This window comes from Trachurus trachurus, assembly GCF_905171665.1.
Source record: "Trachurus trachurus genome assembly, chromosome: 1".
Taxonomy (NCBI): Eukaryota; Metazoa; Chordata; class Actinopteri; order Carangiformes; family Carangidae; genus Trachurus; species Trachurus trachurus.
This window is the reverse complement of record NC_139891.1, coordinates 34,873,292-35,003,169: the sequence shown is the minus strand read 5'-3', so window position 1 is coordinate 35,003,169 and position 129,878 is coordinate 34,873,292. Positions and strand designations below refer to the sequence as shown.

Here is a 129,878-nt window from a genome sequence, read left to right as displayed (position 1 = left end):
CTGTCTATCTCACTGTGCTATCAAAAAAAGGCAAAAAAGCCAAAAAAATATACTTAATGCCTCTGGAAACCCAAATCCACCAAAGCCTCCTAACTATGTATTTTAGGGTCTTATGTACATATTATTAAACATGTAAAAATAATTAGAAAAACGTTTCCATCCAAATTCAAAATATTTGTCTTTTAAGTTTTTGTACAGTAGGTTTGAATTGGGCGGAGTTATCTCTGGGATTTATCACGCAATAAATCCGAACCACTCATAAATCGCCACGTCAGTTCTCTCATCCAGCCCCCCAGTGGCAGCGAACAAAACCGTTCTGCTAACGGTCACTCCACCACTCCTCTCAAGTCACAACCAGAGCCATGTCAACTGGGGTTGTGTGTGTGTGTGTGTGTGTGGTGATTAGCTTTTAGCATTTATTAGCTTTCCAGCGCGACCTGCCGTGTCTCTCTGTCTGTCTGTCTGTGCCACAACTCCTCACAACTCCTCTCTACATACAGCCGTTTTTTGTGTGTGTGTGTGTGTGTGTGTGTGTGTGTGGGGGGGGGGGGGTGTAAATCAGCGATCAGCATTTAGCATTTGCTTTCCAGTGCGACCTACCTTGTCTGTGTCTGTGTGTCAGTCTGTCAGTCTGTCTGTCTGTCTGTGTGCCCACAACTCCTCACAACTCCTCTCTACATACAGCCGTTTTTTTTTTGGGGGGGGGGGGGGGGGGGGGGAGGGTGTGTGTAAATTGGCAATTAGTTAAAATCATTAACCACTGGACCGTGGGTACAATCTTGGTTATTTAAAAGAGACACAATCACAGAATCATCGGCAAATTTAAGAATGTGCCTATCAGGATGTTGACTACGACAGTCATTTGTGTATAAAATGAATAAAAGTGGTGAAAGGACACAGCCTTCAGGGGAGCTAGTGGAAGATAAAAGTACATCAGATAAAAAGCCATTTACTTTCACCCTCTGAGGTCTGTCGGTTAAAAAGTCAACAAGCCAAGATACTAAGCCCCGGTCCAGGTTATATGAATTGGTCAGGTGGTCAGCTAAAATGTGTGGCTGTATGCAATTAAAAGCAGAGGAAAAGTCAATAAAAAGGAGACGTGCAAAATTTTGTGCCCCCTCAAGATGACCCAAGACCAGGCTGAGAAGAGTGTTAACGGCGTCCTCCACACTCCTGCCCGCTCTATACGCAAACTGCAGAGGATCAAGCCTGCTTTGCGTTGCGCTTAAAATCTCAGCTTTTATAATGCGCTCAAAGGATTTCATGACGAGGGACGTTAGAGCAACAGGCCGAAAGTCATTTTGGGTTTTGGTGCTCTTATCTTGGGAACCGGGGCAATGATCGAGTCCTTCCAGAGACGAGGGACCCTGCACAGCTGGAGGGATTTCCTGAAGATGAGGGTAAAGATGCCAGCCAACTCCTCTGCGCAGCTCTTCAAAAGACTACCACCAATGTTGTCTGGCCCAGGGCTTTTTCTTGCTTTTACACCTCTGAAAAGTTTGCATACAGTGTCCTCTCTTATTTCAATGGAACATCTGGCTGGGCAGTGGGAGCATGTCTATATGTTGATAGCTCATTACTAAAATCAGCAATATTAAAACGATTGTAAAAACTATTTAAATCCCTGGCGAGCATGTTATCTGACAGGCCTGCAAGGGAGATGGGGTTCCTAATTGACTGCATGCCCATCATTGATTTAACAGCCTCCCATGCAGGTCTGGAATTACCAGAGGTGAGCTGGGTTTGCACCTTATTTTGTACCTGATTTTGGCAAGTTCCTGCTTAACTTCCTTTTGTAATTCCCTGCTGCGGGTAATGTCCCCCTTATTAAAACTAATGTTTCTCAAATTTATGATATCCTTAACTGACTTCGGCACCCAGGGTTTATTATTGGGAAAAATAGAAATTGATTTCCTGGGAATTATCAAGTCCTCACAAAAATTAATGTATGAGGTGACAGTTTCAGTGTCAAATAAGTCCCAGTCTGTACAGAAAAGGCAGTCCTGGAGGCGCTGAGTGGATTCCCCCGACCAGACAGGAACCAATCTCCGCTCGGGTTTTGTTGCCTTCAGGACACTTTTGTATGTCGGACATAAATAAACAACACTGTGGTCAGAAGTCCCCAGGGGAGCCCTCGGGAAGGATTTATAGGCATCTTTAATTGATCCGTAGCAAAGGTCCAGACAACGCGTATTCCTAGTGGGGCAGGTAACGTATTGGTGAAAGTTAGGGAGTGACTTTCTAAGTGTACAATGATTGAAATCTCCCATAATGAAGTTAGGGGTGTCCGGTTCAATGCTCTGAAGCCGGTGGACAGTGTCTGCAATAACCCGTGTGGCATTAGCGGCATTTGCCTTTGGGTGGATGTAGGGCTGGGCGATATGAGAAAAAATCCTATCACGATCATTTTTTTCATATCAGTCGATATCGATATATATCACGATAGGACTCAAGTCACTGTTTTTGTCAAGCCTAAATGTTCCATCATACTCACAAGTGAGATTCGAAGATATCAGAAGGTTATTTCTGATTTAAATATTTATTTTTCGTCAAAAATTGAACATTTCAGCCTAATGATTAACATATAAAAGCAATGAGTAGCCTAATAACAGTTTCAGATACATAAAACTAGGGCTGACCTCCAAAAGTCGACTATTCGACGATTCGATTCGGAGGGGTCTGATTCGACTATGAACCTCGTAGTCGAATCTAACCAAGACCATACCATTCTGACTATATGGGGGTGCCCATGGCTGCTGAGCATAAATTGTTACATAGAATGTCTTTTTTCATTGTAAAAAGACTATTTTGATACAAAATCTGCCTACTTTCTGTTAATAAAGAGTTCAAAATTATGTGTGCGTTTAAACGGTAGTCAGCTTCTTACTACGTATTAATAAATCACCCACTGCAGTTGCACAATCAAATGAGCGGAGGTTTTTTTTTTCTTTTCAAATGAGCGGAGGTGAGCAGTAGGACCGTCAAAGTCACTACTCAGAAGTCACTGCAGAACACTCACGGAGTGGCAAAAAGACGAGGGGCAGAGCCGCCAAAGTTTAAAATCAAGGAAGTCTGACAGTCTAACTTTGTCAGCATTTATCATGCATGATGACCTAACAGCAAAACATTGTGAGGATACATCTGACTTTGACCGAGTTACATTCAAGAACCTGCTTTCAATCACGGAAAATAAATTAACTCCAGCGGTGATTTTTTTTTTTCGATGGATCAGCTGTGTTTACCGTTTCAAGTGTCAATAGTTCTGATGGTTAGACAGATGAATTAGTCCCTAAAGCATCCTAAAGTTTGACATGTCAGAGTTTTTCAGAAGAGGAACTTGTTTTTTTTCCGACTTCCGAGTTGTCATGAACGCACCATAAGTGTCGGGAGTCACAGCTGTAATCTCGCTCCTCTGCAGCCTGTCTGTCTCTCTGCCGGTGCCGCGGTCACACTGTGTGTGTTACAGGATTGATTAACGTAATGTACGGATTGTCGAGTCCTTCTGACCTCCGTTTGTTTTGATACTACATGTTTTACCCGGTTTCTCTGTGTCCACGACCACCGCTATCCTTCATCACGTTGAGGGATGTTTGATTTGCCACTCACAGTCCGAGCAAAAGGAGCGTTGTCCAGGGCAACGTAACATAAACGCATACCCTGGCTCACAATGCCTACTAAAAATCATCCAAAGTGTGGAAAATAAATAAAGGTATTTGTTTTACACCTACCATATTTTTTGGGTGTTTTAGCTCTTTTGTTTGAAACGGGAAAAAGTCGCAAATTTGCTGCTATCTTAAAAAAAAAAAAAAAAAAGGTTCGACGATCAGTCGACTATGGCAAAATCTGACGAATCAGATTTGACTATGAAAATCCTTAGTCGAAAACAGCCCTACATAAAACTGGTATTATATACAGTTAGTTTCAACCAAATAATTTGATTGGACAAGAGACATACATGAGTGCTGATACAGTACAACAGCACTTTACAGACATTATCACTCCACTGTTCAGGCGTTCTTTAACATTACATCAGACAGGAGTTAACACTCCCCTTACAGGAGCTGCTCCATCTCTCTGCTGCTGCTACAGTTATAAACTGACGTGAACATTAAAACCCGGACCTGACGTGGTCCGTCTAATTAGCGATCATTCTCAGCCTAAACCCGACTGAAAAAGAAAAAGGAAGAGTAATCGCCGCGGTTAGCGCTTGCTTCGCAAGTGGCCAGTGTTTAGGTCGGCACAGCTGAACAGTGTCGCTCTGGTGTGAGCAGCGGCAGCAGCGGCGGCAGCAGCAGCAGCAGAGCGGCCACGCCGTGACTGCGCTCCCTTTGATGTGTGACGGCGGCCGGAGCTCGACCCGCTCCGACTGCCTGGTGTCTCCGTGGTTAAAGTTTAGTGTTGTTTACACCTACTGTATTAGAGTTCAATCAATCGGGGTTAATGTAAACATGACGTACCACGTCTTTTCGCGGTCACTCGTCCTAGTTCTCCTCCATTTTTTCTTTCGAGGCAACACTCATCCTCTCTCTTTTTTACTGGCGATGCCCCGCTGCTGACGACAGGCGCCGCCAAACTCAACCAAAACTGAAAGTTCTTTAGTACTGCTTTAAACAAAGTGACTAATAACAAAAGAGCAAAACCAAACCTCCCTCCCTACTTCAACCATAACAACACGCAGGAAGACGACCTAGGAGTCATAACAAATAGATTCAACTCATTCTTTGTAAACATCGGTCCAGAGCTAGCCAAGGACATTCCTGACTCACCCCTACACTGGGACCACTTTGATAAAGACGGAGACAGAAATCCCAACTCTATGTTTCTCACACCAGTGAAGGACACAGAGATTAGACACCTGGTCAACACATGCGTAGCAAAAACATCCACTGATGTCAATGACCTGGACATGAAGTTGATTAAGAAAGTGTTACCTGGTATCATCGCGCCGCTAACATACATATTCAATCTATCATTTCAAACTGGAACATTTCCAAACAATATGAAAGTTGCCAAAGTCGTGCCACTGTTTACGTGTTTGACCAAAAACTTCACTCAATAGGAATTTTCATAGACCTGAAAAAAGCCTTCGACACCATTAACCATGATATCTTAATATCTAAACTGGAAAGATATGGCATTAGAGGCATAGTACTGAAGTGGGTCAAGAGCTACTTAGACAAAAGATCCCAATATGTTAAAATAGATGATTACTCATCCACTTGCCTAGACATAGTCTGTGGGGTCCCGCAGGGCTCAGTTCTAGGTCCGAAACTGTTTATACTATATATAAATGACATATGTAAAGTGTCAAACATTCTGAAACTAATATTATTCGCGGATGATACCAATATTTTCTGTTCTGGGAGTAACTTGATCCAACTCGTGGAAACGGTTAACCACGAAATGGCCAAGCTCCATGTGTGGTTTAACATAAACAAACTATCACTAAATTTAGAGAAAACAAAATACATGCTATTTGGGAAAAAAGGCCTCAGCAACAGTATTAACATCCAAGTAAATGGAGTGAATATTGAAAGGGTTAGTGAGAATAAAGTACTGGGTGTGACTATTGATAATATGTTAAGCTGGAAGCCACACATAAGAACTTTAAAAAGCAAGTTGGCCAGAAGTGTATCCATAATATGGAAAGCACAAAAAATAATAAATCAAAAAGCCCTCCATTTGTTGTACTATGCACTAGTCTCTCCACACCTACAGTACTGTGCAGAGGTGTGGGGACACACATACAAAGGCTCCACCCATCCATTGTTAACTCATTGAGTGCCGCGCTCCTTTCCAAAGTTTTAGTCAAGTGTACCGGCAATTTAGACCATTTTTGACTTTTTATGTAGAGCCACAGTGTATTCTATATTATTGCCACCAACACATACTGTGGCTCAATTGAAAGGTTTACCTTAATGCTTCAAGTGGCCACAAACCGTTTGTTTCTACGTGCCTCTGTTCCTGAGAAAAGTCAAGCTAAACATGGCTGGGTTTCACCAAAATCCCTCCTTTTTTTCTAGAAAAGGAGATAGAGCGTCTTTTATGAAAGGTGCGCTGTTTGTGTCTGTCGCTCTTCTGACACTCGCATTTCTGGATCAAAGGGCTCGTATAAGATAAATATATACAACAGTTGTTGTTCTATTCACAAAACCACCATCGGGGGCGGGGGGGGCGCCACTAAACAACAATAACACAGACGCACCGTGCCGTGTCACAGCTTCTCCCCGCGGAGCGTGAGGGTCAGTCGGCCACCGCGGCTCGGGAAGACCGGTCCCGCCGGTGGTCGCGGTCCTTCTGTGGTTCGGGTCGGTGATGCCGGTCTGCTTTGGTCCAGAGACCATCAGATTTTACCGCGGGAGGACTTTGGGGAGGACACGGTGTTGCTCCAGCTGAAGACCAGGCGGACTGTCGGCTGAGAGCTTCCTGGTTCAGCTCCGAGCAGCTCGAGCAGCTGGAGCAGCAGCGCGGGTGAGAGCAGAGCAGCAGCGGAGCAGCTGCGCTGCATCTGCATGCAGAACTCGTTTGCAGAAGCCGAGTTATGATAAAAACTTCCAGATCATGAGCTGTCATGTGACTTTGATCGTCATCTATTTCAGTTCTCCTCGTCGTAGAGTCCCCAAATTTACATATAATGTGTATTAAAGTGTCTATTTTCATAATTTAAAAAAAAAAGCAAAAAACGTAAAATTACGTTTTCGGCACTCAACGCATGGGAACGAAAAACGAGAAATTACGTGGTTGGCACTCAATGAGTTAATACTCCAAAAAAGAGCTCTGAGGATCTTACATTATGCCAATTATAGGGCACACACAAATCAGTTATTTATTAAATCTAATATTCTCAAACTATATGATTTAATTAACTAAGCTAAGCTATTCATGAACAGAGAAGGGAGACACAATCTTAGAGGGGAAAACATCTTTAAGCTGAGGAGGGTACGAACCACACTAAGATCCTTTTCCTTATCGGTCGCAGGCGTCAGACAATGGAATGTGCTAGAGGATGAAGTCAAAAAATTACCAACATTTAACGTCTTCAAGAAAAAGTATGTAAACTCAACGATTGACCGGTACAGAATGACACATGAGAGCTGATAAAGGTCAGAGAGGCTAACGGCAGACACAGTATCGAGACTACAAGGGGAAATAACAAAAATCATTGTGTTCCCAAAACAATGTGATGAACCAGAGAAACTTGTGTGGCCAGAGGCCAATGTCAGTTTGTACGTAGTATGTTATTATAGTACGTAGTATGTTATTATAATGAGTATCAACAGGGTGATGATAAATTGGGCACAAATGCAACTGTGATTTAATTGTGAGAAATCAGTCAAGTGAAGAACTCAACTAACTGCTAATCGACACACCAACGCCAATCAACTGGTCCACGATGGAGTTGCTGAGCGGGGGCCCGTTGTTCGAAACCTAGATAAGGGATTAAGCCGGGATATGTTGGTTATCCTGGCTGAATTTAGCCTCAAGTCGGTTGTTCAAAAGCAGGTTACCTTTATCCTGGTCAAGTTACTATGGTGATTTATTCTCTGCAGCTAGCCTGCTCCAGACCAGGCTAACAGCCAGGCTTAGTTGATTCTGTTGTCTTTATCTGTCAAGTCAGCAGTCACTCTGATCAGAAATCAACGTGTTTCATACAGTTACAGTATGTACAGTACATATTGGCCTGATTTCTAAACAAACAAAATACATTTACAATAATCAAAAAACATGAAACATTTACAATATTTATTAGGCTATTTTTCTTTCCTTTCCTTTTCCATAATTAGGCCTATTCATGTGCTTCTCACACTGAATCTTTGCATCTGCCAGATGCTTCAGATGCAGGGCATACAGATATCTGATGGTTTGTGAAATCTGTAAAACACATTAGCACAGAATTGTGCACACTGTTCTTCAGTCAATACTCACTATTTTCGCTATCTGTGACCCATCTATGATATTTTCTGTGACCACTAGTACTACATGGCTTCTCATAAAAAGCATGGAGCAAAAATAGCAATAGATTTATTTTTATTTTTATAAAATATGTTACAAAATATATTGGCCTAAATATTGGTTGAGGGAAGACAACAAGAATAAAATTGTGTGAGCAGGCACCTTCCAAATAATTTATATACCTCATGTGAACATTGTTATTGGCAATTTATTGAAGCATCAGACTGCATGATGTTCTTATATTTAATTAATTTTCACCTGTTGCACTTTTGGCAACTTATTTGTGCTGTATGAACTTTACTTTAGATGATAAGAGATTTGTGCAATGTATCAACTTCCACTGCTCATCATTAAGGCACAGTGCAAAAATTGTGATTATAATTTTGGATTACTTCCACATTCAATCAGTCCGCAGTTGTCCGTGCTCTCTCTGAGCTTTACGACAGGAGGTGCTTTTTTTTCTTTTCTTTTAAGAGGTGTGTCACCTTACGTCAAGATCCGCTGTTGATTGGAGGAAAGTAGCCACACCTGTCCTCTCATCAGTGAATCTGTGATCAATCTCTGTGGTCTACTGACGAGAGAATTAGTTACACCTGGCTTGACAAAGCCACCCCTCCTCAGCCTGGCTCGGCGTTCCAACAACCAACTAAACCAGGATGGACTTATGAGACTTTGTCCAACCTGGCTTTTCCACTTATCCTGGTTATCTTTATTCTACTTTCGAACAACAGGCCCCGGGTCACTGAATGCGATTGACAGAGTGTTCTCAACAAGGCGTGCGGCCTCTGGTGAGCCAAGATGCCCGGACGGAAACTTCATGTCCGGCTACATGCTGGATGGATGGGAGAAGTGGAGAGTCCTTTGCCTTGCCCCACTGGATGTGGAGGATGTCGAGGACGTGTACATCTTCACGTTCATGACAATTGGAATGATCGCCCTGGGATACATGCAGTATCGGAAAATGAGAAAGATCGCCACCGAGCAGACCGACGCGAGGGAGGAGAACGCAACAACTCGGAGTGCTGTGGTCGGGATACGGTCCGACATATCCGCAATCCGAGAGTATGTGTCACTGATGCGAGCTGACATAGCCAAAACTCTGGAGGAAATTGAGAGAAATGGCGACGAAAACCGCAGAGAATGAGTAAAAAGAAGAATTGGCACAAAAAGGGCTCCCACACCATCCCACCATCCCAACAAATAATCAGTACACTGGACTTTTGCTCTCTGTCAATTGGACCACACCAACTTTGCTCTCTGTCAATTGGACCATCTTGTGACTTTGTGACTTTTGTGACATGCCTGGCAATAAGAAGAAGAAGACTGTTGTTCGCTCATGACGGTTGGACACATGTGCAGACACACACGTAATCCTTATGCTCTATCCAGAGCTGGACTTCAATTTCTTCAACTCTACATACTGCCTAATGCTGCAACACATTATGTCAAAATGTCAAATGTTGAAAAAAAAAAAAAAAAAAAAAATGTTATGTCAAATTGTTAAATTTTGAAAATACTGGAAGAATGTTATGTCAAAATGTAACATGCAGAAAAAATGAATATGTGAGTATTGGGGGCGGGACTAGATAAGCTTTTGCTTCTCCCGCTTTCCCTTTCGGTCATGTGTATTGTATTATTGGATCAAGATGATGTGTGATGATGATGACTAATTGACATGCCCGAAATGAACCAAATAAATAATAAAATAAAATAAATAAAATTTATTACATGAAACACGACGAAATTTCTTCGTGTGGGGAGAGCTACTGTAGGAACCGGTTTTTCTGTTCAAAGCTGACTGAACAGCTGTGTGAAGTAGCCTACTGTGGGGGGCAGGACTTTTGTCTGACAATGTACTTGAGTGAAGAATCCACAAACACACCCATTGGTCAGAGATAAAGAGGATGCTAATGTGTCGCTAATGTGTTGCTAATGTTGTGTCCAGCTGTCGTCACAGCAATTATTACAAGCACACCTATTGGTCATTGCTAATATGTCTATTAAACTCATTACTCTCAATAGAGCCGAGAAGGTGGAACATAGTAAAATATTTTTCATTCTAGTTTTAGAGGCTGCATTTAAAAAAAAAAAAAAAAAAAAAAAAAAAAAAAAATGTATATATATATATATATATATATATATATATATATATATATATATATATATATATATATATTAGGGGTGGGACGATATGGGTAACTCACGATTCGATACTGTGGCGATATTTGGCCCGCGATAATGATAATATCACGATACACGATATCTGCGATATTCGATATATTGCAAGAAATTTCATGAACGATATATCACGATATATGTGAATGAAAAAAAAACATAAAAAGGAAAAAGTCTCATGGATTTATTCTAAAACTTCGTTCAATGTACAAATGAATAAACACTGTACAGCTGGATACATTTAAGTGCATGAACATTAATAACATGTCTTATGTAAACCAGGACAGTGCTTTATGATACTGAAAAGTCAGTAGCAACTTGTTTTATGTAATTTTCCATTCATGGTATTTAAAAATCAGCTGTCAGAGAGAGAGAGCATGCAGCCTCTTTGGTGATAAGAAGAACAAGTTCTCTAGTGTAGGACATGAGGAGAAAAAACATGCAGGTTTTCTGTAACATTATCAGACAGCGCCGCCAGCGCCAGCCCCCCCCCCCCTCTCCCTCACCAGGCACCATGAACGGGCGATTGGGGAAAAAAAAAAAAAAAAAAAACTCGGTAGTGGAAGCGGCAGCTCTACGTCGCGCACAACCGCAACAACAGCAACTACAACTTCCTCCTACAAATGCACGATCGTCGGTGTGACGTGCAGACGCAGTGGGACGACTCATGTCTCAGACCGGATCATGTAAATCAAGCTGCAGGGGGACGGGAGCGCCGCTGTAACCGTAGTAAATCACACACACGGAGACACATACGCCTGTCTGTGTGGTAACTGTATATTTTACCTTCGCAAAACAGTTCTTGCAGATTATATTCTTTATCCAGTGTTCTCCTGTCATCTGTTTCGTAACAGCCAAAGTGGGTGCACACTTTAGAGTGGAAACTGGTGGAAACTTGCGGGTGGGTCTTCTTCTTCTGTTGTTGTTCTGTTGTTCTGCTGTTGTCTTCTTCACCGGCCGCTACTCACGCCTACTTTACCCTCATTTACGGGATTAGCGCCCCCACAAAAAGGACAGGAGAGATTAAGTACTGACGGTGAAAAAAAAAGTACTGACGGTGACAACGGGGTAAATCCATAATGTGTGTTGTAACAAAATATCGATATTTGCCGTCAGTGTATCGATTATTTATTGCGACAGAGAGCACAACAATATATTGCAATATCGATTTTTTTTCCCACCCCTAATATATATATATATATAAATAAAATAAAGTTATTACTTTACATCTTAATACATCATAATACATAAGATGTGTAGTGCGTATTACTGAGCCGTTTTGGTCCATGTTTGAAAGCCTTTTTTCCCCTGGATTATATTTTCTAAAGTTACAACAATATATTAATATACTATTGTTTTCGTTTCATTTCGTCAAGTAAAACTCAATCAATCCATTTTCTTTGAAACTATGAGATTGCAGAGCACCTAAAAACCAGAGCACCAGTTCATAGCGATTTTCACAACGCTGTCACTCCGGATCAGCGGTACCACGATGCTGGTTATCAACTCGGTAACTCAACCCTGGTTTGTCTTATTGTGAATCTGTGAACGCACACGTATACAGTGGGAGCCACATAGAACTTCCCCTGCCATGCTGCTGCCATGCTGCTCCCATGCTGTTCCCAGGAGAGCTCCAGCAAAGTCCCAGCAGCTGGAGTGACCCCCTCCTTTTCCCGGGCGTGACTAGTTTTTACTGGAACTCCACCCATTCAATGAAATACAGGACATGACCAGGAGATGGCGCTTCTCTCACAGAACAGTACATATAGCCAGAGGCGGCATTTAAAGCGCCGCCTCTGGCGGTGAGTGGAACGTCACATAAGTCATAGAACCACGAGTACATGTTTGATTTAAGAAGTGAAATTATAACAGACCTAGCTACTGGAGATGCGCTGGCCACTGTTTTATCTTGAAATAAATTGTTGTAGCTAATAATACCTACTGTCAATTTTTTTTAATCACAATTTATTTACTGTGAATCTACATTTAAAGAGGAAAACTAAGGGAGTGATGAAAGCCTTTTGGAAGATGTTTGCAGTTGCAGGTATTCAGTGCATGCCTTCGACATTTTCTACCTCTACAACATTCACACCTGCTCCAGAGCATTACCATCTCCAAGCACCCCCCACTGCTTTGACTATGAACTGATTAGAAAATGAGCAGGTATTTCCTTAGAAGGTCCTGCTTTAAACATTTTTGATTATCTTACATTATTATCGATCTTACAATTTTTTTTGTAATTTTGCAACGTTGCGTCCTGGCAGAGGTTAGGAAAGGCACATGTGGCAAGGTGAAGAGGGTCCCAGGCGGGCCTCGAACCCCAGACTCTTGGGTAACAGTCATGTGCACTAACCATTCGGCCAAATGGACATCCCCTTGGCCAAGTAGCCAGGGCGCATAATCAATAGGAGGCATAGTGACAGGACCCTCAACTGTCACACACACACAAGTCAAACAGGATTGCAGATGGTCTGAATATGGAGTCAGTGCTGGAATTTCATTTAACTCTGTACAGTACTGACAGAGATATTAAATATATTAAATGCATTATTTTATTTTGTCGCGTTTTTTTTCTGTGATTAATCAATCTAAATTGACGTGTTAAAGTCCCAGCCCTGAAATAAATAAATAAATACTAGGGCTAATCATTGTATGACTGAATTATTCTGCATAAGACCCTGACTAATACTCATAGTAATGCTGCATTAGCATCAAAACAAAGTAGGGTAAATAAAAAATGATAATACATAAGTAGTCTATGAAAAAAAGTGTAAAAGTCAGGGGCCCACTTTAGTATTCTTTCAGGGGCCCCAGAATTCCTAGCAACGGCCCTGATTATCTGACTAACTTGCTTATTTCACTCAGTGGACCGGCGGATCAACTGGTGTGCAGTGCGCGCTGTACGCGCTGTATAGCCTACTGCAGGGTATTCAATTAAAATTCATTGAGGTCCAGTTACTAAACTTTCATCCAAGTGAAAGGTCCGAACCTTATAAAGTCCAAATGGTGTCTTATATATAAGCTATAGCCTACCCCTATGTCAAATAAATAAAATCAACGTGCATTTTCATCTCTATTATCAATTTTCAACACAGGAAACATTTATCATAGTGCACTTGTATAGTAAACAACTAGCTTTTAAAAAAAAAATGTTTTTACCATGAATAAAAGTAGCCCCCAGGCAAATTAATTTAAGGCCTGTTATTTCAATTAAAGAGAACAAGACAGAATAAATAAGGGGGTTTCCCCGTTTGTTTTTTTGGTGCTTTTTTTTCTTTCTTTTTTTGAGGCCAAGGTGTCAAAAGCATCTTGATAGCTGCACTGTCATTGCATTGTCCCCCTCCATGAAATATGGAGGAAGGCTGAAAATCACAGGATATGTCTGTTCTGTTCTGGTGATACAGGTCAGTAGTCCTGAAATGGGTGTTTCTCTTCTATAACACACATTCTACTAGCCTGACTCTCGCCAGACCCTTGTAGTTCCGCAAAGCTACGCTGAGCTCCACACAAGGGTCTGGGACTGCTCCATAGACGATTCATTTCAGAAGGCGGGGCCTTGTAAAAAAATCTTGTATGTGATTGGATAAACCACTTGTCCGTTATCTTGTTGACGTGCTACTTCAGCCACTCACTGCGAGCCGCCATTGTTGTTTGACTCAAACAGTCGCTTCAGCGCTACGTCACACCTCAGAAAGTCCCGCCCGGCGATCCTGATTGGTTCATTATTTTTTGCTCCGGGGAATAAGTTTGCATTGGCCTCGAGTCCAGACCCTTGTGCGAAGCTGAGCGTAGCGCCTCTGGCGTAGCTTTGCGGAACTACAAGGGTTTGGCGAGAGTCAGGCTAACATTCTACATCTCTGAAGCGACGTCTTCCCGCATACGGGCTTCCTTCTCCTTCCAAACGGGGCAGAGCTCCGCGTGAAAAAGTTTACAGACCGAGGGAGAACCGGGGTCTGACACAACACCGGCAGAGAAGCAGGAAACAAGCACGTCGCACTGCTACGGCGTCGCTCTCGGTTGTGAGCGCACATTAAAGTAATGGGCTTGTGCGCACAACAAGAGACCCATCTGAATGGCCCCCACGCATGCACACACACACACACACACACACACACACATGCTTAACCAAGGCGGCGGCGGCGGCCACAATCCCCCCGGCGGCTCGCCTTTGACTTCAGCATCAACTTTTTTTTACGTATTTTGGAGCAAGACATGCTGTCATCACTCCGTCTCCTTTCTCTTTCTCTCTCGGACTCACTGGCCGCGCACAGGGTAAACAAACGATCTGATTGGCTCAATTGAGTGAAGCTGCCGTATTGACCTATAGCTGAGCCCGCTGTCCCGTCGGAAAAAAAATGCTCCAGGAAAATGTTAACTTAAGAGATTGGTCTCGGGTCCGGATCGAACCATCACTCCGCCATTTGGTGATGCCTGGCCTACTGTATGATTCTTCTTTTCTCTTTCTCTCTCTCTCTCTCTCTCTCTCTCTCTCTCTCTCTCTCTCTCTCTCTCTCTCTCTCCCCATCGCGCTGCAAGTCTTCACAAGCCATACACTTTCTACACAAGCGCACCTACTCTCTCATGTTGAGTTCCATATTAAGACAGGTGTGTCAGTGCCAGTAGATCATCGCGGACTCTGACCCCTACACTGCAGCAGCCAGCAACAGACTTTTACAAAATAAAAGCATGTGAGCAACATGCATTAATGCGCGATAAAATAAATGTCAGCGTTGTTTAACGAGATAATAACGCCTTAACTTGCCCAGCCCTAATAAATACACAAATGAAGCCCGTGGTTCTGAGACGTGACTCGCTGTGGTCACTAGAAATTTATTTATTTATTTGCGGATCGGGAGTGAGTGAGCAAGCCAGAGATGCACAGCAGATTTCATGGTTGCCGACTGGCAAAAACTGAAAGAGGGGCTTGTAAATAACTGTTTACATTACAGGTCTTACACAAACGAACAAAAAACATCCGGTTTGTTAAGTCTCAGCTGTGCCATGGCGAGGGCGCACGAAGCACAATCATGGGGTTTTAATTTATGAACCTCACAATTATTTTCCTTTCCTCTTGTTTGAATAGGTTATAAGGGCGGTCACTTAGGACCACACTTTAATTTTACACATACAGTGTCATGCGTGTATATTCACGGACACGTCAGCATGTTGTTTATTTATTGGTTAGGGTTTATTTGCGCACCGTATGCTTCAGTGTTAACATTAAAACCACCACAAGGCAAACATTTACTAGAATGCAAAATCTGTAGACAGGTAAACTGCGAGGGATATACATTTTCATCAGTGCTCTGTCGGTGTTTACAGTATTTATCTTTGAAGCTACTTATAGATCGCCTGTTTTGGAGGCAATTCATCTGAGGGAAAAAAGAAAGGAGGAGGAAAAGTGATTGACAGATTAACTCGGGTAAAAATCACTGCTCCTCCCCGTGGACAAATTAGACACTGCAGCTGATTTTCACACGGGCTGCAGAGGGGCGTTAACAGTCGTGGCTGCGTTCACTACGTCATCGAGGGGGATTAAATTATCGCCACGGGCCAAGCGGGAGCCCGTCACGGAGCCGCCACGGACCCATCACGGTCCCACCAGGGACGGGAACTGCCCATTGGTCCGACCTCCCATTGGTTCGACCTCCCGTTACTCCGACAAAACCAACCACAAGTCGGACCAATAGGAGGTCGAACCAATGGGTGGTCCCGTTAGTTAGAACTGTCATCGCTACTTTGTGACAAGCTCTTCCATTGATAGGAGCATGCAGCTTTCTCTCTCTCTCTCTCTCTACGCACATCACACACATACACGCGGGCCCAGAATATCACCATATTCAGTCAGAGAGCCAGATCATGTCAGATCGCGCACAACCATCATAAATGCTGATCAAGATGTGTAAACTGATAATCAAAGCCCCCCCTCCCAGAGTACAGAGTAAAAGAAATACACTTTTTTTCCTCTCCCCCCCTCTGCTCGAGCACGGCTGAACCTGGCCGGCTTGAGCTCACTTCACGGGCGCGAGCCTGCTGCAGCCGCTGCTGCTGCTGGCAGCAGACGGAGAGAGAGAGAGAAAAAAAGTAAATTTCGCTTTGGTTAGGTTCAGGCAATGAAGAAAGGAGTTGGTTAAGTTTAGTAAAAACACCAGGTAGAGGCTAGACAGGCTGGAAGCATAATGAGCGTTATATGTTATTAATAGGAAGTGCTTGTTTTGCAGTTAATTATACACATGATCCGTTTGATCCCAGAAAGGAAAAAAGGATCAATGCGCAGCCTCCGTTTCCTTTCTGATTGCGTCCGTCTGTCTGTTCGGAGTGGGAGAGAGAGACAGAGAACCCAATCCACCTGTCTGTATACCTGTCTGTAATGTAAGTTTGATTTGATATGAGTGTCAAGGTTTAATTACGGACACTAATGAGCGCGCAGCAGTGCGTAAAAGTCGTGCGTAATGACAGCTCCTCGTTGGTGAAACACAGTAAACTGCACCTCTTCTTCCACGTGTGTCTTGTTGACAGGTGGAGCCTATATGAATAATGATATAAATGCATAGTGAACGGTAAGAATGGAGAGTTTGACTAATAACTAGTCCAGTTCGATCTAATGAGGACCTCCCATTAGTTCGAACTCTCATTACTCCGATTGTCGGACCAATGGGAGTTCGAACCAATGGGAGGTCGAACTAATGGGAGGTCGGACTAATGGGAGGTCGGGACCAGTGCCATGGACCCCCAGGGACCAGGGGGAACTTCGAGTTGGCTACATCTGTAAAGGGCGGATTCAAGGTATCAGACAAATCACAAACAGAGCACCGACGCGTCAGAGAGAAGCGAGTTGAGCGCAGCGCACACCTCATTTCTCCTGTGAGGAAGAAGAGAAAAAAAGAAGCCCGTAGTCCGACCTGACCCAGTTATTGAATGTTTACGTTTATTTAGAAGAAGTTTAATTGGTGCTGATTAAACTTGTAAATGAATGCTGCTCTGGATCGATCAGATTATTTCCTCATATTCTGATTATTTTTAAACAGTGGCCAAACAACAGAACCATTTTATTATATTAGACTATATATTTTCCATTTTTTGCTGAGCATAAGGTTTGTTCTAAATTAAATGAAAGCCTGTCCCATACAGACGCGTGTCTCTCTAAACAGGTCCGCTCGGCACACACACACACACACACACACTGTCAAAACATGGATGAATGAAACCTATCAACTTTGTATCGGCCGCGTCTTGTAGCCTATTTCTATCGAGGAAAAGTTATTTCAGGATATCCTATGTTTTGTTTTGTTTTTATTATGGATCCCCATTAGTCCTCACCTTGGTAAGGACTATTCTTCCTGGGGTCCAGACACTCATATAAGACAATCAAAACATAATACAATAACTTACAGAATTAGATAAATGACAAACAACAGAATAAAACAAAATAATAAGAATAAAAATATTTTACAAATACAAACCAACTATGACTTTTCAAAACCTTAAAAAAAATTAAGTTCTTTACTAATAATGGCCTCTTTTATTTTCTTTTTGAATCTCCATTTATTTCCAATGTTGGTCATGTTTGGTGGGAGCCTATTCCAGTATGTCACTGCTCTGTACATTACAGTTCTCCTAAGTGCCTCAGTTCTTGGTAGAGGCAGGGTGAAATGAGCACTCAATGCATGCCTTGTTGCATAGCCATGCCTTTCCTTAGTAGATTGTAGCTGCAACACCAAATTATTAGGTTTTCCCACATGATAAATATTAAACAAAAATGTGACCAAACTATAAGCAAATCTTTGTTCTACTGTCATCCAAGACAGCGTTTGATGCATCCCCTCTACCCTACTCCTCCCCGAGCAACGGAGAGCGAGTCGTGCTGCTCTATTCTGTGTGATTTGGAGTTTTTGTAAGTCTTGTTTTGAGGCGCTAGACCATATTATTGGGCAGTAGTCAAGACATGACAATACTAAAGATTGCAATACCAGTTTAACTGCTGAACCTGACAAAAGATGAGCAGCCCTCCTTATCATTGAAATGGTTTTGCTCATTTTAGATACAACTCCATTAATATGTGTCGACCAAGAAAATGTTTCATCAATTATCACACCCAATAATTTGGCCTCTCTAACCTGTTCAATACTATTACCCTGTATAAATAGATGGAGTTCCGGATTAGATCTTAACATATATCTTGACCCAAACATTATACTCTTAGTTTTAGTAACATTCAGTTTAAGTCTATTCTCACTGACCCAATTAGATACTAGTAGTACCTCCTCTTGCAGTAGTTTGTTCACAGACACAACATTTTCTCCTGGGACATACAATGAAGTGTCATCGGCATAGATTTCCATGGCTGCTGTTGTAAGTACATGAGGTAAATCATTAACATAAATTGAGTACAGTAATGGGCCAAGGCAACTCCCCTGGGGGACACCACATTGCACAGTCACCATGTCTGAAATAGACCCATTAAATTGCACACATTGTTGCCTGTTACACAAATAACTTTCCATTAACTTAATAGCACTAAACTCAAATTTATATGCCGATAGCTTCTTTATTAATAGTTTGTGGTCCAAGATATCAAATGCTGCACTAAAATCCAGGAGCACGGCACCAACCATTAACTTCCTATCAATATATTTTAAACAGTTGTCAATCATCGATGTTAGAGCCGTGCTCGTGGAATAGCCAGCTCTGTATGCATGTTGGGACTCCGTGTTGATGTTATTTACTTCGAGGTAGTGTTGAATCTGCTTACACATTACTTTCTCCATCAGTTTACTTAATATAGGTAGAATACTCACAGGCCTACTATTTGGACCAGTGAAGGTCTCTCGACTGTTTTTTAGTATTGGGGAGACCTTTGCAATCTTCCACATCTGTGGGAAAACACCATTATCAAGACATAAATTGAAAATATGACTAACAGGCTCAGCAATGAACTTGGCTGCTAGACACAGCAACCTACCATCCAAATGATCAACTCCACTTGGTTTATCACTTTGTTGTATCGCCCAGCCCGAAAGTGACATAGACTCTTGCCCGTCCATTCACGAGAAATCATCCAGCTACACTCTGAATCAAACAAGGTGGGGAGTGAGAAATCTGTGGCACTACTGTACAGTAGTTGGCTCATTTTAAAAACACAGATGGGTGTGTTTGGAGCTGACGAGACTGAGGACCGAAAAAAGAGAGTGAGACGTATACTGTAGCTGCCGTCGATTTGTCTCATTGAAAAACTATACTGTATTATTATTATATTGCATTTCCCATTCGTGTTCACTGCTCCGTGCTGGAGGCGTCCTGCTGCTCACAGATGCCACCTGGCGGTTGTTTGGGCACATTGCAGCTTCTGGTGAAAACACAATTACTCCTCCACAAAAAATCTGCGTGACTCTCCCGTGACTCATGCGTGAATCTCGCGTGAAATCATCCAAATGAAACTAGTACCCACTGTAGGTTAAAAAAAAATATATATATATTATAGATTATTCTTCTTTCTGCTCCCTTTTGTTGAGATTTGGGAGGTTTTTGTTTTTATTGTTGCTTACTAAAATGCAAGATCATTTTTCTGACTGATTTATTGCCCCATGTCGCCGTGTATCTCGCTTTCGGAGAAGTTCCGCTTCTTTCCCCCGCCCTCCGCCCGTTGTCTTCGTTGTCACTTTGTTGTCACTTTGTTGCTGCTCCACAGAGCGCACATGGCTAATTAATATGCACGTGCTGACCATATATGGTTGTGTCGAGGCGTTTCGGGGGTGTTCACGCATGCACCATTCTTGGGTCTGGTGTGATTTATCAAAGAGAAATTGTGGAGAGTTGTGCGTACGCACAGTTTGATAGATCTGAAAAAGGTGTAAATAGTGAGTGAGTGAGTGAGTGAGTGAGTGAGTTGCTCCAGTGCTCCAGTTTTTGCTGTGGGCAATGTGGGTGACCGCCCAGGGCGCAATCTATGTGAGGGCGCACGAGTGCTCTCCAAAAAACAAACAAAAGACTAAACAAAACTCACCAGTATTCTCTAAACTACCGCTCATTTTTACGTCAAGTTAGTGGAGTGGGCACTGGGGCGCCCCTATTATGCTATCATGCACAGTAGGGGCGCTAAACTCATCAGCCGTCTCTGCTGAAGTTGGCTTCATTTTGATAATGGCGCTCTCGGGATGCCCATCATATTCCTCTTCAACGTCCGGTCTCTGGTAAACAACATTAATGAACTGCGACAGCAACATCACACTGTTTCCAAAACGACACCGACTTCAGCAAAGAAGTGAGTTTAAAGGAGAATTCCGGTCATTTTTGACCCCTAAATCGTTTTCCTGATGGTCACCCATTGTTGGGGGGAGCGAAAAACGCGACTAAAATTTATGCAGGCAAACTGGAGTTACACCATGGCTAGACAGCGCTAGGGATAGCAACAACGCTAACCTATGGGGGCAATTCTTTCTACCACAACAAACACTCAAAAACAATCAAATATCTATGGTACATGACTGGAATCCTTATGACACACCACTGAACTCATATAGTGTAAACACGGGTGATAGTAAAAAATAAATCCTGAGCATGAACTTTTTTCCCTGGGAGGTAAGCGGGCCCCTAAGTCAAGATATTTGCCAACACAATTGTCAAGCGGGATCCAGGGGTGTGATTCCGTGGGACAACATTTTGATAAATAGTCCATTAAATTAAATATTCTGATGACTTTTGTGGATATAAATGTACATTTTTCAGACATGAGATGCAGCTGTAGCCTACATCAACATCTGTTATCTTGATAATATAGAATTTCCTTCTATGGTTCTTGATGAAAATTTAGCTTTTTTACTCTAAGTAAGTCTACTCTTTTACTCTACTAAGTTTTAGTGCTCTGACTCAGTTCATGTCAGCTGAGGTGATCAGGTTGTTTCACTTCACTGCTCCGACACTCTCGTGTGTGCGTGTGTCTACAGCGCCGACACACACATAGACACACACTGTAACCCTGCATCTACAGGAGCCTTAGCGCATGGTCTTCACCTTCTTATGAGACGTGTTACTGCAGAATAAACGACACAAGCAGCTCCGTGTTTCCACAGTCTGAGTTTTCTCCTCTTTCTTACCGTAGTATCATCACGTTGCTCTGCCTGCACTGTGCTCCTCTCAGCAGCAGACATGAATAGGGCTGAAACGATTCATCGAGTTACTCGATTAACTCGATTACAAAAAATAGTTTGAGGCAAAAACTCTGCCTCGAAGCTTCGTTATATTCCTATGACGCGCAGGGATATTGTTCCACACGGACCATTGTTAAAGGGATAGTTCAACATTTTGGCAAATTGGCCCATTGCCATAATCGCTATAGTCATAGCAGTAGGTTCATTACCTTTAATTGTAGGTGTAAGCTATTTTCAGTACGGCGGAGCGCAGCAGCAGGCTGCTCAGAGCTACACTATGGAGGCTAATGGAATTTCTTGGTTTCCCTCATTAAACTCATCAAATTCAACGTCCCAAAACTCCACAGCGCTTTTGTAGACAAGTTGTGACCTGCACAACCACCACGCTATGAGATAATGACGGGACGATACGAAACGGAGCCGTTTTCGAGGTAAATTCATACAAAACCGCTGATGCGCGTTGCGTTCAAGGACAGTTTTTCAGCAAGCAGTCTCCGTATTTACCCTGTATTTACCTCGAAAACGGCTCCGTTTCGTATCGTCCCGTCATTATCTCATAGCGTGGTGGTTGTGCAGGTCACAACTTGTCTACAAAAGCGCTGTGGAGTTTTGGGACGTTGAATTTGATGAGTTTAATGAGGGAAACCAAGAAATTCCATTAGCCTCCATAGTGTAGCTCTGAGCAGCCTGCTGCTGCGCTCCGGCGTACTGAAAATAGCTTACACCTACAATTAAAGGTAATGAACCTACTGCTATGACTATAGCGATTATGGCAATGGGCCAATTTGCCAAAATGTTGAACTATCCCTTTACGGAAACACACCACTAGCGCGCGATGGCGGAGAGTCGTGATGTCCGTAAACGGCAGAGATAATCGAAAGTTTGGGATCATTCCACAGCATCTCCCAGACCGTCATATGTAAACCTATACCGTGACTTCGCAAAAAAAGAAAAAAAAAAATCTGGTCTCCTGTGCTGGACAGGTTCTTGTGAATACGTCTCTTAAAGCCCGTTTGAGCAGTTTCTAAGATGCTACGGTTCTCAAAGACCCGACCCGGTCCAGTCCGCAGCCTGGACCTGATGCAGCTGGACTCACGAGCATTAATTCTTGGCTGGACCACGGCAAAAATAAATAAATAAAGAAGCCCGTGGTCCGACCTGACCCAATTTTTAATCAGAATTTTAATAGAAAACATAATTTGTTTTTTATGCGAAGTCTTGACTTATAATTGTATTATTAGGGCCCGAGCCAGTGACAACGTCACAGGGAGGACCCTATTGTAATTCGACATGCACATTAGTCAACGTGCCAGCCGACGAGTAACAACAAGTAAGCAAGCAAGTAACCAAGTACTGCATAGACCTGGCAGCAAAAACCCCAGATATTGTAATGTTTTTTATTATTAGGGCCCGAGCGGCGACTGCAGTCGCCCAGCGAAAGCCCTATTGAAATCGCGCTGTTTATTATTATTCTTTATTCTTGCGTTCTTAAAACCCCAATTTCGCCCCTTTCCCAAAGGCGAAAATGCGTCTACTTTTGCATGGGCGTCCGGCCGGATCCGAAAAGCGATATTTTTGAGTGGTCGCACACGGTCGACGCAAAATGGCGGAATAGCGCCCCCTACAAAGTCCAAAAATGCCCATAGGGAATTTTGCTAACTTTGTCCTACGCTCACAAAATTTGGTACACATATGTATTATACCCAGATATGCAAAAAAGCCTCTTGACCTCATGACCTCAACCCAACAGGAAGTCGGCCATTTTGGTTTTGATTTTTCCCGCCTAAAATTAACTCCTCCCAGAGCGTTCGCCCGATCAAGTTCAAATTAGGTACACCACATCTCCAGACCTCGCTGAGCTTATCTTGTGCTCCGTGAGTCCGTAGGTCAAAGGGCGTGGCTGCCAGCGCTCATCAGACTTTGGCGTTATCGCCATGTACATACGTGTGGCTCTCACGCCCACATACTTCATCCAATCAACTTCAAACTTGCTGGACATGATGATGGCTCCGCCCTGAACGTCCCGATATATTCACTTCCCACGTAACTCATAGCGCCCCCCGGTGGTAACAGGAAGTGTACTAAAATTTTGAAAATGTACATACTTTGCCCCATCAACTTCATTCCACTTCTACAACATGCAGAACCAGTTGGTGAAGCTACATTATGAACGCTGTGAAGCTACGTGTAATGGCGTCCCTGTGGGGGCGTGGCTATGATTCCTCGCCATGACAATACGTTTGCCCTTTGGATGGCTTTATTGAACTCGTATCAACATGAAAATTGGTACACAGGTCCAGGGTCACGACCTCAACGTTTCTATGTGCTCATAGACGATCTCACTCATTCGCCCCCTAGTGGAAACAGGAAGTGCCATTTTTTGCATCAACATTGTCCGATTTCCACGAAACTTCACATGTGTGATGAGGGGCTGACCCTGAACACACCTGCACGCATCCCATTACTGCCCCCTGGTGGACGAACCTTTAACTGCTCATAACTCCCTCATGCTTTGTCCGATTCACTCCAAACTTCACACGAGTGATGAGGGGCGGCCCCTGAACGCACCAGACCACATGCGGTGACTGCCCCCTGGTGGATGAACGAAACATTGCGTTTTTGGCCTCCTTCCGGGTTTTTTCTCCATTTCTGCTCCGCGCCACGGCCCCGGCGCGCCTCAGGCCCCGCGGTGGCATGGGCGAGCGAGGGCCCGCCATCGCCGCTTGCGGCTTTAATTAGGGCCCGAGCCTGTGACAACGTCCCAGGGAGGACCCTATTGTAATTCGACATGCACATTAGTCAACGTGCCAGCCGACGAGTAACAACAAGTAAGCAAGCAAGTAACCAAGTACTGCATAGACCTGGCGCAAAAAACCCCGAAATGCAAATGTTTATTATTAGGGCCCGAGCCTGTGACAACGTCCCAGGGAGGACCCTATTGTAATTCGACATGCACATTAGTCAACGTGCCAGCCGACGAGTAACAACAAGTAAGCAAGCAAGTAATCAAGTACTCCACTGACCTGGCGCAAAATTCCCCGAAATGCAAATGTTTATTATTATTATTATTATTCTCCCGAACATGTTTTCGCCGATAAGACCCCCTATCCAATGCGAGAAACGGATGAAATTTGGCATACGCGTTCAGTCTGGCGAAAAATTTGATAATTTGAACACCTTCAGTGTGCGCGCAGCGTAATGGCTCAACAGCGCCCCCTTGAAATTTTGATTTGATCAGCCCCGCCACACCGTTGCACTTACATGCATGAAATTTAGTGGGGTTATAGAACATGGGAAGACACACAAAAATTCCTCTTGGAGCCACGCCCTATACCCAACCGGAAGTCGGCCATTTTGGATTGAAATTTCGACGTATTTCGACGAACTCCTCCTACAGATTTCGTCCGATTGACTTCAAATTGGCTATGGACCATCGAGACGCCATGCTGATTTTATCTTGTTAACTACATGTCTGTAGGTCAAAGGGCGTGGCTGCTATGATGCAAGACTTTTTGGCGACTGTTCGTGTTCGGCGCCGTTTCACTTCGAACGGCTCTCACGCCGACATACTTGATCGTAGCCGCTTCAAACTTGGTGGACATGATGATGGGTCCTTCCTGAACAATCTGACATATTAACTTCCCACGTTACTCATAGCGCCCCCCGGTGGTAACAGGAAGTCGACACAGATTACGCTAACATGAATTAATCGTACATAGTTCACCCCAGCAACTTCGTTCCACTTCTGATACATGTGAAACAAATCGGTGAAGCTACATTACGAACGCTTTGAGGCTACGGCTAATTGCTCCCGTGTGGCGGCGCCACGTATTGCGGTCCATCAGAAACGAACTCCTCCTAGGGGTTTCGCCCGATCGGCTTCATATTCGCTACACATCATCCTCAGACCGCCCTGATTACGGCTTGTGCTCTGCAGGTCGGTCGGTCAAAGGGCGTGGCCACTGTGGCCGCCGCCATTTCTGATGCCTCGCCATGCATACACGAGCTGTTCTATCTCCCATGTACTTCGTCCGAACTGCTTCAAAATTTATGTACGTGATCAGACACCCGCCCTCTACACCTCTATTGCCTCGTATGCAAGTTCGCTCAACTCGCCCCCTTGTGGACACAGGAAATGACATATTTTGCAGCGACATTGTCCGATTCGCACGAAACTTCACATGTGTGATGAGGTCACGACCCTGAACACAACGGCACACATCCCGTTACTGCCCCCTGGTGGACGAACCGTAAACTTGCCGTAACTCCATCGTACGTTGTCCGATTTGCTCGAAACTTCACATGTGTGATGAGGTAACGACCCCGGAGGCAACGGCACACATCCCGTTACCGCCCCCTGGTGGACGAACCGTAAACTTGCCGTAACTGCATCGTACGTTGTCCGATTTGCTCGAAACTTCACATGTGTGATGAGGTGACGGCCCCGAACGCAACGGCCCACATCCCGTTACTGCCCCCTGGTGGACGAACCGTAAACTTGCCATAACTCCATCGCACGTTGTCCGATTTACTCGAAACTTCGCGTGTTCGATGAGGGGACAGCCCTCGACGCAGCCGCCCGCGTCCGGTGGCGCGCGGGGGTTTCGAAGAGCGCCCTGGGGGAAGCGGGGACCGGGGGGGTCGTGAGATCGGGACGCCGAGTGGGGTGGAACGAGGGCCCGTCATAGCCGCTTGCGGCTTTAATTAGGGCCCGAGCCTGTGACAACGTCCCAGGGAGGACCCTATTGTAATTCGACATGCACATTAGTCAACGTGCCAGCCGACGAGTAACAACAAGTAAGCAAGCAAGTAACCAAGTACTGCATAGACCTGGCAGCGAAAACCCCAGATATTGTAGTGTTTCTTTTTATTATTATTATTATTATTATTATTATTATTATTATTCTTCCGACGATTCAATTGCCATTTTGACCCCTTTGCCAAGCCGAGAAACGAACGAAACTTTGTAGCCTCGTGGGGCTTCGCGAAAATTGACGTATGATGCCAGTGTCGCATTTGGGCGGGGCCAAATGGCTAAATAGCGCCCCCTACAATTTTCCCAAAAACCCATAGGGAAAAAAACGACGTTAACGAAAGCGGACCAAAATCGCCACACATGTTCATCAATGGAAGCTGAACACAAAATCCTCCTATAGCGAAGCCCGAAACCCAACAGGAAGTCGGCCATTTTACTTCAAAGTTTGTAAACGCAAAACGAACTCCTCCTAGGGGTTACGCCCGATCGGCTCCAAATTGGGAAGAGAACATCGTCAGACCTAGCTGAGCTTAACTTGTACTCCGCAGGTCTGTAGCTCAAAGGGGTTGGCCTCTGGCATGCCCCGAAGTTTGGCGACTGTTTCGGTGCTCGCCATGTAAATACGAACGGCTCTCATGCACACATACTTGATCGTAGACGCTTCAAACTTGGTGAAAAAATCTATGGCGAGACCCTGAACGATCCGACATATTATTTGCCTACGTCGCTCATAGCGCCCCCCGGTGGTAACAGGAAACGTACAAAAATTCGTTAAAAATACGTAGTTGACCAAATCGACTTCGTTCCACTTCTAATACATGCAGACCCGGATGGTGAAGCTACATCATGAACACTTTGACCCTACGAGCAACGGCGTCCGTGTGCCGCCGCGGCGAATGTGTATCTTCCCAATTTAAATTACGTTTGCCAAATACGCGCACATACTTCGTCGTAGCCACTTGAAATTCAAAGGACATGACGTTGGCTCCTCCCTGAACGTTTTGATGTATCGACTTCCTGCCTGGCTCATAGCGCCCCCCGGTGGTAACAGGAAGTATGCAAAAATTCATTAAAAATCCATACTTCACCCGATCAACTTCATTCCACTTCTAATACATGCAGAACCAGTTGTTGAAGCTACATTATGAACGCTGTGAAGATACGACGAACGGCGTCCGTGTGCCGCCGCGGCGACTGGCGATTTTTTATCGTACAATTACGTTTGCCTTTTTCGTGGCTTTAACGAAGTCGTGTCCTCACGAAATTTCATCCACAGGTCAAGGATGGCGAGCTCTTTCAGCGGATAGAGTCGTTTCCCATGGGCGTGGCTAAATGCCTCAATAGCGCCCCCTTGAAGTTTTTCCGAAATTCTCCATAGACAAATTTCGCTTACTTAGTCGTACACATAAGAAACTCGACACACACGTGTATCATACCCAAACATACAAAAAATTTAATCGGAGCCACGCCCTAAACCCAACAGGAAGTCGGCCATTTTGGTTAGCATTTCTTTGACGCAAAACGAACTCGTCCGAGGGAGTTCGCCCGATTGACTTCAAATTGGGTAGAGAACATCTCCAGACCAAGCTGATTACGGCTTGTGCTCCGCAGGTGTGTAGCTCAAAGGGCGTGGCTGCTAGGGCACGGCCAAGTCTCACGAGTCAGCTAAAAAGGTTTAAATGCTATCACGCCCACAGATTTGATCGCAGCTGCTTCAAACTTGGTGCACATGATGAGGGCGTGACCCTGAACGATCCGACATATTATTTTCCTACGTCAGTCATAGCGCCCCCCGGTGGTAACAGGAAGTGCGCTCAAATTCATTAAAAATACATCGTTGACCCCATCAACTTCATTCCACTTCTAAAACATGCCGAACAAGTTGGTGAAAGTATTTCATGAACGCTATGACGCTACGGCTAATGGCCCCCTTGTGGAGGCGACAGGAATAGCGCTCCATCGTGAACTGCCACCTCCCACGGATTTTGCCCGATTGACTTCATATTCGCTACAGATCATCAGGAGACCAAGCTGGTCAAACACTATTAAAAGCTTTTCTCTACGTCAAACGGCGTGGCTGCTAGGGGGCGACAAAGTTGGTCAACTGCTCGTTTAGTCGCCATGCTATTACGTTTGCCTTCCACGCCCACATACTTGATCGTAGTCACTTCAAAATTTCAGTACATGATCAGAGGCCCGCCCTCTACGTCTCCATTTGATCGTACGCTAGCTCGCTCAAGACGCCCCCTTGTGGACACAGGAAATGTCGTGTTTTGCATCGACATTGTCCGATCAGCCTGAAACTTCACATGTGTGATGAGGTCACGACCCCAAACGCAACGGCCCACATCCCGTTACCGCCCCCTGGTGGACGAACCGTAAACCTGCCGTAACTCCATCGTACGTTGTCCGATTTGCTCGAAACTTCACGTGTTTGACGAGGGGACCGCCCTCGACGCAGCCGCCCACGTCCGGTTGCGTGCGGGGGTTTCGAAGAGCGGCCCGGGGGTAGCGGGGACGCCGAGTGGCGTGGAACGAGGGCCCGTCATAGCCGCTTGCGGCTTTAATTAGGGCCCGAGCCAGTGACAACGTCACAGGGAGGACCCTATTGTAATTCGACATGCACATTAGTCAACGTGCCAGCCGACGAGTAACAACAAGTAAGCAAGCAAGTAACCAAGTACTGCATAGACCTGGCAGCAAAAACCCCAGATATTGTAATGTTTTTTATTATTAGGGCCCGAGCCAGTGACAACGTCACAGGGAGGACCCTATTGTAATTCGACATGCACATTAGTCAACGTGCCAGCCGACGAGTAACAACAAGTAAGCAAGCAAGTAACCAAGTACTGCATAGACCTGGCAGCAAAAACCCCAGATATTGTAATGTTTATTTTTCTTATTATTATTATTATTATTATGCCACTTCGAACGCCATTTCGACCCCTTTCCCAAGCCGAGAAACGGACGATATTTTGTACGCCCGTGGGGCCTGTGGCAACTTAGCGTTGAGTGGTGGTCTCGCATGTGGGCGTGGCCAAATGGCAAAATAGCGCCCCCTACAAACTTTTCAAAAACCCATAGGGAAAAAAATGACGTTAACGAAAGCGGACCAAAGTCGGCACACATATTTATCAATGCAAGATGAACAAAAAATCCTCTTATGGCGAAGCCCGAAACCCAACAGGAAGTCAGCCATTTTGGTTCAAATTTCGTTTACGCAAAACGAACTCCTCCGAGGGGTTACGCCCGATCGGCTCCAAATTGGGTAGAGAACATCATCAGACCTAGCTGAGCTTATCTTGTGCTCCGCAGGTCTGTAGCTCAAAGCGCTTGGCCTCTGGCGTGCCCCGAAGTTTGGCGACTGTTTCGGTGCTCGCCATGTAAATACGAACGGCTCTCATGCCCACATACTTGATCGTAGACGCTTCAAACTTGGTGCAAAAATCTATGGCGAGACCCTGAACGATCCGACATATTATTTGCCTACGTCGCTCATAGCGCCCCCCGGTGGTAACAGGAAACGTACAAAAATTCGTTAAAAATACGTAGTTGACCAAATCGACTTTGTTCAACTTCTAATACATGCAGACCCGGATGGTGAAGCTACATCATTAACGCTTTGACCCTACGAGCAACGGCGTCCGTGTGCCGCCGCGGCGAATGTGTATCTTCCCAATTTAAATTACGTTTGCCGTTCACGCGCACATACTTCGTCGTAGCCACTCGAAATTCAAAGGACATGACGTTGGCTCCTCCCTGAACGTTTTGATGTATCGACTTCCTGCCTGGCTCATAGCGCCCCCCGGTGGTAACAGGAAGTACGCAAAAATTCATTAAAAATCCATACTTCACCCGATCAACTTCATTTCACTTCTAATACATGCACAACCAGTTGCTGAAGCTACATTATGAACGCTGTGAAGATACGACGAACGGCGTCCGTGTGCCGCCGCGGCGACTGACGATTTTTTATCGTACAATTACGTTTGCCTTTTTCGTGGCTTTAACGAAGTCGTGTCCTCACGAAATTTCATCCACAGGTCAAGAATGGCGAGCTCTTTCAGCGGATAGAGTCGTTTCCCATGGGCGTGGCTAAATGCCTCAATAGCGCCCCCTTGAAGTTTTTCCGAAATTCTCCATAGACAAATTTCGCTTACTTTGTTGTACACATACGAAACTCGACACACACGTGTATCATACCCAAACATACAAAAAATTGAATCGGAGCCACGCCCTAAACCCAACAGGAAGTCGGCCATTTTGGTTAGCATTTCTTTGACGCAAAACGAACTCGTCCGAGGGAGTTCGCCCGATTGACTTCAAATTGGGTAGAGAACATCTCCAGACCAAGCTGATTACGGCTTGTGCTCCGCAGGTGTGTAGCTCAAAGGGCGTGGCTGCTAGGGCACGGCCAAGTCCCACGAGTCAGCTAAAAAGGTTTAAATACTATCACGCCCACAGATTTGATCGCAGCTGCTTCAAACTTGGTGCACATGATGAGGACGTGACCCTGAACGATCCAACATATTATTTTCCTACGTCACTCATAGCGCCCCCCGGTGGTAACAGGAAGTGCGCTAAAATTCATTAAAAATACATAGTTGACCCCATCAACTTCATTCCACTTCTAAAACATGCCGGACAAGTTGGTGAAGCTATTTCATGAACGCTATGACGCTACGGCTAATGGCCCCCTTGTGGAGGCGACAGGAATAGCGCTCCATCGTGAACTGCCACCTCCCACGGATTTTGCCCCATTGACTTCATATTCGCTACAGATCATCAGAAGACCAAGCTGGTCAAACACTATTAAAAGCTTTTCTCTACGTCAAACGGCGTGGCTGCTAGGGGGCGACACAGTTGGTCAACTGTTCGTTTAGTCGCCATGCTATTACGTTTGCCTTCCACGCCCACATACTTGATCGTAGTCACTTCAAAATTTCAGTACATGATCAGAGGCCCGCCCTCTACGCCTCCATTTGATCGTACGCTAGCTCGCTCAAGACGCCCCCTTGTGGACACAGGAAACGTCGTGTTTTGCATCAACATTGTCCGATCAGCTCGAAACTTCGCATGTGTGATGAGGTCACGACCCCGAACACAACGGCCCACATCCCGTTACCGCCCCCTGGTGGACGAACCGTAAACCTGCCGTAACTCCATCGTACGTTGTCCGATTTGCTCGAAACTTCCCGTGTTCGACGAGGGGACCGCCCTCGACGCAGCCGCCCACGTCCAGTTGCGCGCGGGGGTTTCGAAGAGCGGCCCGTGGGTAGCGGGGACGCCGAGTGGCGTGGAACGAGGGCCCGTCATAGCCGCTTGCGGCTTTAATTATTATTATTTTTATTATTCTTACCCATAGTAAATCGCCTTTTTGGAGGCCTGAACATGCCGTAAAACGAACGATATTTGGCATGCACATTGGGACGGGCCAAAAATTTTGTTTTTTGAAGTCGTTCAAAATGGGCGTGCCAAAATGGCTAAATAGCGCCCCCTAGAAAATTGTAAACGGCGAGCCCCACTTCTCAGTTTCACCTACATGCATGAAATTTGGTGGGGTTGTAGAACTTGGCGAGACACACAAAAAATCCTCTTGGAGCCACGCCCTAAACCCAACCGGAAGTCGGCCATTTTGGATTGAAATTTTGACGTATTTGGACGAACTCCTACATAGTTCACCCCAGCAACTTCGTTCCACTTCTGATACATGTGAAACAAATCGGTGAAGCTACATTACGAATGCTTTGAGGCTACGGCTAATTGCCCCCGTGTGGCGGCGCCACGTATTGCGGTCCATCAGAAACGAACTCCTCCTAGGGGTTTCGCCCGATCGGCTTCATATTCGCTACACATCATCCTCAGACCGCCCTGATTACAGCTTGTGCTCTGCAGGTCGGTAGGTCAAAGGGCGTGGCCACTGTGGCCGCCGCCATTTCTGATGCCTCGCCATGCATACACGAGCTGCTCTATCTCCCACGTACTTCGTCCGAACTGCTTCAAAATTTATGTACGTGATCAGACACCCGCCCTCTACACCTCTATTGCCTCGTATGCAAGTTCGCTCAACTCGCCCCCTTGTGGACACAGGAAATGACATATTTTGCAGCGACGCTTGCGGCTTTAATTAGGGCCCGAGCCAGTGACAACGTCACAGGGAGGACCCTATTGTAATTCGACATGCACATTAGTCAACGTGCCAGCCGACGAGTAACAACAAGTAAGCAAGCAAGTAACCAAGTACTGCATAGACCTGGCAGCAAAAACCCCAGATATTGTAATGTTTTTTATTATTATTATTAGGGCCCGAGCCTGTGACAACGTCCCAGGGAGGACCCTATTGTAATTCGACATGCACATTCGCCAACGTGCCAGCCGACGAGTAACAACAAGTAAGCAAGCAAGTAACCAAGTACTGCATAGACCTGGCGCAAAATATCCCAGATATTGTAATGTTTATTATTATTAGGGCCCGAGCCAGTGACAACGTCACAGGGAGGACCCTATTGTAATCCGACATGCACATTAGTCAACGTGCCAGCCGACGAGTAACAACAAGTAAGCAAGCAAGTAACCAAGTACTGCATAGACCTGGCAGCAAAAACCCCAGATATTGTAATGTTTATTATTATAATTTTTCTTACCAAAAGTGAATCGCGTTTTACGGGGCCTGAACATCTTCAAAAACGAACGAAATTTGGCACACACATCCGGTCTGGCGAAACATTTGATATTTTGGCAACGTTACATGTGGGCGGGGCAAAATGGCTAAATAGCGCCCCCTAGAAAGTTGGAAACGGCGAGCCCCACTTCTGTGTTTCACCTACACGCATGAAATTTGGTAGGGTTGTAGAACTTGGCAAGACACACAAAAAATCCTCTTGGAGCCACGCCCTAAACCCAACCGGAAGTCGGCCATTTTGGATTGAAATTTTGACGTATTTGGACGAACTCCTACATAGTTCACCCCAGCAACTTCGTTCCACTTCTGATACATGTGAAACAAATCGGTGAAGCTACATTACGAACGCTTTGAGGCTACGGCTAATTGCCCCCGTGTGGCGGCGCCACGTATTGCGGTCCATCAGAAACGAACTCCTCCTAGGGGTTTCGACCGATCGGCTTCATATTCGCTACACATCATCCTCAGACCGCCCTGATTACAGCTTGTGCTCTGCAGGTCGGTAGGTCAAAGGGCGTGGCCACTGTGGCCGCCGCCATTTCTGATGCCTCGCCATGCATACACGAGCTGCTCTATCTCCCACGTACTTCGTCCGAACTGCTTAAAAATTTATGTACGTGATCAGACACCCGCCCTCTACACCTCTATTGCCTCGTATGCAAGTTCGCTCAACTCGCCCCCTTGTGGACACAGGAAATGACATATTTTGCAGCGACATTGTCCGATTCGCACAAAACTTCACATGTGTGATGAGGTCACGACCCTGAACACAACGGCCCACATCCCGTTACTGCCCCCTGGTGGACGAACCGTAAACTTGCCGTAACTCAATCGTACGTTGTCCGATTTGCTCGAAACTTCACATGTGTGATGAGATAACGACCCCGGACGCAACGGCCCACATCCCGTTACCGCCCCCTGGTGGACGAACCGTAAACTTGCCGTATCTGCATCGAACGTTGTCCGATTTGCTCGAAACTTCACATGTGTGATGAGGTGACGACCCCGAACGCAACGGCCCACATCCCGTTACCGCCCCCTGGTGGACGAACGGTAAACTTGCCGTAACTCCATCGCACGTTGTCCGATTTGCTCGAAACTTCGCGTGTTCGATGAGGGGACAGCCCTCGACGCAGCCGCCCGCGTCCGGTGGCGCGCGGGGGTTTCGAAGAGCGCCCCGGGGGAAGCGGGGACCGGGGGGGTCGTGGGATCGGGACGCCGAGTGGCGTGGAACGAGGGCCCGTCATAGCCGCTTGCGGCTTTAATTAGGGCCCGAGCCAGTGACAACGTCACAGGGAGGACCCTATTGTAATTCGACATGCACATGCGCCAACGTGCCAGCCGACGAGTAACAACAAGTAAGCAAGCAAGTAACCAAGTACTGCATAGACCTGGCGCAAAATATCCCAGATATTGTAATGTTTATTATTATTATTATTATTATTATTATTATTATTATTATTCCCCCTCTTTAAACCCCAATTTGACCCCTTTGCCAAGCCGAGAAACGGACGAAACTTGGCACACACGTCGGGTCTTGCGAAAATTGACGTCTGATGCTATCGCCGTTTGTGGGCGGGGCAAATTGGCACAACAGCGCCCCCTGGAACTTTTGACCCCCGGCCATAGGGACCAAAATTTTTTTCCCCGCAGGCTGCCCAAACTTGGTACACATATGTATCATACCCAGACATGAAAAAAAATTGTTTCGTGCGAAGCCCAAAAACCAACAGGAAGTCGGCCATTTTGGTTAGCATTTATTTTACGCAAAACGAACTCCTCCGAGGGATTACGCCCGATCGGCTCCAAATTGGGTCCAGAACATCGTCAGACCTAGCTGAGCTTAACTTGTGCTCCGCAGGTCTGTAGCTCAAAGGGGTTGGCCTCTGGCGTGCCCCGAAGTTTGGCGACTGTTTCGGTGCTCGCCATGTAAATACGAACGGCTCTCATGCCCACATACTTGATCGTAGACGCTTCAAACTTGGTGCAAAAATCTATGGCGAGACCCTGAACGATCCGACATATTATTTGCCTACGTCGCTCATAGCGCCCCCCGGTGGTAACAGGAAACGTACAAAAATTCGTTAAAAATACATAGTTGACCAAATCGACTTCGTTCCACTTCTAATACATGCAGACCCGGATGGTGGAGCTACATCATGAACACTTTGACCCTACGAGCAACGGCGTCCGTGTGCCGCCGCGGCGAATGTGTATCTTCCCAATTTAAATTACGTTTGCCTTTCATGCGCACATACTTCGTCGTAGCCAATTGAAATTCAAAGGACATGACGTTGGCTCCACCCTGAACGTTTTGATGTATCGACTTCCTGCCTGGCTCATAGCGCCCCCCGGTGGTAACAGGAAGTACGCAAAAAATCATTAAAAATCCATACTTCACCCGATCAACTTCATTCCACTTCTAATACATGCAGAACCAGTTGCTGAAGCTACATTATGAACGTTGTGAAGATACGACGAATGGCGTCCGTGTGCCGCCGCGGCGACTGACGATTTTTTATCGTCCACTTACGTTTGCCTTTTTCGTGGCTTTAACGAAGTCGTGTCCTCACGAAATTTCATCCACAGGTCAAGAATGGCGAGCTCTTTCAGCGGATAGAGTCGTTTCCCATGGGCGTGGCAAAATGCCTCTATAGCGCCCCCTTGAGGTTTTTCCGAAATTCTCCATAGACAATTTTCGCTTACTTTGCCGTATACATACGAAACTCGACACACACCTGTATCATACCCAAACATACAAAAAATTGAATTGGAGCCACGCCCTAAACCCAACAGGAAGTCGGCCATTTTGGTTAGCATTTCTTTGACGCAAAACGAACTCCTCCGAGGGAGTTCGCCCGATTCACTTCAAATTGGGTACAGAACATCTCCAGACCAAGCTGATTACGGCTTGTGCTCCGCAGGTCTGTAGGTCAAAGGGCGTGGCTGCTAGCGCACGGCCAAGTTCCGCGATTCAGCTAAAAAGGTTTAAATGCTATCGCGCCCACAGATTTGATCGCAGCGGCTTCAAACTTGGTGCACATGATGATGATGTGACCCTGAACGATCCGACATATTACTTTCATACATCACTTATAGCGCCCCCCGGTGGTAACAGGAAATTACATATTTTGCATCGACATTGTCCGATTTGCTCGAAACTTCACATGTGTGATGAGGTAACGACCCCGAACGCAACGGCACACATCCCGTTACTGCCCCCTGGTGGACGAACCGTAAACTTGCCGTAACTCCATCGTACATTGTCCGATTTGCTCGAAACTTCACGTGTTTGATGAGGTAACGACGCTGAACACAACGGCCCACATCCCGTTACTGCCCCCTGGTGGACGAACCGTAAACTTGCCGTAACTCCATCGTACATTGTCCGATTTGCTCGAAACTTCACGTGTGTGATGAGGCAACGACCCCGAACGCAACAGCCCACATCCCGTTACTGCCCCCTGGTGGACGAACCATGAACTTGCCATAACTCCATCATGCATTGTCCGTTTTGGTCCAAACTTCATGCTAAAATTAACATGACATCACTTTATTGCTGTAACCTTAGCCAAGGTGTTTGACAAGATTTTATGGTGACACCAGCTTTTGATCATATTTATTGTATACATACTCTATGATTCATGTGTAGTAATTCTGGGGACAGTATTTCAATTTTATTGTAGTATTAGAAGTATAACTGTAATGATAAATACTTACATTTCATACCAGTGGCGGCTGGTGACTGAAAAAATAGGGGAGGACAGGAGGAACATTTATTTTCTACTAGTTGATCCTACTTTCCTATCCCTACTTTCTTTTATTCAATGGAAATTAAACAGTAAAACTCTCTTACAAGATTTCTTAAAAACAACATCATTTTATTCAATCTCACCGTATCCAGATTAACACAGGCCTAATCAAAAATAGAGAGCATTTACCATGGGATGGGAAAAAAAGAATACAGACCAGTGTTCAACACCTGTAAATGTCACAGTGGGGATTCCACACCCTCTGATTTAAAAAGGAAAAACACTAACCATGAAAATCTGAAATTATTAATAACAAAGCAAAGTGTTCCACTCAAATACATACATATTTATTATTTGTTTTATTTTTTCTCTGAGTTGACAGAAGAAAGAAAAAAAAAAGTCCAGTCGTGATTTTGTTTACCCTCTAGCTGCCCAGGTCACATAGTATCTATGAAACAATCCCTCTGACTCTCTCTGTATATTCGAACAGTTTCTCCAGAAATCTGCTGATATTTCCTTTGAAATTGATTCCAATATCGTGGAAAACTCCCTATTTCTTAAACTATGAGCAGCATGAGCAGCACTGCTGGCAGTAAAAGTTTGGCGCACATAGCAACAGTTACCAAGGGGTGTGGGAGAACTGTCATTGGACCAACCTGTTATCAATCTTGTGTTCTTGTTGCTGATTGGCAAGGCAGGATGTCCTCCCATAGCGCATTATTTTATGTGTCTTAGATCAACATGAAAGGAGATCCCGCCGTGAGGTGTGTAGTCTACAATAGATGGCCTAGCTGGAGGACAGAAGTCCTCCATTCTCATCTTCCCCACACCTTCCTGCTCCGTGCTCCTCACACAGATTGCTCTGTCGCCTCCTCCTGCAGGCGTCGATGTTGAAACGTTGTAAGTGGATTTAGTGGATTTTCTTCCATAAAGGAGAAATACAAATATATTATACATGATTTGTCAATGTTTTATTTCAACCAGTTACTCTTTATTAAAAATATAATAATACGTATTTGACGATTTCACTGTAACATTGGTGTGCAACTGATGACTGTCAGTCCTTGCTAGGAAATATTAGTTGATAACACAACAATTTTTTGTATACCTCCAAGTGCCAACTAATGGACAAATATATCATCTTATTTACTCCTTTATTCATTACTCCCAGCAGGTTGTTCTCTTCTTTTCATTTGGCTTGGTGCTTCAAGTCTTAATGGTTTGCTGCAAACATTATGGATATTGTTTTACTTAATCTCATATTTATATGTGGTGGTGTCTGTGTACACTACAGTTACTGTTGAATAATAGACTCATTAGAACCCAGTTGAGTAGATGCAGCTGTAGTTTATTATGGCAACAAAACATTAGTACACACAACACATGGCAAACTTACAATAAAAAGGCAAGAAGGTATTGTGTCTTTATAATTCAGTTTTTATTTTTGAACTATTAGAGAGACACTCAACAGTTCTCACTTCAGCAACAGTGGAGAGGAAAAACATCCTTTTAACAGGAAGAAACCTCCAGCATAACCAAACTAGTGTGTGTTGTCATCACACACACAGACAGAGAGAGACAGAGAGAGAGAGACACAGAGACAGAAGAGAGAGGAAGAGAGAGAGAGAGAGAGAGAGAGAGAGAGAGAGAGAGAGAGAGAGAGAGAGAGAGAGAGAGACACACACAGAGAGAGACAGAGACAGAGAGAGAGAGAGACAGAGAGAGATAGAGAGAGAGATTACTATTCTACATATTCATACAATCAACTATTATAATACATGTTCATATATTATGATATATTCAAAACTACATTTTAATACATTCATATACATTATATTACACAGAATTACAGAACTCAAATATTACAATCATCATTCACAGTGTATTTAAAGAGATTACATATAACAACTACATAATTCAACACAAACATATCCATATATACTACATTTGCAACCCTAGAAAGAAAACACAATACAAAATATGGCTTAGCCTCTGCTGTCCATGTAGAAGATGCCTGAAGTAAATGGCTGGAACCACCTGGAACACAGAACACAGAAAAGGCCAGCAAGGAAACACAAATACATACACTGAAACAGATTAATACATGTTTAACATTTAATACATGTTCATATAATTCATATGGCAATATATGTTTGTTACTTTAGCGTTATTATATTATATTGCTATATACATTACACATTTGAAATTACAACCACTAACAAATTCATATAAAATAAATTACTATAGCTACAGTACACATTTCATACTACATTACTCAACTAGGTCTTGCTGAAAGAACAAAGAATTCCTTCATGGTCACTAAAATAAATTGGCAACACTACTGCCTGCACATCATAAATTGATGTTTTGATGTACACATGGTCAATTAGTGTACCTCTCTCTGTTGTTGGTTGTAAAACACGTTGCACAAAGCCGTTCTCTGCCATAAAACGACAAACAGATGAAGATGGTGAAACATCATCAGATGAAGATGGTGAAACTTTTTCATTATCATTAAAGTCCCCTATAACGGCAACAGTTCTACTGAAGGAATCCAATGTCTTTAGCAACTTGCTGAGATTTTCTTTAAACAAAGGAATAGGATATAATGGCGGTCGATAGATCACAGCTAACACTATGTCCACACCATCACAGGCACAAACCAAACATTCCAGGTCCACGTCTGGTACCTGAACAAGACACACTAAACTATTCCTACAGTACAGACCCACACCGCCATGTTGCTGCCCCTGGAAACCCACTAGCAGTGGATTACTGCTAGTGTACGACAGACTTCGGGGACGACTATGGAAACTAAAACCATCAATCTGGACTGATTCTAGTAAAGAATGTGCAGACAGCCATGTTTCTGTAACAGCGATACAGTTAAGCTGCAAGTGCTGAGTACATAATGATAAATCTGCAACATGTCCAGATAAACCCTGCACATTCATCAAAAACACAGAGAAAGCATTTGACTCCATGTTAGGCCGGGCTAAATTGTCACTTAAAAACCTTGGCATGCTTCGAAGTGCATCCTTTATTTTGGCGTTGCAGAAAATTACCTTCTCTTTAAAATCTGTAATGATCAACCCCTTGAGAGTCCTAACACGACTCAAAGCTACATAGGCCTGTCCTGGAGCAAATATCCTCTCTAGAGAGACCACTGCCTTGTCGACAGTCATTCCCTGTGTTTTGTGTGCAGTACACGCCCAGGCAAGTTTCAATGGAAATTGCCGGCGCATCCCGCCTTTCCCAGTGGCTCTTTCCTCTTCAGGCTTGATGCCTGTTGAGCCAGCTACCACTGGTGGGGTATGTGCACTGCTCTTCCTCCTCTGGGCACCAACATTAGCATCATCAAACTTGACAAAAACAACCTGAGGAAACCTATTGTCAGGCTGATGAACTATATCAGTGACTGTGCCACATACCCCATTCACAAGCCCATCATTGACATCCACATTTTTTATCAACATCACACGAGCACCTTGACCTAACAGTAGCACCTCTTCCAAACATGTGTTGGGTGCTCTCCTGTGATGACCGCTTATCAATTCCAGCTTCCCCGTTCTTTTGCTGTTCTCAAAGTCCTGGGCGTGGATCTCTTCCCTCTCAGTACATACTGTTACCACCTGGTCAAAATTGTAGTCATTGACTTGGCTATTCGTAGCAAATATATGCAAAGCTGAGCTCTCTTCACCTGTTACACGTTGTTTCAACATATCAATATCCTTGTCGTCCAATGGTGTCTCTTTAGGACGAGTTCTGAGCCTGTTCAACATATCTGAAAACGATTTTTCTTTCTGCCTTTCAACTGTTGTCAACTCCACAACCTTAAATAAACTGGACCAAAGGTTCACAGTCACATTATCATTATACAGCGCTTTCCCTCTAACAGGAGGCAGCTGATAAAAGTCTCCAACAGCCAGCACACACACATTCCCAAACGGTGAAAAATCACCTGTTTGTTTAATCTGCCTCAACCGTCCATGGATGTAAGCCAGGAGGTTGTGATCTACCATGGAGATCTCATCAATAATCACAATCTGCAGATCACCTAACTTAGCTCGCAATGAATTGAGCTTCTCTTCACCCAAAGGACTGTACGGCAAGCGCACATCCTTCCCAATGCTAAATGTGGTGTGTATTGTTGCTGCATTCAAATTGTATGCAGCAATGCCTGTTGGAGCACATAGTAAAACACACGTGCTATCAGGGTGACGGCTAACAGTAGACAAAAGTCTACCTGCCTCATACTGAATAGCTCTGATTAAATGGCTCTTCCCTGTCCCAGCACCACCTGTAATAAACACATGAAGAGGCTCTGGCTTTTCCCCTCTGACCCTATCCAAGCACCACTGACGGACCTGATAAAAAACAGACAACTGTGTCTCATTTAGTGATCGAATCAATGTCAAGCCCTCGCTTCTGCTCATGACATTCCTCTTCTCTAAATGAGAAACCTGTTGCCTGGTAACAGCTAAATCTGGAATGTTTTCCGGTGGGTCATCCCCTAGCTGTGGATTGTCCTGAAGTTCCTGCACGCACTCCAACCGTTCCAGCTCCGCCTCTGGACACAGCTCAGCCCAGGCATCCTCAAACACACCCTGATCATCTAACTGTTTCTGAGCATTCTCTATCTTATCTGCTTCTATCTCAAATCTATGTCTATTTCCATCAACAACTGACCTCACAGAATGCCTGGCCCCATCACTAAACCTGACATTACCATTCTCGTAAAAATCTTTAAAAGTTACATAGTTAGTCGGTTTAAGCTGGGAATCTGAACGATGTGGCAAGAACAACTGTAAGATGCTTTGGTGGAACAACTCTGGACTCTTGGTCTCAGAGAAGCGAGCATAGCGAACTACAGCTGGCTTTGTCCGAGTTCTCTTGGCTATAGAGCCAAAATTACCATTTAATTGAATTGCACCTTTACATTTCTCATTTTTGGTGAGAATGCGATACTCGGACGCAAACACAGCCAAACACATATCACTAAACACATCATCATTAGGCCTGTTCCTGTACCGATCATTTAAACTGGTCATCCACATGTCTTCGTCGCTAAGATCAGATGATGACGCAGATGATGCCTTATGTTTTAACACACTTAAAGGCAAACTCATTCTAACTGTACTTTCCCCTGTGGGAACGAACATGACCTTCCTGGAGCACTCTTTAAGATGCATATTAGTAAGCCTGTAAACAGCCTCCTGGGCAGACACATCTCTATGGTGAAGGTAAACACTGCCTAAATTCTTAAGAGCATCTTTTGCACTACGATTACCTTCTTTAGAGGCCTCCCTATGTGCATTCCCTAACATTAATCCCATTTCCCGCTCTGCCTTGGAAATATAGGAAATAATGTATACTACACAGGCGTACGCGTCCACTACAAATTGGATATCTAAATTGGCATTCCAACATTTTAATAAAGACTTGTTGTAGTGGTTAATCCACGTTTCATCAACCTGCCTTTTCAAAACCACCTGAGTGCGCCGTTCAAGCACTCTCACACTTTCCTCAAACGCCTCCTGAGTAATGTTCAAGGTCTGAAACAGCTGCTGCACACTATCAAAACTTCTGTTTTCATCTGACAAAGCCGTCTTAATGGATGTCAGAACCCTGTTGGCCCATTCTTTCTTTTTCTTTTTAAGTTCAGCTAAACGTGTAAGACATGGACACAGTCTACCAGGATGAGCTGGGTCTACAGGACAAGTGCACGGTGGCACTGTTTCATCGGGGCGCCGGCTAATAAATGTCCTAGTTGACACGGGCCTTGGAAAATTGAAACGACACACAGTGTTTTTCTTTTTACATGTCTTGGCATGTCGTTTCGAATGTCGCTGAACAGTAGTAACAATGTCCAGCAACTCCTCATCTGATGATGGGAGTTCACATGTTACATATTTGTCAATGAACTGAACTACCTCCTCATCAGTGTTTCTGTCTATCAGCGGAGCATTCTCTATCCAGAATAGACAATGGACATGAGGAGAACCTCTCTGCTGAAACTCCACCCTGTAAAAGTAATCTATAATCTTACCAATCGGTTGAGATGGTGACATGAGCACGTTCCTGAGGAAACAATGCCATCTATAATCAAACATGCGAGCAGCTGTGACAGGATTGCGTCTCAACAAATCACACTTATCAGCCCACTCTAAATCTTCTACAGTGGCTGTTCGTCCTTCCTGCTTCAGAATAGTAGAGAGCAGATTGCCCCAACGCATATCTGCAGAACTAAATGAACAAAACCAGGTTGGAATGCCCAGCTGACGCACACAGGCCAGGAGGTCACGCTGGGCTCCCTGCCAGAAAGCTGGAGTGCCTCTAATAGGTCGAAGAAAACGATAACCATCATCATACTCCAGCATCTTCTTGAAATTCTCCTCATTATTCAGAATATCTGACACCTTATACGACCTCTCACCCCCTTTACTTTTACGTAATGCAATTGACACATTTGACACAACCTGTTCAACCTCTGACATATACTGAGCAAAAAATATGTATTCAAGATTATTTGCAAACCTGCCATCTGCGTGTAAAATGCGATTATTAAAGTATCGTGACAAAGTCAGCCGATACTGGCGATGCTCGTGGTAAGTGTTTCTGGCCCTTGGAAACAACACTGGGAAACACTTTGCTTCATTAGTAATATCAGAAAGCAGCTTCACAGGATTGTTGCCTTCTGCTGGTGCTACGTTCAAAATATCATCAAAATATTGGTCAAGAACCTCCTGACCAATATCAACAGGCATTAGACAGGTGTCCTGAAACATGCCATGTGACTGTCTATCGTGCAGAAGCTCCTCCTCCTCAGCTGCAGCAGCATCATCATTAGCATCAGGTCTGTTTACAGTCTGTGATGCTGCAGGAATGTTACCACCAGCACTGTCAACAGTCGGTGATACTAAAGAAACGTTAGCATCAGCACTGTCAACAGTCTGTGATGCTAAAGAAACGTTAGCATCAGCACTGTCAACAGTCTGTGATGCTAAAGGAACGTCAGCATCAGCACTGTCAACAGTTTGGCTTGCAGTAGGAACTTCAGCAGCATCAGCACTGTCAACAGTCTGTGATGCTAAAGGAACTTCAGCTTCCTGTTCCTGACAAAACTCATTTAACCACGCTTCATTAAACACAATGTCCTTATAAAGGCTATTGCTCTGTTTTAAATACTGCAAGGCCTGTCTAATGCGGAGAGTATCAACAAACTGATACTCATAGTGACCTTTATAGGTCAACTTACGCTTTAACTTCACTGCCAACAAAGACCCCTCCATATTGGAACGGGGTAACAGGTTACTGGTCTGTACAATGTTGGCTGGAACACAAGTCACTGGACCATGTACTCCGTTTTGACCCCCTTTAGGCAAAGCTAGCATTTTCATAAATGGAATATGTAAAGCTACCAAATGTTGCTCCAAACTATTCAAACAGGCCAGCTCAGGAGGAACAGCCTGAACTGTTAGATTGTTCTGAGAACACTCAGGTGGCATCTCACCTCTGTTGATCTTATAGTGACAAGTGTAACAAATCCATAATTTACCCCGAGCAGTGTCCAACACCTGACATGGCACAACACAAAACTCATTACACTTATGCAAGTAGTCCTCAGATATGCAGTTTGTTGCTATTGAGGCTACTGTCTGTGTTTTGTTATAATCATCTCTTTTACAGTTCAGAACCTGGTGCCTGAATAGCAAGCGGAAACACACTCCGCAGACATGTTCTGGTCCTACGGAAACTTCCTCTAAAAACTGCTGCATAACAAAGTCAAACTGTCCTGTCTTCTCTTTCTTCATTTGTCTTTTCAATCTAACATCTGCTATAACACTCTTTTTAAGATCAGTATTTTGATGATACTTCCTGATGCTTGTAGCTTTAACTTTAAGTCTGAAATTTGTATTTGCCCTGTATTTACTTTTGCTCATTTCAATGACTCTCCTTTTAAATAAAACATTTTGATGGTATTTACTTACACTTAATGCCTTCAGTCTTAATCTATGCGCAATGTTTTGTTTATACTTCGCAATGCTTGATGACTTCAGTCTTAATCTATGCGCAATGTTTTGTTTATACTTCGCAATGCTTGATGACTTCAGTCTTAATTTATGCGCAATGTTTTGTTTATACTTCGCAATGCTTAATGCCTTCAGTCTTAATTTATGCGCAATGTTTTGTTTATACTTCGCAATGCTTAATGCCTTCAGTCTTAATTTATGCGCAATGTTTTGTTTATACTTCGCAATGCTTAATGCCTTCAGTCTTAATTTATGCGCAATGTTTTGTTTATACTTCGCAATGCTTAATGCCTTCAGTCTTAATTTATGCGCAATGTTTTGATTATACTTCGCAATGCTTAATGCCTTCAGTCTTAATTTATGCCCAATGTCTTGTTTATACCTAGCAATGCTTAATGACTTTACTTGTTTCTTATGGTCAAGATTTGTCTTATATTTGTTCACACTTAGTGCCTTCAATTTCATCTTGAATAAATCATCCTGTTTGTATTTAGTTACACTCAATTGCCTCTTGTGTTGCTTATACAACACATGTTGTTGATATTTTATTTTACGCTGCACGTTACGTTTCTTCTTAAAATATGTAGACAGGTTTAAACTGGTTGATGACAAGGTACCTCCATCAGAAACCTCACTTTCAGCTTTACTATGACATCTCAAGTTATAGCCAACAGAAACAGATGTGTTAACCTTACAGTAACCATAGCAACTTTGTGACTGAGGCTGCTGAGCACAGACAACTGTTTCATAATGATTAGCATTAACATTATGTAAATACACAGCTTCATTTGACAACTTCCCATTTAGACAGCTATATTCAAGCCAGCGATCATTATAATAGGTGAAAACACTAACACCTAAATAATCAGCTGTGGCTTGAATCTCTAACTCAGTGGCCCAACTACCAACATAGGACATCCTTGACATCTTGATGTATTCTGATATTGAAGGATACTCGCTTCTCAGAAGACTCTGATAGGCAACAGGATTGCTTTGTAACTGCTTCACAGCTGCATTTCTAATCTTCTTATGGTATTTCTGTGTACCACTAATGGCCTGGCTAATGGCCCTAAAGAAGCAGTTTCCATCACCCACAATCTTCTCTGTCATACAAGGAATTCCTAAAGAACCAACAGCAGAAGAGGTGACATCTACTCTCTCTGATTCTATGTTAGTCTGCTTACACAAAGCAAAAGCAACATCTTTAGAAAGGGGACGGAATTCTAAGTTTTTACATGCTACATCCCCAACAAACACAACATCTGAATTGACATCATTATCAAAACTCTTTGCTTTCTTGGAAGTGCCATGTCTCTGTGTGCATTTACGTTTTTCACGTTGGTTAGTGGCTGCACGGACCACTGGTGTGACAAGAGGGGTAACCTGTCCCTCTCCACATGTAACAGCTGTCTGTGTGCATTTACGTTTCTCGCGTATGTTAGTGGCTGCACGGACCACTGGTGTCACAGTAACCTGTTCCTCTACACAATCAACAGCTGCACCAGCACTCACTACTGGAATGACAGGCGCAGGACCAGGAGTGGTTACCTGTTCCTCTACACACTCAGCAGCACTCAAGGACACACTTGAGGGTTTCACTTGAACACCACAGATCTCAAACTCCTTGGGAAATGTCTGACTACCTGCAAATTTGCTAAAGTGCTCAAACAGATGCTGTACACAACTAAAATAGACTACAACACTCTGTCCTTCACCATCAACCATCCCATACTCATCGCGAGCGTGGGAGTCAACCACAGCATATTCCCCATCTTTACTACAAATGACAGCACATGTAGCCCCACCCATTGTAACCAAGCAGGGCTTGTCTTGGGTACACCTCTGACAGAGACCGTCAAACAGAGAGATGTGCTCAGGTGAAATACGCACACTTGGAGAGGAGGCCCCAAATCCATATACAGGTTTCACATCATACTCAAAATCAACAAAACCATACTGCTTAGGCAACTCTGTAACAGCAGGGAATCCAGATGGATGTGCGATCTGATTGCCTTCCCACATGGATGTGTACAGTTTATCACCTGCGAGCACTACCTCGTCCAGTGTGTCAGACTGCCACTCAAAGACGCTGTCTTTGGAGTGTCTCAATAAAGCAACCAAACCAATGGCCATACACTGACGACCGTGATATGCAAACTTACTCTGGTCGCCTTGATGGAAACTTCCTCTAACAGAAGCGCGACCTTGGGACTGACTTGTAACAATGGGATCAATCGCTACTGAAACACTGCTGGTCTCTCCCTCAGACTGAGTGGGTACAACTGGTTCAATAACCACAGAAACATTGCTGCTCTCTCCCTCATCAACACACTGCTCCACAGAAATGCTCTGTCCCTCATCAACACACTCCTCCACACTGCCGCTCTCTCCCTCAGACTGAGTTGCCACAACTGGTTCAATAACCACAGAAACATTGCCGCTCCCTCCCTTATCACCACACTGCTCCACAGAGATGCTACTGACAGAAAAAAACTCTGTAAACAAAGACTGGCCCAGAGCAATGATGTGTTCCACCAGGTCATCAAAGGTGGTGTTGAAAACGACCCTAGATCTGCCTGGATAGGACCTCTTTCCCTCTTCGGAACGTGCCCCACAATCCACAACAACAAAGAAGTCCTTGTGCTGCATGACCAACACTGCTGCTGTGTTGAGCCCCAACACACACATGCCATCCCCTGACAACTGCTGCCTCAACTTCTCCTTCAACTCAATCACATCCCTGATGCTCCTATACTCTGGCTCCCCCAAATCCACGTTCCACTGATGACCACACACATCAAACTGCCTCCTCACCCCCCCCAGCCAAGTCCCCAAAGTTAACCCCTGTTTGCGAACAAAATCAAGATCATCGCCACGCCACGTACAAACCGGAGCGATGCTATGTTTAATTGCCGCGACAACACAGCATGACACGTAATCATGGACATCATATTCGTGTTTTGGAGAAAGATACTCTGTCCCTGATGCTGGAGACCCTCCCTTCATCAATGAACAACAAGGCACAGTGGGAATACTCTGACCTTTAGTAGCTTCTGGTGTGTCCCCTTCAGTTGCTCGCTGGGTTTCCCGGACCACCGTCGCATCCTGGGGAACAGGTTGGACAGGCTCAGGGCTGGGAGGGACAGCAGCAGGAAGGGCAGCGACACTGGGAGTAGGAGCGGTCCCTGGCACATCACAGGTCGACACAGGGTCGGGTGTCGCCTCCACCTGCAAAAGAAGAAACATGAAAACATTAATACCTGTGGAAGAGAGGGTCATGCTGGCTATAATAAAGATGGTGTTAAATTTGCCACAACAACAAACACAATTACAAAGACCATTCAATAACTCTACTTGCCTTCTGGTCCACGGCCTGGGCTTCAGGACGGACAGTCAACGTGGGAGTTGAGGTCACGACCTAGAAAGAATAAGAAAGGAAAGACATCCCATTAAATCTACATATTCAAGTAAATCTGATCCAGATTTTGCAGTTATACATCATTCACAATGACTTTCTGTCCATCACAATAATACATGAACACATCTCCTTCAGGATTTAAACACGACATACCTTCTTCCTAGCACGTCTGGGCTTCTTGGGGACAGGTCGAGTACGAGGTCCCACAGGCGGCGGCTAAAGTGACAGAAACATAGTGTCAAAACAGTGGACAAAAAGAATATCTGAACTATTAGAAGTTTCTTGTTCTATAAATACCTGCTCGCCCGTGGAAACAGCGTCCTCGGCCGAAGGACCAGCGTCGTCCGTGTCAGGCAACATCCCAGGCGGCAGCCAGAAAGGGTTCAGGGGAAGAAGACGCTGTATGAAAGACATAAAGATTTTTTGTCACACTTATCGTTTTGTTACGGAATAGAATGTCACTGTCAAGATCACAGTTAAATAAAATGACAACATACCACTCGAGGAACCCTCCTCTCCCGAGAGCAACGGTGCTACAACGACAAAACAGAAAAGACATTAGGATACAGAAAAACCTTCATTTCTCAGTTCATGACCATATGTAGACAAAGTTCGTCTTCTTACCTTCCTGCCTGGCACGGTCGTCCAGGCGTCCTCGTCCCTGGGAAGGGTGGGTGGAGGTGGGGCTGGGACCTCCTCCGGCGCGACCTCCCGACCGGTCCACGTGGGAATGGGCCTGGGCCTGGGGGACACCGGAAAGACGACGGGTGGCGGAGGTGGCGGAGGCGCGGGCCGCTCCAGGTGCTGCTTGGTGGCAGCCACCAGCGACTCCACGAGGATAGGCATCCCCGCGTCGTCACTGAGGTGCGTCTATGAAGAGGAACAAATAAAGATTACAATACAGTAATGTTGAACAAGATGACATTTACTGTCAATCATACTGTGTTGTCTAAATAAGCATTTCTGAGATTCAAAGTACAATTTTCACTTACACCATCGACAGCCCAGAGCTGCCGTTGCCTCGGTGGGAAGCGTTCCGCGTGGCAGTAGAACCGCAAACCTAAAGACAACAAAAACAAGGAAAACCCACGGATTACTGAAAAACTCAAAAACAGTCCACGGTCAACTTTCATAACACAAACAATAAAGGAGCATTGCCTCAATTATAGCTGAAATAGATACTTCTGATAAATCATAAGTGCCTAAACCCATGCATTGATATTTTCAAACATACGGTGCTGTCCTGCGATGCGCTGGAAGTTCTGTCTGTGGGACTCCTGGACAACCCCCTCCACAGACAGACGAGGGACATGGTCCACGACGAAAACCTACACAAAATGTCATAACGGTCAGTTACAAATCGATAGTCACAGTACATATAATTTCATGTTCAACAAATACATCAATGACCTACCTCTGCAGTCCGCCAGGCTTCCATGACAGCGCGCAGGTACCGGTCAAACGCTGCAGCTGCTCGGTCCGGGGTCTGGTTCAGGTTGTTGCTGGGGGCAAGAACACAAACAGCATCAGGAATATGAGGACAAGTGTGGACAACATGATTTACCTCCATCCTGAGCAGGTCCGCGCACGCCCCCGGCACAGACAGGAAACCGAAGGTGTAGCCGTCCGCTTCCATTGGCACGAATCCATCCACGATGGGGCGTAGATGGGATGCCCCGACAAAAACAACAAGCTGGGAGAAAAGGGAAAAAACACGTCTTAAAGGATGTACACTCACAATGACACTTATTATCAGCATTCATCATGATTTCTGAATAGTACATACCTTCTTATCGGGGACTTTTGCAGGAATGGCCACCTTCAGCTGCTTCCCGGTGCGCGGAGAAAGGGGCCACTGCAGAGACTTCCGGCGCCAGCCAGTGCCGGGGACTGTTGATGAAAAAACGTACAACATTTCAGCTCATGCATACAGAAACATATACAGAGAATGGTTTAGGGAAATATATGGAAGAATACTTACTGGCACTGAAGGCGGGGAGGGCTGGCAGGAAAGTCGCATCCTGCCGCCGAGACTGCTGCCGGAACCTAGCAGCCTCGGCACGACGGTAGGCCTTGCCACGGGGCATCTAAAAGTATAAAGACCCAGTTATTACACATGTGTAGATTAAGACATGCATTTAGAAAGGATTTCACATTACCTCACACATAATAAAAATATTCTGATTTTTAACCAATAATTCACTGATGTTCCCTTTAAGCCCACCTGCTCCCATTAAACCCACTGGCTGTGTTTCAATGGAGAGTTTCTTCCTTTTGACTTTTGAACCATTTTCCTGCCTAAGTTTGACCTCACCTAATCAATCAGCTTCATAATTCAGATAATTAAATACCCAAATTTAAATATTAGTGATATTGCATGGGCCAATTCATTCATTTTATTAATTGTTTCTATTTAAGCTGTGGTTTTATGTTTAAAAAGTTATTTGTTTAGTTGTAAATACTGAAATTGATTCATTTATTATCCTTAAAATAGTATTGAACCAGGAAACTGTCTTTCTCTCAGTCATTGGGTCTTCAGAAATCTAGATAAAAACACTTTCAACCAGCTGGCTGGACCAGAAAATTTGGACAAATGTAAATGCCAATTGTATAATGTAGGATAGAGATACAGACAAAATGACAACAGATATTGAAAGCATAAGTACTGAAGAGTAATTTCCATTCTAATTTTTATTTTGTTCATGAATAGTTTTTTGGCTACATTGCAAAGAAGACATGTTGTAAGTTTAGCTTTTTCTGTGTTGACAACACATCAAATAGGCCGATCATGCCTATTTCAAATGCCATTTACAGGGCCAAGGAGAGGAGTGGAGACAAAATGAAAATAGCTATTGAGAGCTAAGAGATTAAATATTTTAATAGAATAACTTTGGATTTTGAAGATTTTTAAATATATATATATATATGTAGAAAAATACTATGAATACACCACTTAGAATAAACAGAATTAAAAAACAGCTGTTCATTTAAGTTAATCCAAGCACAATGGAAAGAGGTCAGAGCCGACTTCAGCTGTGACGACACACAGTGCCAGACCTTAGAAAAAACCCCTCCTCCACTCGGCCCGTGGCATCCATTTTAAATGAGCTCAACAAAAGGTCAAAGTTGTGACTTCACTTTGACCTAAACTTTCCACAACAAACAATGTACCCCAATTAAAAGAAAACTATTACCTGTATATACAACACACACAAAGTGAGTTCAGGCTTCATACAGTCACACTAACACACATGGAAAATTCTAAACTCTATAAGCATAACAACAAACTAACTTCAGAGGCCAAAATGGCCACAAAATGACTGACTTAAAAGCAATCCTGAAATGCTGAAATGTTTGCTGGACAATACTGCTGTTAATTACAATAACAACAATAACTAATAAAACAATAACATGAATCACTTTAGATACATTCTATTACTGCACATGTACGGAATATTCCACAGTTTCACTCTTCAACAACAACAACAACAACAGCCACACGGCCTAGGTCACAATAGATCCAGGGAACCATAGCCAGACTAGCGTGCTACCAGCTCAAAGTTGACCACACAAAAACACATTGGCCTGGGCACTAGTACAATAACAATAAAGAGGATAAATATTCCACCGTTTCAATGCATAGCTCTCACCAAAACCTACTTCTCTGGTCCAGTCACAGAGCAATTACAGTTCTCAGCTTTCAGAAAAACACGAGCCTCTCTGCTAACTTCAACATGCTAACGGCTAACTACGCTACATGCTAATGCCCAGTTCGAAATGAACGTCTTACGTGCATTTCGAAATGATTTAATATTACCAGAAGCACACACACAACTCTAATCATGTTTATTGCTGGTCAAAGACAAACAGTTTCAACAACACACTACAGACTTGTTCATAAACAATAGCACTGCTGTAAGTTAACTCTACTGGTTGAGCAAGCCAACGGCTAACTATAGCTACAACATGATACTAAGATAATAAATCGAATACAAAACAAATACTTACGGTAATGACTGGTAGGTCACAAAGATGTACACAGAAGTCAACGCTGTGATGAGTGGGTTTGAAGATTTTCTCAGCAAAAAGCCGTGAAAAGACTGTTTCTCTCGTACTATTAAACTAGCGTGCTACCAGCTCAATGTTGTATCAAAACAGACTGAGACACGGAGTTTGCATCGTAGTAGATAGGACTGGGGGTGAACTCACCGTAACCAATCACAGCGTGGTGGGAAGGCCCAGAAAGTCCGTCGAGCCCCGCCCCCGGTTACTGTTTTTATGTGTTTCAACCTGATGACAAAAAGCCATCATTGTTGCCGTGCTGTTCCGTGGCTTAATCGGTAGCGCGCTTGCCTTTCACGCAGTCAACCTGGGTTCGAATCCAAGTCAAAACCATAATATTTCTTTATTCATTTTATCATGATTATACACTGCTCCAAAAATAAACGTTCATACGTACGTAAATAGATGTTGTCAACTCTCTTTTTTTTTTTTTTACAATCTATGTTCTCAACACACTACTATACATTTAATAACGAATTTAAACTGCAGTATTTCATTAATTGAGATGTAAGATGTGTTGTTTAAATGTTCCCTCTAACAACTCTTTTTTTCCTCTATATGGAAGAGAATCTGCTCTGTACAATTGCGCATGCATATGCTTTTATTTTGAAGGATGTTTTCCGGTGCCATGTCCAACCACCCTAGACCTTAGTAATAACTTTAGGGTTGTTTATAATACAGACACTAAATCTCAGATAACAGTTATCAGAGTTAGCCAGATGGAGTTCAATAATTGCTATAATATAAATATATAGGCCTATTCATTAGAGAATTTCATTTACATATATCCAAAATGTATTATTTACAAAACTTACATAATCCAAGGCACATCAAAATGTATTTTAGCAGCCATCTTTTCTATATAGTAGCATTAATGTCTATATTGATAAATAACAATTACGTTTTAAAATGGTCATTGTAGACATTTTTTTAAAAAGTGGTTTTCTGAAATACTTTGAATATAGTGTGCTGTATCATGAATGAGTGTTGCACTACTAGAATAAATCTTGTGTTCCTAAACTCAGGATATTATGTCTTACTGTGTTTTTAATCTGCATGAAACTGACCATGAATAAGACGAGTCATAAAGCCCCCGGTCACTGTTGTTATCTGTTTCAACCTGATGGCAAAAAGCCATCATCATTGCCGTGCTGTTCCGTGGCTTAATCGGTAGCGCGCTTGCCTTTCACGCAGTCAACCTGGGTTCGAATCCAAGTCAAAACCATAATATTTCTTTATTCATTTTATCATGATTATACACTGCTCCAAAAATAAACGTTAATACGTACGTAAATAAATGTTGTCAACATCATTCAGTAGAGAACATGACTTTCACATGGAGATCCTCGGTTCAAGCCCAGGGGTTAGCATAAACATTTTTATCATCATTTTCTCATGATTATATGTTCTCAACTCTCTCTCCTTTTTTTTTTTTACAGTCTATGTTCTCAACACACTACTATACATTTAATAACGAATTTAAACTGGAATATTGAGATCTAAAATGTGTTGTTTAAATGTTACCTTTATTTTATTGAGGAGTGTATATAAAACAGTAGTCCATGTGAATGTCTTTGGCCTGTCAATAATTTTCATTTTAATTTGCCACCTCTACTGATTTCCAAGGTGGTGACTTCACAGCGACCTAAGAGCCTGACATTAGTTTAGTTTAGTTTAGTTTGGTTTATTTCAGTCAATACATGTCATTAAAAGGAAAATAACAAACCAGAAAGAAAAAAGTAAATAAAGAAAAACATCATTCAGAATAAACATAAGTAAACGTAAAAAGAAAATTTGGACCGAAAAGGCATAGGCTGAAGAATAGCTTATTACGCCTATACTGTTACAACTCTGATTAATTAAAAAAAACAAAAAAAACATTTAAAATGTACAATTTGTTATTTATTAATAAAAGAAATAAGCAATCACAAAACAGTGAAAAGAGTGAAGATGCTTGATTTGATTTCCCTTTCTCCTTCCTTTCCTTTCCCTTCCTTTCTCCTCTCCTTTCCCTTCTTCCTCCCCTACTTCCTTCCTCCTCAAAAGAAAAGGGGGAAAAAGAAGACAATCAAACATAAAGAAAACAGGACAAAAATAGCAGCAGCATAGCACGTGTCACCACTCATTACTCAAACTTATATGAATTGATCATCCTGTTTTCAAGTACTTTTTTGAATAAGATTATGGTATTACATGTTTTTAAGTCATTCTCCAATTTGTTCCATAAAGTAACAGCTGTTACCGTAATGCATTGTAATTTGTTGTTGGTTCTGGTTTTTAACTTTCTAAATATACATACCCCTTTGAGATTGTAATGGCTTTGTCTTAGATTAAAAATTTTCTGAATACAGTCGGGCAGCAAGTGGTTGTTAATTTTGTGAAGTTTTGAAATCCACCAGTTGTTTGAATTTGAGTTCATTACAATTAATAAATAATTGATTAGTGGCTATAGTCAACTTTGTTTATAAGTGGCATTGCTTTTTGAGAGACATTGACCCATTGAGAGTGAAGGTATGACTATCCCACCCAACTCCAGATTCAAGAAAGACAGAGTACACGATATTAATCTGCCACTACAAGAAATTCAGTTCTGGATGAGGGACCATAGCATAATGGACCTGTAAAGACTGCTAAAACACCCTGGATGGCAACACCACCACAGGGGGAGAAGAGTCTGAGGCAGCGTGGAAGCGGGACGCCGAGTGGCGTGGAGCGAGGGCCCGTCATAGCCGCTTGCGGCTTTAATTAGGGCCCGAGCCAGTGACAACGTCACAGGGAGGACCCTATTGTAATTCGACATGCACATTAGTCAACGTGCCAGCCGACGAGTAACAACAAGTAAGCAAGCAAGTAACCAAGTACTGCATAGACCTGGCAGCAAAAACCCCAGATATTGTAATGTTTATTTTTCTTATTATTATTATTATTATTATGCCACTTCGAACGCCATTTCGACCCCTTTCCCAAGCCGAGAAACGGACGATATTTTGTACGCCCGTGGGGCCTGTGGCAACTTAGCGTTGAGTGGTGGTCTCGCATGTGGGCGTGGCCAAATGGCAAAATAGCGCCCCCTACAAACTTTTCAAAAACCCATAGGGAAAAAAATGACGTTAACGAAAGCGGACCAAAGTCGGCACACATATTTATCAATGCAAGATGAACAAAAAATCCTCTTATGGCGAAGCCCGAAACCCAACAGGAAGTCAGCCATTTTGGTTCAAATTTCGTTTACGCAAAACGAACTCCTCCGAGGGGTTACGCCCGATCGGCTCCAAATTGGGTAGAGAACATCGTCAGACCTAGCTGAGCTTATCTTGTGCTCCGCAGGTCTGTAGCTCAAAGCGCTTGGCCTCTGGCGTGCCCCGAAGTTTGGCGACTGTTTCGGTGCTCGCCATGTAAATACGAACGGCTCTCATGCCCACATACTTGATCGTAGACGCTTCAAACTTGGTGCAAAAATCTATGGCGAGACCCTGAACGATCCGACATATTATTTGCCTACGTCGCTCATAGCGCCCCCCGGTGGTAACAGGAAACGTACAAAAATTCGTTAAAAATACGTAGTTGACCAAATCGACTTTGTTCAACTTCTAATACATGCAGACCCGGATGGTGAAGCTACATCATTAACGCTTTGACCCTACGAGCAACGGCGTCCGTGTGCCGCCGCGGCGAATGTGTATCTTCCCAATTTAAATTACGTTTGCCGTTCACGCGCACATACTTCGTCGTAGCCACTCGAAATTCAAAGGACATGACGTTGGCTCCTCCCTGAACGTTTTGATGTATCGACTTCCTGCCTGGCTCATAGCGCCCCCCGGTGGTAACAGGAAGTACGCAAAAATTCATTAAAAATCCATACTTCACCCGATCAACTTCATTTCACTTCTAATACATGCACAACCAGTTGCTGAAGCTACATTATGAACGCTGTGAAGATACGACGAACGGCGTCCGTGTGCCGCCGCGGCGACTGACGATTTTTTATCGTACAATTACGTTTGCCTTTTTCGTGGCTTTAACGAAGTCGTGTCCTCACGAAATTTCATCCACAGGTCAAGAATGGCGAGCTCTTTCAGCGGATAGAGTCGTTTCCCATGGGCGTGGCTAAATGCCTCAATAGCGCCCCCTTGAAGTTTTTCCGAAATTCTCCATAGACAAATTTCGCTTACTTTGTTGTACACATACGAAACTCGACACACACGTGTATCATACCCAAACATACAAAAAATTGAATCGGAGCCACGCCCTAAACCCAACAGGAAGTCGGCCATTTTGGTTAGCATTTCTTTGACGCAAAACGAACTCGTCCGAGGGAGTTCGCCCGATTGACTTCAAATTGGGTAGAGAACATCTCCAGACCAAGCTGATTACGGCTTGTGCTCCGCAGGTGTGTAGCTCAAAGGGCGTGGCTGCTAGGGCACGGCCAAGTCCCACGAGTCAGCTAAAAAGGTTTAAATACTATCACGCCCACAGATTTGATCGCAGCTGCTTCAAACTTGGTGCACATGATGAGGACGTGACCCTGAACGATCCAACATATTATTTTCCTACGTCACTCATAGCGCCCCCCGGTGGTAACAGGAAGTGCGCTAAAATTCATTAAAAATACATGGTTGACCCCATCAACTTCATTCCACTTCTAAAACATGCCGGACAAGTTGGTGAAGCTATTTCATGAACGCTATGACGCTACGGCTAATGGCCCCCTTGTGGAGGCGACAGGAATAGCGCTCCATCGTGAACTGCCACCTCCCACGGATTTTGCCCCATTGACTTTATATTCGCTACAGATCATCAGAAGACCAAGCTGGTCAAACACTATTAAAAGCTTTTCTCTACGTCAAACTGCGTGGCTGCTAGGGGGCAACACAGTTGGTCAACTGCTCGTTTAGTCGCCAGGCTATTACGTTTGCCTTCCACGCCCACATACTTGATCGTAGTCACTTCAAAATTTCAGTACATGATCAGAGGCCCGCCCTCTACGCCTCCATTTGATCGTACGCTAGCTCGCTCAAGACGCCCCCTTGTGGACACAGGAAACGTCGTGTTTTGCATCAACATTGTCCGATCAGCTCGAAACTTCGCATGTGTGATGAGGTCACGACCCCGAACACAACGGCCCACATCCCGTTACCGCCCCCTGGTGGACGAACCGTAAACCTGCCGTAACTCCATCGTACGTTGTCCGATTTGCTCGAAACTTCCCGTGTTCGACGAGGGGACCGCCCTCGACGCAGCCGCCCACGTCCAGTTGCGCGCGGGGGTTTCGAAGAGCGGCCCGTGGGTAGCGGGGACGCCGAGTGGCGTGGAACGAGGGCCCGTCATAGCCGCTTGCGGCTTTAATTATTAGGGCCCGAGCCAGTGACAACGTCACAGGGAGGACCCTATTGTAATTCGACATGCACATTAGTCAACGTGCCAGCCGACGAGTAACAACAAGTAAGCAAGCAAGTAACCAAGTACTGCATAGACCTGGCGCAAAATATCCCAGATATTGTAATGTTTATTATTATTATTCTTCCGCGCGTTTGAACGCGATTTCGACCCCTTTCCCAAGCCGAGAAACGGATGAAACTTTCGACGCAGGGGGGGAAGCCCGAAAATTGCGATTCAGTGGTGGTCTCACATGTGGGCGTGGCCAAATGGCACCACAGCGCCCCCTAGACCGCGCATAGGGAATGAGGGTCTGCGACACCGATTTGTCCGAAACTTGGTAAACATATTCATCAACCACAGATCTACAAAAAATCGCTTTACAGACATATCCGAAAACCAACAGGAAGTCGGCCATTTTGCTTCAAACTTTGTTTACGCAAAACGAACTCCTCCGAGGGGTTACGCCCGATCGACTCCAAATTGGGTAGAGAACATCGGTAGACCTAGCTGAGCTTATCTTGTGCTCCGCAGGTCTGTAGCTCAAAGCGCTTGGCCTCTGGCGTGCCCCGAAGTTTGGCGACTGTTTCGGTGCTCGCCATGTAAATACGAACGGCTCTCATGCCCACATACTTGATCGTAGACGCTTCAATCTTGGTGCAAAAATCTATGGAGAGACCCTGAACGATCCGACATATTATTTGCCTACGTCGCTCATAGCGCCCCCCGGTGGTAACGGGAAACGTACAAAAATTCGTTAAAAATACATAATTGACCAAATCGACTTCATTCCACTTCTAATACATGCAGACCCGGATGGCGAAGCTACATCATGAACACTTTGACCCCACGAGCAACGGCGTCCGTGTGCCGCCGCGGCGAATGTGTATCTTCCCAATTTAAATTACGTTTGCCGTTCACGCGCACATACTTCGTCGTAGCCACTTGAAATTCAAAGGACATGACGATGGCTCCTCCCTGAACGTTTTGATATATCGACTTCCTGTCTGGCTCATAGCGCCCCCCGGTGGTAACAGGAAGTACGCAAAAATTCATTAAAAATCCATACTTCACCCGATCAACTTCATTCCACTTCTAATACATGCAGAACCAGTTGCTGAAGCTACATTATGAACGCTGTGAAGATACGACGAACGGCGTCCGTGTGCCGCCGCGGCGACTGACGATTTTTTTTCGTCCAATTACGTTTGCCTTTTTCGTGGCTTTAACGAAGTCGTGTCCTCACGAAATTTCATCCACAGGTCAAGAATGGCGAGCTCTTTCAGTGGATAGAGTCGTTTCCCATGGGCGTGGCTAAATGCCTCTATAGCGCCCCCTTGAAGTTTTTCCGAAATTCTCCATAGACAAATTTCGCTTACTTTGCCGTACACATATGAAACTCGACACACACCTGTATCATACCCAAACATACAAAAAATTGAATTGGAGCCACGCCCTAAACCCAACAGGAAGTCGGCCATTTTGGTTAGCATTTCTTTGACGCAAAACGAACTCCTCCGAGGGAGTTCGCCCGATTCACTTCAAATTGGGTAGAGAACATCTCCAGACCAAGCTGATTACGGCTTGTGCTCCGCAGGTGTGTAGCTCAAAGGGCGTGGCTGGTAGGGCACGGCCAAGTAGCCTAATTCAGCTAAGAAGGTTTAAATGCTATCACACCCACAGATTTGATCGCAGCTGCTTCAAACTTGGTGCACATGATGAGGGCGTGACCCTGAACGATCCGACATATTATTTTCCTACGTCACTCATAGCGCCCCCCGGTGGTAACAGGAAGTGCGCTAAAATTCATTAAAAATACATAGTTGACCCCATCAACTTCATTCCACTTCTAAAACATGCCGAACAAGTTGGTGAAAGTATTTCATGAACGCTATGACGCTACAGCTAATGGCCCCCTTGTGGAGGCGACAGGAATAGCGCTCCATCGTGAACTGCCACCTCCCACGGATTTTGCCCGATTGACTTCATATTCGCTACAGATCATCAGGAGACCAAGCTGGTCAAACACTATTAAAAGCTTTTCTCTACGTCAAACGGCGTGGCTGCTAGGGGGCGACAAAGTTGGTCAACTGCTCGTTTAGTCGCCATGCTATTACGTTTGCCTTCCACGCCCACATACTTGATCGTAGTCACTTCAAAATTTCAGAACATGATCAGAGGCCCGCCCTCTACGCCTCCATTTGATCGTACGCTAGCTCGCTCAAGACGCCCCCTTGTGGACACAGGAAATGTCGTATTTTGCATCGACATTGTCCGATCAGCTCGAAACTTCACATGTGTGATGAGGTCACGACCCCAAACACAACGGCCCACATCCCGTTGCCACCCCCTGGTGGACGAACCGTAAACCTGCCGTAACTCCATCGTACGTTGTCCCATTTGCTCGAAACTTCACGTGTTCGACGAGGGGACCGCCCTCGACGCAGCCGCCCACGTCCGGTTGCGCGCGGGGGTTTCGAAGGGCGGCCCGGGGGTAGCGGGGACGCCGAGTGGCGTGGAACGAGGGCCCGTCATAGCCGCTTGCGGCTTTAATTCTTATTATTATTATTATTCCCCGAGTTCGAACGCGATTTCGACCCCTTTCCCAAGCCGAGAAACGGATGAAATTTAACACGCAGGGGGGGAAGCCCAAAAATTGCGATTCTGTGGTAGTCTCGTATGTGGGCGTGGCCAAATGGCACCACAGCGCCCCCTAGACCGCGCATAGGAAATGGCAGTCTGCGACACCGATTTGTCCGAAACTTGGTAAACATATTCATCAACCCAAGATGTTCAAAAAATCTCATTACGGACATACCCAACAACCAACAGGAAGTCGGCCATTTTGCTTCAAAGTTGGTTTACGCAAAACGAACTCCTCCGAGGGGTTACGCCCGATCGGCTCCAAATTGGGTAGAGAACATCGTCAGACCTAGCTGAGCTTAGCTTGTGCTCCGCAGGTCTGTAGCTCAAAGCGCTTGGCCTCTGGCGTGCCCCGAAGTTTGGCGACTGTTTCGGTGCTCGCCATGTAAATACGAACGGCTCTCATGCCCACATACTTGATCGTAGACGCTTCAAACTTGGTGCAAAAATCTAGGGAGAGACCCTGAACGATCCGACATATTATTTGCCTACGTCGCTCATAGCGCCCCCCGGTGGTAACAGGAAACGTACAAAAATTCGTTAAAAATACGTAGTTGACCAAATCGACTTCGTTCCACTTCTAATACATGCAGACCCGGATGGCGAAGCTACATCATGAACACTTTGACCCTACGAGCAACGGCGTCCGTGTGCCGCCGCGGCGAATGTGTATCTTCCCAATTTAAATTACGTTTGCCAGATACGCGCACATACTTCGTCGTAGCCACTTGAAATTCAAAGGACATGACGTTGCCTCCTCCCTGAACGTTTTGATGTATCGACTTCCTGCCTGACTCATAGCGCCCCCCGGTGGTAACAGGAAGTACGCAAAAATTCATTAAAAATCCATACTTCACCCGATCAACTTCATTCCACTTCTAATACATGCAGAACCAGTTGCTGAAGCTACATTATGAACGCTGTGAAGATACGACGAACGGCGTCCGTGTGCCGCCGCGGCGACTGACGATTTTTTATCGTACAAATACGTTTGCCTTTTTCGTGGCTTTAACGAAGTCGTGTCCTCACGAAATTTCATACACAGGTCAAGAATGGCGAGCTCTTTCAGCGGATAGAGTCGTTTCCCATGGGCGTGGCTAAATGCCTCAATAGCGCCCCCTTGAAGTTTTTCCGAAATTCTCCATAGACAAATTTCGCTTACTTTGTCGTACACATACGAAACTCGACACACACGTGTATCATACCCAAACATACAAAAAATTGAATTGCAGCCACGCCCTAAACCCAACAGGAAGTCGGCCATTTTGGTTAGCATTTCCTTGACGCAAAACGAACTCGTCCGAGGGAGTTCGTCCGATTGACTTCAAATTGGGTCGAGAACATCTTCAGACCAAGCTGATTACGGCTTGTGCTCCGCAGGTCTGTAGGTCAAAGGGCGTGGCTGCTAGCGCACGGCCAAGTTGCCTAATTCAGCTAAAAAGGTTTAAATGCTATCGCGCCCACAGATTTCATCGCAGCAGCTTCAAACTTGGTCCACATGATGAGGGCGTGACCCTGAACGATCCGACATATTATTTTCCTACGTCACTCATAGCGCCCCCCGGTGGTAACAGGAAGTGCGCTAAAATTCATTAAAAATACATCGTTGACCCCATCAACTTCATTCCACTTCTAAAACATGCCGAACAAGTTGGTGAAGGTATTTCATGAACACTATGGCGCTACGGCTAATGGCCCCCTTGTGGAGGCGACAGGAATAGCGCTCCATCGTGAACTGCCACCTCCCACGGATTTTGCCCGATTGACTTCATATTCGCTACAGATCATCAGGAGACCAAGCTGGTCAAACACTATTAAAAGCTTTTCTCTACGTCAAACGGCGTGGCTGCTAGGGGGCGACAAATTTGGTCAACTGCTCGTTTAGTCGCCATGCTATTACGTTTGCCTTCCACGCCCACATACTTGATCGTAGTCACTTCAAAATTTCAGTACATGATCAGAGGCCCGCCCTCTACGCCTCCATTTGATCGTACGCTAGCTCGCTCAAGACGCCCCCTTGTGGACACAGGAAATGTCCTATTTTGCATCGACATTGTCCGATCAGCTCGAAACTTCACATGTGTGATGAGGTCACGACCCCAAACACAACGGCCCACATCCCGTTGCCGCCCCCTGGTGGACGAACCGTAAACCTGCCGTAACTCCATCGTACGTTGTCCGATTTGCTCGAAACTTCACGTGTTCGACGAGGGGACCGCCTTCGACGCAGCCGCCCACGTCCGGTTGCGCGCGGGGGTTTCGAAGGGCGGCCCGGGGGTAGCGGGGACGCCGAGTGGCGTGGAACGAGGGCCCGTCATAGCCGCTTGCGGCTTTAATTATTATTATTATTATTATTATTATTATTCCTTTTTACCGATTTGAAACGCCATTTCGACCCCTTTCCCAAGCCGAGAAACGGAGGACATTTTGTACGCCCGTGGGACCTGTGGCAACTTAGCGTTGAGTGGTGGTCTCGCATGTGGGCGTGGCCAAATGGCAAAATAGCGCCCCCTACAAACTTTTCAAAAACCCATAGGGAAAAAAATGACGTTAATAAAAGCGGACGAAAGTCAGCACACATATTTATCAATGCGAGATGAACAAAAAATCCTCTTATGGCGAAGCCCGAAACTCAACAGGAAGTCGGCCATTTTGGTTAGCATTTCAATTACGCAAAACGAACTCCTCCGAGGGATTACGCCCGATCGGCTCCAAATTGGGTCCAGAACATCGTCAGACCTAGCTGAGCTTAACTTGTACTCCGCAGGTCTGTAGCTCAAAGGGGTTGGCCTCTGGCGTGCCCCGAAGTTTGGCGACTGTTTCGGTGCTCGCCATGTAAATACGAAAGGCTCTCATGCCCACATACTTGATCGTAGACGCTTCAAACTTGGTGCAAAAATCTATGGCGAGACCCTGAACGATCCGACATATTATTTGCCTACGTCGCTCATAGCGCCCCCCGGTGGTAACAGGAAACGTACAAAAATTCGTTAAAAATACGTAGTTGACCAAATTGACTTCGTTCCACTTCTAGTACATGCAGACCCGGATGGTGAAGCTACATCATGAACACTTTGACCCTACGAGCAACGGCGTCCGTGTGCCGCCGCGGCGAATGTGTATCTTCCCAATTTAAATTACGTTTGCCAAATACGCGCACATACTTCGTCGTAGCCACTTGAAATTCAAAGGACATGACGTTGGCTCCTCCCTGAACGTTTTGATGTATCGACTTCCTGCCTGGCTCATAGCGCCCCCCGGTGGTAACAGGAAGTACGCAAAAATTCATTAAAAATCCCTACTTCACCCGATCAACTTCATTCCACTTCTAATACATGCAGAACCAGTTGCTGAAGCTACATTATGAACGCTGTGAAGATACGACGAACGGCGTCCGTGTGCCGCCGCGGCGACTGATGATTTTTTATCGTACAATTACGTTTGCCTTTTTCGTGGCTTTAACGAAGTCGTGTCCTCACGAAATTTCATCCACAGGTCAAGAATGGCGAGCTCTTTCAGCGGATAGAGTCGTTTCCCATGGGCGTGGCTAAATGCCTCAATAGCGCCCCCTTGAAGTTTTTCCGAAATTCTCCATAGACAAATTTCGCTTACTTTGTCGTACACATACGAAACTCGACACACACCTGTATCATACCCAAACATACAAAAAATTGAATTGGAGCCACGCCCTAAACCCAACAGGAAGTCGGCCATTTTGGTTAGCATTTCTTTGACGCAAAACGAACTCCTCCGAGGGAGTTCGCCCGATTCACTTCAAATTGGGTACAGAACATCTCCAGACCAAGCTGATTACGGCTTGTGCTCCGCAGGTCTGTAGGTCAAAGGGCGTGGCTGCTAGCGCACGGCCAAGTTCCGCGATTCAGCTAAAAACGTTTAAATGCTATCGCGCCCACAGATTTGATCGCAGCGGCTTCAAACTTGGTGCACATGATGATGACGTGACCCTGAACGATCCGACATATTATTTTCATACGTTACTCATAGCACCCCCCGGTGGTAACAGGAAATGACATATTTTGCATCGACATTGTCCGATTTGCTCGAAACTTCACATGTGTGATGAGGTAACGACCCCGAACGCAACGGCACACATCCCGTTACTGCCCCCTGGTGGACGAACCGTAAACTTGCCGTAACTCCATCGTACATTGTCCGATTTGCTCGAAACTTCACGTGTTTGATGAGGTAACGACCCTGAACACAACGGCCCCCATCCCGTTACTGCCCCCTGGTGGACGAACCGTAAACTTGCTGTAACTCCATCGTACATTGTCCGATTTGCTCGAAACTTCACATGTTTGATGAGGGGACCGCCCTCGACGCAGCCGCCCACGTCCGGTGGCGCGCGGGGGTTTCGAAGAGCGCCCCGGGGGAAGCAGGGACCGGGGGGGCGTGGGAGCGGGACGCCGAGTGGCGTGGAACGAGGGCCCGTCATAGCCGCTTGCGGCTTTAATTTTTTATTATTCTTACCCATAGTAAATCGCCCTTTTGGAGGCCTGAACATGCCGTAAAACGAACGATATTTGGCATGCACATCGGGACGGCCCAAAAATTTTGTTTTTTGAAGTCGTTAAAAATGGGCGGGGCCAAATGGCAAAATAGCGCCCCCTAGAAAATTTAAAACGGCGAGCCCCACGTCTCAGTTTCACCTACATGCATGAAATTTGGTGGGGTTATAGAACATGGGGAGACACACAAAAAATCCTCTTGGAGCCACGCCCTAAACCCAACCGGAAGTCGGCCATTTTGAATTAAATTTTCAATTTTGGCCATTTTTTGGTCATTTTTTGCCATTTCCACTACTTACATTTGAACGAACCCGTCCTAGGGATTTCACTCGATTGGCTTCAAATTTGTTTTCCAGCATCGAAACCCCATGATGACCTTATCTTGTGCTCTGCAGGTGTGTAGGTCATAGGGCGTGGCTGCTATGGCTCAATTAACATTGGTGACTGTTTTGGTGCTCGCCATGTCCATACGAATGGCCCTCACGCCCACATGCTTTATCGTAGCTACTTCAAACTTGCTGGACATGATGAGGGCGTGACCCTGAACGATCTGACATATTAATTTCAGACGTCACTCATGTCGCCCCCTGGTGGTAACAGGAAATGCCATATTTTGCATCGACATTGTCCGATTTGCTCGAAACTTCACAAGTGTGATGAGGTAACGACCCTGAACGCAACGGCCCACATCCCGTTACTGCCCCCTGGTGGACGAACCGTAAACTTGCCGTAACTCCATCGTACATATTCCCATTTGCTCGAAACTTCACATGTGTGATGAGGCAACAACCCCGAACGCAACGGCCCACATCCCGTTACTGCCCCCTGGTGGACGAACCGCAAACTTGCCGTAACTCCATCGTACGTTGTCCGATTTGCTCGAAACTTCACGTGTTCGATGAGGGGACCGCCCTCGACGCAGCCGCCCGCGTCCGGTGGCGCGCGGGGGTTTCGAAGAGCGCTCCGGGTGAAGCGGGGACCGGGGGGTCGTGGTAGCGGGACGCCGAGTGGCGTGGAGCGAGGGCCCGTCATAGCCGCTTGCGGCTTTAATTTACATTTTTTTTTTATATACATTTGATATTGTTAACCTGTTTGGCTTGATATTTTATATTCTTTGGTCTCAGGTAATTTTCAGAAGGAGCAAATGTGCAATCCTTATTTGTAATGTTGTATGTTTAAATTTACAGTAAGTTAACTGTGTTGTTACCTACTTATTGCACTTGCAATAAATGGGCTTTTTGGAGCCAATAAAAAAAGCCAAATGCTTGATCATTCGAAGCCACATCATTTTTGTTATTTTGGTTGTTTAAAAACGCAAAAGAAATTATCCGATTAATCGATTAATCGATCGATAAAGTGCTAGATAAATCGATTACAAAAAGAATCGATAGCTGCAGCCCTAGACATGAAGCTGATGGAGCCCCCTCTGCCTCCTCACTGACCTGCTGCTCTACTCGATCCTCCGCCTCTGACACTAATCAAAGTACTTTGCTGGGTCTCCGGTGCAACGCTTCAAATTCCTTTTTCTCCTCGGCTTACAGCAGAGCAGAGTGACTGACAGACCCGTGTTTCGGACCAAACACTCTATATAAGTGATTGCCGTCGGAAGATATAACTATTTAAGACTTATATTAACGCAAATATTCTGCTTACTTCTGCTTTAAATATGGCTGGATGATCAATAACAAATTAAAACTGTGGTTTGACAAATTCAAACACATATTTATAAATGCTTTAGTTTAAAGGAGCCACTGTAGCCTAAAAGTTCATGTGTAAGACCATTCTCTAAAGCAAATTCAGTGTCCCAGTTAAAGGAATAGTTCACCAAAAAATGATGGTGCTGATGAATACTCTGCATCTGGAGACCTGGGAGGCCGGTTCCTAGTCCAACCAAAACTTTATATGTGAGTAATAGGGCCCGCCACAAAAACGTCCATAAAACTACACAAAAACCATTTAATATTCCTCCACACTGCTCGTCCACTGCAATCCAAGGGTCCTGAAGGGAGATAGTCCAGAGTTTACTGGAAACAACGTCATTTAGGACATTTTTACAGCCTAAACAGGCCTGGATTGAATTTTCCTGGGGCGCACTCTCGCGTTCACGTGGGTGAACGTCAGTGCAATCCAGGACTGTTGCAGTGGACGAGCAGTGTGGAGGAATATTAAATGTTTTTTGAGTAGTTTTATGGACGTTTTGTGTCCGGCCCTATTACTCTCATATAAAGTTTTGGTTGGACTAGGAACCGGCCTCCCAGGTCTCCAGATGCACTTTGAGGAATAAAAAACTACTACGGAATATTCATCAGCACGAGGGGGAGCCAAAAATTAATGAATTTCATTTTTTGGTGAACTATCCCTTTTAAGGTGCTCAGGCAGGCGATTTTGAAGTAAACTAAAAGTAATCCTGAAAGTATTACTTTACTTGAGTAATCCAAATACATTACAGATTACATTTTAGAACATGTAAAGTAACGATTACCACCACAATAATTACGATTTGATTTTTGACACATGCCAGTAGAACGAACAATTTAGCTGTTGTGCATGACGTACAGCTGCTGATACGAGCAGAGTTTTTTTAATTGCCTGTTTATTCGGCTGTGGCAGTGCGCCTAAGTGTTCACACATTACACGCATCACAAACAGGTTTAAATTCTTACCCTTCTTGGTCTTGGTGGGGGGGGGTGTATTTTCCTAACATTTTAGGTCTAAAAGAAGGAATCAGAAAATTTCCAGTTTAATTGCTCCTGTTTTGCGGTAGTTGTGTCTGTCCCCGCATCGCCACGGCAGCGATGAATGGGAGCGGATTGAAGTTCTGCTGCTTAGGCTGTTTACATCCCTCAAAGCCACAGACAGCGTCAGACGGCGACTCAAACATGCACCCAGAAGTTTATTTACTACAAGCAAGCCGACATTTGTAGCTCATACAACCCCACTTCAAAAAAGCTGAACTATCCCTTTAAAGCTAGGGTCTGTAATCCTGGAAAACTAGCAAGAGAGCAAGCAAGATTTGAAAAAAGCACCTCCTAAAGTTCCTCCCCCCTGCTCCCCCTCCCGTCAGTGAGTCCGTCCAAGCCACGCCCCCACACACTAGCACGCGCACAGAAGCAGCACGGAGGAGAGGACAGCTACGAGCTAAGGGCTACGAGCTACGAGCTAACGTAGGAGTATTTTTGGACGACAACAAACAGTCATGTCTCACTTACCGTACCTGTAAGTAAACTATATTATTATTATTATTATTATTGTTTGTTTTATAGCACATCAGTCTGTGCAGACCCAGGGGCAGGTCGGGTCTGAAGGTCTGAATCTGCTGAATTTTCCCGAGGATCCGGCTGGATTCAGACCCATCTGCTAAATTACATTGTAGCCTGATTGTGACGTGTTTTTCACTGACAAACGTGTATTTAGTGTTTTTAATAGTCACATAGCATATCTGCCTAAATCAGTTTTTCATTGAAACTGATGCAGGGTGATGCAGAAGTTTTAGGAAAGTAAATTTAGGCCAATACCTCAATTTGGCTACATAAATTAGTTAGGCAGATATGCTAATAGGATAACGATATCTTTGTTGTTTGATCGTTAGAGTTTACACGATGACAGCACTGGCTCAGACCGAGCTACAGTCTGAGCCCTTTTTTTTCTCTTGATCTCAACATAATCAAGAACTGTAAACAACTGTAAACAATGACATGCCATTTACTGTGAACACAACATTTCTGTTAGAGAGTTCATTGTCATTCATAAACTGTAAAAGGAAAAATAATAAATGAAATTCCAGTAATATTAGTAATAATAAAGGACAACATGATGAGAAAGTCTAATCTTCTTGATGAACTATTCTCTTTACAGGCTAGAAATGAACGACTTGAGCTTGGAAGAATCTCATCAACCCAAACCTCCTGTTTGATACCTGCAGATGTCAGCATCAGGAGATGCTCCTCCGCCAGGCCCTCCAGCTCCACATCTACCTAGTTCCTGTGTCTGGAAAATAAAGAGACCGCTACCCAGATCCTCATGGACAGTATAAAGGTTTTGTCCCTTGTAGAGTGTAAACACACTGTAAGATTTACTAGAGCCCTGCCGTTTATACTGTGTTCTACATTAGATTCCTGTCAAATTTGCACTGAGGTTTACAGTCTGTACATTCCAAAGTTATTTTATTATTCTTATTTATATTTTTGACTTGTATTTAAATTTTGTCTTTTGTTATTTATATTGTTTTTAATAAAAATTTGAAAGTGATGAATGCCTTTCATTTTAGTATTTCTGCAAAAGAAGCTATACATTTCTCACCACCACAACAAAAATAAGTGATTACAGAAAAATTACAACAAAGTTGGTATACGGTAACCCTTTATTGTTACATAAGTATCTGTACATTTTCAACATGAGTATATCTACACATTGGAGAAGGTGTTTACATGGAAAAGGTGTTTCCAGGGAAGGCAGACAGGTCAGGCTGTGTATGAGGAGTGATTTGTCAGCTCTGTTGATCTGCAATGTAACTGTAGTCCATCTCCACCTTTTCTGTGGAAAGGCTCCACTTCTTCGACTTTTTATTGTACACCTTGCCGTATCTGTAATAAGAGAAAAGATAATAAGCTTTGTGTGATACATTCATATTAGCTTACAGTTTACTCGGGGTGGAGTTGTATGCGTCAAGGTCTGAAGCATAAAGCTCTGCCCCAGTTGAACAACGTCTGAAAGGAGCAACATCATAAGGAGCAGGAGGTAACTCCTGTCAAGTGTGGTGGCTGTGATACAACCTATAACCTACACTCTTATGAAAAACATACGTTCTTATCATTTAGGGACAAAAGTGTCCTCTTCAAAAATGTTCAATATTTTTTGCCCCTTTTTTTCCTGATTAAAAAGGATTGAAAAAGAACAAACTAAGCATGGTGTGTGTGGTCTGTAAGATCAGTAATGTAAGTGGGTGTATGGATGGAAGAGTATGTGTGTGTGGGGTGTAGAGTGTAAAAACAGAAACAAAACATGAACCAAAGAGCAGGAGGTGTTGCAGGCAGGAGAGAGGGAGAGCAGCTGACTCCAGGAGGGGGTTGTAGACCACAGCCTCCCCAGAGCCCAGGTGCAGCTTCGGCCACTGACCACCCTGCTGCTGTGAGGAGAGAGAGAGCAAGGCAGCAGGGATGGTTGTCACAGTAACATACCTTGCATCCAATTGCTGAAGAGCTGTCTCCTCTGGGCAGCTAATGTCTGATTCCTGAACCCCAGCTACTGAGAAGTCATCATCTCTGTGAAGATTACAAAATTAGAGAATACTGTCAGTGCAGCATCAACATACATTTACCCTTCATTCATAGAGCACAAAACACAGAACTGTTTATATGTAGAAATAGACGTCTTGGGTTTGGCAGTTGAAAGGAAGATGTTTTGACAGAACAAAAAGGCATAAAGATTTATATAAACTGTTGAGAAGATCCTCAGTTTTCCCCTATCCTCTCTGCATAGCAGCTAACAGAGTATAGTCCATAGACAAGCTTGTAACATGATCAATTACTCCACCAACACCACACAAAGTTAGAGGTACAACCTAAGGTAGCTGTGTTTTATTTTAGTGTTGGTGGTTGTTGTAGTTGATGTTAACAACTCTGTGTGGAGTGCTGGGCCTCCTAAGGTGAAGGACAGGTTTTATCCTCAGGCCATCATATTTCTCAAAAGATCTAATCACTAACATTTACTCAATGTCTGTATAATGATACGGCAGATATCACTTCATATTCTTATACTATATGTGCAATAATACTTTTCTGAAGTACCTCAAATAGCACTTTGAGCCACATAAAACAGGAAGGGCTAGATATGAAAGACAGATTTTTACACCACACCAAAGACAACGTTGGTCAAATTCATATTCATAGCAGCAGCAGCAGCAAGTTGAACTCACCGTGGACAGAGACTTGGAAACAGTAGTTGAAGCTCGCAGGGGGCTAATCAATCCGTGTTTAGACGGCGTAGAGGTTGATCGATCCTTCTCATGTCATGACTATGAAAACATAAATACGCAACAGTTGTAAAACGTAAAAGCCAACATATGTGCGTCTTTTATCACAATAATAATGCAGACACTGACGACTATGGTAGAATCTATTCAATACTAGAGTCACCGACCAGTTTTAAACCCACAGAGAAGCTAATATTAGCATTTGGCTAATACAAGCTACAATAGCTACGTTAGCAAAAGTTAGCCTACATATTTCATGAAAATAAGAAATCCTCCCCGAAGCAAAACAAATAATTACCTGTCCAGCAGAAAGAGAGCCACCTCGGCATCACTTTTCAGGCCCAGATCCCTCCGTTGTTTCCACTGATCTGAAGCTACACCGATGTTTCCTCTGTTTAGCCTCTTGCTGCACCAGAGCATAGACTGATCCCGAGCCGTTTTGTCAGCAGCCTTTTCTTCCTCCGGCTTTCTCTTCCTTGCCTTTTTCTCGGGGCGAGTCGTTACAAGTAACCGTGGAAGTGGTGATTTGGGCTGCGTTTTCTCAGTCGTTGCTCAGAAATGAGCATGAAATCCGTTCTTCTGCAGAGCAGTGCTGACTTTTTCCAGCCGGGCAACAACAGCGAGACGTGAAGACTGTGCACGCGCGCGCAGGAGGGGGCGGGTGCAGAACGAGACACGGAGGCATCTGATTGGTTCTTTACTCTCCGAGCAAACTTCGACCAATCCGTGCCCTTCGGTCTGAAGGATACAGATTGGGTGGAGTTTTCTCAGTCCTGCGGCTGTCACAGACCTCTGTTTTTTTCCGTTCCTTTTCCTGATGACATAATGTACTGATTCCTCTGAAATTAGACGGGCCATTTCCCCCAGTATAACGAAAAGTGCTTCTGAACAGGATTACAGACCCCAGCTTTAAGCTATATTTCTGTCACAGCAGTCAGTTTCTCCTAGTTTGAATTATATCAGTATCAGTTGTTCGAGGGGTTTTAACCAAGAGCTGATTTCTTCCTTTCCAAAACAAATCAGTAAAACGCTGAACAAAGCAGTTGTACAGCAAAAAGCTGTATTCTGATGCTTGGGTTTGTTCAATTTGGTGCGGGCCCAGTATTTCAAACGTGATCTGACAGGATTATCCTGGTCGGATTGGATTAAATCTAGATCTGATCTGAAAACTGGGTATTTCAACACAGATCCAGAGAATCCTGATCTTGAAGATCAGGGTTTCAGCTCTGGTAATCCAATCCTCGTTTGAATCCAGATAAAAGGCTGATTTGGGTATTTCAAAAGTCAAGTCAGATATCAGGATCAACTTGATACCAAAATTTCAGGATCATTCTGATCCCACCTCAGAGGTGGATTTGACTTGGATTGACAAAGTCTCAGCTCCACTTTCCTTGATTTTGTTACTCAATATGTTCATTACACTTAATCTAAATTGTTAGTGTTTAAGTTTTAACAAATAATTGAAGTAATTGAAGAAATTTAAAGCAGTACTAAAGAACTTTCAGTTTTGGTTGAGTTTGGCGGCGCCTGTGGACCAAAGCGGTAGTGTTTTGCCTGAAGGAATACTCCATTTCCCATGAACACTAGCGTGAAGCCCTGTAAATATCCTGCATTAAAATTAACAGAAGACATCAAAACTAAGTTTCTGTTTCCAGTGGATCATTTCAAAGTGAAAACACAAACATAATCCATTGCTAAAGTGCCGTTTTACCTGTTCCCTCCTTGTTGTGACTCGCAAAAGTGAAAGTGAAACTTAAGTGAGAGCAGGGTTCCTACCATGCTCCTCAAAGTTGCTTAGTGCCAGATAAAGAGATACCGACCCCCTCAGGTCAACTTGTTGTAAGTCGATGTATCATCACAAAAGTTATGAAAATATTTTATGAAGGTTGAAAAGTTACTAAGTGTTGGTTTAAAGCAACACTAAGGAACTTTTCAACCTTCATATAATATTTTCAGAACTTTTGTGATGATACATCGACTTACAACAGGTTGAATGACACCTCTGTCATGGCCTGAGGAGGTCTGCATCACCTTCACTGGCACTAAGCAACTTTGAGGAGCATGGTAGGAACCCGGCTCTCACTTAAGTTTCACTTTCACTTTAGCGAGTCACGACGGGGAGGGAGCAGCAATGCGGCACCTTTCCGTCGGATTGTGTATGTGTGTTAACTGTGAAATGATCCGCTGGTAACAGAAACTTAGTTTGGACGTCTTCTGTTAATTTCCATGCACCGGGAGATCAGGATGTTTACGGCACTACGTGCTAGTGCTCATGGGAAATGGAGTCTTCCTTCAGGCAAAACACTACCGCTTTGGTCCACAGGCGCCGCCAAACTCAACCAAAACTGAAAGTTCTTTAGTACTGCTTTAAAACATAGCAAAAACATTTTTTGGCCATACATTCTGAAACTGCTGTATTTATTCATTTAAATCACATTCAAGCATTTACAAGGCATATTTTCATGCTTCTGATTTAACGAAGACAAATTTGACTTCAAAATAAACTTGAAAATGCATTTGTACAATGTTTGTAAAGTGAATGATATTTTAAAACATGCAGCAATGTATTTCAAAACGTGTTTGTATACAAACTGATTATTTTACTTCATCAAATCAAATGTTATTGTGCGATAAATGAACATACGGTAATCATGTTTAGTGAGAGGCTTCTAGGCTACATAAGGAAGACAAATTAAGCTATAGGCTTATGCTATGAAAAATTAGCTGATCCAGATTACAAGTTTTGAAATACTGGGCCGGTAACATAAGATCCAGAGGTCCAATGACTAAAATCAAAAGTCTGGCAAAAATGTAGATTCACAGCCACAGGCATAATCCATACAGTGACTTACCAACTTTGTGAAGGAAGTTCTCCTTCAGGTGTTAAAGGTGGCTCCATGGACTGATGTTTCTTGGAGGACACACAACTGCCTTCAGGTTCAGGAGACTCTGGTCTGTGCTGCTGCTCTGGGCTTCAACACAATACAATTGCAAAGGATTGTGAATAAAGATGAAGCAGTGATCTGAGTGACGCTGACATTCGCTAAAGATCCTCATCTCACCTTTGAGCTTTGCTCTGAGTCTCATGTTTCTCACACAGAGTTATGTTCAATAGAGAGACTCCCTCCCTCACCTCCTCACTCTGATCCATGGTAGCGCCTCCACCTTTACACAAACACATGTTATCAGAACCCACACCCTTATTCGTCATCATTCTCAGCCACAGCAAACACCAAATAACACTAATCTGATAGTTTACATGGTGCTGGTGATGGTCTGATCTGATCTGAAGCATAGCCTTTTCTTCTAACACCACTAAACAACCAAAGTAATTTAATGAATTACTGAATAAAAATCAAATCAAATAATAATTCCATAAATTAAATTGTTTAAATGTTAAATACAAACTCAATAATGTGACGAAAACACGATCATATTATCCAAACTTTCTGAGCAGACATGGTTAAACTCAGTAAAAAATAAATAAATCTCTGTTATGAAACACATTTTGTAAAAGTCAGACAGTACTGTACTTCCTCACTCACAAATTCTGCATTGAGACTTGTGCCACAGCTGCTTGTATTCTGGGATTTGTCCACTAGATGGAGCACATCACTCACACTATCTGCACAGGGCTGAGGAGTTGCCTGACAACTGAAAAAGAAAAGACCAATGTGAATATTATACAAGGCTCTCAACACTCATTTCAATAAGATCACACGCCACACATGACATTTTACCCTGAGAAGTGATAAAACTCGCCGCATTTCAATTAGTAATCTATGAATGGATGATGCGAAGGCATATTGCTCTATTTAGTCCATCCATACAGATGTCTTGAATAAGCCAATCGGAGAATAGTATTTCCTGTTGCCGGGTAAAGTTTCAAAGTATAGGTTTTCGGCAGCACTACAAGCACACGTCCCACGAATGCGCACTAAATACTCTCAACGCGTGCACAGGTTGCAGACAGTGACGGACCCCGCATAGGGCAATATGATATGGACATACGTGACGTATGGCCGCGTGATGATGCGGCCGCAAAAGAGAAAAAAGAAAAACACTGTGGGTCCAGGGTCCAACCCTGAAAAACAGCGGAACATACACAAAAAATAAATAAAGAAATAAAAGGTCACTCCAAGCTAAGTTTGCATTAATTGGACAGTATCTACTTAGTGATCATCATTGAAAGCTCAGCCCCGAACTGAGTAACTTATTTTAAATACGAACGTGTTAAGCTATAAACTCGAGGTGCTCCATCCTGAGGACCAACAAAGCATTTAATTCACAGTAACGTCGGTGTAAAAAAAAAAAAAAAGAAAAGACCGGGGGAAAGAAACACAGAAGTAACACGAGTAAATTAATCGGAAACGACAGAAAATGGGCATTAAACAAATATTTACCTTCGTCCTCAAAGTGAAAGTTTGACAAGTGACAACCAACCCCAGGTAAAACCCCTGCAGGTATGGGGTTGGAGCCCTGTGCGGGTGTGGCATGAAAAAAAAAAAATCCTTGACAAAAGAACGAGTGGTTTGTGGATTTAAAAGAATATTCTGATTTCCTTTATTTATCTTTTCACAGTTACATACATGGATACAACATATTATTGAAATAACATTTTAGGTTAATCAGAAATTCATATAAAAGCTGTTTTAATTGCTATTAGAGTACAAAAATAAGTGAAAAATCGAGTTCACATCTGTCAGCTTACATGTTTTGTGTTCACTCAAAACAAAGACTTTGTGTTATTGTGATTTTTTTTAATACACTAGCCCTGTTTTGCATAGAACACATGGAATTAAAAATACAAATCTCTACTCATCAACACATACCTGTGTTCAAGGGAGCAACATTCACAGATATCTCACATCTGATTAAATCTGCCCCAGTAACAGCATTTAATCCCAAAAATCAGCTTGTGTTCAATTTCTCATATTTACAACAAAACATTTTTTAAGGAACTGTGATTCAAGATTATGTTGTCATAAAATCTACATCTCTGCTTGTATTCCAGCACATTTTGACCACTCCAACATGACCTCTCCAACTGGAGATGAAAAGCCCTCCTCAATGGAACAAAGATAACATGATTCACCATGGCAACAAGTGAAAAAATTAGATTAGATTAGATTAGATTAGATTAGATTAGATTAGATTAGATAAAACTTTATTCATCCCGAAGGAAATTATTCGGCCAGGCCGCTCCAGAGAAAAATAGAAATAAATAGGATACAAGGAGGAAAATATATGAGACTCACCCCTCCAACATTCCACCGGTGGAGTTAGACATGTTTATGATGCTGACGCAGAATATGAGCACATCTTCCAAAAAAGAGATTTAACAAATAGATTCTGTAGGAACTGCAAAAGAACCTGATTGTTGTTGCACTGATATGTGAATTACCCTCTACTTTATTCTATTTATTATTATTAATATAATAATATTTTATTATTGTTATACCATTCAAGCTTTTGTTTCTTGTGTGTAAAACTACAGCTGTTGTATATTGGGCATAGGGTGGTGCGTATAATGGAGGCTAGGGAGGGCTAAGCCTTCCCAAATTTTATGCTGGAAAATTGTGGAAATCATATAATAATGTGCATGTATTATATATACATCATGGTCTCGCCGCTGTAGCCTGAGTGGGGTCACATTGGTTGAAACTGCACTATGTAACTTCCCTGCGCGGGTAGGAACACCGTGGTGAGCTCCAGAGACCGAGCTCAAGCCCGGGTACACCGACAACAAATTCACATAGGCTACTGTGCTTCTCTGGGAAAGACACAGTAGCAGACAGTTGCTCTACAAGAGTAGCTACCACGAACCCTACATAGTGTTTGATTTTAAAATAGAAGCCTTGTTGTGGTTGTTTTCATATTATTTATTCTTTCTCAGACTATTGCATATAGTTAATTATGTATTTCATGATCAGTAGTTTCATCCTGGTGCTATGTATAAATGTTGGTCAGATAGCCTTCCCAAATGTCAGGCTCACCCGCCTCCTATGATGTTGGGCTCTTAATCCCACCCTAAAGAACACTGAGGCTGCAGCTGAAGCTCTACACAATCTGTATGGTCTTTGTGTAGGTTTGTTGTTGGATGTTCTTACAAAGGAGACCATCTCTTAATCACTGAACACAGAGACACTGAGGAACCACCTCCCAACTCAAATCCAGGGTAGACACGTTCGGTGAAGGTTGTGTTGAAGGTGCGGATTAAGATCCCTTTGTCAGAGGAGACTCTGTAGAAGGACAGACGGCCAGCATGACAGTCTACATATACTCCTATTCTGTTAGACACAGAGGAGGAGGAGGAAGTGGAGGAAGAGGGGGGAGGAACATCTGTTTTCATATTATTGTGCCAGAAGGAGTAACCATAACCACCAGAGCAGAAGAAACTCCAGGACTGATCATTTCGTCCAAACCTGCAGGCAGCAGCATCTCTCCTCCAGTCTCCGTAAGCCAGTGCTATAGAAACTTTTCCTGTGTATTCAACCTCCCAGTAGCAGCGCCCAGTCAGATCAGGTCTACACATCACTGGCCAGTATCCATCTCGTGGCCCCTCTGTGAGCGCCTTCACTGTCCTCTTGTTGTCAGACAGTTGGAAGTGTCCGTCTGTGGGATTTATGTCCAGTGAGAGCTCAACAGCACCTGATGGAAAGAACAAGACAAAACAGTCTTTTAATGGCTGACATTTTGACTTTGACACAAATAAGGAAGCCCAAACTGTTCAGCTTAACATAACAATATATCAATAAATGAAGCACATGCTCCGCTCACGGACAGATATAACCATGCATTTGTTGGCAAGCTAAAGCCAACATAACCGGTCGGGGCTAGACAGAGTTTGTATTGACAGTGATTGGTGAGTATTGATGCCAACCCCTATTTTTTGAGAGTATTTTTGCCATCATTAGTATAAAACAGTTACTGTAAGAGAAAAGAGAAAATCAGGAGGACAGAGGTAGAGCAATGGAAAAGAGAGTAACGACACCACCATTGACTCCCGTGGTAAGGGTTTTGCGCCCTGAGTGGCAGGATATGGGTATTGCAAAAGCGCCCAGAAAACCCATTCACTCCAATGTATGTGTGTTGTCCACTTGCTTGTAAATTGATGAAAATGGCCGTGTTTTTGTTTTTAGGTGTCTTGGTCATTATACTTATAATTTGTTTATTACAAAATGAAGATTTAAACATTCATGTAGAAAACTGCTTTTTTTTTACTCGCCTATGTGTTAATGTTTATCTGTAAGGGGTCCTCAATGATGCTATTAATGTGAGTGATCTATAAATGTCCTTAAATTATTGAAAACACCACACTTGCTCATTCACCAACAATGCCAGTGCTCTCGACAGAGGGGATGACTGAACCAATGGCCACCATGGTTTGGACAATGGACAACAAATAAAAGGTGATGTGAAAACACTGCAGACCACCGATTGGTTCAGAATTGCCACTCCGTTATCAATGCGCGGCATACATGAACATCCTGCACAGCTAAAAGTTGTCTCATTTCCTGCTTTGGCACTGTTAATATGTAACTTTTTAAAACCAACTATTAACTCTTTTAACTCAAGACTTTACACAGCAGCCATGACTGAACTTTGTACATTTGATTCATATTTTATGGTTCTGGGTGAAATGAGATGATTGCAAATGGGAGACATAAACAACCATGGGGCAGTAGTTCTAGTTTCCCATGCAGTTATATATTTCATTATTATTTATCTGCCACTGAACACTTTGCAGCTCCATATCAATGTAAATAATAATAAATTGACTGTATGCACACCAGAGCTGCAGTATTGCAGTACTTTGTGCTCTTTGCATAATGATTGCTTAAAACTACAGTGAGCAGCAATTTCAGGAATTTACTAAGCACTTTATTGATTAAACCACAACTTTAACCTGCCTTATTTTATTATCTAATTAATCCACACTTACACATGGTCCGTTCAGTTCTCAGGATCTGCTCTGTATGTTCCAACCTAGAGGCAAAGCAAAGTAAGACAATTTCAAAGGAGGTTAAATCGAAAGCAACTGGACTTAGTTATTTGTCTAGGAAGACGTTTCACCTCTCATCCAAGAGGCTTCATCAGTTCATGTACGCAGCTGACCAGGCTGGGACTGGTCCAACTATCTGGTGTGGAGACTCACTATTTAACCTCTTGTGTGGGCGTTTCACAAGGGTGATGATGTCACTGGTTCCCTTTTGTGCTCCAAGTGCCAACGACAGTAGTTGGAGTGACAGTCGTTGGTGGGAAGTTGGTTTCGACTTCGTTAGTGCCCTATTGTGTTCTAACGACAGTCGTTGGAGTCACTTGCCACTTGTGAACAGTAGTTGTTCTTTGAGGCTAGATTGTTGAGTCTCCTGGGAAGGGATGAAAGGGCAGCATTGTAAATTGGGGATAGGTGGTGTCTCAGACCTCCTCCCCTGTTGAGGGTTGGTTTTTCTACTTTTACAAAAATACTCCCAAAGTAGAAAAACCAACCCTCAACAGGGGAGGAGGTCTGAGACACCACCTATCCCCAATTTACAATGCTGCCCTTTCATCCCTTCCCAGGAGACTCAACAATCTAGCCTCAAAGAACAACTACTGTTCACAAGTGGCAAGTGACTCCAACGACTGTCGTTGGCACTTGGAGCACAAAAGGGAACCAGTGACATCATCACCCTTGTGAAACGCCCACACAAGAGGTTAAATAGTGAGTCTCCACACCAGATAGTTGGACCAGTCCCAGCCTGGTCAGCTGCGTACATGAACTGATGAAGCCTCTTGGATGAGAGGTGAAACGTCTTCCTAGACAAATAACTAAGTCCAGTTGCTTTCGATTTAACCTCCTTTGAAATACTATGACCTGGACAAATGAGAATATGCACCGGCCCAAAGTAAGACAAGTTTATCTGTTTAAGCATTTAGACAAAATATAAAGATAAGACAAGGCAGGGTATAAAAAAAGGTTATATACACAAGAATAGAAACCTCAGTTATGTCTTTAAGTGCTGAATTGAAGGCAACTGGGCTTCTTTCTTGGTTGCGTGAAGACATATCACCTGTCATTATGAAGCTGTTATGACTCTTCTCACCTGAGCTCTTTACACAGAGGACTCTGCAGTCCAGCAGTGAGCAGCTTATGTTCTGAGTCCTGTGGGATTTTCAAATTGGATTGGGAAATCAAAGCTGCAGCCTGGTCTTCACAGCTTCTCCCAAACAGACTGGAGTCATGCCGCCTGAAGAAGAGTGATGATTCATAAAACCGGTACTGTTGGTGTTCAAATGTATCTAATGTATCTAAACAAGGACAAAGTATCATCTTGTCAATAGTTGAATGTGTGACACTTTCTGATGGCTGTAGGAGTCTGTTTCTCCTTCTTCTGCGCCAGTAAAAAGGGAACATTCACATTTTTATATTCGAAAATCATTGCCCATCGCTATTCCCACTGTCAAAAGTAAACAGTAGGGTGTGGAGTAGATGTGGTTTGCACATCTTATTTGTATTTCAAGGTGCAGAAACAGCTAGTTCTTAGGAGAGCTCTATAGAGCTACTTCTAGATTGCTAAGATTTAGTACCACAAATTGATTTGGGGGCAATACACTCTGAATACAATGTGGTTGAACCACTGTGAAATAATTGAAAATCAGTATAATATGGCACTATTAAATAATCTTTCCATCGTGTATTGAATAAAAAAAGCTGATGTTCACCTGTAAGCCTGGGTTTCTGAATCCAGCAGGTCTTTGTATTCCACATCCACATTTTTCAGACAAGACTTGGATCTAAGAAACTCCAACTCCTGATGGCTTTTCTTTGTGAGCCCAGTTTGAAGCAACCTAACGAAACATTACACAGTAACAAACCATTAAAGAAAACGTTGTGTTTGATGCGGTTCTACAGCTGCTTATTTTTGTACCGAATCAATCAGGTGGGAAAAGAAACAATAATTCAGACAAAAATCATAGCATTCATACATCAGCAGCAGTTTGGTTTGGGTGGGAGTGCGTGAGTGTCCGTGGTGAAGTGCTCAAAGTGCGAGGTGACTGGCTGTCAACCTAATGAGGGGGAGGGTTGGATATGAATGTGTGTGTGGGTAGGGGGCACAGTCCATTCACCAGCCTCGCAGCTTGTGAGAAGAAGCTGTTCAGCATCCTGGTGGATCTGCAGCAGATACACCTGTCCCCCTTCCCAGAGGGAGAACAGTCCAGAGGGGTGATGGGGGTCCCTGATGATGGTGGAAGCTCTGTGGATGCAGCACCGCTCATCTCCTTCAGCAAGGGCAGAAGGGCACCAATGATTCTCCTGGCTGTTTTCACTATCCTGTTGAGCTGTTGTTGTTTGTAAGCCCTGCAGCTCCCAAACCAGGAAGAGAAACTGTACGTGAGAATGCCTTCGATGGTGCCCCCCTAGAAGGTGGTGAGATGATGAGATTCTAGAGGGGGTGAAGACGCATCTGGGCTTTTTTGATGACCAATGTGGTGTTGATGGAGACTCCACACCTCTCTGCACCATGGTTGTTTATTGGTGCGTGATGTTTGCCAGCCCTCTGGAAGTCAATCACCATCTCCTTCATTTAATCCACATTAAGGACAAGGTTGTGGGATTCACACAATGCCACCATGTGGTTGGTACTGTGTCTAGCAGTACAGTAGTGGGTCAGCAGGCTGAACAACAAAGGGCTCAGAACACAGCCTTGAGGAGAGCCTGTGCTCGCTGAGATGGTCCTAGATGTTTGACTGCCTGCCGCCGCTGTGTCAGGAAGTCAAGAATCTCAGTTACAGGTACCTGTCCACCTGGAGCATCCTCAGCTTGTCCACCAGTTGTTGTGGAATGAGCGTATTAAAGGCTGAGCTGAGGTCAATAAATAGGATTCTGGCATGTGTGTTTTTCCTCTCTAGGTGAGTTCTGTATGCAAATTGCAGGGGTCCAGGTTTGTGGGAAGACAGTTCTTAATGTGCCCCAGCCGCTCAAGACATTTCATTATTATTGGTGTGAGGGCCACGGGGCGAAAGTCATTTAGGCAGGCTTTGATGTCTTTGGAACAGGGATAATGGTAGCACTTTTGAGGCAAGTAGGCACAAGTCAGTTGCTCAGTACATTAATTGAACGTACTACACGCAGTGAATGTACTGGCACTCAAAGGTTGAGGGCTCGCGTTCACTGTGTGTAGTGCAGGGAGGACAGAATATCGTTTGTAAACCCATAATCGTTGGCGGTGTCATTACATTTACTTGTGTAGGGCAAGCATAAGGTTTGGTTAGGTTGATGTTCTAAGGTTCAGCAGAAACCAAACACCATCAAAAAGCCCAAAATGTGGCCTTATCAGAAACCGAATCCTGGATTTGACAATTTTGTTGACCATTAATTTCTGGGCCTAAGTTGTCACTGCAATTCAATATCAATAATGTTCAAACTCAGTGAAACAAATAATATACTCACTGGCCACTTTATCTGTTCAGCTGCTTGTTAACACAAATATCTAACACATGGCAGCAACACATTTAGGCATGTAGACATGGTGAAGACGATGGGCTCTAATTTCCTGGCGCAACTCAGGGGGGCACAGCGAGGCGAAGCCTGGCGCGGCCGGTGCAGTCGTAATTTCCTCCAGTGCACCAACGTGCGCAGCGGATTTAGTAAATTGGTAAACTGCGGTGCGCCGAGATGGGTGTGGCCGCGCAGCAGGGGGAGGTGGCGACAGATTCAGCTTGGTGCAGTGACAATTTCGTGCCAAAAGGCTGCGCCGAGAGTGCGCCGAAAGCTCGCCAGCTCCAGCCTGGTCTACTCTCAGCGCAAGGCGAAGCGAAGCCAGCGCAGTGGTATTTTGGCTGCCCGGCGTGCAGTGCACACACGTCACCAAGACCTCACAGGCAGGTTTCCACAGTTCCAGGCACATTTAAATGCAATTAATAACCACAATAACCCCTATTTATTGTAACTATCTGAATCAGCACATACACGTATATCTATATAGATTGTCCCGTCACACTGATGACAGATCAAAGGCTGTCGGCATGCGTAATGGGAACTCCAAAAGCCTGACTGAATTAACACAGATGAAACCAGTGAGGGACTGGGACTAAAAAGCAGCTGTGGATGTCCCAAGAGTGAGGGTGGATGACTGCATGTCGCTGCTATGTTGACACTACACACTGTGCCGTTGCGATGATCCGCTATATTTATTTATTTACCTATTGATTTATTAGCGGGCGAGCGGCCGCATCGTCACGCGACCATAATGAAAAACTGAAAACAAATAAACAATCATCTCTCTCAGCAAACCACAATCAGCCTCAGCATCAGATAGTGAGCAGATATTCACATCTCCCATCTCAGGTAAATTCTAAAGAAAAAAGAAAAAGAGAGACGCTCCTTGATGCCTCCTTTACACACAGCTGTTTGTTTATCTTGTGATCTGTGCACACGGGTTTAAATATAGGTTACTAAATATGAGTGTCTTTATTAATGGAAAAGGTGTGTGTGTGTGTGTGTGTGTGTGTGTGTTTTTTTAATTTTTTTTTTTACTCGGCAACAGTTCTCAATATGTCAGAGCAAACCTGGATAACAATATCAGTAACCTCCTCTCAGACTACTTTTGCATAGTCAGCCCGTGAGGTCTGTTTGCGCAACCATATATTCGGACACTGCGATGTGGATCTTTGTATTTTGTTTAAACCTTTAAAAGCCTAGCTATTTGCAATGTATTTTAAGTTATAAAATATTTACATACTCAAGAGTCTCCAGTTTACAGTGTGGACTCTTCAGTCCAGTAGAGAGCAGATTCAGTCCTGAGTCATGCAGGTCGTTGTTTCGTAGATCCAGTTCTGTCAGAGTAGAGGACTGGGAGCTGAGGACGGAGGCCAGAGCTTCACAGCTTCTCTCTGACAGATCACAGTGTCTCAGCCTGAAGCACAGATAGTGGTGAAGACACATAGAAATTTGCTTTGTAAAATGAACAAGGCAACTTTCACCAGACCGATCTAGATCAAATGCTCAAAGTATAATTTCAGGAAATAAAAAATTTGTTTCACCCTGACCTGAGAGTCTTCAGGTTACAGTGTGATTTGTTCAGTCCAGAAGAAAGCAGCATCAAGCCTGAATCCTGCAGGTTGTTGTCACTCAAGTCCAACTCTCGCACAGTTGAGGACTGGGAGCCAAGAGCTGCTGTCAGACCCACACAGCAGTTCGTTGTGAGCGCAGTTTGACTCAATCTGATAATAAACAAATTATTAATATTGATCTTTATGGTTTAGGTATTATACCATCCAGATAAAAAGTATGAAAAGCAAATTTGTGAAATATTGTAATGATTGAAAGTATAAAGAACATGATGATGATTGAAACTATATCGAAATACCCTCCAAGGTTACCGTTAGGTCTTACATTTACTATAAGTTTAGCATAGAAAAGAGAGTCAGGATCAGGGTAAAATCAGGATTTCATCTGTCTTTTTGTGTAATACCACTGTAGGGGCCAGCTAGTATTATTTATAGGCTTTTAAAACTGTCATATTGTTATGTACTATGTAGGCTTACCAATCGCCATGTTTGTCATAACCGTTTGTCTGTCAATTCGTAATTGTTATGTTTGATGTTTGTCGCTACAGGACTACAGATGGAAATTAGCGGCTCCGCTAAATCTGGTGCAGCCATCTTTTTATTGTTTCAATAACTAATGTTACTGCACACTGTCCTTTTTAAATAAATAAATGAAATGAAAAAAAAAACTTTGTAGTGTTGAGTTTGTTGCATGCTATATATGGTCATATACGGGGATGTGAGTCACATGGTGGTGATACATCAGCAGGTAGTTGTAATAATATGTTCTTCACCTGGTGTTGTGTGGATGAATGAACTGAGGGAGTGAGTGGGGAAGTCCTACTTTGCTGACTGCTTGATATTGCAAACCAACAATAAAAAAGCACTGATTCATTGTTTTTGGGACTGTGGGAAACATTTCATTGCTTGTGTTTTTAGCTGCAATAAATATACAAAACCAGCATTCTTTTGGAGCAATATTTATTTGACCAGCCAACACTTACGGCAGGTACAGTCTTTCCTCCTGCTTAGCCTCTTGGTGACTATACTCTTTGTTTTATTTGATAGTAGCTCTACAAAAAGAATGACTGACAATTTTAATACAAGGATTTAAGGGTGTCAGAACAAAAATCTCGATATAATCCGAACTAAGTCTAATAATGACAGAATGTTTGATTATTTTTGGTCATGAATTAGAAGTTGTGATTTTACTTTGCCATTTTGGTGTTCTAGAGGAAGGGTATGAAATAGGAATTGAATATCTCATCCTTCCATCTATTGAGGACTATCACAAGTCACCACAACTGAATTGGGTAACTGGCAGGTGGTTGGATGATTTCCCAGTGGGTCAACACACAGATTTTCAATTTTCATTTGAAGAGTGCAAAAAACAAACAAATTTTGTTTGTTTCTTCTTAGTTGGTATTAGCCTGGCAAAATCACATTTTTAATTGAATTTTAAAACCATCCCCCCGTGGACTCAGTGGCAGTAGATGTATAAAGGAAAAAAAGACATAGTTAAACCATAATCTAACCTGAGGGTCTCCAGTCTACAGCATGGACTCTCAAGTCCAGCAGAGATCAAATCCAGTCCTGAATCCTGCAGTTTGTTGTCACTCAGGTCCAGTTCTGTCAGACTAGAGGACTGAGAGCTGAGGACTGATGAAACCTCCTCACAGCACGTCTCTGTGAGTTTGTTTTGATTCAACCTGATGAAAGTAATTGGAGATAAAAACTTAATTACAATCATCTGAGGTCAAAATTAGAGCACATCTAAATACATTTTAATATAAAAGAGACAGAGATCAAATGTTTTAGGTACAACACAGAAAATCACCACACTGTGATCTGACCTGAGAGTCTCCAGTTTACAGTGTGGACTCCTCAGTCCAGCAGAGAGCAGCTTCACTCCTGAGTCCTGCAGGTCATTGTTACTCAGGTCCAGGTGTCTCAGACTAGAAGACTTGGAGCGGAGGACTGATGACAGAGCTTCACAGCTTCTCTCTGAGAGGTTACAGCCGCTCAGCCTGAAGGAGAGTTAGTGGTTAAGAAAAGCTGTATAGATAAGGTATACAGTTTATCGCTATCTATTTTTCTTTTATAAAGAAGCATTTTATGGAGCTAATGTATTCCCTTATTCTGGGGAATGTACTGGTGTGGGCGGAGTTGTGTTTTGGTTGGTTAACCTTTTCTATTGCAGTGTAAAGCCTGATTACCGGTTGTCATCTTTCAAATGAGACACAACATGATAATTACAGTCACTATCTGCAGTTATCTCTACACTTACAGAGCTTTCTTGGAGGCTTTGACCACTGGCAGCAGCCTCAGAAGAGCCTCCTCTGAAGCAGAGTATTTCTTCAGGTCAAACACATCCAGATCTTTTCCTGAGGACAGTAAGATGAAGACCAGAGCCGACCATTGAGCAGGAGACAGATTGTCTGTGGAGAGATTTCCTGATGTCAGGGACCATTGGATCTCCTCAACTAGAGAACGATCACCCAGTTCATTCAGACAGTGGAACAGGTTTATGCTTTTCTCTGCAGAGGGAGTCTCTCCAATCTTCTTCTTGATGTACTGGACTGTTTCCTGATTTGTCTGTGACTCACTTCCTGTCTTTGTCATCAGACCTCGTAGGAGTCTCTGATTGTTTGGTAGTGAAAGACTCAGGAGGAACTGAAGGAACAAGTCCAGGTGTCCATTTGAACTCTGTAAGGTCTCGTCCACAGCGCTCTGGTGAAGATGCCTTAGTTCAGGTTTGTTTCTGAACCATCTAAGCCACCTGGAGGTTGTTTGTTCTTCTGACAGCAGGATGAGTCCAGAGTTGATGAAGGTCAGATGGACATGAAGAGCAGCCAGAAACTCCTGAACACTCAGATGGATGAAGCAGAACACCGTGTCCTGGTACAGGCCTCTCTCCTCTTTAAAGATCTGTGTTAACACTCCTGAGTACTCTGAAGCTGCTCTGATATCGATGCCACACTCTGTCAGGTCTGATTCATAGAAGATCAGGTTTCCTTTCTGCAGCTGCTCAAAAGCCAGTTTTCCCAGAGACTCAATCATCTTCCTGTTGTCTGGACTCCAGTGAGGATCTGATGTAGGTTTACCATGACGCCTAACATTCTCTCTTTTCAGTTGAACCACCAGGAAGTGGATGTACATCTCAGTCAGGGTCTTGGGCAGCTCTCCTCCCTCTCTGGTCTTCAACAGCTTCTCCAGAACTGTAGCACTGATCCAGCAGAAGACTGGGATGTGGCACATGATGTGGAGGCTTCGTGATGTCTTGATGTGGGAGATGATTTCTCTGGCTTGCTCCTTATCTCTGAACCTCTTCCTGAAGTACACCTCCTTCTGTGGATTAGTGAACCCTCTGACCTCTGTCACCATGTCAACACACTGAGGAGGGATCTGATTGGCTGCTACAGGTCGTGTGGTTATCCAGAGGCGAGCAGAGGGAAGCAGTTTCCCCCTGATGAGGTTGATCAGCAGCACATTGACAGAGGTGGACTTTGTCACATCAGTCAGGATCTCAGTGTTGTGGAAGTCCAGAGGAAGTCGACACTCGTCCAGACCGTCAAAGATGAAGACGACCTGGAACTGATCAAACCTGCAGATTCCTGCTTCTTTGGTTTCAGAGAAGAAGAGATGAATAAGTTCCACCAAGCTGAACTTTTTCTCTTTCAGCACATTCAGCTCTCTGAAGGTGAAGGGAAATGTGAAGTGTATGTCTTGGTTGGCTTTGTCTTCAGCCCAGTCCAGAGTGAACTTCTGTGTTAAGACTGTTTTCCCAATGCCAGCCACTCCCTTTGTCATCACTGTTCTGATTGGTCGGTCTCTTCCAGGTGGGGCTTTAAAGATGTCTTCTTGTCTGATGGCTGTTTCTGGTCTGTCTGGTCTCCTGGACGCTGTTTCAATATGTCTAACCTCATGTTCATCATTGACCTCTCCAGCCCCTCCCTGTGTGATGTAGAGCTCTGTGTAGATCTGGTTCAGAAGAGATGAGTTTCCTGCTTTAGCGATGCCTTCAAACACATGCTGGAACTTCTTCTTCAGATTAGATTTGAATCGTTGTTGACTAAAGGCAGCAGTAGTTCCTGAATTAGAACAGTAAATGAATAAAGAGTAGCAGTGAGTTAAAAGCCCCCTATATACACAAATATATAATGTGGCACACTGCTGCCATTAGAAACATTTAGAGAAACATTTGGACATGTATGAAAGAGGATGGTGGAACAGCCTCTTACTGCTCTGCAGATGTTCTGCAACACCCTCCTGTTTCCTTCTCCTCAGGAAGTGTAGGGTGATCTCAAGAAATTTTTCTCTGGTGCGTCTTCTCTGGTCTTCATCCTCACCGTCATTTACCTCCTCATTCTCACTCATCTTTAAGCATTCTGGGTAATCTGAACTCAGAACCTTCTGGAACATCTTCAGCTGAGTCTTCACAAAAGTGACAATGTCCTCCTCAATATGCTACAAAACAATAGGGAGAGTCTTGAGTAAAGAAACTAATCTGTAATGATGGGAGAGCTTCATTTGCTTGAAGATTGCATCAAAATAAATTAAATAAAAATTGCTGTTGGACATCATCACATAGGCCTACCATGAATATGGAGTCCAGCTGGACGACCTGACTGCTGAGAGGCTCTGACCTTTGCTCCTGAACGCTGTAGACAAAACAGAAAGATGACTATAGAGTTTCCTCATATTCCATGGATTAGATGCTAGAGATGCAAAATGTTCAGCGATGACAAAATATGACATTGATCACATGTTGTATTTGCAACACGTTATCAACATTAAATACTTAATTTACAACTATTAGTGCTCAATACCCAAACTTCGAAGTCTAAACAACATGTGTTATTTGGTGGTAAATATCTACCCAGGCGGGCTGTCACTCTTTATTCACACTGCTACTGTTCCATTGTTTGAACAAAAGTCATACAACCAAACCACAAAAGGGACATTTCATTGCTTTTCCCATCTAAACCAAATTGCACTGGGTCTAGGCAAAAATAGACCACTATACTTCGTTTGTCAAACGTGAACTGGATTTAATCAGGGTTAAAGAATCACGAACACACTTGGTAAAACATTCTTACCTTTCAACAGTACAATAGTGATCATCTCTGAAGTTCAGAGGTCGGGTCTTAGACCAGTCACTCCTCATGGACACACAACTGGTAACAGAAGAGTCTGGTCTCTGCTGAAGAACGCTGAGAGAAACAAACCTTTAACTAATATCTGAGGTCAATGAGAGCCAGTCCAGGCAAAAGGATGATTGGAATGTGTTTTGACACATTGGTTGTTTATTGGTTGATAACCATGTACACACAGCATCTGCAATAACTCTGAATGGTAAAAAATTGTAACGTTGTTTCAGTGTTGTGTTAAATTGGGTTGGACTCTGACCCATGGATTCAGTTCTGTCAGGACCACTATGTCAAAATAATATTTATTTACTTGCACAGTTTAATTTGGCGGTATGGTACTGTTCTGGGACCCCCTGCTCTTCCACGCGCTTGCGTGGAAAGCCTGAGGCAGGAAGAGCACCTTCCTGCCCTTCACGAGCCATCATGAACGGCATAAGCAGGGAGCGCAGCAGCAAAGAAAACCCAGACAGAGCAGAGCAACCAACAAGATACAAAGACAGGAGGAGCTGGGGTGGAGGTGGGTTGCAAAAAAGCCGGCAGAGGAAGCAGCAGCAGCAGCAAGGGAGGAGACGTCGGACTATAGCAGTTAAATAGCACGCCCTGAATGCAGTTCCCCAATAGGAAGCAGCCACGGAGAGTCAGCTGAGCCATCAGCTGATCTGCACAGGTGAAGACAGTTACGCTGTGCTGATTAAGAGCTTGACGTCATGGCCTGCCAGAACTAACGCTACGCTAAATTTAATCAGACAACCCAGAAGGGGACCTGGCTCAAAGAGAACTTTTCTGTGCTTGGTTCAGGTCAAACTGGATTTGTTGGGCCCAGTCTACATTACACTGTGTGTGTAATGGTTAAAAAAAGTGTTAAAAAGTGCTGTTGAAAAATGCTAAAAGGTTTTAAAACTTATGTGGTTTTGCTAAAAACAGTAAGAAAAAGAATGCTTTAATTCATGAAAGTACATGGTTAAAAACATAACATCATAAGTAATGATAAAGGTTTAAAAAAGTGGATTAAGGTGAAATTCATTGTGATCTGCTGATCGAGTGATCTGTTATCTGCTACTCTGGTCTCCTAGTCAAACAAGCAGAGTGATCAGCTAAAAGGGATATCTGTGTTTAAAACGTAACTAATTCCTTATTCTATTTTGGAAAAGCTCTCTAATTAATGTTCTATATTGTTTCCAAAGTGTTTCTTCTTATAAGTTATTTCTTGAAAGCTAATCCTAAAATCACCTCTGGTGTTCGGGTTTTGATTGCTTGTGTCTGAGCTAAGACTGTAGAGGGGAAGACGGTGTTTTCACTCGTCCATTACAACACTGGACGTGACTGAAGCAACATCGTGTCTGTGTTTTTCATTTATTATTCCCCTTTACAGGTAAGAAAAGTGAACACAATCAGTTGTAACGTGTTTCTATGTTTTCTGTGACGTGAAAGATAAAGTAGGAAGTAAAATAATAGAGTTTGTAGTAACTTTGAGAGCCATTAAGTTTTGTTTACGTGAATGCTAAACTCAATGCTAAACTCACCGTAGTTTTCATGCTAGCTGCGTTGTGCGGCAGGGACGACATTGTTTCAGAGGTGTAGTTGTGCCGTTTGTGTGCAATGTTTGACATTTAATGAGAATATTTAGTGATAAACGTGTAGCACTGTTATTATTTTATTTGTATGAGTAGGGGAGTGATGTTGGTGGCTTCCATTTTGCAAGATGTGAGTTTGGTTAGGAATACTACACAAGACAGATGTGATACACTTTCATTTATATTTGAACAGAAGCAGATATAAAACATGAGTTTATTATATTACTATAGAGTTTACTGTCCATTTGAACGTACAGTTTGTCAATTCTGATTTACACCATTGTAAAGATATTTTATGTTTCTAGTACAATGCTTTATTTTTCTAATTGAGCAATATTTTGAGATAATAATAATAATAATAATAATAATAATAATAATAATAATAATAATAATAATAATAGATTTTATTTGTATGGCGCCTTTCATAGCACTCAAGGTCGCCTCACAGAAAATAATTACATACAGAATATCAGAACATCTCATAAGCAAAAAACACAGCATAAAAAACAGCACATATAAAATATTAGATAACAGTTGCTGTAACAGTTGCTGGTTAATAGCAATGTGATGTTGATAAAATTGTGTATTTTTGTAAAAGTCCATTACAACACTGGACGTGACTGAAGCAACATCGTGTCTGTGTTTTTCATTTATTATTCCCCTTTACAGGGGCGTGACATTTGCAGCACAATATTCATCCATGGTCTCTTATACATGAATGGAAGGCTGGAGGGGCGGGGTGGCCGGAGCCAATACCAGCTAAAATAAGGCGAGGACTGGACAGGTCACCAGTCTATCACAGGGTTGGCACATAGTCAAACACTAATTTTAACACCAGTCACCAGGCACCAGATGAATATGTTACCATGGCCCATAGTCCATATATTATATGTGTACATTATAATACGTATAATGACATCAGTGTCATTTCATGATTGTTCCACCGATAAAGTTAATCCGGGGACGGCTCTCCATTCCGACCAGTGTTGGGTGTAACGCGCTACAGATTACTTTTATCAGTAACAAGCAATGTTCCCTCTAATTTTCAAAACTCCTGAGCAGAAATTCAACTCCCCTGATGATATGCTTGAGCGACTGTGAGCAAAAGCTCAAGCGTACACAGTACGTCCACATGCTGGTGCTATGGCCTCACCTCTCCAACTCCAAATATCAATACAATTGGCTATTACTATTATGATTAATAACAGATTATCTTGACAACATTACCTAGGCTACTCCATATCTGGGTCAGTAACAAATAACAATAACAAAATACAATATTGTTTTGGCAAATAGATTTTGCATTTATTGCCATATGAACAATATGAAAAATGTCAAGTTGGTGTCATCAACTCTTGGCACAGAAGCATTCTTGATATGAACAGTAATAATAATTCTCAAGCAAAAACTTAAATTGTAGTTGCACTACAGACCACGGTTAAGGTCATAAATTTCACAATTCAAAGCGCACATTAGGGAGAAATAAACTAGTAGTAAACTAGTCAGGGATATTTGAGTGTGCAACTTTTTTTGTCTTCTGGGCAAAGAGGTGGGGAGCAGTGTGCAATTGCACAGTAAAACACCTTAGAGGGAACAGTGGTAACAAGTAGTGTAAGGTATTACTCCTCTGAAAATAGTAACCATATTACAGTTTTCCAAGCTCGTTACTTGCGTTACATTGCTAGTAGCAACTTCACCACACAGACATCACACAGAACAGAAGGGAGGGCGGGGGGGGGGGCACTATAAGCATTTAAAATTAAAAACTTTAAAAATACCTACAAAATCAACAGTACATGCTACAGTTTTACAACTTTCACCAAAATGTAGCCTCAATACTGCTGAAACTTTTGTCCACTTAAACTCATTGCAAATTATGATGTCCATCACTCAGTTTTTTTCAATAACTGTAAAACTTTTAAAATGTATCTCCTCCCACAATTTTTGGTTAATTGAAACCAAACTTGCCAGAGAGCATCTTCAGACTGTCCTCCACAAAACTTGTTTCTCAGATTTTTGATTTGTCAAAAATTAAGCCTACTAACAGTACTGTAAACATATACCATCAAATTCTTGCTAAATACATTTCCAATCTTCCTGAAAAAAATTGAGAATATTTTGGAGTCGTGGTTGATGAAGTTTAGCAAATATCATAATTTTATCTCAAAAATCAAATTTTCTAGAACATTTTGAATTCTGTTCAGATCTGATTTTCTCTTGTGAAGCAAAACACTTTCACCAACATTTCCATGCTGTCAAGATAGAATTTATGTATTATCAGATTTTTGTTTAGTTAAAGCAGATATCAGCTTCACGGCCTTTTCGGCTAATGCTGCGTTCAAGGCAGGCTTTTGAAACCGTAAGTTACAGCTTCAAGTCACAACTACGACTTGGTAGCGTTCCAGGTAACCCGTAGCTCGTGTTTTTACCATCCTGTTGTCTGTGAAAGTTCCCTATAACGGCCACTCGTAACTTCCGACCCGTGAACTCGTACCAGATCGAACTGGTATGACTTCACAGGAAGGAAAAACACAAAGTAGGAGTTTCTTTGAACGCACCATGAGTTAGCAGCCCCCGCCCTTGTCAGGCATCAATTGGTCCTCGTGCTACGTCACCACATTCACGCGCATCCCTTGGCTGCACACACAGCCCTTCATGCCGTTCTCTCTCCTCATTGGATAACACTTGTATCCCACAAGGAAAATTTTCTCCTCGGGTTACAGCAGAGCAGAGTGACGGAGAGACTCGTGTTTAGGCTGAAATACTTCATGTAAGTGATTGCTGACGGAAAATAGGACTATTTAGGACTTATATTAACAAAAACATTCCACTGATATCTGCTTTAACAGAATTTGTGACATTTTGACCATTTTTGAAATCTGCCTTGACAACAGCTGCCCTAACATTGACTGACCCCTAGTTTGGTGGCGCAGCGCAGGTGGCGCAAGGTAGCGCAGCCGGTGTAATGCAAGTTTCCACCAGTGCAGCCTAGCGCAAAGTCAGATTGGCAGATTGGTAGATCGCGCTGCACTGAGATAGGCGTGGCTGCGCAGCAGGGGGAGGCGTCACAGATTCAGCTTGGCGCAGTGGAAGTTTCGTGTGAAAATGTCCCGCCGGGGATGCGCTGAAAGCTCGCCACCTCAAACCAGGTCTACTCTCAGCGCAGGGCGGAGCGCAGTCGACGCAGTGGAAGTTTGGAAGTTTGTTCTTTTTTTTCCAAATGAGAATCGATAAAGAACCAAATCGTTAAGCAGAATCGTAAATGGAATTGGAATCGTAAAAATCTTATCAATTCCCATCCCTACCCGACAGTGACTCCCAACACTTAAACCTGACTTGCCCCTCTTCTGAGAAACTCTGACATGTCAAACTGACCCACGGATGTGTTAGAGGACTAATTCACAATCAGGACTATGACACATGTAACGGTAAACACAGCTGATCCATCGAAAAAACTTACCGCTCCAGTTTATTTACTTTCCGTGATGCAGCTTCTTGAATGCAATTTTATAGTAGAAAAAAAATGTAACGAGTACCGTATTTTCCGCACTATAAGGCGCACCGGATTATAAAATGCACCTTCAATGAATGGCCTATTTTAGAACTGTTTTCATATATAGGGCGCACCGGATTATAAGGCGCATACCGTAGATGACCATTTAGTAGCAGTTAATATGCTAAATCGATTTGGACCCCGGGCATTTATAAGAGCCAGGCGCGTATTTGCAACAGGCTACAATTTATTTTAGCAATGAGCAGCACCAGACCATCATGCAAAGAACAAGGTGGTGACCATAGGACCACTGGAACAAAACTACTCCCGACATCGTTATTGACATCAAACAATAAATACAAAGACTGTGTTACCGCGACACAGGGAGCTGATCATATCAGTGTTATGAATGATAGCGGAAGGGAGGGTCGATTGCGGTAATTTCAACATAGCGCATTTATCTATTTGTCTTTGTCTATTAGTAGTCCAGCGCGACCTATCCCGCTGGCGCACCTGTGTTTGTGTGTCTGTGTGTGTGTGTGCGCCTGCATGCGAGAGAGAGCGAGAGGAGGGGCTGACTGACAGAAGAGGTGAGAGCTGGTGATACGCTGTTAAAAAAACTTTTTCTTCTGTGCAAGGCAGGCTATGGTAAACACTTAATCGCCCCGGCATTTATTTTGCCAAATGAGGTCGGACCCCGGCGGCTATTACAGCACAGGCGCGTATTTGCACGCGGGCGACTATTTGGTCATCTACGGTAGAATAGAAGATACTGCAGTCAAACTGGGGTTACGTTATGCATCCCCTAGATGGAGCTGAGTATGAATCAACCAATTAACCAATTGATCCATATATAAGGCGCTCCGTATTATAAGGCGCACTGTCGTTTTTTGAGAAAATTAAAGGCTTTTAAGTGCGCCTTATAGTGCGGAAAATACGGTAATATAACTAGTTACTTTCTCTAGGCAGTAATAAAGTAATGTAAGGCATTACTATTTTTGAGAGTAATATGTTCCCCAATAGCCTTTTCAGAATAGCGGGGTCTTTAGAAAAAAATAGAAAACCCCGCTATTACGATACATGGAAGTCTACTGTCGGAAAGGCGGGGTGCAACCAGTTACCCCATATGGTTGCCTTTTAAAGAGGGTAAAACAGGTAAGGTTAATTCTTACAAGAAGAGTTGAATAATAATAAATGCACTTGGAGTGCATGCTTACCATTCATGATGATCATCTCTGAAGTCAAGAGGGAAGCTCTTAGACCTGCCACTTTTCATGGACACAGAGCTGGGAACAGGAGAGTCTGGTCTCTGCTGAATAACACTGAGGGAAACAAACAAGTCAATTTTCAGAGATGCACCACTGGTAATACAGCCCAGCAGGTTCCTGCAAGTATCACAGTAAGATTATACAGTCATTTGAAGAAGAGAAGGAAGATTTCGCTCTTAGATTTCACTGTAAATATAGAAGGTTTTGAGATGACCTTTGAATCTTTATTAGGGTCCGGGCAGCTAAGCTGCCAGGACACTATTGTATTCCTAGGAATTCTTTCTTCTTCCGAGGAAGTCATACTTCCCAAGGGCGAAAACTCACCAAACTTTACAGAAACGTCCGGCCCCATGCCACATTTACTCAACTCCAAGGACATGTGCCCCCCCCCCTCTCCTAGGGGGGGCACTATAAGCATTTAAAATTAAAAACTTTAAAAAATACCTACAAAATCAACAGTACATGCTACAGTTTTACAACTTTCACCAAAATGTAGCCTCAATACTGCTGAAACTTTTGTCCACTTAAACTCATTGCAAATTATTAAGTCCATCACTCAGTTTTTTTCAATAACTGTAAAACTTTTAAAATGTATCTCCTCCCACAATTTTTGCTCAATTGACACCAAACTTGCTACAGAGCATCTCCAGACTGTCCTCCACAAAACTTGTTTCTCAGATTTTTGATTTGTCAAAAATTGAGCCTACAGTGCATGAAAACATTTGACTGTAAACAGTACTGTAAACATATACCATCAAATTCTTGCTAAATACATTTCCAATCTTCCTGAAAAAAATTGAGAATATTTTGGAGTCGTGGTTGATGAAGTTTAGCAAATATCATAATTTTATCTCAAAAATCAAATTTTCTAGAACATTTTGAACATTTTGTTCAGATCTGATTGTCTCTTGTGAAGCAAAACACTTTCACCAACATTTCCATGCTGTCAAGATAGAATTTATGTATTATCAGATTTTTGTTTAGTTAACAGAATTTGTGACATTTTGACCATTTTTGAAATCTGCCTTGACAACAGCTGCCCTAACATTGACTGACCCCTAGTTTGGTGGCGCAGCGCAGGTGGCGCAAGGTAGTGCAGCCGGTCTAATGCAAGTTTCGACCAGCGCAGCCTAGCGCAAAGTCAGATTGGCAGATTGGTAGATCGCGCTGCACTGAGATAGGCGTGGCTGCGCAGCAGGGGGAGGCGTCACAGATTCTGCTTGGTGCAGTGGAAGTTTTGTGCGAAAATGTCCCGCCGGGGATGCGCTGAAAGCTCGCCACCTCAAACCAGGTCTACTCTCAGCGCAGGGCGAAGCGCAGCAGGTGCAGTGGAAGTTTGGCTGCCCGGTGGGCAGTGCACACACGCCACCAAGACCTCACAGGCAGGTTTCCACAGTTCCAGGCACATTTAGATGCAATAAATAACCACAATAATAACCACTATTTAATGCAACTAATGGAATCAACACGTGAATTTATATCTATACAGATTGTCCCGTCACATCTGACGTCAGATCAAAGGCTGTTGGCACGCGTAATGGAAAAATGGAATTAACACAGCAGGGACGAACTGGCACTGAAAAGCAGCTGTGGATGTCCCCGGAGCAGGACTGAGGGTGGATGACTGCATGTCGCTGCCGTGTTGAGATACGCACTGACTGTGCCGTTGTGATGATCCGCTTTATAATTCATTAGCGGCGAGCGACCGTGTCGTCACGCAGCCATAATGAAAAACAAAACACAAATCATCATCTCTCTTAGCCAACCACAACAGCCTCGGTATAGTCAGTATATAGCCTATACTCACCATCTCTATCACAGAAAAAAAGAGAGAGACAGACAGACAGAGAGAGAGAGAGAGAGAGAGAGAGAGAGAGAGAGCAACACGTTCTCACTCCCAGTGCGTCAACCCCCTGACGAACGGTCACTGTCCCTCCTCGTCACATGCCTGACTCATTAGGTACCCGTTTTTCGTCATGAGGTGACGAGCGGGGATTTCAATTCATTCCAATGCAACCCCCTTCGCAGCGATATGTGACGCTCAGAGTAAAGTGATCCAGCCGACCGGACGCGGCGCTGAAGGACGCACTGAGCTGGAAAACTTTTTTTCCCCTTTGAAGCTTTATTGAACCTGGTGTGTCTGACATAGCTTTCATCCAAGCCGTCATTTTGGTTATTATTTATTTACTGATCTTGGCGTTGGTGCAGAATAATAAATAAACAAACAAACAAATAAATAAATAAATTACATCCTTGTCGGAAGACCAGACGGGGTGGGGGTGTGTAATTAATAAATAAATAAAGAAATAAATATTTTTGTCCCGTGCGTAATTGTCAAGATCCGCATTTCGATTAAACTCGCCTTTCTTCTTTTGTACGAGTTGTTGGACGACTGCATTTTCATTTTATTTACTTATTTCCCTGTCCTAAGTCATGTTTATGGATACACAGTTGAACATATTGTCATTTTACCCTCGGCATTTTCCCCTCACTTTGCTGAATATCTGTTGATTCATGTCATAAACACGTTTTGTTCATTAAAAATATGTGGTGTTTATTAAAAATATGTTGTTCATTCAAATCGGTTGTTGTTCATTGCAGAACAATAGAATATTAATACGGTGATTTATATACAGATATTGATCGAGCAGTGTGACCACACTACGCACGGAGGCGTGAGGGACATTTGAAACAGCTGTATCAATCGTCCCTGCAGCGACTACTGACAATAAAACCTGTTTTGCCTCTAAACTTCAAAACTATGACATTGCATAGTTTAGGACCTGTTTATGTACGAATTCATCTGTTATTAGGTCATATTATTATTGCATGAAACACACAATACAACTTTTGATCACAAACAAACTACCGCACGTAACATTTTACTTTCCGTAGTAAAAAAACAGGTTTGCGCTAATAATTTCTGAATGGCGTGACGTAATTTCACAAGCTTTCCCAGGATTGGTCGGTGTTGAGTCCTGAACTAGAGGATGTGACGTCATTGCAACGGCGCCACCGGTCGCGACCATAGACTGCGACACTGCCATCTACGGCGTCTGGACGGAACTACAACACCTTAACAGTGTGTTTGTGATCATGAGGAGTGGAAATTAAGCCATGTTGATTTAATTCAACAGCATGTGAATAAACAGTGAGGAATCAGAACAGTTAGACAGCTCTTTTTCAACAAAGTCCAAATAATTCAAGTAACTCAAGTCATATAGGCCTTTTTTTTTTTTAATTCCAGAAAACAACATTTCTCCCCCCTTCTCCCTCCTCCCGCCCAGGAACCTTAGTTTATAATATAGTGTAGAATGAACCCGTCCACTGTAGTAATGTTTATGCACAACTGCACCACTTTAGCCAGCTCCTTTATTTCTGGTTTTACTTTGGACAAACTGATTAAGGCTCCATTTTCAGGAGACACAGCTATTCTTTAATAACTTCCACATTCGTTGGGTTACGTTCAGAGGTTTATCAGGGCAGGGCCTAGGGTCATCCAGTGTTAGCAATTACAGACCCATCTGACCTTCACAGGGGTCACAGGTCAACTTTTCTTGTGAAATTTGACGATTTTTGCTATCAATTCAGGCATAAAACACTTGAGCTGGGAAGCTGAAATCTTTAGATTCTAGTCTAGACCTTGGAGCAGATTGACGGTGCCAAATATCAGAGCTCTGCTCCACTCGGAAGTGTCCAAAATGGCCAAAAAGCAGTGTTCATTTCTAATCCCCCATTGTGTACAAGACTAAATTCAACAGATAGTCTTTAATAACTTCCACATGCTTTGAGCTGGAAGTCTGAAAGTTTCAGGGTTTTGTCAGGGGCCTAGGGCCACCCATTATCTGCAATTTCAGACCAATCCCACATTCAGAAGGGGTCAAAGGTCAAGGTTTAGTGTGAAATTTGACGATTTTTGCTATCAATTCAGGCATAAAACACCAATACTTTGAGCTGGGAAGCTGAAATCTTTAGATTCTAGTCCAGACCTTGGAGCAGATTGAAGATCAGAGCTGTGCTCCACTCAGAAGTGTCCAAAATGGCCATGGTAAGTGTCAAAGGTCACAGGGGTCAAACATCAAAGTTAATCCTAACAAAACACACACGCTTTAAGTAATCATCATGAAATTTAGATATGTTGTATATCAGAGAGTCCTCTATCATTATATTGTATTCCCATTGCTCTGGGGGCCACGGGGGGCCCCTGGGGGCCACTTCGCTTTCCCATGCTCTCACAGATTTGGGTGTCGGGTCAGTGGATAAGGGCCTCACAATGAGTCCACGTGCCAAGTTTCAAGTGATTCGGTTGGTTTCTATGGAAACAGCGGCCTCCTGGAGACAGAGGAATGCGGCTGTTTGAAGCCCTGCCTCTCGAAAAGTAATGGCTCAATCAGGACCGAACGCACATCAACGCGTTCGTCTTGGGCCCCCGGAACCACTGATATCAAATTCAGAACTGTACGACTTTTAGAAATATATTTCATCCATTTCAGCTTTTCAGATTCAGAGCCTCTCAGACTTAATGCCTGAGAGACCTTCTGAGTCAGAAAAGCTGAAATGGATGAAATATATTTCTAAAAGTCGTACAGTTCTGAATTTGATATCAGTGGTTCCGGGGGCCCAAGACGAACGCGTTGATGTGCGTTCGGTCCTGATTGAGCCATTACTTTTCGAGAGGCGGGGCTTCAAACAGCCGCATTCCTCTGTCTCCAGGAGGCCGCTGTTTCCATAGAAACCAACCGAATCACTTGAAACTTGGCACGTGGACTCATTGTGAGGCCCTTATCCACTGACCCGACACCCAAATCTGTGAGAGCATGGGAAAGCGAAGTGGCCCCCAGGGGCCCCCCGTGGCCCCCAGAGCAATGGGACTACAATATAATGATAGAGGACTCTCTGATATACAACATATCTAAATTTCATGATGATTACTTAAAGCGTGTGTGTTTTGTTAGGATTAACTTTGATGTTTGACCCCTGTGACCTTTGACACTTACCATGGCCATTTTGGACACTTCTGAGTGGAGCACAGCTCTGATCTTCAATCTGCTCCAAGGTCTGGACTAGAATCTAAAGATTTCAGCTTCCCAGCTCAAAGTATTGGTGTTTTATGCCTGAATTGATAGCAAAAATCGTCAAATTTCACACTAAACCTTGACCTTTGACCCCTTCTGAATGTGGGATTGGTCTGAAATTGCAGATAATGGGTGGCCCTAGGCCCCTGACAAAACCCTGAAACTTTCAGACTTCCAGCTCAAAGCATGTGGAAGTTATTAAAGACTATCTGTTGAATTTAGTCTTGTACACAATGGGGGATTAGAAATGAACACTGCTTTTTGGCCATTTTGGACACTTCCGAGTGGAGCAGAGCTCTGATATTTGGCACCGTCAATCTGCTCCAAGGTCTGGACTAGAATCTAAAGATTTCAGCTTCCCAGCTCAAGTGTTTTATGCCTGAATTGATAGCAAAAATCGTCAAATTTCTCATGAAAAGTTGACCTGTGACCCCTGTGAAGGTCAGATGGGTCTGTAATTGCTAACACTGGATGACCCTAGGCCCTGCCCTGATAAACCTCTGAACGTAACCCAACGAATGTGGAAGTTATTAAAGAATAGCTGTGTCTCCTGAAAATGGAGCCTTAATCAGTTTGTCCAATGTAAAACCAGAAATAAAGGAGCTGGCTAAAGTGGTGCAGTTGTGCATAAACATTACTACAGTGGACGGGTTCATTCTACACTATATTATAAACTAAGGTTCCTGGGCGGGAGGAGGGAGAAGGGGGGAGAAATGTTGTTTTCTGGAATTTAAAAAAAAAAGGCCTATATGACTTGAGTTACTTGAATTATTTGGACTTTGTTGAAAAAGAGCTGTCTAACTGTTCTGATTCCTCACTGTTTATTCACATGCTGTTGAATTAAATCAACATGGCTTAATTTCCACTCCTCATGATCACAAACACACTGTTAAGGTGTTGTAGTTCCGTCCAGACGCCGTAGATGGCAGTGTCGCAGGCTATGGTCGCGACCGGTGGCGCCGTTGCAATGACGTCACATCCTCTAGTTCAGCACTCAACACCGACCAATCCTGGGAAAGCTTGTGAAATTACGTCACGCCATTCAGAAATTATTAGCGCAAACCTGTTTTTTTACTACGGAAAGTAAAATGTTACGTGCGGTAGTTTGTTTGTGATCAAAAGTTGTATTGTGTGTTTCATGCAATAATAATATGACCTAATAACAGATGAATTCGTACATAAACAGGTCCTAAACTATGCAATGTCATAGTTTTGAAGTTTAGAGGCAAAACAGGTTTTATTGTCAGTAGTCGCTGCAGGGACGATTGATACAGCTGTTTCAAATGTCCCTCACGCCTCCGTGCGTAGTGTGGTCACACTGCTCGATCAATATCTGTATATAAATCACCGTATTAATATTCTATTGTTCTGCAATGAACAACAACCGATTTGAATGAACAACATATTTTTAATAAACACCACATATTTTTAATGAACAAAACGTGTTTATGACATGAATCAACAGATATTCAGCAAAGTGAGGGGAAAATGCCGAGGGTAAAATGACAATATGTTCAACTGTGTATCCATAAACATGACTTAGGACAGGGAAATAAGTAAATAAAATGAAAATGCAGTCGTCCAACAACTCGTACAAAAGAAGAAAGGCGAGTTTAATCGAAATGCGGATCTTGACAATTACGCACGGGACAAAAATATTTATTTCTTTATTTATTTATTAATTACACACCCCCACCCCGTCTGGTCTTCCGACAAGGATGTAATTTATTTATTTATTTGTTTGTTTGTTTATTTATTATTCTGCACCAACGCCAAGATCAGTAAATAAATAATAACCAAAATGACGGCTTGGATGAAAGCTATGTCAGACACACCAGGTTCAATAAAGCTTCAAAGGGGAAAAAAAGTTTTCCAGCTCAGTGCGTCGTTCAGCGCCGCGTCCGGTCGGCTGGATCACTTTACTCTGAGCGTCACATATCGCTGCGAAGGGGGTTGCATTGGAATGAATTGAAATCCCCGCTCGTCACCTCATGACGAAAAACGGGTACCTAATGAGTCAGGCATGTGACGAGGAGGGACAGTGACCGTTCGTCAGGGGGTTGACGCACTGGGAGTGAGAACGTGTTGGAGAGAGAGAGAGAGCTGATTCCATCCCTGTTACGCATGGTGTTACTCTTATTAACCACCTGATGTTTTGTCTGATGACGCTGTGTGTCAGTAATGCACTCTGTCAGACAGACAGAGCACAAAATGCCTCGGCATTTATGATTCATTCTATTTTTATTAAAGTAATCGGTTACTCGAGTAAGACCAGGTTAGGTTACTCGGTTAGAAAATTATTCGAAATGCCCATGCCTAGCCACAACTAGGACTGTTCTCTGAAACAACAAACATCAGCAAAAACCCTGTAAATGTCACAATAGAAACTTTCTGTCGATCATAAAATTGGCAGAACTTGATGCCTTGTTCCCTGTGAGTAGGGACTATATTGACTTACTGAGGTTCTGAGGGACGTTCTCCTTCAGGTGTTAAAGGTGGCTCCATGGAAGGATGCAAAGCTGGGTTCAAGTCCAGGAGAGTCTGGTCTGTCTGGGCTTCAACATAACACAACAGAAGTTTTGAGTTAGGGAAGGACTCCCTCTTGACCCATGGTAGGGGCTCCACCTTAACACGAACACAACAATTAAGTGTTTCTGGTAAAAACAGGAAGTTAGGGAGCTACATGATGCAGTTATCAAATGGCAGCCATTCACATTGAATGTTTGTGAAGCACCACTGTCTGGTGGGACTGTCTTCTGGTGTGGACGACTTCTGTGATTAGATGGGTCGAGATGAAACGAGAGCTGAAGGTAGCAAGCATGCTATCAGGGGAGCTCATACAGCTTGGAGGTTGTGACCGTGATTGACAGGATTTATATTTCAAGGGGAGGGAACATAAAAAATCAAGAAACATTTGTAATTAGGAACGCCCGTGAGTAAATGATGAGTCAAATGTCTGAAATTGTTTTGCAGGAAGAGAAAATTCATCAAAATACTTTGATAAGTCCTTTCTGACATGAAAAAATGAAGTTTTGGATACAGAGTAAAAACTGGAAATACATAATTTCATTGGTCTTTAAACATAATCTCTGTCACAGAGGACAAGAATTCTGCTAATGTTAACTTCCCTAACAGGGAAAATCGGTATGTGACACAGTTTCTGTTAAAGGCCAGTTGAAATTCATATTTTGTTTTAGTCTTCATATTACCATTGACGGTGTGCTTTAATGTAATTTGACCACTTCAATGATGCTTGTGACTGCATCACTGTTGTGCTCAAATTACGTTAAAGGGATAGTTCGGGTTTTTTGATATGAATCTATATGGCATCCCCATCATCAGTTACGTGCTGTGACGGTGACTTTCCCCGGACTGTGTCCCGTGAGCGGAGTTCCGGCCTGGTTTCGGTGCTGACGAATGTAGTCCGGCTAGTTGGCTGGGATCACGAAAATAAAGCGTTTTTCTTCTCAAAACAATATGCGTTCAAAAGAGTGATACATTTGCATCACAAAACCGTTGTCCACGAAAAAGTCTGACCTCGCAATCGCTTGGCGCTATTTTCTCTCCCTCCGTATCACTGCGCGCTGCCGCCTGTAGACGGCTGTGCACGTTTCTATCAGCTGTTTCACGGAGTTTACTGCTCGGATAGTTCACATAAACATTTCTGATTATGACACAAGTGATGAAGCCATCCCTTGTTTTAGCACAGAGCTAAAGGGAGAGCTTTATGAACCTGATGTGATGCTGAACTTCGTCAGATGGAGTTAAAACGGGCAGACAGAGAGAGAGAGGAGGGACAGGGAAGTGACAAGCTGAAGTTAGACCCACAGCTGTAGCTGTGACGGACAGGGTGATGATCAGTAATGCAGCGCAGTCCGTTATGGAAGATCTGAGGCTCCTCTGACCGCTGCAGGTGAGCCGCAGGTGAGCTGCACGTCAGCTGGCTGGAGAGTAGTGCCGTTCTTTTTTTTTCTTTCTTTTTTTTCCAGCAGCACCGTCCGGTGCAGGTGATGCACGCTGTCTGTCTGTGTATGTTTGTAGGTCTGATCTTCCACCATGAACTGCGCTGCAACGATCACCCACCTCTTTACCTAACTCCATCTGACGAAGTTCAGCATCACATCAGGTTCATAAAGCTCTCCCTTTAGCTCTGTGCTAAAACAAGGGATGGCTTCATCACTTGTGTCATAATCAGAAATGTTTATGTGAACTATCCGAGCAGTAAACTCCGTGAAACAGCTGATAGAAACGCGCACAGCCGTCTACAGGCGGCAGCGCGCAGTGATACGGAGGGAGAGAAAATAGCGCCAAGCGATTGCGAGGTCAGACTTTATCGTGGACAACGGTTTTGTGATGCAAATGTATCACTCTTTTGAACGCATATTGTTTTGAGAAGAAAAACGCTTTATTTTCGTGACCCCAGCCAACTAGCCGGACTACATTCGTCAGCACCGAAACCAGGCCGGAACTCCGCTCACGGGACACAGTCCGGGGAAAGTCACCGTCACAGCACGTAACTGATGATGGGGATGCCATATAGATTCATATCAAAAAACCCGAACTATCCCTTTAAGGCACACCCTTGAGGGTAATATTGCTTAAAACCCTGTAAAGCCTGAACCATGAAATAAAAATAATAAAAATTGAAATTGGACCCTATACTGGACCTTCTGACAAATAATTTAAAAAATATAATTCCAAAAAAAAAGGAAAAAAAAAATTGCAAATCAGATTTGCATAGAAAATTACCTTACATACCTGCTGTATCTAATTTGATACACATTTTCAACACGGTTCTACTATAAAATAAGTTCTGAAATATTAAGTAGTTTTACTTTGGATCAATGCAGTAACTATTCCTATTGAAGTTTCAGTAACAATTTTTCTTACCTTCATTTTTTCAAAACTGGCAAAAATATCCATAATAAAACACATTTGTGTCCCTGACTGACGGCGGCCATATTGGATGTCCCAACTGAAGGCCTGCTGGTGCAAAAATTACTGCACCCTGGTGGAATATTTGACCATTGCATGTATCTGATTCTATACATTCGGTTTTTCCAGGGGGAAAAAATCACAGTGAGGATGTAGAGGTCTCAAAAGCTCATGTATTTTCAGGTATCAAAGTTAATACAAATGGCGACATAGGGTTTAACTAACGTTACATTATGTGAAACAAATCTGCCCTTATTCAGTGACAAGAAGAATATCAACTTTAATCTATTTGATTTGATCAAGATCAAAGGAAACAGAGAAGACAAAACAATAGAATCACAACGTATTCTCTTTATACAACATATAAGTTATTTACTTAAGCTGAAGCATGAAAAGGAGAATGAGACTCTTACCTGTTTCCAGTTTGAAGTTTCTGGCAAATACTGAACCAGCTCAGCTCAGCTCAGTGAAGAAGTGAAATTCAGCCCATCCAGCTTCCTCTTTGTGCTTATTGTTGTATCGCAATGTAACATGTCACAAGATGCTGAGCTCAGGCGTTTGCGAGGTAGATTATTTGATTATTTAACAAACTCATGACATGGAGTCTTTAGTTTCAATTTACTTATGTAATTCAAATGTGACAGAGGAGAACTAACCGAGATGAATTCTGCTGATGCTAATATGAAATTCCCTCTTCAACATTCCCTCCACCGCAGCTCAGCAAGGAATCACAGGGACTTTTTGTTTTTCAAATTTGTCATTTCAAAGCTTTAAAGATTCAACTACATATTTCTTGAAGCCTGGAAAAAAATCTAAATGTGCATCCCTACTACCAACTGTATAAAAAGGTTAACACTGAAACAATACAAGTTAAAATACTGTGTTGTTTTAGTTTTCACCTCACTTAGACTACTTTAAGTACCACAACTGGGATACTAGCTGGGCAGTGCTGTAAAAACATTGGTGTTTGGGTTCAAAGATTATCATTATATGTTCCTGTCCTTTCAAAATAAAGTGCAGTCCAAGTCCAGTAAATTAAAGTAAGCAGCTGAAATTTGACACATTTATATTGTTGATTCTTTTAAGGAATGTAGTAATATATGTAAAAAATAACAATTATTTACAGCAACACTAAGAGTGAAGCATGTTTCCCCTTGAACTGTCAACCCTCTCAGAAAACTGGAAGTTTGTGGTCTAGACTCATCCAGTAAATCCCTAATACTTGCTTCCTAATCGGTCTCCAATGTGCAAACACAACATGTAACACTAAATCATCTGTAGCAACTCTTCACAAAAACAAACAGGAACTAACCCTGTTTTTTTAAGCCAGAATTTGTGGTTTACTTGGAACAGGAGTGGCAGTTGTAATGTTAAAGCAGAAGTAAGCAGAATATTTGTGTTAATATAAGTCTTAAAGGGACAACGAGGAGTTTTTTTGGCTTGGTTATAAAAAAGTCTCACGTTAATGTGGATGAATCTACGCTACCCACACTTGTTAATGGGCCCATTTTCGATGAATATATCGTTTTGTCTCTATCGTTATTTTGTTATTATTAGTGGTGGTGGAAATGCTGGTCGAGCCGACCAGCATTTCCTTACTTTCGGTTTTGTGGCGAGTCATGAGAATAACGCCGCCGAATCGCCGTTAATGGTCCGAACTACGACGGTATGTGATCGTCTTCAGACCTCTGACTTTAATTCTTGATGAATGAAAACATGAGTCTGTCTTGCGCCGGTCAAAGAATTTCACGGTGCGCGGAGGCTCATAAATGCTTCGCTCCTCGTTGTCCCTTTAAATAGTTATATCTTCCGACAGCAATCACTTCTATAGAGTGTTTGGTCTGAAACACGGGTCTGTCAGTCACTCTGCTCTGCTCTGAGCCGAGGAGAAAACTTCCCTTGTATCCTACAACCTTTATCCAATGAGGAGAGAGAACGGCATAAAGGGGCGGTCCTCTCTCTGTGTGTGCAGCCAAGGGATGCGCGTGAATGTGGTGACGTAGGGACGAGGGCGGGGACTGTTAACTCCATCTGCTGACAGGAAGTTAGCCAAAACGACTGGATCGCTTACTTCTGCTTGAAGGCCATAAATTTTCTGCTTTGTGGCACTGCACTTTGCAAGACAGATGTATTGAATACATACAAATACTGTGAACAAATACTTTGCGCCTTCTCAGGAATATTTTTTCCTCTTCTGTTACACATACATCATGATGATATATAATTGATAAATTGTCTTGTGATGAACAGAGTAGCTCAGAATCACTGTATCATGATACCATCGTTATCATATACAAAATTGAATTGTCGTGGGGAGTAGGCCTACACTTGAGTTGTATGTTGCGATTTTTCTTTCCTCACTAAATGCCGCAAAGTGTCCTCCTTTTTGGTGTTGTGGAAATGGCCACCCTAAGTCCAAGTCCAGTAAATTAAAGTAAGCAGCTGATATTTGACACATGTTGATTCTTTTAAGGAATGTAGTGATAACTGTAAGAACAATTATTTACAGCAACACTAAGTGAATCATGTTTCCTCCTCAGCCGTGAACATTCTCAGAAAACAGGAAGTTTGTGGTCTAGACTCGTCCATCTCTAATAGCCTACTTGCTTCGTGCAAACACAAACACAACATATAACACTATAACCCTGTTCTAGGCCATTTAAGCAGAAGCTGTGGTTTATTTGGAACAGGGGTGGCAGTAATTATAGCTATAGGTTATGTGAGGTTAACTGGACTGGATGTTCCAACTTCCAGTAGATTTAATATGTGCTTTTGTTTATTATGTTCATGCAGAAACTCTATATCGATTCGTATGGATTGACATTGACACACACTTATTGCAACCTTTCACATGTTTTTTTTGTGTGTGTGTTGGTGGGAAGGTGTCAGGTGCTGCAGACGTGTGCAGGTGTGAAAGCCGGCGGCTGCCTGGTGATAAGGAGAACACACCACACCAAAGCTGCACACAACCAACTGTGTTCAACACAAACTGTGGTTAATGAACGACTCAGGACACTGAAGTCTCTAACTTTAAAACCTCTGTGTCCACACCAAACACACATCTGTCCATGCCTCTAAATGGAGTCACTATACATTTACTAATTCTACTATTATAAGTGAAACCTGTCATTCAGACCCTTTACTCAGTTGTTGTTGTGGAAGCCCCTGCAGCTTCGTCTCCTCTCGGTTACTGTACGTTTCTCCATTCACACATACATTTTTTTTTAACACAAACTGGTTGTTTTTATGAAAAAATATATAGAAATAAAATCACATTTCATTATAAAAATGTACATACATCAGTATTCTATACAAACATAAACAATATAAGACGAATATTCTGTTGTTCAATTTTTTAACTTTGACGGAGAAATATCTTCACAGGAAGTGGAAGAAAAAAAAAAATCAAAATCATGGGAAAATGTTCAGCCCCGAGGCAGTTGAGGGGGGTAATGAAGGCAGGGAGGGGTGTGTGTGTGTGTGTGTGTGTGTGTGTGTCAGGGTCAGCGTGGTGCTACAGTACTGACTCTCTCTGCTCCTCAGCGTCGCAGCCTCCACATGTGTGTTTTCATCACAGAGGTAAGAAAAATAAACTTTTATTTTGAAATATCGTTGTTAATAATGCAGGTGTGTGTGACTCTGAGTGACACTGTGTGTGCGTGTATAAGTGTGTGTGTTGTGTTTTTGAGCTGAACCACATGTTACATTCACATGGGACGTTAGAACTGGAACAAGTGAAGAGAAGTTTTCTTCCTCTGCGTGTTCTTAACGTGTTGAGACGCACACACGTGTCCTTAACGTGTTGGACAGTTTGTTACAGTTTAAAGAAAAACGACTGGATATTCTTGATTTTTTTTTCATTTTTTGTCAGATCATCAGATGTCCTTTTTTTCTCTCAGTAGTTTATGTTTTGTTGAATGTGCTTTAATAAAACTGTTCATCACTCGTCCTGTGATGAAGATTTGACTGAACATTAGTACAGATTCATTCGCCCATGCTGCAGCCAGTAACACAAGAACATGCAATAAAACACAATCACATACAATAGATATGCACGTCATCTATATCATACAAAGTGCTGGAGAGTACAAAAAACATGGTGCATTGAAAAAAATGAATAAATAGCACCAAGTAAAAAGTGCTAAAATTGTAGTAGGAGAATCACTAACCTATACAGAATGAGCAAACACAAGTCACCTGAACTCTGGTCTTATCTGACCCTAAATTTTAACTAACAGATATCACCATGAAACTTCCCAAGTTTATCACTCACATTAAGACAAATATTTTTTGTATTACAAGTTTTGTCAAATGTTATGTTTAAATATGTAAATGAGGCAATATCTGATGAAATATGTGCTAATTTGCATTTCCAGAACCAAAATCTGAACAATGGATAAAGCTACTTTCAAAATTCTTGTTTTTTTAGTTGACATATTAGAGTCAGAAGTTTTTACAGAGGCAGATTTTTTTTTTCTTTTTATCACTCTGTAAATGAGACAATACTGTCAATACTGTGTAGCAGCTGGTACTCGCCATGCAGGATGTGTGATGGGTCGCAGACAATCTTATTACAACAACATGTGCACAGACACATGTCAGAAAATGTTAAATCTTGATGGTTTTTAATGTTTTTTTCACATTTTCAGCATAAACAAGACCAAAGAATCATCAGATTATACTTTCTTGTCCTTCACAGCTGCTTTGCAAACTGAACCGTTACTGGGCTGATGATTGACGGACACACACACACACACACACACACACACACACACACACACATGTTGCTGGTTGTGGTACCAGTGTATGATGTGGAGCACAGCGAGGGGCCGACGTCGGGGGTGGGACACATCTGCCGGCGGGGAGGTCGACGGCGCTTTGAAGACGACAGGGCGACAGGGGAGCTCCTTTTATTTCGTCTTTGTTTTTAACGGGCAGACGCTGGCGAGTGCACCTCAGCAGAATCAAATCACATTGTCTTTATTTTTCTGTTTTGTTCCTCCGAGGCGGGACAATGGAGCAGCCGGAGGGGGAGGGAGGGGTGAGGGGGGTGAGGAGGGGGGTCCGAGGTCAGTGTCCAGTGTCCGCCGCTCTGACACCCCGCAGCACTAATTGATGCTTTGTCCGTCCACGTCTCGCCTCGTTAGCGGCCTCGCAGCCCACAGGCCGGAACAAATGCAACATGTCATCTGCACTCAGGTCTGTCAGTGTGTGTGTGTGTGTGTGTGTGTGTGTGTGTGACCGGGTGTGTTGATGAGGTCACTTCACTCTCATACATGTTCCACTCTATGTGATCTATGGGTCCTTTAATTTCCCCTGGTAACATGGAGCTGACCTCAGATTACTGTTACATTAGTGCTGCTAAATGCTAAGCTAACACAAACCAGAGACTCAACAAACAAAGAAACAATTAAACAGTAATGAAGAATCAAGTTTCCAGTCATTGATAAACAAAGAAAAAATTCAAAGGGATAGTTCAACATTTTGCAAATTGGCCCATTGCCATAATCCCTATAGTCACAGCAGTAGGTTTGTTACCTTTAATTGTCGGTGCAAGCTATTTTTAGAACGGCGGAGCAGAGCCGAGAGCTGCTCAGAGCTACGCTACGGAGGCTCATGGGATTTCTTGGTTTCCCTCATCAAATTCTTTAATTGTCAGCTCGCACTGACAATTAAAGGTAACAAACCTACTGCTGTGACTATAGGGATTATGGCAATGGGCCAATTTGCCAAAATGTTGAACTATCCTTTTAAGACAAAAATGAGACTTTTCATCTTACTGAGTTTTTGAAGTGGTTCAATAAAGGAAAACGGAAATTAACTGTGTCAGGATCAGGAAATCTTGACACTTGATGGGACAAAGTCTTGAAACATACTTCTGTAAAAACTAACTGGACAGTTACAGTTACGGTGCTGAAAAACAGAAATAGAGTTTGGTGGAAAATACGTAAGAATCATTTTCTTGTTTTATAATTTAAGAGTTTAAAAAAGGGTTGGAAAATAACAACAACAATGACAAACACCTTGTTTCCAAAAACCTATGTATGTCCAGTTTTAACTTCAGTGTTACTTAAAATGACTAAAATATCATGTTGTTGTTGATTTCTCCTCCTGCTCCAACCAACCAGATTCATACAAAGACAAACTTTCTTCTCAGCCTCTTTTATCTCTGGTGGATTGTTCGGATCAATAATAAAACCTGATGAGTTGTAGTTATGTCCTGTTTGTGTTCGACCTTTGACCTCTGACCACGTGTGTCCGACTCCTCAGCTTGACTTGTTAATCTCTGCAGGCAACTGTGATGTCACACGTTTCCTCACAATCACCTGCAGAGATGATCGGGTCCCAGCTGATCGCTCTGCTCTGGTGCTGATCGATAGCGCTCTGCCGCCCCCTGGTGGCTGCAGCAGCAGCTGTGGCTCAGTTTAATCTCAGCTGGCAACTGTGAGCAAAGCTGTTCAACGTCCTCACGGCGCCGGCCGAGGTTTACCTGAACGCAGCACGGTCACCATCCACACAAGGATCGCTGCAGCCTCAAAGTGGTTGCCATGGAAACCAGGGAATATGACAAATTAATCAGATTTTTTTTATTTTCTTTACAGTTTCATGTTAGTGAGCTCAGCCTTTACATGATATTTACAACATTGAACTTTCCTGACACATTTTCAGTCATTTCTAAAGGTTTGAGACTTGTTGATTTGTTTGGTTCAAGAAATCAAGTCAGTTTCTGTTGTATTATTCATGTCCATGAAAAACAAAACACTCCTTGACTTTGTTTTTTTTTTTTTTATGTCTTTTTAGACTTTCAATGTAACTTGTGTCGGTGTGTTGTTTAACATGTTGTGGGCATAAAGAGTCACACAGTCACATGTAACACCTTCACTTTCAGGGTGAATACTTCAGGAGAATGAGTGGATGATGGTGAGTGTGACTGTGTGGAGTCTGATGAGTCCAGAGTCCAGGTTCTAGAGTCCAGAATCCAGATTCCACAGTCAATGTGCTAGAGTACAGGTTCTTGAGTCCAGGTTCTCGTCCAAAGTCCAGGTTCTAGTCCAGAGGCCAGAGTACACGTTCTAGAGTCCAGAGTCCAGATTCCATAGTCAAGAGTAATTTCAAGAGTCCAGATCCCAGAGTCAATATTCTAGAGTACACTGTCAAGGTTCCTGAGTCCTGATCCAGGTTCGAGAGTCAAGAGTCCAGATGTAATGGTGCGTTCCAGGTAGGCTTTTTAACCCGTAAGTCACGACTTCAAGTCACCAGTTACGAGTCTGTAGCCTAGCATTCCAGGCAAGTTACGAGTTACAACTGGGAGCTGGGAGTACATCCATCTAGTACGAGTTCACAGGTGGGAAGTTACGAGTTTGACTGTACGTTCCAACGGGTAACCATAGGAACAGGTCGGAAAAACACGAGTTACGGGTTGCCTGGAACGCACCATTAGTCCAGAGTCCAGTTCCTGGAGTCCAGAGTCCATGTTCTTGAGGCCAGAGTCCAGGTTCTAGTGTCCAAGAGTCCATGAGTCAATGTGACAGTTGAGGTTCCTGTCACTATGCCTCCAATTGATCATGTGCCCTGGCTACGTGACCAAGGCGATGTCCCTTTGGGTGACTGGCAAGCGCGCATGACTATTACCGGGGAGGTGTGGGTTCAATCCCCGCCCAGGCCCTCTTCACCTTGCCACATTAAGTTTTGCGAGTACAGATTCCAGAGTCAATATTCTAGAGTACACTGTCAAGGTTCCTGAGTCCATATCCAGGTTTTAGAGTCCAGAGTCCAGGTTCTTGAATCCAGAGCTTTCTGATGTTGATGATACTGCATCAGGAACTGATTGGAGAACACTGAGAGGCCGTCGGTTCCTGATGCACTGCCTTCAGCATTGAAAGACACTCCACGCCGCGTGGACACGTGAAGGACACGGAGGCCTCATGCTTCATTACAACCAACCAACCAATCAGAAGAATTCAGGTGCTTCACGTCCACAGGTTTGTCTGCTGACCCTATGACATCATCGTCATCATCAGGTCTTGGTTTAATCTGTTCACTTCTTTAGTTTGTGACCAAACACCTGCAGAACTACAAACATTCCCATCAGCCCCTGCTACACTACATAGGAAGTTATCCATACAGATAGCTAGTAGAGCTAATATGAATGCATATCCTTTAACTTCGTGAAGTGGCGATAAAACGGAAAAAAAAAATCTATTTTTAAAGAGTTGATGAACCAAATCAAACATCTTGACGTGAACGCTGCTAACATTGTTTTGCTGCTAAAATTTAACATGTTAGCTTTGAAATTCTGAAAACACACATTCTGAAAACACACGTAAACACATGTAACAAAACTGAAAACATAACTCTGTAACACAAACATAATGCAGGCACACAAAACACAACACAACACAGATTTCCAGGTGACACAGAAGAGTCTCAGACCAGAGGGCTAAGCTAAGCTAACAGCACAGTTTGACACAAAATAAATCATATGATATAGAGGTTATAATAAACCATGTTCAAGTTTGTCCTTGTTGCGAGTTTATGCAGATTACGTGTCGAGTTTGATATTAGATATTCAATTGTTTAAGTTTTCCTTTAATGTTTAAGATTGATTGATTGATACTTTATTGACTTTATTCCCATTGCTAGGTTTTATGTTAGCATTTAGCTGCACTTTAGTTTTCTTTTATCTTGAGTTTATATGATTGTTTGATACAATAAAGTTTGAAGACAGAGCTGTTTTTGTTTCTTTCTTCTTTTTTAACATTATTTCCTGTTAAAATTCATGAACAAGAAACACAAGGGATAAAAAGTACACAAAATATTTTTATTTGAATATTCTTTATTTGATATATAATATAGCTACTGTGGGCCAGGTGACAGTACCACAGTTATCACATGAACTTAGTCAGTCTGGTGATTGACAGCAGGTATAAAAGACAGTATTAATAAAACAGTATTTAATAAATCTTTAATGAGGTCTGGAGTAAGTCAGAAGCAGCCTCGACCACCAGGAGGATAACCTCCTCAGTTCTCCTGTGACGCTGTTGATGTAGTTGTTGTTGTTGTGACTTCATGGTTCATCTTCAGCTCTCTGTGTCTGAACAAGAGAAATATGAATGCAAATTATTTTCTCCACATCGAGGAGCGACTGGTTCAGATGTTGTCAGAGCTTCACCACTGAAGTTTGAGGGTGGACGGTCATCAAAGTCCAGTGCAGAAGCACAAAAGATTTTTAACGACCCGACACACATCCTCAACCCAGGTCGAAGGCTCAGAATTCCAAAAAGTAGACTGAATAGATATAGGAACTCATTTATCCCTTCCGCCATAAGGCACTAAACAGTAATATGTAGCACTTTATTTCAGAACTGTAGGTTTTATTAATTTGATCGGTTTTACCATTTTTGTATGGTTTTATTGTTTTATTATTTCTATACGCAAACACTGTGAATGTAGCACTTTAGTTTATTTATGAACCGTTGGTTTTATTCTACTGGTTTAGTTGTTCTTCGTATTGAACCACTGCGCACATAGCACTTTACCTTAAGAGCTGCTGGTTTGATCAGTTTTACGGATTTATTGATTTTATTGATTTATTTCTTTGGAGTGGAAGCACCCTTCACTGTTTTAAATGTGTGTTTTAATGTGGGAAAGTACTTTGTATGAATGTCTCGTATGTATTGTTTTGTGTATACAGTGGCTCAGTGCCCAAAACAAATTTCCCTAATCCAAATTTCCCAAATCCAATCCAATCCAAACCAAAACAGTTCTCGCCGTCCCAACCTTCAACGTCTTTGTACTTCATGTGATTCGTTACACCGAGGGTTGACATGTTTTATTCAGGAGTAGTCGTTTTGGCTACATACCTTCCCTCCTCCACGTCGAAGATGTTTTCTGGCAGACGGACGTTGAGCGTCTCCGGCAGCAGGAAGACGAGGATCCCGCTGACGACCCCGGTCCCAGCGAAGATCAGCGGCGGCAGCAGGAGCCAGGTGTCCTCCAGCAGCATGACCACCGGAGCCAGGGCGCTGCCGATCCGACAGAGGCAGGAGGTGTAGCCCAGGCCGCACTGCCTGTACAACAACAGCAACAACAACAACATCAACTCGTCCTCTGAGACAGGTATAAAACTAATATTAGACCCCAAACTTTGTATTCTTGGTATTTTTCCAATAAACCTTAACCTTAACAAGGCAAATAAATCTATGATTATTTTTTGCATGTTACAAGCCAAATACATTATAGCAAAGTCATGGAAATCCACTACTAAACCAAATATTAGTATCTGGCTTGCAGGACTATCAGACTCACTGGAACTGGAAAAACTCACCTTCACGTTAAAGGGTAAATATCTAATCTTTGACAGTATGTGGAGATCTTTTATGGTGTTCTTGGAGGGGAGGAAAGCATTGGAGGCATGTTCCCCCTGTATGTAAGCCATCAACAAACGAAATTACCATGTATTTATTATACGTCTGTTTGTTTATTTGTTTTCCGCTCCTTTTATTTTTTATTTGAAATGGGAAATGGAAATTTCTCCAAGAGAGATGATGGATTATTTATATTTTGGACTGTGTAAATAACACATGCTAGCTACTGCCCTGTGATGTTTGTATAAGATGAGCCTTATTGTGACAGTTTTGTTCAGCACCTGTATTTTACTTGTTGTAATGTGAATATGTATTCTGGAAAAAATTAATAAACACACTTGTTTAGAAAGAAACTCGTCCTCTGAGACTGAGAGCGCCACCTTTTGTCTCGTCATCGTCCTGGGGCTTGAACCACGAAGCGGGTTCAACATACTCAGGGTATCTTCCAGTTACCCGGCTTCACTTAAATGGACAATCGCGATCGCGCTAAGCGGTCACACGACGGTGGTTATCAACTCGGTATGTCAACCCAGGGTTTCCCAGAGCGCGTTCACATGAAACGGGCGGAGGACATGGACACGTCTGACAGAGAGTTTGGTAACACTTTACTTGAATAGGTATTCATAAGATTGATACAGATGTTACTGGTTCAAATTTGCGGGGTTTGTCCTGCACTGCAGGATCGCGTGATCGCGTGACTTTTCACCACAACTGTTTTCCTCTAGGTGGCAGCACCGTACTAAATACTGCTCAGACGTTTTGGGGACAATGCTGACAGCCTGATAGCCGCGATTAGGAGTGGCGCTGTTCATGATACAGAATACAAGAGGATGAAAGGAGAACTAGCTGCAGACAGTAAATAATATAGTAGCCTAGTTTTTCAATGACAAAATGTAACGACGGCAGCTACAGTAGACTATAGCCCACGTCTCACTCTCTTTTTTCGGTCATCTGTCTCGTCATCTCCAAAATGTGTTTTTAAAATGAGCCAACTACAGTACTGTGCAGTAGTGCCGCAGATTTCTCACTCCGCACCTTGTTTGAGAGTGCAGCTGGATGATTTCTTGTGAATGAACGGGTCTGTGTCACTTTGGGGCTGGGCGATAAAACATAGGATAAATAACTTTCCCTCGATAGAAGACGCGGCCGATACAAAGTGACACCGTCAGCCATGCAGCCGGCCTGGACTTTTTATTTTTAATTATGAAGGATCATCTGCGCAAGGCAAAGATGATAGCATCAACAAAACACGGCGTAACACACGCGGCTGTATGGGACAGGCTTTTATTTAATTCAGAACAAACCGCTTAGCAAAAATGGAAAATATAGTCTATAATAATTAATTGATCTGTTGTTTGGCCACTGTTTGAAAATAACCCGAATTATGAGCAAATAATCTGATCCAGAACAGCAGTCATAATCAGACTTCTTCTAAATAAACCTAAACATTAAATAACTGGGTCAGGTCGGACCATGGGGTTATTTTTTCTCTTCTTCTTCACAGGAGAAGAGGAGGTGCGCTGCGCTCACGGACGCGTTGATGTTTTGTGATTTATCTGCTGCCTTGACTCTGCCCTTTATACATGTGCGTTCAGATTAACAATAAGACAAGCCATGGTTGAGTTTATTGAGTTTTAGCTGCTCAATCTCATTGTTTCAAAGAAAAGGGATTGATTTTTATAACGAAATGAAACGAAAACAATATTATATTGATACATTGTTGTAAAAAAAATCCAAAAGAAACGAAAATGAACTAAAGAAAATAACTTTCACACACACACATTAAAACAGTGCGATTGGTTGAAAGCTGATAATTAGCCATGTGCTTATAAGCTGATTGGCCGAAACCAAGAACAAAGCCGCGTGAATGGCCAATCGCCATGTGTTAACATTTCCATATTCCGCACATTCTGTGACAAACTGTAAACTGTTTTCTTGTCTGTAACAACATCTATTGCACGTCTGTCCGTCCTGGGTGAGGGATCCCTCCTCTGTTGCTCACCCTGAGGTTTCTCCTGTTTTTCCCTGTTAAAAGGGTTTCCATGGAGTTTTTCCTCAGTCGATGTGAGGGTCTAAGGACAGAGGATGTTGCTACGATGCCATGTGAAGCCCTTTGAGACAAACTGTTTGTAAAAACGGGCTATACAAATAAAATTGCCTTGCCTTGCCTTGCCTTAACGGCCGACATGTAAATCAGCTGTTTCGATGGGCGTTATATGAATAGAGATGTTAATGTGGTACTTTGCACATAGCCTCCTCTTCTCCTGTGAAGAAGAAGAGAAAAAATAACCCCATGGTCCGACCTGACCCAGTTATTTAATGTTTAGGTTTATTTAGAAGAAGTCTGATTATGACTGCTGTTCTGGATCAGATTATTTGCTCATAATTCGGGTTATTTTCAAACAGTGGCCAAACAACAGATCAATTAATTATTATAGACTATATTTTCCATTTTTGCTAAGCGGTTTGTTCTGAATTAAATAAAAGCCTGTCCCATACAGCCGCGTGTGTTACGCCGTGTTTTGTTGATGCTATCATCTTTGCCTTGCGCAGATGATCCTTCATAATTAAAAATAAAAAGTCCAGGCCGGCTGCATGGCTGACGGTGTCACTTTGTATCGGCCGCGTCTTCTATCGAGGGAAAGTTATTTATCCTATGTTTTATCGCCCAGCCCCAAAGTGACACAGACCCGTTCATTCACAAGAAATCATCCAGCTGCACTCTCAAACAAGGTGCGGAGTGAGAAATCTGCGGCACTACTGCACAGTACTGTAGTTGGCTCATTTTAAAAACACATTTTGGAGATGACGAGACAGATGACCGAAAAAAGAGAGTGAGACGTGGGCTATAGTCTACTGTAGCTGCCGTCGTTACATTTTGTCATTGAAAAACTAGGCTACTATATTATTTACTGTCTGCAGCTAGTTCTCCTTTCATCCTCTTGTATTCTGTATCATGAACAGCGCCACTCCTAATCGCGGCGATATGTGATACATAATCATCAAGTCATAAAGCAAGACAGGCTTTATCATATTACAATAGTTTCTGTGATTTAGGCAGTGTATACAGTAGTTAGTTCTAGTTTAATAGCCTAGAGTTTAAGCTGTGGATTACTGCACAGATCACTGAGTCATCCGCCTGTCGTCCTCCGTTCTCACAGATGCCACCTGGCGGTTGTTTTGGCACATTGAGCCTTTTCATTAAAACCTCTTGTCTCGCCAAAGAAAAAAAATGCATGAGTCTTGTGCCGTCTCGCGTGGACCACGCGTGAAGTCCGCAAATTTGAACCAGTAACATCTGTATAACACTGTCATAACCATGACATAACAGCTGTCATAAACATCAATGAATACTTATGACAGCTGTCGTTAAGTGTCATTCGGTAAGTTATGTCACTTGTTTGAGATCTTTTTGTTCTGACAACTTGACATAAAGACAATATAAACTGTCATAGCAGACCTAATTGCCAAACTATAAAAATGATGTCAAGTTCTCATAACAAGGAACATCTCAAATAATGTCAACTTTGCATTAAAAGTGTCATAACTTACCGAATGACACTTAACGACAGCTGTCATAAGTATTCATTGATGTTTATGACAGCTGTTATATCATGGTTATGACAGTTTTATGTCAATCTTATGAATACCTATTCAAGTAAAGTGTTACCGAGAGTTTCACTAACGAGGAGCAGACAGTAATTCTGCAGCAACATGAAGAACTGAAAGATCAAATCCAGACAGAAAGAAACACAGTCGCTGCAGCAAGGAGCAGGAAGTGCTGCAGAGAATTACTGCCTGTGAAAATGTCTAAATTCATTAGATTCAAACTTAATAAAAATCACTGCTCCATCATTATGGGATGGCTGTACGGGAAATCACCTTTGTGTAGCCTATTCCTCTAATCTTGGCCTGGTGCTCACATGTAATTTTGTGGTGTGTATGTGATGCAGAGATTTAGATGTGTGAATATTGTACATACGTGTCAAAAAAACAAAAAAAAACAATGATCCTCTGAAGGGACCCCTGGTATTTTTTGTTTTTAGATTAACATCTCTAAAAGAATATGTTTTATATCTATCTGTATCGATCTCTCTCTCCCTACATATCTCTACATATCTCTGTGGATGTGGTTTTACCTGAGGATGGTCGGGTAGAGTTCTGCTGAGTAGAGGAAGGCGGTGGTGAACGCAGCCTCAGAGAAACCCTTCGCCACCACAGCGATGCAGGTACGAAGCACAGAGTAGTCTGGAGGAGAAACACGTGAAACCAGTTACATCTCGTTTACTGTGCATCTGTGTGTGTGTGTGTGTGTGAGAGAGCAAGAGAGATAACAGGAAGTGATGTCACCTAAAGGTATGGCCGTGTTTATTCCAATCAGGGCTCCGGTCGTGATCAGGAACCAGGCCTGTCCGTTCCTCCGGCCGATCCAGTCCAGGACGAAGAAGGTGAGGATCTTGGCGGGAACTTCAATGGCGCCGTAGATGAACTGCGTGAGGTAGATGCTGACGCCAAAACCTGATATCCTGAAGCTGATCCCATAGTAGATGAAGGCAACAGCAAACCTGCAGGTGAGAGTAAGACAGTCGGCACACAGCAGCGTTTTCAACAACGTGATGATGATGATGATGATGATGACGACGTACCAGAATAAACCGGAGCAGAGCGTGATCTTCCTCAGCTGAGGGGTTTTCACCAGATCCAGGTACGAGTGTTTCCTCTCAGCCACTTCAGACACCGTCACCTTCCCCAGAAACTGAAACAGTCACATGGTCGAACACGGAGACGTGAAAACGGCGTTCGCATTTCACCTGTTGCACGATGTTTATAACATTTATACGTTTTCATATTTAGATTTGAAGCTTTTAGATCTGATAGGAGGAATAAGAAGTTCTGGCTCCACACAGGATCCTCCTCTTTGACCATTTTTGGATTGGTTAGGAGGCGTGGCCACTGATGTTAGCGTCAGCTCTACCTCGGTGTCCATTTTGGAGGTGTCCTCCTCCTTCTTGTTCATCTTTGCACATTGAACCAGATACTTCTGAGCTTCCTCCACGTTGCCGTTGGCCAGCAGCCAGCGGGCCGACTCCGGCACCCACCTGAACACACAACGGAAGAAACCGGTGCTTAACAACATACACACCCAAAGATGTTAAAGGGATAGTTCAACATTTTGGCAAATTGGCCCATTGCCATAATCCCTATAGTCATAGCAGTAGGTTCGTTACCTTTGATTGTCGGTGCAAGCTGTTTTTAGAACGGTGGAGCAGAGCCGCAAGCTGCTCAGAGCTACACTACAGAGGCTCATGGGATTTCTTGGTTTCCCCTCATCAAATACACAATCCAACAACTCCAAAACGCTCTGGTTGACAAGTTGAGACCTGCACATTCACCACGCTATGAGATAATGACAGAACGTTACCAGACAGAGTTGTTTTAGAGGTAAATACAGAGACTGCTTGATGAAAAACTGTCCCTGAAGGCAACGCGCATCAGCGGTTTTGCATGAATTTCCCTCTAAAACAACTCTGTCTGGTAACGTTGTGTTATTATCTCATAGCGTGGTGAATGTGCAGGTCTCAACTTGTCCACCAGAGCATTTTGGAGTTGTTGGATTGTGTATTTGATGAGTTTGATGAGGGAAACCAAGAAATCTCATGAGCCTCCGTAGCGTAGCTCTGAGCAGCTCGCGGCTCTGTTCCGCCGTTCTAAAAACAGCTTGCACCGACAATTAAAGGTAACGAACCTACTGCTATGACTATAGGGATTATGGCAATGGGCCAATTTGCCAAAATGTCCCTTTAAACCGACCCCTCCCACATCCACCTTACCACCAGGAGATGATGGCGGCGATGCAGGGCGCCGTCACCGCCAGCGTCAGGTGTCTCCAGTCTCGTATGAAGTAGGCCAACAGAGCCAGCAGCATGTTCCCCACGCTCCAGGACAAACTCATGACGGTGCCGGTGAAGGTCCGGTGCTTCACGTCCGTCCACTCGATACCTGAGCAGGAAGACGACACCAGAGCTGTGTCTCAATTCGAATACTTCCATGAGTACACTGTCATGTTGTATACTATGTGCACTATATGTACTTATGTAACGGGTATAGCCACAGTCACGAGGTACCGGTGAAGAGAAGTGACGACGTGTAGCAGGTAGCGGTACTGAAGTTAAACTCACTCGCCCATAAAAGACGTGCAAACCCAGTTGCCAAGTGGTCATTGACCTCTTGGCAAAACGGTTAGCATCGTTGGAGACCTGGGTTCAAAACCCACTCAGGGCAGGCCAGACAACATTGTTCACACTTACTTATGTAGTGCGCAAATTTTGACAGTTACTGTTGTCTCAAATCGAATACTGTTGTTGTGCACTTCCTGGAACTAACGATCGCAATGGATGGCAATGTTTTATTTTTTCGGACTGCTTTTATCGCCCGTCAACACATCTACCGGCTTGTTTTGTTAGTTATTTCAATTAGCGATAATGAATGCCTTACTTGTCCTTTTGTTTTCTTTTTTATCTTTTCTTTTTTTTTTTTTTTTTGCTTGTGTGCACTACCTGTTTAATACGAGGTGGAGATTACGGTGCCGAAAACATTGGCCGCCGACCAGTATGTTGATTTACATATTATACTCCGCTACGTAGCCAAGACAGCGATTGTTGAGGGTGGGAAGTGTCCATCGTTCCACACTCAACTTTTGGAGGGGATGTTTGAGTGAAACCATCCGGGTTCTTACAGTACACTGCATTTTGACATACTTGTGAATTGAGACGCACTTACATACTCAAAATACTTTGTTTACTGTAAGTATGGAAGTATTTGAATTGAGACACAGCACAGGTCTTTGATACCGCTGTGGTCTTCATCTCAGGTTCATCCCATGAACATCCTATAATCACTCAATCATGTTCAGTTCTTACCGAGGACGACGCCGATGATGGACAACCCGCTGAGCGCCGCGCCGCAGAGCGCCCTGGAGACGGCGAACATGACGTAGGAGGTGGAGAAGGCCGTGGTGAATCCCAGCGTGGTGGCGCTGATCAGAGCCACCAGGAGCATCGACTTACGGCCGAACCTGTCGCACAGACAAGCAGCACACGTCAGTCCAGTCGTTCTCCAACTAACTCACATGATCTTCATCTGCACCTGGAGCGTCAAGTTCCAAACAGCGTCTGTCGTTGATGGAGATAATGTGATAGGATCAAAGTCTGCAGCACACAACAGCAGTCAAGTCATATTACACTGATGTCCTTGTTTGAAAAAAAGTAATTGATGCCGACTCGGGATGTAAACACGAGGTTGGGGGCGTTTGAGTGACAGGTTGTTAGAAATAAAAATGATCTCATTTATCCGTCTGAGGTCGTCTGGAGCCAAAATGAAACCAAGCGCTGTGTGTGTGCAGAGATACAATCTTTCACAGACAGTATTCTGTGTTTTATCAATTGACTCATTAAGCTACTGATATTTTGGGCTCATTTAATATAGAGACACATTGGGACTTGTTGTCACCATGGAAACACACACACACACACACACGTTCCTATCAGCATCAGCTGACTATGACCAAACAAAATACAGTGACCATTCTTCAGCGTTGTTGTTGCTCAGAAAGCACCTGTGATGAGAAATGTGTTTGGATGCATCAGTTTTCACAGACAGTAAATAAAGCTGTGGACGTCACCTCTGTGACTCCGCCCACAGGTTTCTGTCTGACTCCGCCCCCTAACTCCCAGCTGAGCCACACATGGTCAGAGAAGTGGATTTGAGTTTGTGGGGAGCATTCGCCCACCCACCAGGCTACGTCCCCAGTCCTCCACACCTCTAGTCTTTAGTTAAGAGTAATCTACGGTGGCCCTGACAAATCAACTCACTGCAACTTGGAAAAAACACATTTCAGAAAATAATTTAACCTGCAATATTTTTTTTTTTTTAATCCGCCTTGCGTATTTTATTTTATTTTTTTTTTATAATTTCCTAGTATTTATTATGTCTTGATTGATTGAAATGCACTTTTATGGAGGGTCATTTTAATCTCATTGCAATCTCATGACAAATTGAATCTTGAATCTTAAGGAGAGGAACTACAGCCACTGGTTTTAAAGGGGTAGTTCAACATTTTGGCAATTGGCCCATTGCCATAATCCCTATAGTCATAGCAGTAGGTTCGTTACCTTTAATTGTCGGTGCAAGCTATTTTTAGAACGGTGGAGCAGAGCCGTGAGCTGCTCAGAGCTACGCTACGGAGGCTAATGGGATTTCTTGGTTTCCCTCATCAAACTCATCAAACACACAATCTAACAACTCCACAACGCTCTGGTGGACAAGTTGTGACCTGCACATTCACCACGCTATGAGATAATAACACAACGTTACCAGACAGAGTTGTTTTAGAGGTCTGGTAATGTTCTGTTATTATCTGGACCAACAATTAAAGGTAATGAACCTACTGCTATGACTATAAGGATTATGGCAATGGGCAAATTTGCTAAAATGTTGAACTATCCCTTTAATTTTTTAACTTTTTATACTTAAAGTTTATTTTGCTGTTAAAAATGCAAAAGCACTTTTATTTTATAACGGAGCAGTTTCATGTTGCTAATGCTAGCCTAATCGTGAAGAACTCACCTGTCGGAGAGCTGACCGAACAGGACGGCGCCGCACGTCACCCCGAGGAAGAAGTACGTGGCCAGAGCCTGATTCAGCTGTTTGTCGTCACACACCAGATCCCACTGCACAGACACACACAGACACACACAGGTTCATCTCTTTACACTGGCTGCATCCCAGGCCCGGCTCTAGCCATTTTGGTGCCCTAGGCGAGATTACTCCCAGGCGCCCCCCCACTGTTGTGGTGCTTGAAATGGGTACACGAAAGTCTTAGCTTCACAAAAGCAGTGGAATATAGGCTACTGTACAAAGGCTAATAGATAAGTGGAAAACAAGTTAAAATGAAATTTTGTGAAATTGCTGTTTGAGCATAAATGTTATCTGTCATTCTATTTTCACCAAATGTCTCAAATGTAAAATAAAGAAGCTAAATATTGACTTCACATTACATTTCAAACTTCATGAGATGTGTGTAGCCCTAAATAAGAAATTAGCTTTTTTTTCTCCAAACAAAATATCAACTAAACAGACAAAAAACACAAAATGTACAATATTTAACCTATAATGTAGCCTACCCTACATGTGTTGTCACTGTGGTGCTGTTTGACATGTTAAAAAAATGTTTTGAGAGCTCAGCAGGTCTGTATACAGAGCTGGAGCTGTGGCCCTGCTGTCTAAGCAGGCTGAAGTCTCAACTCTCTCTTCTTTTTTCAATATCTTCCTCATCAAATGAGTCAGAACTTTCAGCCTCTGAAGCACCTTCATCCTCCTCACTGCTTCTCTCTCTCTCCTATCGATTCTGCGGGTTCGAAGCTCTTCACAGCTGTTCTTTTGATTGACAGGTCGTCAAGGGCGGCGTAAAATGACCGAAATATAAACAAAAACATATCAGGACGGTCGCGCAAACGAGCTGGCATTTGCGCCGACTTTGAGGATTAATGCAACCAAGTATCCACACATCTAATTAAAAATGTGGCGTTTCTAACAAGAAAACGGCTTGAAAGCATTCCCACTGCAGACAGGTAGGCTACCTCTGCTGTGTGTGTGACTGCGGGGAGAGCGGAGGGCACGTACCAATGGGCATGTGGGGGGGCGACTTAGTAGGAGTAATGTTGTAACATATTATATTTTTACTTTTTAGGCTTTGCATTTAAATTAACGTGGGATTATTTTTTGTATTAAGAAATAATACCAACTAGTTATAGTGAAAGTTACACTTTTTTTTCCCATTTGTGGCGCTGGCGCCCCCTGGATGGACGGCGCCCTTAGCATTTGCCTATACGGCCTATGCCACGGGCCGGCCCTGCTGCATCCCACCAATCCCGTCTGTGATGTCATCCAGGATCTGCAACACACACCTTAGCAACAACGGTCACACTCAGAGGATATGACATCATTTCCTGAGAACTGAAACTTTGTGAATTTGAGTTCATCACCTCCTTTAAATGTTCTATTTTTAAAGTTTATTAAACTATAGAATAATTAAACACTTTATTGACATCACTCGTCTTCCGTAGGTAACACTCACTGTCACTGACTGTGATGCTGTTCCATGAACAACGAGGTTATTGGTAATAATAACAGGGTAAATATTTGATAATATGATACTCAGTGATAAGTGTATTAGGAACACCTGCCCTGGTCACCTGTTTATTTACACAATTATCCAGTCAAAGTCATGAGAGTAGCCTTTTGGAGATGTCCAGAACAGGCCACCGTACAGAGGATTTCATCTTAGTATTAGTTTGGAGAAATTCAATCTTTTCTTTCAACTGTTTCCAGGGGATGTTTCTTTTTCTTTTCTTTTTTTTTTTACAGTTTAATTTTACCACATATAACAAAGAAATTACATACACACACACAACACAAAGACATTCACCAGGAATTACAGACAACTACATTTTCACTTTACTTCCCCAAGGGGGTTTACTCTCTGCCTACAAACTAAAATGCATATTCATATTCATATACTGGCTGTATCATTACAGTCATTCTCAAAGTGCATTTCTCTATCAGAAGTATTTTTGATGAGTATCGAAGGTCCACCTAAACTCTTTTAGCCAGTTGTTCAAACAAAAACAAAAAACAGGTCTCCGTACCTTCCAATTCATCAATATAATCCTCTTCACAGAGAGCAATGCAAGTGTTATTAGTTGCTGCTTTGCACCAGATCCCACACCATGAACTTACACCTCAGGGCCCATTGTTACACCATCCTCAACAATCAGACGTGAACAGTCCCCCTTAAAAGGGGATGTTCCTAATAAAAAATAAAACCTTCTTTCTACACTGCAAAAACTCAAAATCTTACCAAGAATATTTATCTTATTTCTAGTCAAAATGTTATTTCTAGTCAAAACAAATCTAATTCTACTTAAAATTTGACTCATCACATTTAAAAAAAGTAGCTTGTTTTTAGACACTTTTTACTTCTTTCAAGCAGATTTTCACTTGAAATAAGTAGAAAAATCTGATAGTGGAGCAAGTTTTTCTTTCTAATTACAAGCTCAAAAAACTTGCTTTCACTGGCAGATTTCAAGTGAAAATACATTTGAAAAAAATGAAAATGATCTAAAAACAAGTTAATTTTTAGGTGACAAGTCTTATTTTAAGTGAAAAGAGTTTAGTTTTGACTAGAAACGAGACATTTTGACAAGAATTAAGACAAATATTCTTGGAAAGATTTTGAGTTTTTGCAGTGTAAAAGTATCTTCAATAATTACAAATGAGCAAACACATTAATTAATTGTCATTCTTACCTCGGTGGCCGTTGTGGAGCTGAACTGTGATTGGTCGTAGATCCAGCCGTGAGGACAAGGTGTCGTCCTGTTCCCCTGTTGGAGGTCAGAGGTCAGCTGCTGCTGTTGGTCGTAGACTCTGCAGGAGCTGAGGGAGCCGTCGTCCTGACGGGGGATCCTGAGGGCCAGCAGCACCTCGGGTTGGGCCCCAACGCCGCCACCGTCCTCCGGGCTCCCTAGGGCACAGCGGTGAGCAGGGGTGGCTGAGACGAAGTTGTGCAGGAGGAAGTGGAGGGGGAGGATGGCGCGGGGGAGGCAGAGGATGGACAGCAGCAGGAACTGGAACCTGGAGAAGCCGCCGACCTCGTCCAGGACGTCCTCGAACCTCATGGTGACGACAAGACCAGAAGAGACCAGAGACTGAGACTGAGACTGAGACTGAGAGACGGCGTCCACCGGACTGAGTCTGTCTCTGTCTGCAGCTCCTCACTGAGGGAGGGGGAGGGGCTTAGGCGTGTGTGTGTGTGTGTGTGTGTGTGTGTGTGTGTGTGTGTAGGAGGAGGACTATTACTTTCTTTGAACAAAACACTTAGTGATGTTCATGTACACTGCAGATTTACACATTTGCACACTAGTTTTTGTAGGAAAACAACAAACGACAAAAACTATATAAAACTCAATAAAACAAATTCATCTCATAAATCATGGCCTTAAAGGAATAGTTCACCAAAAAATGAAATTAATTCATTATTGACTCATGCTGATGAATACTCTTGAGTAGTTTTTTATTCCTCAAAGTGCATCTTGGAGACCCGGGAGGCCGGTTCCTAGTCCAACCAAAACTTTATATGAGAGTCAATAGGGCCCGACACAAAAATGTCCATAAAACTACACAAAAACCATTTAATATTCCTCCACACTGCTTATTATTAAAATATTTCAAGGTTTTAGTGTAGTTTTATGGACGTTTTTGTGTCAGGCATGATGCACGTGTGAATCGTGTGAACGCAAGAGGGCGCCCCAGGCAAATTCAATACAGGACTGTTTAGGCTGTAAAAATGTCCTAAATGACGTCGTTTCCAGTAAACTCTGGACTATCTCCCTTCAGGACACTTGGATTGCAGTGGACGAGCAGTGTGGAGGAATATTAAATGGTTTTTGTGTAGTTTTATAGACGTTTTTGTGTCGGGCCCTATTACTCTCATATAAGGATTTCGTTGGACTACGAACCGGCCTCCCGGGTCTCCAGATGCACTTTGAGGAATAAAAAACTACTCCAGAGTGTTCATCAGCATGAGGGTGAATTACATTTTTTAGTGAACTATTCCTTTAATCAAAAACCCAGGTGACATTAGCTCAGTATGACACACTTTTCATCTACAGTTAGTGATCACAGGAGCTCATCTAATCAGAAATAAGTCTGTTTTCACTAAGACTTGGTTTAAGGGTTTGAATCAGATTAATTTAGATGAAGGTCAGACATGAATTTTGAGGTTAAAGAGGAACTGTGCTAAGATTTGTACCTAAATGAAACAGACAGGGGAGAATGGAGGTTAGTGCTGAATTTTTACGACAGTGAAAATATGCACTCCAAACCTGTAGGGGGAGCTGTGCAGAGAACAAAAGAGACCAAAACAGCGATAAAGCGACAGAAGCTGCAGAGTTCCCCTTTAATGTTTGGGGTTTAAGAGTGTGTTATATCAACGAGGGTCCTCACTCTGAACATGAACATGAAGATGTGTGTGTGTGTGTGTGTGTGTGTGTGTGTGTGTGTGTGTGTGTGTGTGTGTGTGTGTGTGTGTGTGTGTGTGTGTGTGTGTGTGTGTGTGTGTGTGTGTGTGTGTGTGTGTGTGTGTGTTTGTGCAGCGCAGGTATTACTGGTGTTTTGGGGACGGGTCCTCATAATATGAATCAGTGGACATCGACCTGTTTCCTTGACCAGAGAGAACAACTGTGAACCTCTCAGAGTGGTGAAAGAAGTCCGACTTAAGAGTGTTGATTGATTTATTTAGATACATTTTCTATTGTTGCTTCGTCTTCTCATAACTATTGGTCACATAAATATTGCAGCCTTGTTTATGGGCAGTGATTTATAGTTGGAACAGAAGTAGAAGAAGTTGACTTGGTCAGAGTTTTCCATAAGCAGCAGTTGTTACATACTGTGTTTATGTTGCATGGATCAATGTGACTGAGGTCGTTGAATCTCACCTGACCTGCAGCAGAACGAATGGATTCTTCTCAGCGATCAAACAGCCAATCAGCTTCTGAGGAGCAACGCTGAGTCATGGTGATGAGTTTTCCTTCCTAACTAGTTTGATCCTCAGCTGACTGATGATGATGATGTTGCTGTTTTTTTGGAAACATCTGGAACAGTTATCAGTTATTGATTCTATAACGCAGGAAAAGTGGGAATTGTAAAAGGAGTTTGTAATTAAACAATTAAACATCAATAAATCTATCTAAATACATTTGAAATTGACTCACATAAGCAACATTATGAGTCTCATCATTAATTGATTGGATTCCCTTTTTAAAGACTCCATAATGGAACAATTAATCCATCAATAGATATAAACATTTTAAAAACTGACATATAAACTAAATAATGAATAAATTTTTTTTAAAGAATTTATAATTGAATAAGTGGTCATCAATGAATACCTAAGATTAAAAATTGATTGACAAAAACAGCTTGTAACCAACTTTAAAGAAAACATTTATCAAGACATGAGACAGGATCTAACCAAGATTTAGGTAATGAGACTTTATATCCATCCATCCATCCATCCATCTATCTAGATGCTGCTGGACGAAGGGCTTCACTAAACTGTGTGAAATGATTCGTTATCTCTGTGAAACTCGAGGTCGCAGAGTTCACACACACAGGAAGCTTACAGATTGTAGAGCTTCAACAAAAACATGTATTTCACATCTACATTCTAGGCCAGCAGGGGATCACCTTGATCGCCTCTTCTGGCATTTTCAAAATTCAAAATGGCTGTCTAAACCGGAAGTGACCCGATTTTAACCGCCAGTGGGCCGATTTTGATGGATTTCAAAATCTGGTCATCGGTTTAGACAGCCATTTTGAATTTTGAAAATGTCAGAAATGGATTCAGCATCATCAATAACCCCTAAA

At 43.2% G+C, this 129,878-nt stretch overlaps 2 protein-coding genes and 1 long non-coding RNA gene across 3 annotated transcripts; all 3 read right to left on the bottom strand.

Annotated features, from left to right (window-relative positions):
- Positions 1 to 37,252: 37,252 nt before the first annotated feature.
- Positions 37,253 to 52,028, bottom strand: LOC310989172 (uncharacterized protein; the record flags this gene model as incomplete). Its single annotated transcript, XM_083976130.1, has 14 exons — positions 51,925 to 52,028; positions 49,898 to 50,003; positions 49,703 to 49,806; positions 49,331 to 49,609; positions 49,151 to 49,244; positions 48,909 to 48,976; positions 48,541 to 48,786; positions 48,414 to 48,449; positions 48,214 to 48,315; positions 48,070 to 48,132; positions 47,857 to 47,916; positions 47,540 to 47,726; positions 38,436 to 38,502; positions 37,253 to 37,340 (listed from the first exon to the last, which is right to left on the bottom strand). Exons 2-14 carry the CDS (start codon positions 50,001 to 50,003, stop codon positions 37,253 to 37,255), a joined length of 1,500 nt encoding a protein of 499 aa, XP_083832256.1. The 5' UTR covers positions 51,925 to 52,028.
- Positions 52,029 to 68,979: 16,951 nt separating this feature from the next.
- On the bottom strand, positions 68,980 to 70,541 carry LOC310985844. Its single transcript, XR_014595378.1, has 3 exons — positions 70,441 to 70,541; positions 69,704 to 69,787; positions 68,980 to 69,109 (listed from the first exon to the last, which is right to left on the bottom strand). It is a non-coding gene; the product is annotated as an uncharacterized lncRNA (long non-coding RNA).
- A 6,062-nt stretch (positions 70,542 to 76,603) lies between these two features.
- On the bottom strand, positions 76,604 to 127,129 carry LOC310989102 (solute carrier family 22 member 7-like; the record flags this gene model as incomplete). Its single annotated transcript, XM_083976003.1, has 17 exons — positions 76,604 to 77,148; positions 78,443 to 78,486; positions 79,587 to 79,645; positions 80,611 to 80,901; positions 83,222 to 83,342; positions 83,533 to 83,659; positions 87,774 to 87,999; positions 88,130 to 88,193; positions 114,891 to 115,097; positions 119,534 to 119,642; positions 119,745 to 119,959; positions 120,041 to 120,150; positions 120,370 to 120,493; positions 121,226 to 121,394; positions 122,315 to 122,469; positions 124,020 to 124,123; positions 126,761 to 127,129. The coding sequence occupies 17 exons, from the start codon at positions 127,127 to 127,129 to the stop codon at positions 76,604 to 76,606; spliced, it is 3,039 nt and encodes a 1,012-aa protein (XP_083832129.1).
- Between the last annotated feature and the right edge of the window lie 2,749 nt (positions 127,130 to 129,878).